The sequence below is a fragment of the Euleptes europaea genome, chromosome 3, assembly GCF_029931775.1.
Source record: "Euleptes europaea isolate rEulEur1 chromosome 3, rEulEur1.hap1, whole genome shotgun sequence".
NCBI lineage: Eukaryota > Metazoa > Chordata > Lepidosauria > Squamata > Sphaerodactylidae > Euleptes > Euleptes europaea.
Window position 1 is genome coordinate 85,693,492 of NC_079314.1, and position 144,179 is coordinate 85,837,670.

The window sequence follows — 144,179 nt, forward strand, 5'->3', positions numbered from 1 at the left end:
TTCCTCTGTACCTAGTGTCCAAGGCGAATAAAAACTAATTGTGCGCCTATCCACCCTCCCCTCAAAATTACAGCAGAGCAGTTTAATTTGCTCAGAAAATTTATTGTACCCAGAAATGATTGCTGAGCTGGATCAAGGGTTTTTTCTGATTGTCATATATTGGGCTGAAAAGGAATGTTCCTCTGAGACTTAGGACATGTGATGTGGTCCAGCATGCTGTAACCTGGGTGTTAACCTTGGATACAGAAGGTTCTGTCACAGTACAAAAGGTAGGACTAAATGACACATGTGTAAATCTCAGAAAAATCTCATTAGTTTGATTTTTGGTTGTTTACAAAAAAAAATTAAGTTAAAACTATGTAGAATTTGATGGCTTACTTTTAAGTGTGCTACTGCTGTGTTTCTTTTGCAGTTTCTCACCTTCTCAGAACGATTAAGCAATGTAAATATTGATATTATCCATCGCATTGACCAAACAGGGAGCTATGCTGAGGTAAACATAATGTACTTATTTGGAGTTTCTGTTTCTGTGCTCTTGTTAAAGATAATGTGTATATTAAGGTGTTTCTAGCCCCTGCCTTCCCCAGGGATTGGAGTAGCACACAAAAAAGTGTCAGAGGAAATCCCTGATGGAAAAGGTATTTGTTATGGTGTGTGTGTGTGTTGGAGATACTATTGCTGGTTTAGTGCAGCAGTTGCTTTCTCTTCCCCCCAACCTCCAGGCTACCTCTGCTAGTACTTGTCTCTGGCTTGTGCTTGTTTGCCATGTCAGTGTTGCCATGTCAGTGTGCTAGTTGTTTACAGTATGAGAAAAATGAAAGTCGATATCTATGGCTTTTGCACAAGGGACAGGAGTCATCCCACTCTGCTGTGGAAGCTCACTGGGTGACTTTGGATCGGTCGTACTCTTGCAACCTAACCTACCTCACAGAGTTGTTGTGAGGATAAAATGGAGGAGAAGATAACGCTGTATTGTGGAGAAAGGATATAAATGAAGTAAATAATAAATATAAGTAAAGATGGGGGCAGATAAAAAGTAGGTGGGTGTCAAGGACAGAAGGAAGCAGGGAAAGGTGAGGATAGGGGGGCTGCCAGAAAGAGGGAAAGAAGAAATATTGTGGGGAGGAGATGCAAGGGAAAGTGGGGTACCCCCACAAGTCCTTGCAGGTTCCCCACTGTTTAGCTAGACCCAACTCAGTACTGTGCAGTTTGGCTGGAGTTTTTCCTGGGAGAGGCTGCTAGGGGAAGGAGGGAAGGCTGAATACAAGGGGGCAGATAAAGGTAGATTGGCTGGTGGGTGGGTAGGAGAGAAAGAGGCAAGAAAAAGGAAATGGATATGGGGGATTCTAGGGAGCATAATGAGGAAATAGTGGGGAAGGGGAAAATGAGATGCCTCTTCAAGTCCTTTTGGGGTCCCCACTTTTATTATTTGATTAGAATGCTGGAGAAGCATTCAAACATACAATCGGTCAATTGCAGCTCGGAGTGATACAGTCCAGGAAATGCTTTACCACTTGTTTATTTGTATAAAAATGTTTTTTTTAAAAGGACTAGAATAATATTTTGAAGTGTTATTTGTACGCACCAGTCTCTGTTCAGAGGAGTACAAGGAAAAGATCAGCAACCAAGCAGTAACTTTGTTGTCGTTGCTGAAGAACCTCTCTCACCCCACTGTTGGATCATAGCCATCAGCAGTATCTGCTTGTAAGCCATATGCCAGCTTGAGCCCTTTTTGCATTTTCTGGTGGTTGTTTTTGATAAATTTTTCAGAGGCTTCTTACATAAGCTTTATTCTTGGAGGACTAAGCCTGAGATGCTTCATGTGTATATACATTGACTAATGTTCATTTTTAATCTTGCTAGGAGGTTGAAACCTTTTTTCATGAAGGACTTGAGAAATGGAGAGAGCTGAACCTCACTCGGCATTTTGGTATATATATATTTCCCCAAAGTATTTGGCATGGACGTTTCTTCTTATGAATTGTAAAAATGTTGCTGAGTGCTTAAATCTGTATTGGAAATGCATGTTGAAGCCAAGGGTTTGTACCTGTTTGAGAACAAACCAGCTAACGTATCTCATATTGATGCTAGCTGGAAAAGAGGCTTGGTGACTTGAGAAAGAGTTGTCTGTTCTACTCCTCTCTGAAAAATGATTTTCCTCCCAACAAGCACCACAGAGGAAAAGGCTCTAGATCTGGCCATTTGTGATCTTTTTCTTGGTGAATGGAGGGCAGCAGAAATCCTACTGGATGGCCACATCTTAGCAGATCTGTGGACTCCTATGGAAAAAGGCAGCCCTTCATATTTATGGTCCATGAAAGTTAAAATTGGCACCTTGAATTACATCTTGAAAGCAGGGTAAAATTAGAAAATAACAGCCCATTCCTGAGCCTTGCAGCAGCCGGGGATGGTGTGGCTCAGGCTGCACCTCCAAAATGATTTCCTGGCCGCTGCAAGGTGAAAAAACGCCTTTTAAAAAAGAAAAAAATGGGGGGAAATAGCCCCATTGAAAGCAGTGATACTGCGCCAACAAAAAGCTGGCACAGCACAGCTGTTTCTGCAGGGGGCGTTCCCGGGCTGGAAGGGGTGAGGAAGCTGACTGAAGTCAGCTACGCCCCTGGGAACCCCCCCCCCATGCCGGCGCCACAGTTCTCTTCCGGGATTTAGATCCCGGAGACGCTGCAGTGGCGGCCGAACTCTGTGCAGCTCCACGGAGCCCTGGTGCCATCAGAAATACCCCCGTGCCAGCGTAAGTGCCCCTTATTCCATAATAAGAGGGTACTTACGCCGACGCAGGGGTCTTGCCGTCTCCACGTCACTTTCAGCCCCAAGCCCAGGAATGGGCTGTATATGTTATAATAACAATAATTAATATAATAATAATTAAATGTATCATTTTGGATCAAAACACTGCTATTTAGCGTTGCCAATCTTCAGGAGATCTCCTGGAATTATAGAGATCTCCTGGAATTATAACTACTCTCCAAACAACAGAGATCAGTTCCCCTGGAGGAAATGGCAGCTGAGGAGGGTGAACTCTATGGCATTATACTTGCTGAAGTCCATCACCAAACCCTTCCCAGATTCCCCCCCCCCAATTCTCCAGAAATTTCCCAGCCTTGAGTTGGCAACCCTGCTCCTGTTGCTGGTGGCCATATTGTGATTATATGGGACTACCAGCATATTTGATTACCTAAGTAAGCTTCTTCGATTCCAACAGAAGTTGGTTTCAGGTAGCCGGCTCAAGGTTGACTCAGCCTTCCATCCTTTTGAGGTCGGTCAAATGAGTACCCAGCTTGCTGGGGGTAAAGGGAAGATGGCTGGGGAAGGCACTGGCAAACCACCCCGTAAACAAAGTCTGCCCAGAAAACGTTGGGATGTGACGTCACCCAATGGGTCAGGAATGACCCGGTTCTTGCACAGGGGACCTTTACCTTAAGTAAGCTTCACTACACTAAGCACACTGAACTCTTTAGTAAATAATGTGTTGTCTTCAAACAAAACAGCTTATTAATACTTGTTCAAATTATACACATTTACACCATACACAGATCCTTGAAAATATGTGGTTTATGTATACATTGGAAGTATCCTAGAAAAAGTCTGAGTCTGTGTTTGAATAGCCCTTTGTTTCAAATGTCTACTGTTCTAGGAGCTGTAAAAGTTTCCCCCACTCCTGTGAGATAGTGAGTGAAAATCTACATTGTGCATGTGGGTCTTGTATACATGGACCTGAACTTAGTTGCCTGCTGTCTTTGGGAGCCAAAGGATTTTAGCACAAGCAGGAGAAGAATTATGCTTACTGTGTCCTAACCCAGGCAGAAGTTTAAAACAGCATATATGAGTGAAGCCAGAGAGTTGATGGTTTTAAAAATAGCATGACTGCTTTATGAAGATTGATCTTTTACTTTTGCTTTTACTTTTGCTTTTTTTTCTTTCCACAGTGACATTCTACAGGGAAGTAGTCAACAAATGCCAGTCTTTCAACCAGCTAGTATATTATCAGAATGATATTGTGCAGAGTTTGAAAACTCACCTGCAATTGAAAAACAGTCTTGCTCTTCAGCCCCTTTTGGAGTAAGTATAAGCTTTAAAATATATTTTCTGAGTTTTTTGTGGGGGAAGAACAAGATCAATAATATTTTCCTTTCATTCCTAGAGGGAAAAAGAATATTGCAGTAGTGATATTTGGAGCCTTTATTCTAGAGTGCCGTATTGATCTCTTAAATCCATATTTTCAGTCATACATGTTATTTTAAATTATTATTGCTGTAAGATATTTTCAGTAATTGAAGATGCCCAGTCATGAAAGCCTTGACCCCACTTTTCCAAGCAGAAATAATTGTAGTTGTATGTGCCTCACAAAACTGGTGACATGGTGTTGTGTGTGATGAACCGTAGAGGCTGACTAATGGACAATATTATACAAATTTAAAATATGAGTATGTTGTGGGACTGCAAGATGTGTTTCCAGAGGTGCTTGTAAGCACTGCTGAGTATGTGTATTAAATTATAATGTGTTGTCATTGACATTTTCCTCCTGCAGTTTGGTGGTTCAGTTGGCGCGTGACCTGCAGACAGATTTCTATCCTCACTTTCGAGACTTTTGTGTGTCCATTACAAAATTACTGGATACTCAGGACACTGAATTGCTAGAATGGGCCTTCACCTCCCTTTCCTATCTTTACAAATACTTATGGAGGCTAATGGTCAAGGACATGTCCAGCATTTATGGGTAAGCTTTATCGATCTTTCCAAAATAATAATGTATAGGATGCCAAAGCAAAGGTCTTGTTAACCGTACATCATTTGCATGCTTCTTCTGGGGGTTGAAGGCATTTTTGGTCCCTTTATTATATATTTTATTCAGAAGATGGATTGACTTATTCATTTAGAAAATACGTATTTAGAATATTTTTAAAAATTTATTTAGAAAGTTTCAACTTTGATTTTCACCCAACAATGTGATAGGTTGCTGCCTTGGTTTTATGAATGCATAAGCAATTTCCTAATTATAAATAGGTCAGCGAAAGGAAATCCATTGGCTGGAGAGAGGGTGTATTCTTTTTTTTCTGGGAGGCATGGGGTACTCTATATCAGAGGTCCCCAGTGTGGTGCCCACCAACACCTTTCCTGATGCCTGCCAAGTGTTTTTAGAAAGTGGACAAGGCCAGGTGGGTCTTTTGCCCACCAAGGCTTCAAATTGGTCATTGGAGATTTGATTGGCTGTGCAGATTTTTCAGAACATTGTGGTGGCAGCTGCTGCCAAAGCAGCACAAGGATCTTTACCATCTGACCAAAAGTAAGATGAGGCAGCCGTTTTGTGGCTGGCTCCACCTCCTGTGGCAGCTATTTTGTGGCAGCCATTTTGTGGCTGTGTCAGAATTCCAACGGTTCCCTCAGGCTCAAAAAGGTTGGGTATTCCTGCTTTATATTTTGTCTTGATGTTAACTGCCAGATAATCCATGTTGTTCCTTCCAGTTCGAGTGTTACATGAATTAGTATGAAATGGAGATTCCAAGCTGGAAGCGGCTACGAGGTCACCTAGTCAGATGCCCTTTGCTGGGGCAGGGTCACCAGCACTGCAAGCAGGCAACATGGTTGGTGTGCAGACTGCTGAAATACATTGGCAGTTACTAGCCCTTGGCAGTAGGTAGTGGCAAAAGTTGCAATCTGCCATCATCAGACAGGAGCTGATTGCCACCAAAATAAGGCAGACCTCACTGGAGTTGCTATGGTCATACAGTAAGCAGAGAAGAACTCAGCTGATACAACTGGAAGAGCAAGGTTTTTTGTCCCTATAACTGACAGCCAAAGTTAGGGTCAGTTGGAAGGTTTTAAACCAAACCAAGGTACAAAAGTAGTTAATTAAAAGTAGATCATCTGCATATCATAACTTACCATGGGTTTGCCTAGATCAGAATAATTAATATTGATTTAAGATCATTGCTTTGTGTTCAATGGGGGATTCCAGGAAGTATAACTGAATTGTCTTTGTGTGACTTCTGTTCTGACAGCATGCTTAAATATGTGGACTTCCCTATTGTCTTTACAGGTTGTACAGCAGCTTATTGGCTCACCACAAGCAGCATATCAGGAACTTTGCAGCAGAAAGCTTCACTTTCTTGATGAGGAAGGTAAGTGGCATGGGAAAACGTGGGCAGGGAAGAATGAGAGTGAGAGGAAGGATCCCTAGTGCAGTCATGTACATGTCTGTTGAGAACTCTCATGATGTTCAGTGGAACTTATTCGCAGGAAATGTGCCTAGGATTGCTGTTTGTGTTGGCTTGTCAGATCAATTGTAATAATATAAATCGTCTTGCTGGGCATCCTTTATTTTTATTTTAAAACATTTAGTGAGATGAAGAAAGAGTTCTAGCCCACTGATTCTTAACTTTTTGGGGGCCATGGACTGACTCCTTTGAGAAGCTGATGAAACCTATGGACCTTCCCCCCCACAAACACACCAGAAAAATGCATATAAACACACACATGCAATGTTGCATACAAGGTATTTTCATTAATGGCCACTTCCTGCAAAAAAAAAAAAAACAAAGAAAGAAATTGTGCAAAATAAAACAAAAAGCAAACTTTTATTCTGCTGAAAAGTACATTTCGATAAGAAGGCTGCTGCTGTTTAACTTGAATAAGAGGGTGACATTGTGGAACTGTCTTTGACATGGGCAACGCTCATGCCGTCTTTGACATCCCATCAGTTTCAACATTTGTTTTGATGGCAACAAGTGTTGAGAACTTTGATTCACGGGATGATCGTACATTACTTGATTGTGTACAGAAGCATCCCATGCCACCCTACGCTTGTTTGGAGTGAAACAATACCTTAATATAATTTAATTTTTTTAACAAAACAGTTTTCAAAGAAACAAGAAGGAAATCAGAAAAAAACCTTAATTTGTGCCTGGTTCATTGGACTCCTGAAGCCCATCCATGGATCCTCTAGGGGTCCACGTACCACAGGTTAGGAACTCCTGTTACAGGCACTGCTGTCTGCATGTTCAGCATACATAGTAGCTAAGACTATCAAAAGGTCCAGTGTTGCTGGATGTCCAAAGTAATGCAGGGCCAATTTTCAATAAAGGCTTGGCATGTGCTTATACCAATCTCTGCTGGATATCAGGAGTCACTATGCAGGATTCTTTTGCATAATATTATAGCGATAAGGTTCTTAGTGAGTAAACTTTCAGTAGGCAAATATCTGATTTGCTGGACACATCATTGCTGTAAATGTTACAGCTGTTGCTATAAGCAGAAGGTGTACCGTACAGAAGAACTAGGAAAGACCACACCTGGAGAATAGCTTTTTGGCACTAGTTTACTGTTTATTCAATATTTAATTTCCCCTGGAGAACACAAATGTTCATATCGTTTCAGGTGATCTAAGGCTTTGCCTTTCTCTTTCATTCCCCCCCCCCCCGACCTAGTACACACAGTAACTGGCGCTTTCACACATCCTGAATAATGCACTTTCAATCCACTTTCAATGCACTTGGAAATTATCATTAAAATGCATTGAACGTGGATTGAAAGTGCATTATCCAGGCTGTGTGAAAGCAGCATTAGCGTTGCTGGGTAAGCTACTATGTTGAACTGATTCAAAATGTGCTTTAGCAGCACTGGAGAGCTAAACTGTAGGAGTATCTAGCTTTATGGGTGAAGGGCTGCTCACATGGTTCAAGTTGAGAGAAGCCACATGGTTTCTGCAGCATTGGTTTTGGTTGGTCCAAACCACATGGACAGCCCTTCATATGGGCATTCATTTAGCTTTGTCTTTCTTTAATGGTCACGTTCCACCTGTGATAATGTGAACCAGTTTTGTCTTTCAGTTATTTTTAATGGAAAAGTTTGGTTAAAATAAACAACAACCTACCTCTGACCTTCAGAGGAAGAGGAAAGGATAAATATGTAATTAGTGAGTTACGTTGCTTAAAATTCTGACTCTCCCTCCCTGGGTCATTTATGTACATTGTAACCACAACAAGTTAGGAATGTCATATGCAAAACTTGAAGTACCAATGGGATTTCTTACTTGACTTTCAACAGTGTGTTTTAATCTAATAAAGTTTCATACGTTTGGATTTTTTGGTAGGTTTCTGATCAAAACGCTCTTTTAAATTTAATGTTCCTTGACCTTGGAGAGCACCCAGAAAAAGTGGAAGGAGTGGGGCAATTAATTTTTGCAATGTGCAAAGGTGTCAGAAACATGTTCCATTCTTGTGCAGAAAAGGTAAGCATTTTGAGTTTATAAATGGAAAATTATAAAGGAAACTGGATTGCATGACCTAGTTGCTGGTTTACAAAAAACCTTGTGCACTAAGGCCTTATATACTAAATGATGTGAGCCTCTTCAATGGAGAGCATTTATGCTAGCACGACTCAATTCCTTTCCATCTAAGGTTTTATACGGGAGATTTACTAAGACTCCCTTCAACAATAGGGTATGTCCATGTGGAACAGGCCAGCCAGACTCCTTGCAGCACATTATCTTAGATTGTTGTTTACATGACGAACCCCGTAAAAAAATAATATTACCTTAATCAGCAAACAGATGGCCTCTTACAGAACAACCACATGGCAATTCTTGCTGAATAACATTTCAACTGATGTTACGGTGAAGGTGGCGGATTTTTTGGCAGAAGCTGTTAAGGTTAAGATTCAACTTAATTTTAATCTAGATATGTACTACCGGGTTATCTCTGACCTTGTGACCATCAATATTATGCCAATAAAGGTTATCTGATTCTGATTCTACTAAGCGATGTGACTTTCTGTCTGCTGTTTTAGACCAGGTCCTGACAAAGCACCATCCCTGGCTGAATGCAGGTGGAGCAGTGGTCTTTTCTGTTGGTCTGCGCTTCTCTCTTTCTCTAGCGAGAGGAGTGGAGCTGTTGAACAGCCTGGGATTTTAGTATTCAGATATTGTAACAAACCACTGTTGATACAAACCATGGCTTAGGATCCCATTTTAACATCCACTCGCAAACCGTAGTGTGTTGGGAAGCCTGCATTCAGACGTCACACTGATCCAGAGCATGGTTCCTACGGTTGTAGCCAATATTGAAAGGCGTATGTTACTTGTTAAAATCTGTATTGCTCGTTCCTTTTATTTTTTTTAAACACTGGGTCTCTTGTGCTTGCGAATTTTAACCTATTTTTTTCTTATACTGTCTCAAAAGCCAGTGTGATATATAGATTTTTTGAATAAATGAAAAGGCGTATGTAATTCTTCGCACAGGCTATCACATTATTTCTGAAAAAGTTGGGGCCAGTTACAGAAACAGAAGTTACGCTCCCTTGGATCTCTGTTGGAGAAGCTTTCAAATGCATGGTGAAGTCAGCTGCTGGTTTCGTTTCCAAAGAGCATTTTGACGTTTTATTCAGATGCTTGCAAGTAAGTTGTCATTGACAGGAATGCAAAGGGTTCTCTTCTCTCCCAGCCCAAAGGACATTTGTGTGCTGAGAGAGGAAGCATCCAGGGCTGTCCTTCCAGGGTTGGTGACTGTGGAATAAGCTACTCTGTGCAATAGTCTGATGTATATTCCTGGGCAAGAGTCACATTTATTTCACCTATGATACTCTTGTGGAAATAGGTAGAAAAATACTGCTACAAAGTCACGAATAAAGCTCCCCATTAGTAGTTTTGATGTGTATTGTATTAAAAATTGTAAAAGCTACTTGTAGTCATAAAGAAATATATATATTTGCAGGATGCAGCAGGTAGAGCTTATGAGTAAGGGGAAAAGGTTTTGTTTTTTTTAAGCACAGAATTGCAAGGTTCTTGGAAATAGTTTTTGTATTTTTGATCTATGGAGGAGTTGCTGCATTACTGTTTCTTTTTGTATAAAACAGGAATCAGTAGTACAACTTCAAGAGAAAATCACTAAGGACAACTGCTGTGAAGCTTCTGAGCAGATTGAAAGGATATTGCAAGTGTATTTGATCTTAGTAGAGTATGGACACGGATCCAAAATACCTCAGCCTGAAGAAGTTTGTAAGGTGGGCTGTTTCTTATGCTAGGGTGGCTCGTAAGCATTAGATGCAGGAGAAGAGGCAAATTGGGAGGGGTGTGCTGTATTTAGTTTTCTCTTGCTGATTATATCAAAGTCTAAGAGCAGAGAGCTTTGAACAAAGAATGAAGGTTATTATTTTCCACATCATGGGATGGATTCTCCAGGCCTAGATAAATCCATCTTTCTACAATAACACTATTCCTTCTAAATATTGTCGAAGGCTTTCACGGTCAGAGTTCATTGGTTCTTGTAGGTTATCCGGGCTGTGTAACCGTGGTCTTGGAATTTTCTTTCCTGACGTTTCGCCAACAACTGTGGCAGGCATCTTCAGAATAGTAACACTGAAGGACAGTGTCTCTCAGTGTCAAGGGTGTAGGAAGAGTAATATATAGTCAGAAAGGGGTTGGGTTTGAGCTGAGTATTGTCCTGCAAAAGTAATGTGCTAATCATTGTCCTGTAAGTATCAAGATAATGTGCTAATGAGGGTATGGTATGTTAATATGGAACCATTGTATCCTGAAGTGATCTGTTAATGTGTGTAATCCAAAGCTAATCTGCATGGCTATTGTTGAATGTTGTCTTTGTTAGTCTGGAGGTTTTCAGAACAGGAAGCCAAGCCTTATTCATTCTTAAACTCTCCTCTTTTCTGTTAAAGTTGTGCTGATGTTTATGAATTTCAATGGCTTCTCTGTGCAATCTGACAAAATAGTTGGTAGAATTGTCCAGTCTTTCAGTGTCTTGGAATAAGACCCTGTGTCCTGTTTGTGTCAGTCCATGTTCAGCCACTGCTGATTTCTCAGGTTGGCCAAGTCTGCAGTATTTTTCATGTTCTTTTATCCTTGTTTGTATGCTGCGTTTTGTGGTCCCGATGTAAACTTCTCCACAGCTGCAAGGTATACGATATACTCCTGCAGAGGTGAGGGGGTCTCTTTTGTCTTTTGCTGATCGTAGCATTTGTTGTATTTTCTTGGTGGGTTTAAACACTTGTTTGTAGGTTATGTTTTTTCAAATGTTTCTCCATCCTATCAGTGACTCCTTTAATAAATGGCAAGAGTACCTTTCCTATGGGAGACTGTTTTTCCTGAGTTTTCTGATTTTTGTTTGGTTTCATTCCAAGAATGAAATCAGAAGGGCCATTAAACCAAACAAAAATCAGAAAACTCAGGAAAAACAGTCTCCCATAGGAAAGGTATTCTTGCCATTTATTAAAGGAGTCACTGATAGCCATGCAGATTAGTTTTGGATTACACACATTAACAGATCACTTCAGGATACAGTGGTTCCATATTAACATACCATACCCTCATTAGCACATTATCTTGATACTTACAGGACAATGATTAGCACATTACTTTTGCAGGACAATACTCAGCTCAAACCCAACCCCTTTCTGACTATATATTACTCTTCCTACACCCTTGACACTGAGAGACACTGTCCTTCAGTGTTACTACTCTGAAGATGCCTGCCACAGTTGCTGGCGAAACGTCAGGAAAGAAAATTCCAAGACCACGGTTACACAGCCCGGATAACCGACAAGAACTGTTCCTTCTGTTAAATTGTGGTGGTGCATCGCATCATATTCGAGAAGGGGGAGTGGAACAAGGTCAAAGGTGGAAAACAGAAAGATTCAGGGATGTGCATGTTTCTGAATGTAATTAAATATTATATATAGTCACTGAGCTGGCTATCTTCTAACTAATTATCTTACTCAAAAATTCTAGCCTCATGGTTTCAGAAAGTCATAGGAACCCCCACATTTTGAAAAGTAAAATGTAAATGTGCTCCGCCCCATCTCATACCAAGTTGTACTGGAAACCAGTTGTGCATCAGAATATCGTATGGAGGGGGTGGGAACTATATTGCCAACATTTTTATATTCTCTTACAAGTGTTTCACAGTTTTAAAAATGCAGAATTTCAGACCATAGGCCCCTTTAAGGAAAAGTCAGTTTTATAGGTAGCTGCAGGCCTTCAAGCATTTAAGAATATTCTAGAGTCTAGGAGTATTTTATAGTATGAGTTTCATTGTAAGGGAAAAGGAGAACCTCAGAGTAAACCGTTCCACAGTTGTTGTTGTTTTCTGCCGGAATGTCAAAGTCGGCCTTTTAATAGTACTTTCTCCTTTAATTCTGCAGACGTTCATACAGTTGGCAGGAATCCCTGACCTCTCAGTTCCCTGCCGTGATACTCTGCTCAGAGTAATTTCTGCCTTGCTCCTGTCTGAGAATGCTACACTACCTAATCCTTTGACCAAAGAAACTGTGGAAAAGGTAACAAAGTCTAATTTTGTGTTAAGCCATTATGATCATGGTCTGGAAAACGTGTGGTTGCTTTCATCTTTCGTGGGGTGGTGCACCGATGGATTGGTGCACAGAAATCTGGAATGGTTTTCTTAATGAGGCGATTGGCACTTATCCATTCTAATGAAGTGGAGATCATGGCTTCCTGTACTGCTTGCTGGAGGAAGGAGAAACCACACTTTTTCTGATCCCAGTGCAGGCAAGATGCAACTGGGTAATAAATGCCAGCATAAACCTTCTCCCAGCTGGGAAGGTGAAATACTGGGCACAGCATAATAATAGTACGCTTTCGTCATAAGCAAACAGGACTGGCCAGAGTCTGAGGGTCAAACCAGATAAATGGATCTCAAGCACATTTGTAATTGCCCCCTGGTTGCAACATTGGCTATGGCATGATGGGAGGGGGTTAATGCTTTCCCTTCTATTGTTTTGTGCTGGCTAATGGCCATAACAACAAATGTAAATGCTTTCCCTTTGTGCTGTTTTCCTAACCTGGAGCTGCTATTTGCCCCGGTGAAGGAAGCATGTAAGCAAACTGTATTCTTTCCTAGTGGGTCAAGCTGCTACAGGAGAAGCAGTCAGAAGCATGTGAGGCTGGGAAAATGGCACAAGGGGAAAGAGCTAAACCCTCTTCCTCTGTGTTGTGGCTCCAGTCTAAATTGGAGATCTGTTCGTGAATATTCCAGCAATTTGCCTAGCTTTTCTCCTGATCTCTGGTCATGGCTTAAGAGTCAGACGTTCTGACCACCATCCCAGGTACACGTTTCAGGTTTTTCTCTTGAGTCCTGTCAAGGTATTGCAACCAGTTAAAATGTGTAAGGGGGGGCGGACGTAGTTGAGTGCTTTGCGTACTGAAATGCCAAGGTTTAATTCCTGTCTTTTGCTATCAGGGCAGGGTTTCTTCCTGAATCCTTTGAGAATTGCTTCTAGCTGGGTTAGATGGACCATGTGAGGCAGCTCACAGATAACGTCGTTTACTTGAATGGTCTCACTGAGGATCAGTGTACATGTTCAATTCGACTTGCTAGTTTTTTGTTTTGGTTTTTTTTTGTCTGATGTATGCACCTATATGGTAAAATGTACCATAGGAATCAGATCATCTCCATACAAAAGGCTTACTGGTGTCATTCTGTGTATGATGCTGTTCCCTGATTCGTATATTTCTAGTGTTAGCAGCAGTCAAAGCTTGAAGTTCTTTTGAATTATGGGCCAGAATTGGCATTTCCTGGGCTTGCATCCATACTCAACGTTTCTGCAGGTGCAAGAATTTCTTCCCACAGAGTACAGTCCCCCACCCCACAGCAGCCTGAAATGCCCTCTTGAAATCATCTTGGAACAGAATTTCAGGAGGCATTTTGGGCTGCTGCAAGAGGAGGAAGCAGGAAATCCTTCAACCTGCGAAAATGTTAGTTCAGACCCCTAATCTCCTGCTGACAAGGGGGAGAAATCCCACTGGCTCTGTGTAAGGTTTCCATTCTCTTTTTTTTATATAGGTCTTCAAAGGTGGATTTGATAGGCATTCTCTTTTGAATTTTTCAAAATGCATGTTTGTGATGGAACAGTTTGAAAAGGTAGGTGAAGTTCTCATCTCTTCTTGAGCAACCTGCAGATGGGCTCTTCAAGGATGGAAATGGGTATGGAGAGACAGTGGTGTCTATAGGGATGTTGGAAATTGCACTGCAGGAGTTATGTCTGCTTATTTGATCTAGCATTGCTTTGAATTGTCCTTTTCTATGTCAGGATGGATACAAAACCAACAGCAAAAGCAGAACACTTGATTGGATTAAAACCTTTTCAGATTTGGAGCTTCAAGAGAATAATCTATACATACAGCTATATAACAGCTGAGACCACCTCTAAATATATCCCCCCAAAAGTGCTGTGCTCATCTGGAACCAACCTACTGGTGATCCCTGGCCCAAGGCATATCCAGCTGTCCTCAACCAGAGCCAGGTTTTTTTTTGGCCCTGGCACCAGATTGGTGGACTCTGTCTAGGAAGACCCGGGCCCTGTGGGACTTGGTTCAGTTCTGTGGGGCCTGTAAGATGGAGATGTTCCTTCAGTCCTATGGTTGAGGGCAGCGACGGTTACTTATTAGCTGGCTTCCCTGCTGGGCCCTCTCAGTGAATCATCCCCTGCTGCTTTTGCACTGTGCCCCATTATTATTATTTTTTATATGTGGCTTCTGCTGCTTTGCATTCATTATATTAATAATCTGTATGCAGTGTCAGTATTATTTTCCCTCTACTGGGGAAGGGAAGTTGGAGAATTGTGAATAGTATTGTGGCATATTAGTTCAGTGCATATGTCTGATGCACAGAACGTGAGATACATCAAAATATTGAATCCTTGCTCCTCAGAGGATTCTGGCATTCTGGGCTTAAATTAGCTAAGGAGCTAGTACTAAAAGAGGGCCATAGTATTATGGTAAATTGGTCCAAACACATCCTGCTTCCCTGGTTCTGGTACATTCCAGGTCTGCTACTTGTCTCCTTGGAAGTGAAATCACCTGTTATGTTTTGTGCTCTTTATTTCTTCCCAGCAATTCCTTCCCAGCCTTCTTGAGTACACTGAACATTACATCTGTGGGGATGATCCTCTGGCCCAGGAGGAGGCATTGGCTGCTTTGGCTAAACTCATCTTAGAGAAAGCAGAACCTCCCACTGTGGGTTCAATGGCATTTGAGAAATATCCTCTCATCTTTATGGAATCATGTCAAGGGTATGTCTCTGAGATTTCTTTGGAAGCCTGTTAGTGCACTGTTGCTGAGGAAGTTGTCAAAGCACTTTAGCGGGTGTGGGTGATTTGTTGATGCCTCAGTGGTAAGCACATTTTAATTCCCTGTGCAGTGGCTGCTTATTCAGAAGGGCAGGGAGCAAAGTGAAAAGAGAAACATGATTGTTAACGGCTATGTCCATCAGTTGAACTGTCCTAAAACCAGCTCCACAGGCTTATGTTTAAGTAGAAAAAAATATCTGTCTAGAATAAAGCTCCTCTGAAGCAGAGAGCTAGCAGTGTGCTGGTAAAATTAGTTACTATGCGGGTATATTAATCTTCAGTAGCGCATCACATTATCCATTGGTACAGTTCAAATGCATAAAAATGTATTTGAGGGATGTTTAGATTATTTCTCAGCTTTTGTTAGTTGTCTGGGCCCAATTTATGGTTAAAAACACAAGAAGATGCTGCTGGATCAGACCAGCAGTCCCATCTAGCCCAGCATCCTATTTCACACAGCACCCAACCAGCTGCCTTTGATGGTAAACAGGGCATAGAGGCCAAGGCCGTCCCCTACTGCTGCCTCCCAGAACTCACATTCAGAGGTTTGCTGCCTCTGGATATGGAGGCTCCCTTCAGTCACCATGGCTAGTAGCCATTGATGGGCCTCTCCTCTATGAATCTGTCTAACTCCCTTTTAAAGCTGTCTATGCTCGTGGTCACCACTGTTTCCCCTGGCAGTGAATTCCACAGTTTTGATTACTAATTGAGTCTGTTCTGAACCTATTTCCCAGCAATTTCATTGAGTGCACCCGAGTTCTAGTATTATGGGAGAAGGAGAAAAAGCACCTCTCTCAGCTTCCTCCACTCCAGGCATAATTTTATCAACATTTATATGGTCTCCCCTTAGCTGTCTTTTTCTAGACTGAAAAGTCCAAGATTCCTCCAGCCTTTCCTTATAGGAAAGGTGCTCCAACCTCCTGATCATCTCAGTTGCCCTCTTTTGTATTATTTCCAGTTCTGCAATGTCTTCCTTGAAATACAGCAACCAGAACTGCACACAGTATTCTAAATGAGGCCACACCATGAGGCAACAAAAGAGCCATCACAATACTGGCTGTTTTATTTTCAGTCCCTTTCCTAATAATTCTTAGCATGGTGTTTACCTTTTTTTTTTTAATGCTGCTGCATGCTGGGTCAACATTTTTATGGATCCTTCCACAACAACCCCAGGATCTCTTAACATCTCAGCCAGTTCACGCCCCGTCAACATGTATTTAAAATTTAAAACCAATTTGCAAGGTCATAGGAAAAAGATGAAAGCAATTTTTGAATAGCACAAGTTCAATTTTTGTTTTAGGTCTGGTAGAAGACAGCTCAGAAGTAAGAAAACTGAAGAAAAAGAACAGAAGACAATGTTGGATTACATTCTGTCTTGTATTCAATTACCAGAAAATAGAAACATGGCTGACCTTTCACTCACTTGGGCAGCTCTTGTTGTACTTCCACATATAAGGTAAATAAACTGCTGTATTGTACAGTTGACCTGATTTAGCAAAGAGAGACTTGGGCTGTTACCGCACTAGGTATTCCCAGCGATGTATTAAGAGTTTGGAAATGTTATAAAAAATACTGTTCACACTTTGTTTGGCCCCTTTAGCTGTGAAGACGTTTTCCAACCATTTTTTAGCCGCGGCATCCAAAAACCCTTTTAAAGCGATGTTTTTTATAACATTTCCAAACTCTAGATACATCGCTGGGAATACCTAGTGCGGTAACAGCCTGAGTGTACCATCTCTGATCTGTAAATCCCAAGAGAAGTAAGTATTACTATTCCTCTTCAGAGGCAGGAGAGCTAAAACAGGTCAAGAACAGCTGTTACATGACATCTGCATATTTACTATAATTGGTCGATAGGACTTGTGAGAATACTGCTGTAGTCAATTAGGTGGAAAAATAAGAGTCATAATCTTTCTTGTGATTTGAAGGGCAGAAGTAAGTAGTGATCAGAGGCAGTAACAAAGACATTTTGATGTGCTAACAGTCCAATCCTAAACAGAGTTAGCTCTGTTTGATGTGCTAACAGTCCAATCCTAAACAGAGTTCTTAGCTCATTGATTTAAATGGATTTAGAAAGGGGTTACTCTGTTTAGGATTACAGAGTAAATTCTTGTGCAGAATAACCTGGTTGTTGTGTCCCATCATCCTCTGCAATGTTGCAAATGCTCCTGGGGCACAGTCCTCTGATTATGCACAACGTCATTGATGCCCCCTTAGTTGCATGGCTTTGATGTTGCCTTGTTGAAGCAACCTTGCACTGGTTACTCCAGATAAAATTGTGTGTGTGGGGGGTGGGGAGTCCCATTTAGTTAAGGCTTTGGTATGTTTGACTTTTTCCTGGATTTCACCTTACCTTTTTTTTTTTTTAACTGCAGCAATGATTAAGTTGTACTTCTGTATTTGACAGACCGATCGTCAAGGAGCACATCCTACCAGCAGTTACAAGTTTCACTGAGTATCTCTTTGCTGCTGTTGACAAGGGACAACTGCAGAAAGGTCAGTGCCTGTTTTCAGTCATCCAGTGCATGACGGTACTTGTGCCGCAGTTACAGAATCAATAGTAGTGGGATGACAGCAGATTCAGGTTGCTTGCTTGTAACAACCGTGAGAAAAGTAGAAATCAAAGATTTTTTTTAAAACATAATCCTTAAAAGAGTATATTTTTTGCAATAAGGAAATGTATGAATACGATTTTCCAAACTACCTCCGGTATTTAACATCTCAGTTGCCATTAATGGACTATAGCAGCAGTATTCAAACTCTAGCAAACTGAGGACCCCCATTTTGATATCGACAATTTTGCACACAAACCCTCCCCTGGTCCTTCACTGACGTGTTGGCCAACCCCTTTTAAGTGTGTTTGGAAATCAAGTTTAAGAAAAATGTTTTTATTGTCTGTATGGAGCCTAGAAAGTCAGGTCTCACAGCGTAGTTGGTGTCCTGGTCTGGCTGACACTGTAGGCTGACTGTTCCTGGGTCCCAAGTAGGTTGCAGCAGTCAAGTGGTCTCTTTCCAGGAAAGCAGAGAGGGAGCAGAAGCCTTGAATGTGACATGGAGGTTGTAGAGCTTGTGTGGGCTTAGCAAAGTGAAGCAGGTTCCTCGAGGCAAGCCAGGAGCTGGGAGCAGTCATCTCCACATAGACATGGTGATAGAGGCTGGAGCAGAAGGACTGGCTCGTTCCTGGCTAAACATGATTGGCTAAGTGGGAATTGCTGAACCAGCAAGGCGCCTATCCATATGCAAGCTTACATAGGAGGATGGGATCGCTACCCTTCCTGGTAGCCTGGTTAAGATGCCGGCTCCTGTCAACATTTACAACAACCTTTCCTCCTCCTGGGAGAGGCTGGAATGAGGTAGGCCCTGGGTTGCCCTTTGTGTTTTCTTTTGCTGGGTCCATGTCCCTGCCCTGAGCCTCATATGCCTTTGTTCCCAGTGTTCTGAGGAAGAATCTGGGGGTTCAGGGTCCTGGCTGGGTTCCTGTTGTGGCTCCAGGTCAGCCGGCGGTGCTGATGGGGTGCAGGCCTTATCAGGAGGATCCTGGTCTGTTGAATCCCTGGAGACTGGGTCTGTTTTCTGGGAAAGGGCAGTGGGGTCTGCCAGCAAAACATTCAGAGGGGCCTGCATGTCGTACCTTTGTGCAAAAGATGGCACCTGGCTATGACAAAAAACAGCATGTCAAGGCCATGATACAACGGTTCAACTGGTTCATGTCCTGGCAAAAAGAAGGGAGCTTTTTGCTCTACACTTGAAATTATTTGTCCAGTTGAATGTTTAATATACATATACAACTCTTTGTGTATCTGTTCCTTCATTTCAAATTGTGGTGTTTTGTGTTCTGCAGAGTATCACTGTGAATCGTTTTGCATTGTGTGTAGCCTGTTTAACTTGAGGCTCTCAAAGCACTTCTCAAGGAGGAATTCACCAAATGTGAAGTAATAAACAATTTGTTTCTGTTCTCTTGTCCCCCAGGAAGTTTGTTTGTGGCCTGCCAAGCTGTGAGCACACTGCTTAGTTTATCAGAATCTTTGGAAATTCTGCACTTGTTGCCAGTGGAACACGTAAAGAATTTGGTGTGGTATGTAGCAGAGAGACGGATTTTACTTCTTTATATCAGGAATGTTTAGCTGAAGATTACTTGTTTCGTATTATTTCATGGTAGGTTTTAGTAAATTGAGTACACAGAGTTACGTTTGCTGGGAGAAGGGAGCCAGCCATGCCGCAGTAAGCGGTTGTCGCTTGGAGTATTTACAACCACATCTCCTCAGCAGAATTGTACTTCATTTGCACTACATGGAAAAACTGCATGGTGTGAGCAAAGCCTTCTGCAAAAATTATTATTTCTTATTTGTGCTGTGAAATTATTGTGTGTGGTATTACAGAGTCATGTTAGCCAAAGGTAGACGCCCACCTCCTGAGCTTACAGTCTAAATTGCTTCATGGTATTGATTCTAGTGATGGCACTGAGGTGGGTTTTTTTCCACCCAGTCACTGTGATGATGGGAGTCACTGATGGGAAGCTGCCTCTGCATGCTTGAAGAATTTGGTCTACAGTCTGCGGTTCTTAAGTCTGTTGCTTGGGACAGCTGAGGCACTCTGTATGAAACCGTTTACAACTATTAAGTGTCCTAAAGGTCTGACTGCAGCAAATGAGAACTTGAAATGGGGCATATGCCAGCACATGAACTCCATGTCATGCAAGGAATTTTTTGTAGTTTTAATGTTTGTATTAAAAGTTTAGTTAGTTTTTATTGTATTTATTGCTAGTTTTTACTGTATTTGTCATATTTTTAAAAAATAGTAATCTTCCTTGATTTTCTGTGAGAAATGTCAGGTGTATGAATGAGGTAAATAAAAATAGTAATCTTCCTTGATTTTCTGTGAGAAAGGTCAGGAGTGTGAATGAGGTAAATAATCATTTTGAAGGCAGTTATGCCATTGCACATTTTTAAGGCTGGTTTTGCCAGTCATGAAGATTGATTAATTGTATGCTGGTTTTAGTGTGCCCAGCTTCATCAGATCTGGTATTTGAGGTAAAGGTCTTGCGTGTTATTGTTGATGGTGTTTCTTTTCCATCCATTTGCGCTTGTATCTGATTTCAGCTCCTTTTTTCCTGCCCAGCACCTTTCCTTCAGAACCGTCTGCCTTGCTTTTGGCTGATCTCTATTATACAAGATTAGGATTGTGTGGCTACCGGGAGCATTTGTCCCAAGAGAATCTGATGGAATTATTTTCTAAATTGCAAAGTAACATTTCAAACAGTGTTTCCAAGGTAATTGGTGAATGCACTATATTTCCTGTTCTGCAGTTATTTACTATTGAGGTAGAATTCCTTAACTAAAAAGATAGCTGGTCTCAGTGATAAGATTTATTTGTAAAAAGAAGAAATGTAATTGTGAATAAAGAACATTAATATTTCTTTCATGATACCTTGTATTTTTATAACATAGGTACGACTATTAACAATAAGGATCTTAAGTCATTTTGATGCCTTGCTTCCTACTTCAACTGAGGTAATGTTTCAAGTTGTGATTTAATGTAAAAAACTTCTGCGTGTTGGTGTTGTGCATGTACATGAATGTAAAGTATATGGTTCAGGTGGTACCTTAAAAGCTTATAGAAAAGGCTAAATGTTCTTTGGTATGGAGTTCATTTCTGTATAATTTTTGGTGTTAGTGATTCTATGTAAAATACAGGGGGAATATATAGTTTGATACTGCTATATTTTTCCACCTCCTTAATTGGTAACGAGTTTCTATTAATGGCTCCCATTTAAATTAAGGGTGGTATTTTCCCCCTAAAAGGGGCTTTTAGATTAGAAAGCAGATGGCCAACAAATGGGCACGAGCTGGGGTGGGGAGGCCATGAGGAATTGCAGGAGGTGGGAAGTGTTTTGGAAATCAAACAATTACTTAGTTTCACATATACCCCACTTGTTAAGTTTCTTGCCCTCCTTCCATTTCTCTTACACATATTTGTCATGTTAGATCCTCCGTTTCTAGCCATTTCTCTTCTTAATGTAAGTTATGAATGCATGTTGACTTGTTTAAAGACGTCTTGTGACAGCAACAGTGTTTCTCTGGTCTGAAGGATGTGGGCTCAGGAGAGCTACAGTCTGTGTTTGCCATATTGCTTCAAGCTGAACTTGTGCCAGCAAGCGTCAATGATTATCGTGAGAAACTACTCCACTTAAGGAAGCTGAGGCATAACACGATTCGGCCTTTGACCCCTGAGGGACCTTTGCAGGAGGTAAAATTTTATTATTTATTTATTAGCTTCTGTTCAACCTTGTGGAACTCAAGGCAGCTTACAATATAAATAAAACAACAATTATGAAAAATACATAAAATATCACAATTTAAAAACACAATTTAGGGCTGGCAATAAATAAAAAACTGAATTAGTCAAATGCAGTCCTAAATGAAACCATCTTCAACTGCCTTCTGAAGATCAAAAGTGAGGGCCAGGTGCAAGTCCCTGGGGAAGTTGTTCCATAATTGTGGGGCTGCCACCAAATTGGCCCTATCTTGTGTACCCGGCAGATAAGCTTCTTTAACCTTTAATTGTTGAAAGTCATATTTACCTTTTCTAAAAGAAGGTCTCACACCAGAACAGTTTCCTGTTTATGTTGAAATAGGGTTAACAGGTGTTCACTCAGATAGTTTGATTCTTGCTGCAAGTTATAATCTACTCTGGCTGAAGTGACAATTCAGGGTCTCATGCAGAACTCCTTCACATCACCTGCTGCCTGATCCTGTCAACTGAAGATGTTGTGGATTGAACCTGGCACCTTCTGCATTTAAAGCAGGCCCTCTGTCTCTGAGCCCCAGCCCCAGAGAGTGACAGGGTTTCCATTCCTCTCCATGCAAAAGAATGGGTTGTCTCTGTGCACATGCAGCTGGGTCTTGTAAATTACATTTTCAAACTAGCTTTTATTGTGTAGATTTCACGAGATTGGAATAACCTTGATATGGGTAACTTGCCTTAATCGTGATTTGCCGGTGTTTATGTGGTACCCTAAAATTTGTTCAAAAGCAAAACTTTTTTTAGCAAACCTAAAATCATAGAGTTGGAAGGGACCTCCAGGGTCATCTAATCCAACCCCCTGCACAGGAAATTCACAACTTGTACCATTTCATATTTTTGTACTCTTCAGAGACAAATGGGGTCAGTTGTTCCCCACTGGTTCATGCCCTATCTCTGGGTTTACTTAAAATAAGATGAGTATTGGGACAGGATTTCCCCCTGCACTGGAATGAATGGAAAAATTAAATCATTATATACCTCGGCTTAGGGATCGTATTGATTTCTGTGTCTATCTATACATACAACCTGTTTAATGCTATATATTTTAATACTACAATTGTAGATGTATAGCCTGACTGAAAAGTTTATCTCAGCTACCAAATGGTTGGAATTGAACTAAATTTCATTGAGTTAAATTTCAATTCTTGCAAAAGTGAATTGACCTTGCAAGGCGTGAACTGCTATTAATGACCCTGGAATGCCCTCTAGAACCCCCCCAAAAGACATTGCCTGTCCCCCACAATGACACACATGGCTGTGGCTAATTGCATTGCAGCTTCTAAGCTCCCCTTTGCTTGACAGTTTCCTGCAATCTGAACTGGGGTCATCTTGAATGGTTTATTATATGGCATAGTAATGACCCCAATGGTTTCATGTGAGATTTCTATTACTGTACAATAAATTATGAAGCTTATTTGTTAATGTGATTTGAAAATTACTCTGATATTTTTTTCTCAGTTGTGGCTTCACTGGTTACTCCTGTTGCTGCTTAATATAGTTTTTAAGGTGGGAGAGAGTGAATATAATTTTGTGTGCTATAAGGAGTTTGCATCTTATACAAGGAGAACAAAAAAAAATAGGGGTTTTTAGCTTAGAAAGCAAACGGCCAACAAATGGGCACAAGCTGGAGTGGAGGCCATGAGGAATTGCAGGAGGTGGGAAGTGTTTGGGAAATTAATCCCCCTCCCCCAGGATTTTGTAAGCTTTTGGGAGCTTGAGCAGACTGGTTCTGTCTCTTCTTTTTTCCTCTTCCATTCATTTACTGCCAGCTGCTCCTAACAGTGTGTGCTTCTGGAGCATACGCATTCTTTATCAGGATTTTGCATCCCCCCACCCTCCGATTCTGGTTGATTTACAAACTCATCATTTTCTGTACGCTCCAGAATATGTAGCGGCCCTTGCTTTTGCCTGTGGGTGATTTGGTTTTTCAGCATTCATAACGGGTAGGAGGACCAGCCCCTTTGCTGTTAGAGATAATGATGTGGACCTACACAAAATCCTGAATAGTTTGTTAAAAAAGCACAAGGGTAACTCTTCGCTAATGTTTCATTGCCGGCTGGAAGCATAAAAAACCCATGTGAATTTTTGGAAGATAGGAGCAAGCTGATGGGAGGAAGGACTACTATGAATGATCTTTATGCTGATCTTTTATGAAGATTAATTCTGTTTGGATCTTTAAAAAGAAATATTTGAATGTTACTTTAGGTACCTCTTCGGTATTTACTGGGAATGCTTTATATCAACTTCAGCCCTTTGTGGGATCCCGTGATTGAATTCATAACGTAAGTGAATTTTTCTTGGGAAATATGCACAATTGGGAATGCTAAATGTCTTTAGAAAGGTAGGGAAATTAGTTCCATATCCTCTAAATACTGAGTATGCTGTTCTGCAAGTATATGGTTTGCATCCATGTAGGCACGCAAAATGGATTCTTTATTGGCATTTGCAGTCTTCTCTTACACCTTCAGGCTGATATTGGTAATGTTTCTTTAACTCATTTAAAATTAGTCTGCTATTTTACAAATTCAGAATAAAAGATGTGAAAGGTATTTAGATTCCCCGCCCTGCTCCCTCCAGTCTGACGTGGTACAGTCAAATTTACCATGTTGGATAGGGTTACCAACTTTGGGTTGGAAAATTTCTGGTGATTTGGGTGTAGAGTTTGGGGAGGGGGGGCCTCAGCAGGGTATAATGCCACCCTCAAAAGCAGCCACTTTCTCCAGGGGGTCTCTGGAGATCAGTTGTCATTCTCTGAGGTCTCTAGGCCCCACCTAGAGTTGGCTATCCTAATGTTGGAACTCAATCATTTCTCCTTCATTCTGCTGCATGTTTACCAAGCAAGAGTGTGGGACTACCCAATGATGGAATGGCTAAGCTAAAGTTCAATTCTTGGCTTCCAACATAATGAATCCAGTATTTGGTTGCTTTCTGGAGCATTTACTGTTGCCATTGTTATGTATTAGCTGAAAGTGCCTTGTGGAGATTCAAGTCATATGTTCCTTTGTATCTGTGGATTTTTTGTAGCCAGTTTTAATTTTAGAAGCATATGTCCATCAGTGAGATCTACTCACATTAAGGATTTTACTTCAGAGTCATCATCCTTCTAATTTGAACTTGAGATGGGGCAATGTTGAGTGATGGCACATTTTCTCTTGTGGAGTAGAAATGACTTGCTAGCATAATCAGAGAGGGAACACTGTTTATATATTGCACTAACTGGGAAGATTATGGGAACTCTTACAGTGGGAGGGCCTTAGAAACAAATTACTATCCACCTGTCTAGTTGTATGACAGAAGATACTGAAGAATTTGATTCTTCCCATTATTGCAGCTTCATTTCACTCCTTTTGAATTTCTGCTTATCTTGCAACTGTTAAAATCATACACCTTTGATTAGAGTGAAAAAGGTGGAAACTGTGAGAGGATCAACCTCCTATTTGAGAAATACTGATACGAGTTTATCTATTAAACCTGTTTTGAAGGATTCTGCTGCCAGTTAAACTCCTTGCCCTTAGATTTGTACAGACAGAAAAAAAAGTCACCAAGTCCTTCTTCCGAGGGAAGTCTTCTTGTAAAGAAATTCTGAAAATCAATTAAAACTCAAATGTCTTTATTCCCTGGGTAAACTAGAAAACTGCATTCTCAAGGAAAGTTTGCTGTGTGAACAGAAGACGCAGTCACAGTGCAGTGACTTTTTCCTGTCCTATATGATTGAATGAGTTCTTCTGCAGATCTTTGGCAGGGTGATCATTAGCATCCTCATCAAGCAAATCACTGAAGTTTGCACTTCTTCAGTGCACCTAATAATGTTGAAATGCTGCTTGGCTATGCGACCTTGATAGGTCTTTAGCTGAATGGATACTAACAGCCTAGTTACATGTGCAGGATTTATTCTTCTGCTCTGATAACATTCACAAAGCATTTTTGAATCCTCTCATGACAGCAAGAAAGCACTATAAACAAATATGGAAAGCTGCAGATACTAGCTAGTGGGGTAGATCCAACCATCCTCCAAATAGCCTTCTTCCAGAAGGAGAAGAATTGGTTTTTATATGCCAACTTTCTCTACTACTTAAGGAAGAATCAAACCGGCTTACGATCACCTTCCCTCCCCCTCCCCACAACAGTCACCCTGTGAGGTAGGTGGGGCTGAGAGAGAGAGAACTGTGACTAGCCCAAGGTGACCCAGCTTCATGTGTAGGAGTGGGGAAACAAACCCGTGGAGGAGTGCGGAATCAATCCCAGTTTTCCAGATTAGAGTCCACCGCTCCAAATCACTGCTCTTAACCACTACACCATGCTGGCTCTTAGCCAGTGGAAGAGCCATTTACATGGGAGGAAGACTTCAGAGTTAAGCAGAAGTAAAGGTGGGGTATAAATATTTTGATAAGTAAATTAATAACCTTTCCCCAGTGGAGTGGTAGGATGGGGTAGGATCCACCCTAGTGGTGGGGCCAAAGTTTATGCTAATGTATCAGTTACCTAGTTTTGAAAATCAGCTTTGTTTTTCATATTTTCGTATTTTTAATTAGTTCCCATGCAAATGAAATGGAGAACAAGCAGTTCTGGAAAGTCTTCTATGAACATTTGGAAAACATTGAATCCTGTGCTGGTAAGACATGCTGTGTTAGGGTTAATGATGGTAGCCAGTATCAAAGCTGCTTATAAAAACAGATCTAGGGGTTCTGATTAGGTTTCCAGATTTTTTCTCTTCGCCCTCTAGTCCCAGAGTTAGAATGGGAAGATTAGGAATCTCTCAGAATTGTTTCCTTTACTGTTGGGGGAAAATAGTGGTGATTCTTGGTCAGAAGGTAAGATTCTTTAAATTGCTTTGGGCCAGCATCATGGTGTGTAGAGGCCGCATGTAATGAGGAGTGTGATTGTCTCTTTCCATTTCTGTGCAAATGTTCCATCTACACAGGGACATTTAAGCAGGCCCAGTGAACAGAGAGGAAATGAATGATCTCTCTTCTTCTACGTTACATGATATGAAGCTTCTCCAAACTGGCTTGCTATTCTTGTATAGATCTAGCCCCATTTTCTGTTACCCTGACACACGTGTTGCAACCCCCTTCCCCCAACACATGGAGTCCTTCAGCATGACCTGCCAAAGTAATTGCAGATGTTAACATGGCTGGGGAGGGGGAATGAATCTAAGTAAGTTTCTGGAGTGAAAATTGGAGGGAGGAACATCAATAATTTGAGAGATGCCGATGACACTACATTATTGGCAGAAAATAGTGAAGATTTGAAACGACTACTGCTGAAAGTTAAAAGAGAAAGTGCCAAATCAGGACTACAGCTGAACATCAATAATGACTACAGGAGAATTACACAACTTTAAGGTTGACAATGAGGAAATTGAAATTGTTCAAGATTTTCTATTCCTTGGCTCCACCATCAACCAAAAGGGAGACTGCAGCCAAGAAATCAGAAGGAGATTGAGACTGGGAAGGGCAGCTATGAAGGAGTTAGAAAATATTTTGAAGTGTAAGGATGTGTCACTGGCCACCAAGACTAGATTAATTCATGCCATCGTATTCCCTATTACTATGTATGGGTGTGAAAGCTGGACAGTGAAGACAGCTGATAGGAAGAAAATAGTTTCCTTTGAAATGTGGTGTTGGAGGAGAGTGTTACGGATTCCGTGGACTGCCAAGAAAACAAATCAGTGGGTTATAGATCAAATCAAGCCTGAACTGACTCTAGAAGCTAAAATGACTAAACTGAGGCTGTCGTATTTTGGTCACGTCATGAGACGACAAGAGTCACTGGAAAAGACAGTCATGCTAGGAAAAGTTGAGGGCAGCAGGAAAAGAGGAAGACCCAACAAGAGATGGATTGACTCAATAAAGGAAGCCACAGCCTTCAATTTGCAAGATCTGAGCAAGGCTGTCAAAGATAGGACATTTTGGAGGACTTTCATTCATAGGGTCGCCATGAGTCGGAAGCGACTTGATGGCATTTCACACACACACACACACACACACACACACACACACACACACACACACACACAAGTTTCTGCCTGATTTGAATAGTTTTATTTAAATGAGGAATCTGCTTTGCAAGTTTTTAATGCAGAAATCCATGCAGCTTGACTGTAGGGAAATGTTTAGGTGAGGCTCAGCTGAGGACCTTTTTCCCCCAAGCTGTTCTTTCTGTCTTTTTAGAGGCATCTTTTGTATTGTTCACTATCACCAGATCATCTTGCTGAAACATTTTTATCAGTTCTTTTTTTCTCCTTTTCAAGTGCTGTAGCCTCCTGGAGGATCTTAACAATGTCTTGCTGAAATGGGGCTCACAAGTTGGTGACTTTACAAAGGTCCTTTATTAGCTGCATGGCAGTTGAGTTAACAATGTAAATTTGTGGGATTCTTAAATTGAGTGTCTACCATTGTTCTGAGAAATGCTGCAGAACTATTATTTTATAATTGTTTGTAACAAGAACAATGTTTGCTTTTCCGTAGAAAAGGAGTTCTGCAATGAACTAGAAAAACAACAAGAGAATGTTAAATTGAGTATATACCATTGTTCTGAGAAATGATGCAGAACTATTATTTTATAATTGTTTGTAACATAAGAACAATGTTTGCTTTTCCATAGGAAAGGAGTTCTGCAATGAACTAGAAAGACAACAAGAGCATGTTATGTATACTGAAAGAGAGGCAGTCCAAGAAGGTGACATCAGAGTCCTCTATCTTGAGCAGCTGAGGTGTCAGACATGGAGCAACGAGAGAAAGGATCCTGCAAATTTTAGGTTCCTGCTTTGGAAAGCAATGTCGAAGTTTCCTGACAGAGTAGAGCCCAGATCGAGAGAACTTTCCCCGCTTCTCTTAAGGTTTATTAAGTAAGTGATAATTCCCCGAGGATGAGTCACAAAAATGTAATTTATGAGCATTGCTATTAAGTGTTGCTGAAGGTATTTTATTGCTTCTTCTGCAACTAAAGGATGGTTTTAGGCTTTTGTCATTGGGGGTGAGTCTGCAGGCACTAAACCAAGATAGCTTATAATTGATGGGAAAGGGGAAATGATTAGAGCTAAACAATATTTTGCACATGATTGATGTGAGGAAAGATGTGCTGGAGTAAGGAGAGGTTGCTTGGGAGATGTCTGAGACATAAGAAATGGCATGGCCAGTGGCACAGAGGAAGCTTTGGGAGAACTAAACAAAGGGATCTTGTTTGTGTGACTAGACTAAACAAAGTAGCTAAAATTTGAAGTACAGATAAAGAGGTAAAATATGAACGATAAGGTTGAGGTCTCCGTATAACATAACAGGGAGCTACTGTAGAGACGTGAAAGGAGGCAAGGGGCAAGATAACCATAGTAACATGAAGACCATTTTTGCTGAGGCACTTGAATTACTTTGGAGGAGAGCAAAGACAGGAAGGTCAATTAGGAAGAGGTAGCAGTAGTTTTAATCCATGATCTCTCTCTCTTTTAAAGCAATGAATATTATCCTGCAGATTCCCTAGTAGCTCCAGCACAAGACCTTAGGAAAAAAGACAGTGGTGGTGGTGGTGGTGAGGGAGAAACAGAATTGCCTTTTGAGGAAATAAATCAAAAAGTGATGGAAGTTGACGAGAAGGATGATGAAGAGAATCCAGCTCCTGGAGAGCCAGTGATTGAAGGGATGCCAAAAAAGACTAGAAGAGCTGCAACGAAGTAAGGCTTGCAGGGAAGGAAAACAAATATTTCACAAATATTGAAGGTCACTGTTGCCTGTTGTTTGGCTTCACTATCATTACCCCATGATGCCTTGGATGTAATGTCAGTCTTTTTCCACTTCTTGCCACTCAGAAGATGGAATAGGATGTTTAAGCCATGCACTGTGAATCAAGCCGGAGTTCTTCCAGCATTTGAAAGGGCGGGAAATCATGGTTGGTTCTGGTTGATCAGGAATGCAGTGCACCAAGCCTGCATTTACTCTAATAAGACACTGAGGTCTAGGCTCCAGGGGCCCATGCATGAGAACATGGCATTTTCCAGTCATGACAAACCTTCAGCCTCAAAATGTTCCTTTTGCTCACTGGGATTTTTTTCATACTGGTGAAAGATTTACTAGCAAGATGTTAATGAATTCTTTAGTGAAGGTTTTTTCTCTTGATCTGGGGGGGATGTCACAGTTTATCTGTTAGATTCATACTACTGTTTTATGTAGAGCATAAAATCCAAGTGAAAATATTTTGTAGACCCTGCTGTGACTTTCTACCAGGAGGACTGGTTATGACAGTGATGGTCAGTCCCTGTACTGGGAAGGGCTGCTCTCTGGATAAATGGTCCAGAGGCTGGACAAGCTCATGAGGAGTCAAGGTCTATAATAAAGTTGACATCATCTTAGCAATAAGGCCTTCGCAATTACAGAACACATGCAACTAAACCATTATATGCAAACCACTTTGAGCTGTCTTTAGGAAAAGTGACACATACGTTAATTAAATAAATAAATACGTAGTTTAACAAACAGTGATATTAGTCAAGGGGACAAGATTGTATTCACCAGCTTCCTTCTGCAAAGTGATGTGCTTCTCTAATAAAGGAAACCTTCTGCTGGAACAAGGTTCCATTGATTTCCATTGATATGTTTTTGTCCCCCCCCCCTTTTTTTTTTCAGGCAGTTGAAGGCCCACCTGGAAGTATTTGCAAAATTTTCAAATCCGCGTGCATTGTATTTAGAACCAAAGTTAAATGAACTATACACTCAGGTGAAATTTATGAGCACTCTTTGTATTTAGTTTAGTATGTGTGTTTTGCTTAAATCTCACTGAAAGTATAATTAAGGCCTTGTTTGCCTCTCTCCTACACTCCCCCCCCCCCCCCGGCTAGGCAGGTCAAAGAGGGATTTGGTTCAGTTGGGCCCAGTGAGAATGCTGCTTTTTTCAGAGGGAAATAAACACCTATGGGAGAAAGGTTTTGCAGCATTATTGGTGGTATTGTTGAGATGTCTCTCTTGATGCATAGCTACTTGGATGACACTGGGGCAGAAGATACTTCTGGATCTGAGAGGTTGAAATCATTTGAACAATGGTTCTGGGATAGGAGGTAGGAGGAGGCGGCGAGCCGCAGCGCAGTACTCCTCTATAGAACAGTGTGATCCTGAGGCTGATGAAGCCTCGGTTGGTGAAACACAAATGAATACCTGGGATTTGCGTCCTTTTATGCAGTCCTGAACAACATTTTGTCTGTGGGTCCCACCAGACGCTTGACATTACCCTTTTAAGGGATCCATATTGCTTCAGAACTACGAGCATAACTGAAGATATTTACCGTGCTTTTGAGGCTGACCAAGTCCAGACACGGCTTATCAACTTCTGTACCTATAAGTTCTATTAACGTGCTGTGGGACAACTTTGATTACTGTTTATTGTATATAATTGTAAATATTTTTGTTCAGTACCACTGTGTGACTGTATGTCTGTACACGAATTGCCTGTGAATAGATAGTTAGGTAGTTCCTTTATTCTTGTCACTTCTATATAAATACACTTAATGTTTGCTTGAATAATTGAGTGTGCTGTATATTTGATTGAGTGTCTCTCAGTACAGCACCAGGTGACTCTTATTTTGCTGTGTTACAATAGAGAGCATATCACAGCATCCTTGTTATGTCCAACAAGTGGCATCTCTAGTAACAAGGTCTCATGGAGCTGAGCTGCAACAGACCTTGACCAGAGACCCTGATGTGCTCTCTCCCCTCATGATTGTCACCACCTGGGATGGACATTCGGGGTCCTAATGGGGCAGTGGGCATTACAGGGCGTTTCTTGGTATGGTTTAATCTGTCAACATATATTAATGCATGTGTTGGGGGAGCAAATAATTCACAACCACCACTCGCATGAGTGGTTTCTAATTGAAAAAGGGTTCTCTTGGGAAGTCTGTTAATGTGTATATTTATTGTTTTCTGTAAGAAAAGAAACAATGTTATTTGTTGTAGCATGCTAAATGCTATTTATTGAGTTGGAAACATTTATAATTTCTTCTGATTTTCTATATTGCGTCAGCTTCTGTCCCATCAAGACCAGAATGTGCAGAAAATAGCTCTTGACTGTATTATGACCTACAAGCATCCACACCTGCTGCCATACAGGTAATAATTCTGTATTCTGGCTTGGCTTCAGTGAATCTTACAGGAGAAATATTTTATGTATAAAAAGCCAAATGTAGATGCATGAGTGTACATGCATGTTCTTGTTGTGCATTCTGTCGCTCTCCAGCAGACCCATGCATTATTTGTTTTTATTAGTGACCTTGTCTTCCATGGAAGAATTTTTCTCCTAAGGTATCGTATTCTTACAGGGAGAACTTGCAAAGGTTACTGGAAGACAAGAGCTTCAAGGAAGAAATAGTGCACTTCAGCATTTCTGAAGAAAACACCATAATCAAAACACAACACCGACCAGAACTAATTCCTGTTTTAATGAGGTGGGCCACTTCTTAAGAACTGTTTATTAATTTGAAATTAAATCTATGCATGTTGAGGCGGATCTTTTAAAATTAAGTACAAAAAAAAGTTTATTCCTGTCTCCAAAGAAGATGTTGAGATTTCTGGAACTACTTCCTGAATTTTGCTATGAGCATACTGTTTTTTCCAGATAATACTCTTTTATTTACTGCTCTTTTAAAAGTAGCAGAAGAATATTCCTTTTTTCATTACACTTCTGTTATGAAACCTGGGCATATTTGTAATCAAGTGGCCAACAACCCCCCTCCCCCGTTATGATCATCCAGATACATAAAAAGTAGATCTCTAGATGGTGAAGTATTTTGTGATAGTTTTTATTTAGAGTGGACAGATAGGATTGTAATTATGGCAATGTAGAAGTGTTAGTTAAACCTGTGTAGTTCTTCCTAAAATAAGTAATCACACTCAACAAATCAGGACTGCTGTATTCAGGTGGTAGCTTCTGAAATGCTGATGTAATAACTTTTTTGTTCTTGAAGGATTTTATATGGGCGAATGAGAAATAAAACTGGAAATAAAACACAAGGCAAATCAGCTGCAGCGACCCGCATGGCTATTGTTTTGAGATTCCTTGCTGGCTCACTGCCTGAAGAGATTAGAATGTTCCTGGATCTGCTTTTTGAGCCTGTGAAACACTTCAGCAATGGTATGCTCACACTTTTGCTATGAGAACCTCAGAAAAACAGATTTTTTAGAGAAGGAATAGGTGATTGTTGTTTTTAGAAGTGCAGTGTTAGATAACACTTGCTTAGGCTTCCTCAGTTAATTGATTTCTTTGCCCAGCTTATTTGAATTATTTCTTGAATTGTGGCAGAGTTTATAAAGTTATGTATTGTAAGGAGAAAGTAGTCTCTTGGAATACTAGAAATCAAGAGCACCCAATGTAATTGTTAGGCAAACTTCTTCACACGACACATAACTAACATAAATAACTGCAACAAGATGTAGTGGCCACTAGCTTAGCCAGCCTTAAAAAGAGATCAGTCAAATTTATAGCATGGTTATATCACTGACTGTTAACTGTGATGACTACATGGAACCTCTGTGTTCAGAAGAAGTTGGTTTTTATACCCCACCTCTCTACCTTTAAGGAGTCTCAAAGTGGCTTACAATCACTGTCCCTTCCCCTCCTCACAACAAACTCCTTGTGAGGTAGGTGGGGCTGAGAGTTCTGAGAACTGTAACTAGTCCTAGGTCACCCAGCAGGCTTCATGTGGAGGAGTGGGGAAACAAACCCAGTTCACCAGATTAGAATCTGCTGCTCGTGTGGAGGAGTGGGGAATCGAACCCGTTTCTCCAGATTAGAGTCCACTGCTCCTAACCACTAAACCACGCAGTGTAAAAAGTAGTGTACCTTTGAATACTAGTTGCTAGGGGGCACCAATAGGGGAGGCTGTGGGCTCTCAGTTTGCTTCTAGGCCTTCTGCATAGAAGCAGGTACTCTAGTACTGAGCCATGCGCCCGTATCCTGATAAGTCTGTGCCCTTTGCTCTCCAACAGAGTAACAAAAAAGAAAAATAGTTCCTTGCCTTTTTTGTGTTATCCTTGGAAATATTTCCAAATGTCACCCTGTACTTCCTCTTAATTTTGGTTTCTTTACTGAGCTAAGGGCACAGTTTCTGAAATGGTCATAAAATTTGACTTGTGAATTCTGCATTGCTTATTGTATCCTTCTGTGAATTTTTCTCCAGTTTTTTTGTAACTTCCCTAAAATGTGGTGCCTAAAACTGAATGTAGTCTTGCAGCTGAAGCCTAGTAGGTGCACCTACCCATTACTGAACAGTACCTCTAGCCTCTGAATACTAATCACTACATGTCTACACTAGTTGTTACATGTTATCTTCATTTTTTGTAGGATGCTGCCACTCTGCAGTTCTCCAAGCAATGGAAAAACTGGACCTATCGCAAGTGCTGCCTCTCGGCCGCCAGCATAGCCTTTTCAACACTCTGGATGTAGTTCTGAAAAACATGGGACATCTGATCAGCCAGTACCTGCCAGAGATTTTTCAGATTTTGCTGTGCATGGCAGCAGCAGTATCCCACATTCTTCAACAAAGGGAAAAGGTGAGAAATGCTCTTTTGCGGGTGCATTCTCCCCTTAAGTAAGAAAGTAAGAATGGTTGTTAATAAAGCTGTAATATCACAATCTGCAGTAAAGATCTATGTGCTGGCATAGGAATGGCAAGTTCCTAAAATATTGTGCAGTACATGGAAGTTAGAATCCCGTTTTGATTACTTAGCAATGTTTCTAGCCAGCAATGTTTAAAGAAAAATAGAATGGCGAGCGTAGTACATCTCTTTAAATTTAGACTGTATTTGTTTAGTCTTGGAATAATTTGAGTGTCAAATCAAATCTTTTATTTATTAAAGTGTGTGTGTGTGTATAACGCTGCGATTATGTTTAATAGGCTAGTTAAAATTGTGATGATGGTTGATTAAGCTCTTTTCCATATGGAAAATATTTTTATTTTTTTTAAAAAAAATTAATTGCAACCCCAAATCTGTAAAGAAATAGAAAATATAACAACAGTGGTGGCACACCCATACTAAAATTGAATCTGTGGGCGGAATTTCTCTTTTCTTTGCCAGAATTTTTGGAGTGGAATTAATCTTATATTTTATTGACAAATAAGCTTCCTAATACAGGCAAGAGGCTTTCACATTTTTGCCATTAATTTATACAGCACTTGATCTGTGCTAAGTGCTTTCACTATTTTTGTACTAACCCAACAGAACGCGCTCCTGCCTTGCCCTGTTAGAATTGCCTCCTGCCAGGGCCTCTCCTGCCGGTGTCTTGCTCTAGTGGCCTACAGCAATGAACTAAACTGGCAAGCAAATTTAATGGAGTATGTTAAGTGCTCATTTCCCATCAGTTCCATTAAACATGTATTCTGAAAATAGAACATAGCAGAATGCCCTTTGGCTCCATTAGCTGATTGCCTGCAATCTAGCGCTCTTCATTGCATGGATCTTAATATGCTGTAGCAGCAGCCAGCGTTGTCTAAAAAAGAGCAATTCCAGATAAGCAGCAGTACAAGAAATTATTAGCATATCGATGTAATACAGACTTTGCAGACATTCAGATCCGGGGGAGGGGGGAAGCAGTTATTTGGAAAAACTGCCTCTTTGTAAATGAAGTTATTCCGTAATGTTGATACAAGCATCAGTAATTCAATAACTTCTGTCTCCACAGATTCCTTCCAGTGTTGTCATTTGTCAGACTTAATTTAACACTTCATTAGCTAGTGGGGTGATAAGGGTCATGGAGGACTGTGAGAAACCTGTTTATTATACTGTAAACTTTTCTCAATTAATTAGTCATTTATTGCAGACTAACAGTCCTAGCAGTGTTAAATTTTTACTTTGTATAATTTTAAACGGTGTTACAGGCGGACTTTTTTCCTGCTGTTCTCACTTATGGTTGAATCCCATTTCCTGGGCGCTCATTCTCTCAACAAGCGTGCATTTTCCTTTCATTATAAGCAAATGAATCTTGACACCTTAATTTGTGTTAGCAGCAAATACTTTTACGATTTGACTGAAATTTTAAAGCCCTTTTCCATCTGCGGCAGAGGGTATTCTAGAGTGGGTTAGTCCTCCCACCCTGTTCCACAAGCAGGGCTGTGCCTTATAGTTTGTTTGTTTGTTTGCTGGTGGTGGATCCTCAGAGCATGCCCTGCCTACTTTGCAGAAGCAGCATATCTTTCAGAGCTCCATGCTCATTTCCTTTGTTGCCACTCCGTGCAGCGGGTGTAATGTGCAAAATTTCCTCCCCGTATGTGTCATTCTTTGCACATCCTTGGTAATGGCAGCACTAGCATGCAGATACTACATGCAATTGAAAGCCCATCCTTTCTGAACTAGTGTTTCAGATGATAGACCTATCAGAATGAAAAAATGCAGTGAAGCATAGCTGCTCTGCAGTGCTTTGCCATTCTTAAAACAAACACACACAAACAGGGCTCATCTTGATTTATTTTTCAGATTCAGCTGAAGTTCATTAACCCACTGAAAAATTTAAGGAAGCTTGGGGTCAAACTTGTAGCAGACTTTTTCTCTAACTTTGAAACATACAGCTTCAGTGTGGAAGAAATTGATGCAGTCTTTCATGCAGTGGTGTGGCCCCAGGTAAGGGATATTTGAGAACCCTCTTGTTTCAGTATGCGTGTCTCAGTAGTTAGGATGGGGCTGTGGGTCAGTGGTGGAGCATCTGCTTTGCATTCAGAAGGTCCCTGGCTCAGTTTTCAGCATCTTTAGTTAAAAGGCTGAGGTAGCAGGCGAATATGCAAGATCTCTACCTCAGAGCCTCTGCCAATCATAGCAAACAATACACTGAGGGACCAATGACCTAATTTCATTGTTATCTAGCGTTTTTACAGACCTTACCAGTTGCTTCCATTGGAGTGAAAGTGATATTTGTGAGGAAAGAGATGCTAGAATGAAGTGTTTGATTTTATCATGTATTTATGAGCCAGAAACATATAAACTTAATCCTGACATAACTCAAAATGTATTTTGATGGCTCTGGTATATGCCCACATAGCAAAGACTGATTTTACATTTGTATTTGAGAAATGTAAATATGATGGAATTCGTTTTTGGTAGTTGGGGTGTATATATTCTTGTCTCAACTACAGTTGCCCAATCATTTAATGGAGGCCATTTCCCCTCATTTGTCCCACCTCTTGTCACCATAATGTATCAGTGTGCATCCATGCAATGGCAAGTGGGCTGACTGACGGAGTCCTTAGAGCAGATCTGCCCCTTGTCACAGGAAGTCCTTCCTACCATGGGAATCTTAACATGATAAAGATTTTGGGCCAGCTGTACATCAATAAATTTGGGCCCAACCTCACAAAAATACACAACCTAAAAAGAAGCATGGACCATTTATTTTTTAAAAATAGTGCTGGAAAGAAGTCTCCAATATTGAAATTTCCTTCATCGTAACAGTAACGTTAAGCTGTATTTCTTCCTAATTGGCTTGGCTTCTGCTCTGGTATTTGGAGATGGTCCCTTAAAATTAGTGGGAGACTCCATTGTGGTTTGTTATAGACTAGTTACATTTGCATCTCCATCGGTCAGTAGTGGATGTTTTGTCAATATGTGGAAGCAGAAAAGAATTATGTTCCACAAGCAAGTCATTATTGTCTGGTTTGTACTAATGCCTCTTGGTTAGTACCAAGGTAGTGTTGTTATTTTGCCCTGATATGATATTCCTTTGTTTTGTTTTCTCAGGTAACTAGGCTGGCCTCTGAGAGCCAATATTCTCCGACCCTTTTACTCAAAATCATTCACATCTGGAGCAGAAATCCAAGGTACATTCTTCACTTTTCAGTGAAGTGTATGATTTTGACTGCATGATTACTCAAAAGTGTACATCTATACATGTGCACTGATCATTAAATTCACATATAGGCATAGTACCTTGTGTGTTTCAGCTTAAACATGTGCATAGTTCTTATCAGTAACTTGTAAATGGGTCAGTAATAAATACATAAATGTTAACGTTAATGCTGAACTAAAATGTGTGTTGCAAGCTGTTTTGCCCACTTCCTGACAAATGAGCCATCCCTCCGATTTTGATAATGTTTTTAACTGTGAATGGGGTGAAAATGCAAGACCGTGAATTGTAGGGGCTTAATAAAGGGGATGCCAGAATAATTCAATAATAATTCTCCCTCCAGATCCCTCTGTGGTCTTACAGTGAGGCCTGGGCAGTGATATTTCTTGATTTAAAGGTAGTCAACAAGTCAGGAATTTCTTCAGCTTTTGGAGAACAGCAGCAAGCCAGAATTTTGTGCCTTTGGTGGTTGAAGACGTTAGAAGGGTGTCCCTTGATCACTGAGGTTTAATGTTGTTTGCAAAGCAGCCTGTGAGAGTTTGAGGGAGGTGCCTTGGCCCCCTTCTTCAGGGGGCAGAGAGAAATCCTTAGCTCTTCTCCAGGTCATTCCTGATAATGTGCAGGAAAAAACAAACTAAGATGGGTCTACCTCTGTGCAAAGGTATGACGCCTGTCCGTATCCTTACGTAGTCTGTTGTGTAATTAAATTTATCTTGTAAAGATAAATGCATCTTTTTTTACTGCCACAAGATATGGTGGTGACCACTAGCTTTACATAGATCAGACATAGATAATAAATATTGTTATTAACAATGATCGTTTAATAATGCTTGCATGTTCAGAGACTGTATATAGGAAAACAGTTGTCTGACTCAACATTCGGAGAACTGCTAAAGTTTATCTCCATGAATGTCTTTCATTTTTCTTCCACTTGGTAAAGTGTGGGTTTCAGGAGAGAGGCAGGAAGACATGTGAAATCTCCCTGGCTTGTTGGCTCAAAGTATGATTAAGTACAGTTCTGCTCATAAGACATTTTCCCACACCATATCGTAAGACCGGTTAGATACGAGAGGGGGGACATATGCTGATTTTAGTTGATTCCTCTGTTTTTGAGTGACTGGAGTCTGTTGCTAGATTTCATTATTAAGATACCTGGAAATTGATGGTATTTTGTTCGACATGTGCAAATGCTCGCATGCTTCCCAACACTGAATACATTCCTTAATTGTTGAGACTTTAAAAGATGCAACTTCTGTGAACAGGTATAACTGTAAGTCATGATTGGTTTACTAAAAGATTTTCACAGATGGTTGGAAATAATATTTTCAGTAGTAAATTTTTTTTTATCCATTTGTAATTAATTGCTTATAAGTTTTTCCCTGTCTGTTGTATTTCTTTCAGGTATTTCCCTTTGCTGGCCAAGCAGAAACCTGGACATCCAGAATGTGATATATTATCCAATGTGTTTGATCTGCTTTCGGCCAAAAACCTGTGTGAGGCAACTGCTGGGGTTGTGATGGATGTCGCTGACAGCCTTCTCAACACTCCTGATTTTGAACCTAGTGATCACCTATGCAGCTTGACTGTGACTGACGGTGTCTTTGTAGAAGTGGACGAAACGTCTGGAGGTAGGAATGTTCAGGAGTCTGACTATTGCAGGCGGATATTTTAAGATTGTGCATGGGACAGTGTGGTCATGGGGACAGAACTATGGACTATTTTATGCATTAAAATGTTTTCAGCATAGCACATTTATCAGTTTGTACGTCATAAACCAGTTTTTAGAGTAAAATTACAAATGATTACTTAATTTTTGCAAACTAATCTTTCAGAAAAAAGTGGTAAGCAAATCCCTTTGATTAGATGCTGTTGTCAGCTGTATGTTTCTTGTACTGTCATCTTTCTCAACAATTAATCCGATCAGTAAAAACATCTGGGGCTTCCTAGGAAATATCCCCATTCCTATCCTGTATTTTCATAGCCTATATCCAGGGCTGTGGAGTTCTGTGAAGTCATATGGTGATCACATTTAACAAACTGCACCAGCTTAAGTATAAACAATAACTCTTATGTACTAATACAAAATACGCTGTCCAGCATCATGTAAGCCTTCCTAACAAGATAAGCTGGAAACCTCTAGCCAGCATCAAGATTTTTTGGTTTGGTTACGTAACACTTTTGTAGCTGGAAATATATACGTTTTGTGGGGCTATAGAGCACTGTTAGCTGAAACTAACTTAGACCTAATTTTCCCAGACTAGCTCATCAGATCTTGGAAGCTAAGCCTAGTCAACCCTGGTTAGTACTTGGTTGGGAGACCACCAAGGAAGTTCAGGGTTGCTATGCAGTCAGGCCATGACAAACCACCTCTGACCGTCTCTTGCCTTGAAAACTCTGAGGGGTTGCTGTAAGCTGGCTTCACCTTGACATCACTTTCCACCGCCACTCTATTGCTGCACCAGTAATTGGGCATTATTTGTCATTTTTCTGCTGAGAGGACTGAGCTGATCTTTCGCATTCCCTTCTGTTCAGAAAAACATGTTGATAACCTCTCTGTTTCAGACCTTCCGAGTGTGGGTACAAGGCTAGTTCTCCCCCATGTCCCTGCAATTCTCCAGTATCTCAGCAAAACTATGACGAATATGGACAAGATGAAGAAGAAAAAATACAGAGCCCAAGTCAGCAAAGAACTCAACATTCTTTCCAAGTAAGTGGGTTCCTTAACGTTCCTAAGAGGGCAGCTTTATGAAAGAGCCTTTAATGCTGTGTTTGAACTGTCTGCAGAGGATTGTTGGGAAGCTGAATCTGCTGATGACGCAAGTCATGCCATGCCTGTTTCTTGATGGGTGTGGATCTAACCCCCATGGGTGGAATAGCACGTGATCTGTGATTGAGCCTCCTGTTTCCCACCAAATCACACTAGGCTGCATCCAGTGCCTTTCCTGAGGGTCCTCACGAGTGGCATCAGGGGCACAAAGGGCTGAAGCGAAAAGGCGTGAGGCACCAACAGTCCATTCCAAACTCTGCTCTGCTCACTGTTGTGTGGGTACAAGCCGTTGTTTTCTTGGCTTCTGGCTTGGATCCACATAGCTCTGAGTCTTATTCCCTATCCAGCTCTGCCCCTCCTCCACCACAGATCACTTTGGACATGTGGTGGTGTTGCATTTCCTTAGATTTTTATTGTTTCAGTGCTCTCATGAATGAAATGATATGTGAGGCAGAGTTATGTATATATTCTTTATCTGGCTTTTTGTGAGCTCTTTGATTACTGAAGTTGGGGCACCACCACCCCTGCACACACATACACAGGTAAACTATAGCATTCTAACCGGTTTGTACTTTCCCTTCGTACGCCATTTCTTCAGTGAAAAGACAGTGGTTTGGATCCATATGCCATTGTCCACTGATTCCCCCCCTCAAGTCATTCCTCAGGGTTCCCTGTCCTCGAGGAACAGCACTTTGTGGAGATCGGTGGGCTGCAGTGGGAGGGGGTAAACAGGAAAGTTTAGTCTGAATCCAATCCATTTATGAACCTGGGGTCTTTTGCATGTAGGAAGTTACGTCCGGCTGCTGTGTTTCCGAACTGAGTAATGATTAACCAGTAATGACTTACTGATGATATCAGCATCCAGTGTTACTTCTGGTAGTTGTTCTCAGTGGTGGCTTCTCAAAGCTGGGATTCGTTTCATTAGGAAAGTTGCTAAGTCTTATATTTAGAACCAGTCTCTGCCTCGGAGGGTGGTGGAGTCCCCGTCTTTGGAGGTCTTTAAGCAAAGGCTAGATGGCCATCTGTCGGGAGTGCTTTGATTGTGGGATCCTGCATGGTGGGGGGAGGGTTGGGGTTACTGGGGATGTGAGGGGGAGGTAGTTGTTAATTTCCTGCATTGGGCAGGGGGTTGGACTAGATGACCCTGGTGGTCCCTTCCAACTCTATGATTCTAGTCCAGAACATAGACATCTGAACTGGCCCTTAAAGAACAAAGGTAAATCATTGTGGAGTGGGTCAGTTGTCTGATTGCTACATCTTTTGCCATTATTATTACATTCATGTGTCTTTTTTTCAAAAGAACATCAATAAAATGTGCACATTAACAAAATATTCACTTAGAACACCAACTTGTAATTTGGACAGTGAATTCACTATGGGCTGGTAGTGGGTAGATCAATACAAGAATGATATATTTGCTTTGGTTTCCTCTAGAATCAGCAAGTTTATAAAGGACAAGAGTCAGAGCTCCATCCTGATTAGCCTCCTCCTCCCTTTTCTTCACCAGAATAACATACTGCAGGTAGGTTTTGATTTATTTCTGTGAACATGGGATTGGTTTGCTGATGAGGTTTTAAAATAACTGCTGCAGTCTGCAATGAAGTGGTCACCGTTCTGGCCAGTGTTCTTAAATCTGTGTCTTTGGTCTTGCTAGTGTAGCATGAAGGTTAAGAGCACAGTCTGGAGCTGGCAAGTCACTGGGTAGATCTCAACGGACCCCTGAACTTGGTGCATGACTTTTGTAAGCCGCTGTCCCTCAGCATGAACACCTCCCCCATCATCTGTAGTAGTTACTTTACAGTAGAAAAGAGCAAGAGTCCAGTAGCACCTTAAAGACTAACAACATTTTTGGCAGGGTATGAGCTTTCGTGAGTCACAGCTCATTTCTTCAGAAGTTCTGAAGAAGTGAGCTGTGACTCACGAAAGCTCATACCCTGCCAAAAGTTTTGTCTTTAAGGTGCTACTGGACTCTTGCTCTTTTCTGCTGCTACAGACAGACTAACATGGCTACCCATCGTGATGTAACTTTACAGTGTTATTGTAAGTGTTATTGAGGCTTGATTTAAATATGACACTTTTTTTTTTGCTGTCAAGTTACAGTTGACTTATGGCAACCTTGTAGGGTTTTCATTGCAAAAGACCTTCAGAGGTGCTTTACCATTGCCTGCCTCCATGTCACGGTCCTGGTATTCTTTGGAGGTCTCCCATCCAAATACTAGCCAGGGTCGGGGCTGAGAGTGTGTGACTGGCCCGAGGTAACCCAACAGGCGTCCTTGGCGCAAGTGAACCTGAGTTTCCCAAGTCCTAGTCCGACACCTTAACCACCACACCACGCTGGCTCAAATGTGACACTGGCTGAGGCAAAAGCACAAAGCTGGCGCTACTCATTTTGCTGCCCTCAGGACCCTCTGTCAGAACCACCACCACAACTGTGTGTGACTTAATCTTGTTTGAGCTTCGTAGTGTCCTTCGCTTAAGATTCTCTAGATTTTTAGGGAAGGACAGAAAGTATCAGGGTTGAACCGTGCTGGTCTGTCTTTGCCTTGAAATAAGAATGAAATGTCATTTTCCCCTTTATCCTTTGCAATTCAATTTCCACTGTTAGTGTAAGCCAGCATAAAAAGGAACATCACAGAAAGATACAAAATCTGCTTAAAAGTGAAGTTTTTTTAAAAAAAAAAATACAAAAAGAGAAATAGATTTAAGGTGTTGAGATGGTTACATATTTGTGAAGAAAGGCTCTCCCGTCCTCTTTGCTTTCCTGCCTATAAGATCCATTGACCAGAGCTTTCACAAATGCCTAATAAAGTATATGCTGAAACCTAGAGCATTGGTCTGTCTGCAAATGGGGACACTGAGCTTATGTAAGAAGGTTGTGCAGGTGTGTGCTCCTTTTTATAATGGAGCTTTGTTTTCCAGAGCTATTTACCTTATTGATTTGTTGTTTTGTTTGTGGAACAATGTGATAAACATCTTCTGGCAGTTACCTGTCCTCATACAACTGAATGTTAATATCTAATTAACGTTATCAAGTTGTTGTTTTTTGGGTACTGATAGTGGAAATAGGAGGGCTGTTGTACTTAACTCACTAGCTCTTGCTTGATATCTCTGACATATACATTTTATATAAAAAAGATTAATTGAGGACTGCATAAAGTCTCTTCCCACAACATTAGCTTCACAAAGTAACTGCTTCTTTCAGGATACAGAGATTGACATCTTGGAAACAGTACAAAATCTGCTGAAGCACTGCTTGAATCCAGCAGGTTTCCTCAAACCTCTGGCAAAACTGTTTTCTGTTGTTCAGAACAAGTTGTCTCGTCAGACACTCTGTACAGTTTTTCAGGTATGTATATGAGCTATGTCTATAGTTTCCATTAATGATTGGTCACCCTGCCCCAGCAGCTGGGCCTACAGGTTCCCCAACCCCCACGTTCTCCTCGTGAATTTACCCCTACATTTTTCATCCCTGTTCCCTTTCCCTTCCCTGGCTGAGGTGGTGAGGTTGGGTTTTCAGAGGGTTTTCCCCCCAGAGATACCAGACACTGTGGGAAATATAGTTTTCGTAGCAGATAGTGAGGCATTCCAAAGAAATGTCACCAGAATTGATGAGTAACAAAATAGCAGGTGACATTAAGTGGAGCATAGTTGGGACAAAAGAATGGTGTGTCAACATTTCACAAAACATAGGTATTTATGCCTATGTAAAGCTGGAGGATGTACAAAAAAGGAGCAACCAAAATTAACAGGTAGATGCAGCCTTTTTTGAAGAAAATCTGAAAAAAAAACACCTTGAAGTTTAGGGGAAAGATGCTTGAGGAGGTATAGGTTAAAAATCCTCTCAAAATATTGTTTTATGTAGGAAGGAGGTATTGAGATTTGTTACTTTTAATTAACTAGTGGTCACTGAATCATGCCATTTTTACTGGATGGTTGTTTCTTCCACAAAGGGTATACTGTTGTGGTGATGATGATGATATTTCTAGCCTGCCCTCCCCAGCTGAAACCAGGCTCAGGGTGGGGAACAACAATAAAATCACAACCATACCTATAAATATAAATTAAAACCTCATAATAAAATACAGACTGCTAGATTATTATCCAACTAAATTAAAATTGATGGTGAACAACTTGCTACGGTATCATAGACAGGCAGCCAGGTCACCCCCTATATGTCAATTAAAACTGAAGGGGGGAAGGTAGGGAGGCCATCTCATCAAGTACATCTCATCATGTGCAAAGAATGCACAGGTTTCTATTTGTTCTCATATAATTGTGCTGTCTGCGTTTCTTGCTAATCATATGTGATTATCCAGGGAGACCCTTGTGTATGAAGTAACTCTTGAAGTTGTTTGTTAAATATATCTTTAACGAAGGACCTTTTCCCTCATTTTTTAAAGACTCTTGCAGATTTGGAGAGTGATTTAAAATACATTACAGATACTGTTCAGGTATGTGCTGTTTCCCCTGATTTTTATGTACCAATTTTTATTTTGCAACTGTTTGAGTTAAATCTTAGTTCATTTGTCTATCTTATTAGTTGAATGCTTTTGATCCACGACATCTGGATGACATTGATTTTGACGTCCGCCTGTCAGCCTTTCAAGCTGTTGCTTCTCATATCAAGGAGATGAGAACCATGGATGTCAGCTACCTGATTCCAGTTATGCATAACTGTTTCTACACCATACAGGTGAGCAATACCTGCATGGAAAAAACCTGCTCTGGCTTTTTTGATGGTGCTGTTTAGAATGCGTTCCCTTTTTACGGCTCTTTTGATCATTTTAGGAGCGCTTAAATATTTGCGTGCAATCCCCCCATTATTAGCATACTGGAAAAGATCCCTATCTGTAGCCTTGGAGGAACTCTGTTAGTTGTGGGCAGCTCTGGGATATATGGACTCTTTATGGCAGCTTCATATGCTTCAGCCTTCTCCCAGAGAGTCCCATTCATCTTACTATGCATCCTGTACAAAAGAATAATAAACCTGTCCTAGGCATGTATTTTGATTTGGACTTGCATTTTGTACCTAGTTAGCATTTAGCTTGTAGCTTACTAGAGATTCCCTGTCAGCAATGGCTTGAGGTTTTTCACAGCTGGGAGCCAGGGAGTAGGTCCATCCTACCTTTTAGGTTGGAGTGGATGGCAATCATCCTGTGGTTATTGGTACAAACCATAATGTATGCCACTCTGTACATGAATGGGAACGGTAACTTTGCATAGTTAGCCGCTGCGCAGTTCCATTCTTATCTGCCTGTTAGCAATGCATCCCTGAAGATTAGTCAGTACTAAAGTTTGGCTACAAGTTGCTTTTTCAGCATGTATCCTCAGGGACTTCTCTAACTTTACAGCAACAAAGAGGAATCCCCATTGTTTATTTCTTCCTTCCCCTGATGGCCAAAAGACCCCCAAGGAAACTGCACTGAGCATCCATTTTCATTTCTTGGCTGCTTTCGAATGGGATGGGGCAGGTCAGTGTTTGTTCATCATGGGCAGCTGTACTGCTTGGTGCCCCAGGCTGCCTCCTTCCTTCCCCATGTGGTGCATGACTGAAGACACCCTGATTTCAGAAGTCTTGACTCAAATTCCAGGTTGCCGTGACAACCCATTTCCTGGTTCGCGAGGCAGAAACAAATCTCAGTTAGCCCAGGCGCCTTCAGTTTAACCTTCTCTTTGCTTTGCTTCTTAGCCAAAACATCTGCTGTCCATGTCCCCTGAGCATAAATTGTACAGGAAAATGTCCTCAGAGAGAAAAAAACAATGAGGATAAGGTTTTTTGATGTAATAGTTGCCCTACTAATTACTATTTTTGAGTAAGGTGATCGAACAAGAGGTGGCTGAGCAACTTCAGTGATTTCCTGCATGCAGTAGATTGTTTGGATCTATTCCAAATAAGTTTAAGCTTAAACTTCAGTTTAAGCCTTCTGGAACCAGGCTTTTTCCCTCCTCGTGCAAAGGAAGGAAGGGGGGACCGTGCAAGCGGTGCTAGCAGGCCAGGTTTGTGCCCGTCACAGAAACACACACAGGTTTATTGGTGACGTCAGAATGTAGCCATTGTGAGTAAGGTTTGGCTTGAGCTCAGGGCTTGGAAGGGAAAAGGAAGATGGTAAAAGATGCACAGTGATGCTGTGGGGGTGAACATTGCCTGGGATATGATCCCCATTCCAATTGTTTCAAACTGTTCAGGAGCTGGTTTGGGATTACTTAGTAATTATATTCACACACACAATGAACATTTTTGAATATTGTTTTTTATCGCTCTTGCTATTCCTTGTGTCTTAATCCCTTTATTTCTTCAGTTAGGGGAGATGTCTCTGAGTGACAGCGCCATCCTCTGCTTGAACGGTATTATTAGATTATTAGCTGAAACTGACCACAAGGAAGAGGAATTCAAGGAAATAATCCAGCGCACTCTTCTGGAAGCTTTGAGGAAAGGGCTGAAGAGCAAGACAGAGGTAAAAAGCCCAGCTCTATGTGACCGTCTGTCACTGAGGGTGTGTGTGTGTGACTTTTGTGCAAGAGGATTGCTTGTGTACTACATGATGGGGCTTACTTCTGAGTAAACATGCCCCATAAGCTACTTGCAGTGCCCTCATGATGCTTATAAGTTGTATTAGTTTTATTTGTTTAAAACATTTCTATGCCGCCTTTCCACCCAAAGAGGGTCTCCAAGGCAGAAGGCATCAAATATTAAAACATTTTGTCATTGAAAACATGTAAAATAAAGTGTATATGCAATGATTCAATAAAAACATATAAACATAGTACCAAAAAAACGGGGAAGATGCCAATAACAGTTACTGTTGTTATTACTGCTGTGCTAAAAAATTCCCCAATATCTGGGCTGTGTTGACCTACACCCCCCCCCCCCAGCAAACACTGACCTAAAATCTTGTGGGCTTTTTTTTTCAGTTCTGCTGTGATTGTGCCTTATTCACATAGTACTGACCCCTGGCTGGTAGAAATGTGGAAGAAGCTTTCTTGCTTGTTGCCCTGTGTTCTTTTCTTTCTCTGCCTTCACCCCCTTCAGTCTACAGTCACTGCATGTTAGAAAGAGTCACTGCTTTCCATATTCCAGCTCCTGTGTGGATGAGAGCATCTGCCTCTTCCAAAGGCAGTGTAGAACTAACCCTTGCACACAAGATACACTGGGGCACACTGTTGCATCACTTCTGAAGGGGGTGGTGGGGAAAAGTGAGTTTTCATCTATAATAGATCTTGAATGGCTAGAACAATGGCTTGGATCCTGTTTGAACTTTGCACAGATGTAAGGAGGGGGTGATTTTTACCAGTTTGCCCCTGCCTGTGGAAGCCCAAAACACCCCCTGAAATTCTGCTGCTCGGGGATGTGGCACCCCAAGATTAGCTTGGGCAGGGGACATCAGAGGACTCCCACTGGATGAGGAAATTCTAGGTGAGATTCAAGACAGTAATCCTGTACAAGACATTGGGGTACAGGGCAAATGCTCATATAGTGAGAATGGCCTCTACACATTGGCTGTATTTATCATATATGAGCTGTAGAACATCCAGGAATGTTCTTTCTGGATTGGTTCAATGGCACCTACATGTGTACAGCTTGTGTGTGCACAGGTGTGTGATACATACTATAAATGCATGTAAGAAGAGGCGGGGCCAGCTTGCTTGCTTGCTCCTGCTTCCCTTCCACGTGCATTGGTCCTTTATACCAGTGTATCTTGAATGAAAGGGTTCTGCACTAACTAGAATAAACAGGTGGAAAGGACCTGGAGTGCATTTTGTGGGAAAATGGTGGCTGATATTTGTCCTCTATAGAATAATACAACATGGATATGAGCAGGAATGTTTAACACATTCAGGTCTCAGTCTTGTGTTGTAATTTCTCCTGGCTTTTTCTCCCTTGTTCCTTGCAGAGTATTCAGCAGGATTACACGTCATTGCTCTCCTGCTTGATTCAAGCATTCCCCAAACACCCAGAGTTTCATGACTTGGTCCAGCTGACCGACTGCCATGATCCAGAGATGGACTTCTTTGAAAATATGAAGCATATTCAGGTAACAGGCAACACCGTTCCATTCTCACTGTTCAGTTACCATCTTTAGTTATTGTGATAGTGGAAAGGTAATACTTTTGTATTGTGAACTGATATGAAGGTCCAAAATCTTCACCTTGTACAACAAACGCCATTGTACGTGACTTATGGTACTCAACACTTGCCAGAACCATGTGCACAAGCCCTATGGAAAGGAATGCAAGCTGCACGTGGTTCATTCCCACACCTTTGCACAGCTCCTGTGGGATTTTGTTGATGAGAGACACTGTCCTTCAGTGTTACTCCTCTGAAGATGCCGGCCACAGCTGCTGGCGAAACCTCAGGAAAGAAAATACCAAGACCACGGTTACACAGCCCGGATAACCTACGAGAACCAATTTGCTGATGTTCTTCCCCGTTAGTTGTCCCTAATGGTTAGCAAATGGGAATCGGTGCAAATGCTTTGTTGTTCTCCACAGCAAAACGTTCATGGTTGTTCATTTCTATCCCTATCTGGTTGTGTTGCATAAAAGGATGTATTGTCATTAAACGTAATCTGGTTCATGCTCAAGAGAGTCTTAAAATGACTTTCAAAAAGCAGTGACTCAAGATTGCTTATGTAATCTGAGTCTGACTCGTTCCCTTATTCAGAACATCAGTTTAGAACCGTGGTTCCCAACCTTTTTTTGACCAGGGACCACTAGGACTTTTTTGTTTGGTGCAGGGACCCCAAGGTTCAAAATAAAAATTCCAAGAATTTGAAAATAAACTTTAATCATAAGTGTTAGTTAAACATTAAACTTAGAATAATATTTGAATATATATTTTTATAATAGAGAACTTTTAACTGAAAATATTAATTTGTTATGGGTTTATAACTTTGTTTTGCGGACCTTAATTTAGTTCTCACGGACCCCTGGGGGTCCACGGACCCCCGGTTGGGAACCAGTGGTTTAGAAGAATAGAGTCTAAATTGAGTGAGATACATGGAATAACTTATCCTAAAGGGTCCGGTGATAGATGAAACAAGCAGAGTACCCACCAGGACTCAGAGGGGAGGGACACCCCATTTTCCCTTTCATCGCTAGTCCTTTGGGCCCTGCCTTCAGTGGCAGCTTGGGGTGGGATGTGTGCATGGTGCATTCTCCACTCCAAGCCTTCCCTGCCACTCCTGGCAACCTGATTGGGGATCTGGGCTTAGCACAGAAAGTCTGCTGCTTTCCTATCCAGGCCCCCCATCAGTTGGGGAGTGGTGATGGTGACTTGCAGCCATGCTGCCACTGGAAAACTTTCCATAAGTGACCTCAGTGTTTGGATTTTTTGATCCATACTTTGAGGCCAAGTTCAAAATCAGATGTATTCTGGTAATAAGAACGATTAATGATCGTGTTAGTTTCAGCTCTTGAATAGTTGACTAAATATTTAATGACATGCTTTTGTGTCTTTCAGATCCACAGAAGAGCGCGAGCCTTGAAGAAACTGGCTAAGCAGATAACTGAAGGCAAAATTACCCTATCTTCCAAGTCTCTTCAGAACTACATTATGCCTTATGCAACAACTACCATTTTTGATGAGAAAATGCTCAAGGTGAGTTTTTTGATGTGTTGGGGGAAAGCTAGTTTTATTTTTGTGGCCTTAGAGACCCATTTCTGGTAACAACGTAAGTGGTTTTTATGTAACAGGAGACCTTTCCTACTTGAAGGGAAAAACTGAACACTGGAATGAATTTCAAATTAATTATTATGATATTTTTGTACATTCAATATCTCTTAGAATTGGATTGTTTGCAGTTAGCACTATTCCTAAAAGGAACTTGCTTCCTGACTCCAAAGTGTTGATTGGTATTACCCTGGGCATGTAAGAAGGGGCTACGAGAGCCAAGCACTGATGCAACTCTTCCTGCCCTCCTTCTCATGATCTGCCTAAATTCACAGACTCAGCATTGCTGTCAGTTGGCTATTTAGCCTCTGCTTACAAACTTCCAAAGAAGGAGAGCCCCATCACCTCCCAAAGGAAGCCTGTTCAACTGCGGAACCACTCTAACTGTTAGGACATTTTTACTGATGTTTAGCCGAAAACACTTTTGATTTAATTTCAACCCATTGGTTCTGGTCTGACCTGGGGCAACAGAAAACAACTCTGCACCATCCTCTATATGACAGCCCTTTGAGTGCTTGAAGGTGGTTATCATATCACCTCTCAGTTGTCTCCTCTCCAGGCTAAATATACCGAGCTCCTTCCTCATAGGACTTGGTCTCCAGATCCCTCACCATCTTCATTGCCCTCCTCTGGACACATTCTACCTTGTCTATAGCCTTTTCAAATTTTGGTGCCCAAAACAACATAATACTCTAGGTGAGGTCTAACCAGAGCAGAGTAAAGCAATATCATCACTTCGTGTGATCAGGACACTATACTTCTGTGGATACAGCCCAAAATCGCATTTGCATTTTTAGCTACTGCATCAAACTGCTAACTCACATTCATTGTATGGTCCAGTAAGATCCCTAGATCCTTTTTGCACATACTACTGCCAAGTCTCCCCCATGCTAAAATTATGCATTTGATTTTTCCTACCTAAATGCAGAATTTTACATTTATCTCTGTTGAAATTCATTTTATTAGTTTTAGCCCAATTCTCCAGCCTGTCAAGATGATCCTGTATCCTGACTCTGTCTTCTACCATATTTGCTACCCTTCCCAATTTAGTATCATCTGCAAATGTAATAAGCATCCCCTCTATTCCTTCATCCAAATCATGTATAAAGATGTTGAACAACACAGGGCCCAGGACAGATCCCTGAGGCACTCCACTTGTCATTTCTCTCCAAGAGGATGGGGAACCATTAACAAGCCTTCTTTGGATGTGCTCTGTCAACCAGTTACAGATCCACCTAACAGTAATAGGATCCAAAACATATTTTACCAACTTGTCTACAAAGATATTATGTGGAACCTTATAAAAGTTTTATTGAAATCAAGGTAAACTATGTCTACAGCATTCCCCTGATGCAGAAAAGGTAGTAACTTTCTAAAAAAAAGAGCAGGTTAGTCTGACATGACTTGTTCTTAGAAACATTGTCTGAGAAGGGGTGGGGGAAAGAGAGGGTGAGGTTGAGAAGGGGTAGGAGAAAGAGGGGGGTTGGGGAAAAATTGATAGAGAAGGAGAGTGGGCAGAAAGAGAGAGGGGGCACATTGATAGAGAAAGGGAAGGAAGCAAAAGTGGGGAAGATCACCACTCCCTGCAAGTTCCTTGTCCCCACTTGTATTTTAATATTTAGCATTTATGCAACACTATAAGTATGAACACTTTAGGTGTTCAAAGTGCTTCATAATCTTATCTTGCTGTAATCCTCAAAGCAGACCAGCAGGGTTGGCCAGTTTACTTGTCTTCAGATTGTCCATTGGAGGAAGAGGCTAAGAGAGAGTGAATTTGTGGCAGAGGTGACAGCTGAACCAGATTGTTCCTGGATTAAAGTGCAGCGGTTAGCAGAATTGTGCCCTTCTCATCCCATTGATTTCAGTGGATTTAGAAGGATGTAACTGCTTAGGTTGGCACAGTTAGTCACAGCACTATACCCAATGTGCTTTGCTGGCTTAGGCAGATTCCTGTATAGTTTGACGACAAGACGACTTTGCTGTTCCGTAGCATGAAAACATGGTAACTGCATCGGTTGAAGTGGTAGGAGCTGTTTGCAGACATCTTTCTTGGTCGGCGTACCTCTATCATTTGAAACATTTCATACACGTCTTGCAGACTGGACAGATCAATCAAAAACTGGGTGTCAGGTAAGATAAAGGTCACTTTCGATTTTGTGTGGTTTTAATTCCCCTTGGACAAGATTCAGAGGACTCCTTCAGGCTTGGGTGTGTTCAACTTGGATTTATTTGAGCAGCATGATCCTGAAATGACTTAATCTCTAGAACTCCTTCAGTTCTAAAAGGTTTTGCTGTAGAGGGAGCTGTTATTTGAGAAGTGAAGTTCCAAACCCTCTTGGGGATGCAGAACTAGTTGGGCTGTTCTTTAGAGTTTTGCCATATCCTGTGATGCTTTTTGCTTTGGGCTGCATCTGCACTAGCCATAATCTCACATCCTGTATGCACTTCCTCATTCGTTGAATCAAAAGAATGGGTGGTTGTAGTAACTGCCCTGGCTTTTGCAGTGTTCAGGCTGGGTTGCTCAGTTGTGCTACTTGAAAAGGTTTTCTTTTTTTTAATTATGGTGCCATTGGGTATTTTCTGTCCTATGTCTTCATGATCCCTTTTAAAAGTTGGAAGCTTTTGGATAAAAGACCATTGTACTCCTAATTTTTTTTTTACAGTGTGCTAGTTACGGTGCTGGAAGCATTTCATTTTGACCATGAAACTCTTGAAAAGCAGCTTGAGATGCTTGAGAATCAAGGTAAACTTATCATTTATGCCTCTGATGAAATGGGCTACTAACTCACAGACAATATGCTGCAATAAATTTGATTGAGACGTCCTAGTTTAGTCTCTTGTTTTTGCTACAGCAGACTGTGTAACTATATAAGAAGAACCCTGCTGGATCAAACCATAGGTCCATTTAATCTAGCATCCTGTTTTTCAGAGTGTCCAGTGAGATGCCCCTGGAGAGCCTATGAACAGGCCAAAGCATGCCCCCCTCCCCCCTGCAACTATTATATAGACTTGACTCTGAACATTTAGCCATCATGGCCACTGGTAAATTGATCCTCCATGAGTTCTCTCTTTAAAGCCATTTTAGGTAATGGCCATCGCTGTATTTTGTGGCAGTGAATTTCATAAGCTGATGCTGTTTTGTGTGAAGACTTCTGTCTCTCCTGAATTTACTGCCAGTCAGTTTCAGGTGTGTTTGGCTGTAGCTTACTTGGATTTGTGGTTTTTGTTTGGTTTGTGGCTTGCAAAGTTTGTACTGGAAAGCTCCCCAAATGCTGAGTTACAGTGAGGGTCAGCGGGTCTCATCTACTGGAAACATCTGGTCTTGCACAACTCCCAATTGCCTAGGAATCATTTGCATGGAACTAATTTCTGCTGACGTGCTTGGGGAGGGGTGTTATCCTCCTTCCCCCCATTTATGTCTGATGAGGCTTAATGCACTAAATAAGAGCTATGAAATGGGATCATATAGCTGAAAGTCATAAATCTTCCATTAGACTTTGGCATTGTCCGTGATGGCCATTGTAATATCTCTGTGAAGAACTTCTTTCTTATTCCAAAACAATCATAGGTTTTTAAGTACATGAAACTGCCTTATACTGAGTAAAACCATTGGTCCCTCTAGCTCAGTAATATTGTCTACTCTGATTGGCAGTTGCATTTCAAGGTCTTCCAGACATCTACCACCAGAGATCTTTTGAATGCACGGGGTTCCAGGCTAAATCCTGGCATCTCCAGATGAACTGTGTACTCGATCAATGAGGTTGAACACACGTGAACACATGAAGCTGCCTTATATTGAATCAGACTGTTGGTCTATCAAAGTCAGTATGGTCTACTCAGACCAGCAGTGGCTCTCCAGGGTCTCAGGTAGAGGTTCCAGGCTATATCCTGGTATCTCCAGTTGAATTGTGTACTCGATCAATGAGCTATGTTCCCCCCCTTCCCAGCAGCTGTAGAAGTCATGGATGCTGAGCCTGAAATGGAGAATGAAGTTACGGAGATGGAGCTGAGCGATGGAGAAGGTCAAGAAACTATCAAGAACCTTTCAGAGGATGCTGATAAGCAGAAGGGGCCTACTGGTTCTCTGTCTGATCAGTCTGCTAACAGAGAAAATGAAGACTGCCAGGAAACTACAAAAGCAATCTCCATCCTACCTAGGAGTAAGGAAGAATTGGAGTGTCTGATCAAACATATTCAAGAAACAGTAACTGGGAACATCTTGCCAAAATTGCACAGATGTATCATTGCAAAGGTGAATAATTTTTAGATACTTCATTGTAATCTAAGTATATATAAGTGGCTGAAGCTCTGATCATGTAAGAGCTGAAGGTTTCCAGACCACCCACCCCTGGTTCAAACCCACCAGGAAGTATGACTTGAGGGGAAGACTATTAGCTTTTGTATAAAGCTTGCCATAACTATTGATCGGTATTTTGGAGAATAATATCCAGCTATCCATCCATGCAGCAGCAGCTGAAGCCCACAAAGTAGCCCATTGTTGCAAGCCAACAATGCATTTCTGTAGGTGGAACCTGCATATCTTCTCAGAAGGGAGGTGCAAAGAATTCCCACTTTGCACAATACCAAAGTACAAAATTATGAGTTACTCATGGCTTGTGTTGTTTCTCTGAGTATGCAAAGCGAGTGTATATTTTCACTTCCCTGTGTGAACACCATCTGAGCCTTTGGGGTAAGGGTGAGGCACATTTATTGAACTGGCTGGCACACCAGACAAAACCAGTATTCTATTTTGCTAAGGCTATTCCTTACAGTAGGGGTTGGTGAGATGCACACTGAGAATCCCACCAAGGGCAGAAATGTCTTGTGTGGTAATCTTCGGGCCAAAAAGGATGTCCGGCCTTGGCTTCCTACTCACTTCCTCTTGCTGTACAAAGTAACGTTACGTTAACCGCTCCAGTGTAAGGTGATTTCCCCCATATATGCATGCACAGTTCTGATCACTGGATCAACTCCAGTTGATTACCAAGCCGTGTCTGGCAACTAGGAGGAGTCTGGGTGATCAGGAACATGGGGTCAGTCAGCAATGGTGTGACATCACTTCTGTGAAAAACCCAGAGGTGACGTCAGCCCTCTCTAGGAATTGCTGGGAACTCTGTGGTTTTACCATAGTGTACCCAGCAATTCCTAGAGAGGACTAATGTCACTTCTGGGTTTTTCATAGAAATAACCACACAGCCAGTAATTAAAAAATTTTTTTTACCTGTTGACCATTGGAGTGCTGGCATGGATGCTGGGGGCAGGAGATCTTCTTCTCCCAATGAGCATATGGCAACCCTACGTTCAACTGTGGGGGTTATCCAGTTCCTGTGTAGTTGAAAACAGAGCAGGCACCTTCTCTTCCATCTTTTCCCTCCTCCCCCTTCCCCCAGCAGCTATATTTCTGTATCATTGAAATCACTTGTAAACATCACACAATTAATTGGGTATGTTTTGCCTGCATGTTTCTGATGTTTGCCTAGCCTTATTCAGGGAAGAATTTGTTACTAAAAATTTGTCACTTCAGCAGCTAGCCCAGCTTTTCTATCTTGCTGTAGGTCTAAGACTGCTGTACAGCAAGAGGGGGGTAATCAGATTCTCTGGTAGATGATTTTGAGGAGGGTTTGTCTTTGTATCTTGCAGGTGAAAAGAGATGAAGAGCACAAGCTTGTGAAATCCAAAGTTGTGAATGACGAAGAGGTGGTTCGAGTGCCGCTGGCTTTTGCAATGGTCAAGCTGATGCAGTCTCTTCCAAAAGATGTCATGGAAGAAAATTTGCCAAGGTACCCTCCTCTCTCAAGAATGTTAATTCTGTTGAACAGTAGAAATATAGCATACTATCAATTTGCTGGAGAGAGTCCATACTCTTGAATACAGCCCAACCCAGTTAAGCATAGGTTCAATTCTACTCCGATTGGTGATTTTTTTTGCCCTTCTTTGTTTCCAGCATTTTCCTGAAAGTCTGTTCTCTCCTGAGAAACAGAGCACAGGAGATCCGGGATATTGCGCGTAACACCCTGATGAAAATGATGGAGGCTTTGGGAGCACACTACTTCCAATATGTCTTAAAGGAGATGCAGTCAATCCTTGTCCATGGTTACCAAGTAATTTCCTGGTTTTCTTCTTCCTTGTATTTCTTGATCAGAGAGGGAGGAAATTTACTGGGCAAATCAGAACTGTTGCTTCCTTAGCTGAGTAGCACAGCAAGGTTATACCACCAATTCTCAAACTGTAGAGCAAGATACAGAATCCTGAAAGGGGGAGGGAAGTTTGTGTGAGGGGTGTGTGGGTGGAGATATGACCTTAAGACAGTTGGAGCCTTCCTCCTGTGGCCATCAAGACATGGGTCATTTGAACACCTTTCAGCAGAGGATCTTCGAGGCCACTGCTCCCTCACTTTGACTCATCATGCCTACCCAATGTGGGAAGAACTGCTGCTGTTTTCTAATGCTGTGTTTCCTGTATTAAGAAGGGGATCAGAGATATCCTGTTCTATTCCCCTTTGTAATGACAAGCTTAGTTCCGTGATCCAGTCCAAAGATCTTTGTAAGCTGTGTGCAAGGATCTCTACGCACTCTGCTGTGGGACAGATGTTTGTGCTGAGTTGCAAGGTCGAGTAAGTTTAGAAGGCAGAGGGGGACAGAAGTTTGAGAAATGCTGGATTGTACAGCAGGTTGACTTCATAGCTAGCAGTACTAAATTTGCTCAGAAGGATGTGGCTATCATCTCTGTCCCGTTCCAGTGATGCATCTGTGTTATCCTTCCACTGAACAGCCAGAAAGTAATTTGATCTCTTCCCCTTGCGTAGGTGCACGTGCTGACATTCACTGTCCACCTCTTGCTGAAAGGCCTTGCCAGTAATAGGCTTAATGTTGGAGATTTGGATTCCTGCTTAGAACTTATGGTTGAAGTAAGTTACTCGAGTCGAAACTGGTGTTTGTCCACAGTGCCAGGTGCGAAAGGAGTGTTTGTTTTGGAGATGCAACTACTGGCTCGAGCTGGTTTCTTTATGCTAGGGTTATTTTTTGTTTTGAGTTGGGTGAGATCATCCTTCGTAAAGGAGCCCAAATAAGTGACAAGTCATTTTGCAGGAAGTAAAGGGGCAGGTGGAATATTCTCCACTTTTCAAACTGAGTTTTGCAGCCTTTGATTCCACTGATCAGGGCCTTGGGTGGGACCAAAGGTGTCCTTTCGCACGTGGAAATGTGTCTTCTAGTCGTGGAAGAGCTCTTTTATACCTTGTACTGGAACACTGTCTGAGAAAAGTGAACCCCAAGACAACCTGCTTGCAAAAGAGCTTGCGCAACCTCTGGCACAGGTGGAAGTGTGAGAACTGCTACAGAGACTACTTAATTATAGCCCTGTGTGAACTTTTGCGCAAGTGATTGCAGCCCTAGCAGATTTTTTAATTCCTTGCACAGTTCTTTCAGTCCATCCCTCTGGTCTTGAGTTAATTGGGGTGGATAGAGATGTTACAGCTGTGTCTATTTATGAAATATTTTATCTTTCCATCCTTCCCAGAGGCTTAGGGTATATGGTTCTCTCCTCTTCCTCTTCATCCTGGGATGTGTAACTGCCCAAGGTCACAGCTACATGGGTTAAAGAGGATTTTAACCCATATCTCCCCAGCCCCAGTCTGACTCTGAAATCATTATGCCACACTGACTATTGGCCTTCTGTATAGTCACCAGGTATCCTGGTTCAGGAGCTGACCAGCTGGAGATTCTGTCTCTTTTCTCCTTGCCCTTTTTGCATCTTTTGTTCCTTCAGTGGAAGGAGGTCCAGATTAAAACATTAAACTTTTGGTGCTAATGGCCTGTATCCAGCCTTACAGTTCCATAGCCTCAAGGGTGCTTACATTTTTTGGAAAAGGCAGTGCGATTTCTGCTGATTCCTCCCTCCTGCTTCACACTGAATCCCTCTAGATTTTCTTCCCGAAGGTCAATGAACCCTCAGGAAGTAGATAGGGGCAAAGTGGAAATCAGAAGAACTTGCTGTCCTTCCTTCAAAAAAAAGTGCCCTTAAGATTTCAGGACGTGTGGTTGGATACAGGCCAATACATTCAACAGGGGATATGAGGAAATAATGGCTGCTCTGATATTGTTAACTCTTCGATATCTTCTGAAAAGATTTTCAATCACGAACTGTTTGGGGAAGTTGCTGAAGAGAAGGAAGTGAAAGGTATAGTTTCCAAAGCAATGGAAGCTCGCCGAAGCAAGAGTTACGATTCCTATGAAATCCTTGCCAAGTATGTCGGAAAAGACCACATGACTAAGCTTATTCTACCATTGAAAGAGGTAAGAGTACAGTTAATTTTCAGTGGGATGCCAGTGTGTGAAAATAAAGAGGGATATGGGAGGCCGTGCCTTTTCAGAACATGCAGCAGTGGGCAGACGAAGCATTTATGTATTTATTTTGTCTTACAATTCTTCCAAGGAGCTCAAGGCGGTGTACGTTCCCCTCGCCCGCCCCATTTTGCCTCATGATAACCCTATGAGGTAGGTTAGGCAGAGAGATGGTGACTGCCCCAAGGTTTTCCATTGAGGTTCATGACTGCTTGGGTGATTTGATCTCTCCAGTCCAAGAATGCTCGTCCATCCCCATTCCTTCCTTATAACCAAATCATATTTTCTAAGAAGAAACTGTATGTTTGAACCCTGAGTGTTAAGGTGATTTTTGTGATGTTGACTTGCAGATTTTAGAGAATACCACCAGTCTAAAGATGTCCCGGAAGGTGCATGAGACTCTACGCCGCATTGTGTCTGGATTAATAATGAATAAAGCAATGACTGCCGAATGTATCCTTCTGCTCAGCCACGGCCTGATTAGTGAAAATCTGCCACTAATAACAGAGAAAGCAAGGCAAGTCTAGTTAGGAGTTACAACTTTTCTTATAAAGTCAAACTCATTCTCAGGCATTCATGAAAAGTTTGACCCTGATTTATTTTCTTTGCTTTTCTTTGCTCAGAGTGGCAACGTGTTTGCTTTACCTTTCCTGATCAATGCTTGTTTTCAGAACAAAAGCCCCGGCTCCTCCAGATCCTCGTTTGCAACCCGAGAGCTGCCTCTTACTTCCACCAACCCCAGTTCGGGGAGGTCAAAAAGCACCAGTGAGCAGCCGGACTAACATGCACATTTTGGTTGAGTCGGGTCTACGGGTAAGAAGCATGCCAACCATTTAAAAAGAAGCTCTTTTTTAAATATAATGCGGGCACATCACTGCATTCTAGTTTATGGGTTGGATCTTGCAGATCTGTTCCGCTGGTGAAGGTGCTTTCCCCTGGAGGAAGGAGCGTTCTCCTGTTGTATGCTCTTCCAAGTGTCTTTGTGTCAGGGAACTAGAGGAAAGTGCCTCTGGTCATGGGATCCACCCCCATTAATGTTTACTTTCTTAACATCCTGATAGGTGGTAGGAGATTAACTGTACCCCCTTAGTGACGATAGCCATGCCCTACATCACTGCATAATTTTCTCTGTAAGGTGGCTGTGTGTTGTCATCTCTCATTCTTCATTCCCACATTTGAGGTAGTAAGCATTTTAGATTTGTGCAGGGATATTCATTGTTTTACAGGTCATATCTCCCCGGGGGGTGGGGTGGGGGGGCTGTGTGAAGCTTCTTTTAGGTAGCCAGAGAGGAAAAAGTGAGCAGCATGGGCTTGAGATTGTGCTTATGTGTGTAAGGACTGGATCCGCTTACATCCACTTGTCCTATCCCTTGGCCAGCCTGTAAATTCCCCTGTTGAGATCACTGTGGCATTTCCAAGATGTAATTGAAGAATCTCACCATATTAAATGACTTCTGTGTAGTCTTCGGCTGTTGTAACCTGAAAGTTTCCCCTTGTTTTCATTTGAGTGCCTTGATGCTTCTCCTTCTGTGCATGTAATGCCTTCACTTTCTTTGCTGTGCAGTTGCTCCACATGAGCCTGAAGAGGTCCAAAATTAATTCTTCGGATGGGCATGTATTAGAAATGCTAGATCCTTTTGTACAGCTGCTGATCAGCTGCCTTCAGTCCACAGACGTTAAGGTAGGATTCTGAAGTTCAGTGGAACCTGCTCTTCTGCAATGCAAAGGCTGAAGCTCTTCCCAGAGCTCTTTTCTTCATGCTGCCACTAAAGTAAATAAATTGGAAAAATGCCCACTTTTTGCCTACTGATTGCTTAGATGCCAGAGTAGATAACAACAAGCTTGAGTCTACTGTCTGGCTGCATTAAATATGTTTCTAACCCTTATGGCTGCTGAGAAGAGCTCAGAAGATAAAGTCACGGGTACATCACCATTGAGTACACCTTAGTACCTTCGTCTGCATCTGGAAATAAGGGCACTTCTGTTTCAAGGCTTTCATGTTTTGTGCTTAGGTGCAAAAATTCTGGTGTAAACTGCATGTTAGGCAGCAATAATGAATCAAAATGATTGCTATTGTATCAAAATGGTTGGAGTTCCCTGCAATATACATGGAAATGGTGATTAGGGAAAAACGCACGCATGGGGGGCAGGCTTCTTAAATACACATGTCTGCTCATAATGGACTCAATGCTACTAATATTTTGGCCTTGAGTATTTGTGCCAGAGTACGAAAAGTTGGGTAAATTGGCCCTCAGAGAACATGACTTTCAGGCACATTTGAACATTGGCACTTGTAAGCATCAAATCACTCAGAGATCCATGTCTGTTTGGTTCCATGTGCTTACATAGTCATTCATTCATTCATTCAGTTAGATAATTTATACCCCATCTTTCTCCCTGGTGAGGCCCCAAAGCGGTTTACATTGTTATCCTCACCACAGCCCTGTGAGGTAGGCTAGCCTGAGTGTGTGTTACAGGCCCAAGGTCACCCAGCAAGCTTCCATGCCAGAGTGGGGAATCTGAACCTGAATCTCCCAGATCCTGGTCTGACGCTGTAACCACTGTACCACGCTGGCTGTTAAAGCCAGAGCTTCAAAACATGGCTGATATTGAGGACTCTGGCAGAGCTGCGTTGAAAAAAATTAAGTCCCAGACATGCCATACAGCAACCTTGCTGAAGCTAAGCGGGTCTAGGCCTGGCCGTGCCTGGATGGCAGACTAACCAAGAACCCCAGGGACTCCACTGAGTTCTGTGGAAGTAAAGCAGGAGGTAGATAATACATTTCTCAACAGAAACACGGGTTCCTCTTTAAGACCGTCATTCCAGTCAGGGTCTTGTGACTGCAGCCTCACTTGCCTTTGGCCCACATAGGTTTTCTTTCGCCCCCCCCCCCTCCTAGGTGGTCACTGGTGCTCTTCAGTCCCTTCTGTGGATCTTAAAGTTTCCTCTGCCTGCTGTGGATGCAAACATGGAGCAGCTGGTCAAGCAGCTGTTCCTTCTGCTGAAGGACTTTGCCAAACCAGGAGCAGCAAAAGGCCAGAATTTCCATTTGGTCGTAAATTGTTTCAAAGTAAGTTTTAACCTGAGGCACGGTTCTAGTGCTTATTCTCAGAGATGCTCTATCCGAACCTGTTTGGCTGCAAGGAACGGCAGAAGTGTGGATAATCTGTGTGGTGGAAAAGTCTTCAGTTTTCTTTTGAAAACAGCAGAAAAGGCCCGTTCTCTGTTGGCCTGATCCAGAATACTTTAGAGCAGGGATCTACATCATGCCAGTGAGCGCCTGCTGGGACCATTTCTGGTGCCCATCAACTGTTTTAGAAAGTGGGTGGGGCTTTAGCCCAGCAAGGCTTCTGATTGGTCATTGGAGATTTGATTTGCAGTGCAAATTGTTCACAATGTTGCTATGGCAGCAGCTGCCACCACAGCGCAAGGATCTTCACGCTGTGACTGAAGGTAAGCTGTGGCAGCCATTTTGTGGCTGTACCCACCACACTGTCAGAATTCCAAGGTACCTGCAGGCTCAAAAAGGTTGGGGACCCCTCCTATAGGGGATCCAGTGCTGTGGTAATTTTGTAGTTCCGCAGTCACTTGCACACTCGCTTTTTTGAAACCTGGAAACAGAAGAAGGTAACCCATGAAGAGCCTTCCACCTCATTATTGTTTACATTTAAAATGATGTATTTGCAAAACTTGTGGGCCACTTAATTCTAAGGCCTGCAAATAGTTCTCAGGAAAAGTCATCATGCCCTGTTAAAACGATCTGTTGGAACCATCCATCATAAAAAACAGTTCACAGACAAAGTTAAGAAAAAACTTTTATCACAGAGACTGGTTAAAAGCCTGGCGATATGGAAAACATTTCCCTCTAAAAAGTCTATAAGTACCAGTGGTATGGATGGTGTCTTTGACATTAGGTATCATAAGGTTGGGGCCACCAATAGAAAAGCATTTTCTTTATCAATATCAGTAACTGGGAGGATCTTCTGTAAGGAGCCCCACCTTTGGCTCTGGTAGAACATCACATGTATATAATTGCATTTTTTTTAATTTGTAGTGTGTGTCTCTGCTTGTGAGGAACACAAAGAGTCACATAACAGACAAGCAACTTCAAGTATTGCTTGGATATGCGGAAGAAGATATCTATGACTCATTACGACAAACCACTGCCTTTGGGCTCTTAAAGGTATTGCACCATAACAAACTTTCTTTTAATATTTGTTCCTCGAAATTGAAACGACACTATTTTTCATTAGAGCTGATTGCTGTGCGGTAAACATGGCTTGGGTGTATATCGTTTTAATGCACGTCAAGAGGAATTTAAATTGCCTGTGGTTGATGAGATGATATTGCACAGAGGAGGAGACCTCAGAGAATGAAAGGTCATTGTCACTGTTTTAAACATGCTCTGTATGGAAGTTCTGAATGCTGCCTTTATACCGTGAAATTCTGGTGTGTCTGCTTAAAAATGGAACTTTTTCTTTCTTTCAATTTAACCATACATGATAGCTAGCATTTACATTATGGGCACAGAGGACAGAGGTCCTCATAGAAATCCATAGTTGGGAGTCTTAATTTTCTAATATACAAAAGCCACTAAAGTAGTACCTATGCATTAGATCAATTCCTGGCTGTCCAGAAACATTTAAAGATATGCAAAAAAACATGTAAAACCAGTGAAAGAACATAAGTTGTGTTGCATTTAACCAAGAGTGCAGACAAAAATTTCCATGACTCAGATTTCTTTTTCATTTTTTTCAAGGCTATATTATCGAGAAAATTGATTGTGCCTGAAATTGATGGTGTCATGCAGAAGGTTGCAGACTTTGCCATCACGGGCCAAAGTGAGCAAGTTCGAATCCAGTGCAGACAGGTTTGTAGAAATTAACTCCCTCCCCCCCCCCACCGGTTAGCTTTAACGGCACTGTATATCATTCTGGCACTTACCTCAAACTTGTCTCAGGCCTTCTTCTGTCACGACTGAGGAGAGTTTGTTGCAGATACTGGTTAAGATCTTTCACTTGGTTTAGTGTTTAGTTAGTTCCAACTATGTCATTGGGGTTAGCTTGGTTTACACCCAGTAAAGTTACTTTAACTTGGATTTGGACGCCAGCAAGGCCTTCAGGATTCTGGAGGAGGCCAGAAAAGAGCATTTGATATTGAACCCAGATTTATTCACCCTGAAAACCTCAGCTTTCACGTTTTTTTCTTTAAACAATGCAAGTGCCTGCTCTTTATGATTGTTCAGGTGGACTTGAGATTTTTCTAGAGAGAGACTCAGCAGATTTCCAGTCGTCAAGGGTTTGGCTTCCAAGCTCCACATAGTTTGTTCTCCCTCCTTATGACTGACAGAATATTGTCTCCCAAATAAAGCAAATCTATGCAAATATTCTTAACTGGAATAATGCAGATTGCAAACCTTGGCCTAAGTTACACATGATCATGGCAAGCAAAAAAAAATTACTTGTGTGATATTTTACATCCCCAATGTCTCGTTTAAACTGGACCCTCAGCTACTATGTGCGCACTATTACCGCTCAAGGCTCTTGTGCTGGCAGGCTAATGGTGCACGGATGGTCCAGTTATTTAAGTTGGACTTCTGCAACATGACCTGAGTGAGTTCTTCTGTCCCGCCAACATCGCATTTAAATTAGGCTTTTAATCACTGGGAAAGCTAAAGAAATGTGTGTGTGTGTGTGTGTATAAAAATTTTTACAAAAATAATTTTTTTTCTTGTTTTCTTCTCTCCCACCAGATTTACCTGAAATATATTCTTGATTATCCCCTTGGTAAAAAATTGAAACCCAACCTAGAATATATTTTTGCTCAGCTCAAGTGAGTACACAGAGATTGTTGCATGTATAATTCTGATAAAAATGAGAGTGTGCACAAAGTTGACCCTTTCTCACTGGCTTGGCTGGGGCTGTTATTCTGAGCATGGGCTATTTGGGACCATTCAGGTCCAAGACCTCAAAATAAAACCCCAGCAATATTGGAAGCAAACGAAGGTACCTAAAAACGGTGCCCTTTTTCTGTGTAAACAAATGGAGACATTTGGGTCGGATTCAGAGTTCCAGAAGGTATTTCCATCAGTGGAAGGAAAGTTTCCTGCCTCCCCCCCCCCTTCCACCGTTGCTGTCTGATCTCTCCGAAATCCTGTTGTTGGAGGAAAGGGGACCAAAGGACAGCATGAGGGGCAAAGTAGGCTTCTGCAACGAGAGAAGGAAATAGGTGTAAATCAACCCCCTTTCATTTCTTACTTCCACATCTGCTTGACTTTGAGCATCAGGAGCCATTCCGTTCCATCCCATCCACAGAACTTTCCATGGTGCAGAGGGGGAAAAACGAGTATGGTTTTTTTGCACCCACCTCTCCCTTTTGTAAATATCTTCACAGTGTATACCTATTGTCTGCTACAAGCTTTCTTACATCACAGTTATGAGTGAAGCTGCGCATGTTTAACGTCCCCTTCCCTTGTTAAAGGGGCAAGAAGATCCTTTCAAGGCCCGTTGTTGACACCTTCCTAAACAAGGATAGTAAAGTATTTTTTAAAAGTGCATTTAATGTCTGAGGTACTATAGTTCATGACGGGTAGCCGTGTTAGTCTGTCACTAGCAGTAGAAAAGAGCAAGAGTCCAGTAGCACTTGAAAGACTAACAACATTTCTGGCAGGGTATGAGCTTCTGTGAGCCACAGCTCACTTCTTCAGATATTCAGAAATTTTGTTAGTCTTTAAGGTGCTACTGGACTCTTGCTCTTTTCTACTGAGGTACTATAGTGAAAATCTGTTTATTTCTGACTGTTCTTGAAGATACTAACGGAACTGCGCTGTTAATTATCTCACCATAGCTATGAATATGAGACAGGAAGAGAATCTGCATTGGAAATGATTGCTTCCATCTTTGAAATGTTCCCTCAGGTAATACTGCTTTTAAACTTCAACCAGTGCATGTGGTATTTAATACTTGACTGACTTAGGAGTCATTCCTGTTGAACCTGGTAAGACTTACTGCTGAGTAAACATGTAGGATTCATGGGCTGCAGTGAGGGTAGGGGAAATTGTTTAATGGGTTGCATGTAATAAGAATATTTCTTTATTAAACCATACATGTATCCAACCCTCTCAGCTCATTATCAGTGGATGAGAGTTTATATTCTCAGGACCAGATCCTTAGCACGATACCTTTGGTTCATGAGTTGTGAGGCTCAGCCTCCTCTATTTCTGCTTCAGTCTGCAACTCCATATTACAGCCTTTATAGCTGCAGTCTTTGGCACACTTCCTTGGGTCCCATTGAACTTGATGGAATTCATTTCTAAGCCCTGGAGTCACCACCCAGGGACTGGCCACCCAAAGACCACAGATATCCGTGAGGGAGGGTGTTAATATCTTTTCTTCCTCCCTCATCTCTTTTCTTCCTCCTCTGCATCTCTGTCTGTGCCCTTATTTCCATTGTTTTTCCACCCTTCAGGGTTTATTGCATCAATATTGTGGACTGTTCTTTGTGCCGCTTTGTATGGTAATAGTCAATGATGACTCAGTCAAGTGTAAAAAGATGGTGGCCCTGGCGATCAAATCTCTGCTTTGCAAGATCAACCTTGAGAAAAGAGACCTGATGTTCTCGCTGGTTGCCTCGTGGTTCAAGAGTGAGAAGGTACTGTTTTTTTGGTCACTTCTTGTCTTCTATGTCAGCTTAGGTTCTTGAGCTAGCATAGTGTAGTGGTTAAGAGTGGTGGACTCTAATCTGGAGGACCAAGTTTGATTCCCCACTCCTCCACATGAGCGGTGGACTTTAATCTGGTGAACTAGGTTTGTTTCCTTACTCCTCCACATGAAACCTGCGGGGTGACCTTGAGCTAGTCACAGTTCTCTCCGAGCCCCACCTACCTCACAGGATGTCTGATGTAGGGAGAGGAAGGGAAGGTGATTGTAAGCCGCTCGGAGACACCTTATAGGTAGAGAAAAGCAGGATATAAAAACCAACTCTTCTTCCTCACTGGTAGTCTCCAGGCAGATTTGTTCTCACTCACCGTTTGCTCAGGCTGGCAGGTGAACAGCCATTGCCCTCTCCAGTGGTGGGGCCATGCATGCGAGGGCACAGAGGAGGAGTGGAAGGCCGGGTGCATTGTGGGGGGGGAGGTCACCACTGTAATTGCACAGAAGATAAGAGGACAAGTTGTGATGGCAGCACAGCAACAGGCACTCCCAAGGCCGCAAGGCCTTAAAAGCTGCTCAGCGATGCCAAACCCCGACATCAACCCTGCAGTGTTGCCCAGGGAAGCCCTGGCTGCTGCAGCAGGGACCTGTAACTCTTCCATGCCTGGCTTGGTCTTGGATGAATCACTACACTTTACTTACCACACACACCTATACCAATATTAAATTGTGCTAGCTGGGAGTTGTGCATGTGTGTGTTTAATGCTCCACTAATGCAATATTGTCTTTATTGGCAGAGCGTGCACAAGAGGCTAGCTGCTCACACTTGTGGTATATTTGCTGAAGCTGAGGGAGCGGAGTTTGAAAAAAGACTTGGAACTCTTCTTCCAATTATCGAGAAAGAAATACATCCTTCGAATTTTGAAGATGTAAGTCATTTATCCAGCAGTGACCTTTGTAGGAAAGAGAGGAGGAAAGCTGAAGTGAAACTGAGAAAGTGAGGCCCAGTGAGGGGGGTTTGTTACTTAGACTGACCAAAGTAAGAACTTCCCAGCTGTCCCTGAAAGGAGGTCACTGAAATAATCTGACAAAGTATTCCATTACATGTCATCTTTCAGAGAAGAAGTACTTATGTAGAACAACCAGAGTATGTGCATATTTTTGTGATGAAACTGGCTAGATTTGTGTTCCCTTGAGAGATGTCATCCATGCATATTTTTTTCCAAACTGTTGATGGAAATTAGGAGGGAACATGATGTGTGTCTTTTCCCCAATATATTTTACAGCCATTTGCATCGTTGGGATTGCAGTTTAAGTAAAATTTGCCACCTTGTGGCAACCTCTCTTCAAGCCTCTGATTCTTGACTTTCATTTCTTAGTAAAGTTTTTTTGTGTGTGTTTTAAAGGTTAGAGATGAAGCTGAAGAAACGGCTGCAGACCGATTGCTGTTCAGTTTCCTTAACTTGCTCGTTAAACTGATCAAGGAGTGTAACGTTCTTGAATTAAATAAACATACTGAGATTCTGAGTGACATTTGGGGTAAGCATCAAAAGTTCCTGCTGTAGTATTTCTGTTGAGATTATTAGCACTTGGTGTATTTCTTGAAAAAGTTACTATTTGCTTGGACAAAAAACTGTTGCACAAAAAGGACTTTGTAGTCTCGTTTAAATGCATCTTGTTTCTCCCATTTCTGCAGGACAAGTCCAGTCCCATTTATGGTTCCCTCACAGTTGGGTGTGGCTGACCGCTTCTCAGATTTTTGGGTTGTTGTTTGCTTCCCACAAGCCAGAAGAACTTGTCAGTACATGGAGCAAAAGAAATCTGGAAAAGAGCCAAGGAGCTGCCGGGGGGCCATCCGCCATCAACTTCTTAACAGGAGAGCTGGACACAAAGGTCGGCATTACTCTCCTTAAATGGCCTTTCTTGTACGCTGCAAATTTCAGTCTCCCAATAGGTGGCTGAAACAAACATTAGCTTCCGGGTCATTTACCATGTGCAGTTGGTTCCTCATTGTATGTGAACCTCTTCTGCTTTGGAGAGCAGGGTATTCACGGCAGCTAGGCTGGCACAATTCATTACGATATTTCTATATTCTACCTCTGAAGCAATACATACTTCTTCTGTTAGAGGCTCAGATGAAGCTGTCTTATGCTGAGACAGGCCATTGGCCTATCAAGGTCCGTGTTGTCTACTCTGACTGGCAGCTTTTCCCCAGCATCTCAGGTATAGGGTCTTCCACATCACCTACTACCTTATCCTTGCACCTAGATATGCTGGATATTGAACTTGAGACGTTCTGCATGCCTAGCTGATGCTTTACCACTGAGCTATGCACTACATGTCTTATATGTATGGGAAGGATAATTACTTTCTATTCTCTTGACAGATGAAAACACTTGCTTTGGCTTTCTGCCACCAGCTGAAGTCCAAATTTCTGGATCCATCTCTTGGAGAACAGGTGAGGATTTAAGCAGTTTATTGTGCATTCCAAAACAGGTTGAAATAATCCAGAACAGATGAGACAGCAGGGAATTTTGATGTTCAAGGCAAAGAAGATTCATGTGGTACCTCCAGTGGTGGTAATAACCGAATAATAGACTAAACATTTGATAATTTGCTGCCTTTTATTTGTACACCAAAAATCTGTTCCCTGTGGCCAGTTTTATCTTCCCTAACATTAAGGCTGGCCTTACTTTGTGTGTTGGAGAGAGCACTAGCGCAGGGACATACTGTTCACAAATATGTCCACATGCAGGGAGATGTTTAAGCATCTAGTGTCAGCTAGGCTGAGCCCGGTAATGAGTTCTTCAGTATAGGGGTCAGTACATACACTCACTGGGAAGCTTGTATTATACTAAGTAAAAAGATCAATGATTCCTTTTTCCCCCCACCCATGACCTCAGCTATTTCCTGCAGCATGAATCACGTTTCCCTCTCTGTCAGGGAATGGAGATTTATCCTGGTTTGAGACTGTAATGAATTTTCATGGCGTGTAACTGGATTCCCGCCACATTTCAAGTTGCTTGATCATTTGAGGGGGTTTTCAGTGGCTGAATTTAAATGTCTACTTATACTAATGAACAAGGTGCCCCAGGATCATGTTTTTCCTTCCTGTGTACATGCTGGCTGCGGTAATAGCACCAGGGGCATGCACTTGGATATACTGAGCTGAAAATAAACCAGAAATTAGCTGTTTCAGGTTGGCTCGGGGATATCCAAAATGATCCAAAACACTCCCAGATTCTGGGAGTAATGAAGATTTTATCTCCTATAATTTCAGAGGACTTTTGGGCACCAGGAGCCAAGAGGGAGAAGAAGCAGGTCTGCCAAACAGCTGTTATAGTGTGTCCAATCCCTTTAAATTTTAAAGGGCCATTATTTTCTGTGGAGGCAGAGAGTCCCAAAATTTTGGGTTAACAAAAAGCTTGCACTCCCCAAATCTGGATCTGAAATTAACTTGAAATGTTTTGATGTACACTCCCCCTAAACAGCACTGAGGGCTTCACTTTCTAGGCTCGGCCTGTTCCCTGTGGAGCCCCTGGGCCTCTTATGGCATGCCAGCCTTGCCAGGGTATCTGATAAAGCTTCTCCTTTTTTCAGCCCACCTGCAGCTGTTGAACAGAGAGGTTCTTGGGTCCCTGACCACAAGATGTGGCTGGTGTCCCATGGATGTTTAATTTGGTTTGGCCTTTTGTTGATATTCTAGAAAACAGAATATTTTCCCCCTTTCTGTTTCAGGTTATAAAGAATTTACTGTTTGTAGCCAAAGTACTGTATCTTCTGGATCCTACTTCAGACAAAGGCAAAGAAACGAACAAGGAAGTGTGCTGTGAAACAGGCAGTCAGGGTGCCTTTGTGGGTGAAGGCGAGAATGAAACTTCAGCTGTGGAGGAAAGAGGAGATGAAGAGGCAGAAGAGAAAAACAGGCCAGCCACTTTATTGTGGGTGATGAAGAGACTCTCTCTAATGGCAAAACGAGAAGCTGCGTATTCACCCAAAGACCCTTTAAAGGTTTGTATGTTTCTCATTCAGCAGTTCCACAGTAATTTGAAACTCCTGCTATACCCACAAATTCAAAGGCTCGTGCACATAAGGCACAAATGTGGTTATTATCACCTGTTTAAATGAAATGAGGTCCATCTATTTATTTAGAACATGTAGTGACCCTCCTTCTCTCCTAGGCCCATATACAATAAAGGCAGCGATGGACCTCCTCAGGGTGGCTGGGTGGGCAGCGTGAGGCACAGAAATAGGGTTGTCTAATCATTCCTCCTTCCCCAATTCCTTTTTCATTTTAAATAGTCCCCTGCCAAAGTTGCTTTTCCTTTCAAGAGGCCATTGAGGGTCTGTTGTATGTATTGAACATAAATAATGAGGACTTTATAGTATTGTTTTGCTTTCAGAACCAGTCTCTTGACAAATCATGTTTGTCTTTCCAGAGAACCTGCATCTTTAAGTTCCTTGGTGCCATTGCAGTGGATCTTGGCAAAGACAAGGTGAAACCGTACCTCCCAACAATCATAGCTCCTCTCTACAGAGAGCTCAGCAGCACCTATGCAGAACAAGGTAAGCAATGTTTTGCTGTCAAGCATTTCTGAAGACACTTTTTTACATCAGGCTGCTTTTGAGTGGTGAGGCTTTACAGAGTGTTTTAAAACAAGGGGGAGTGGGAAGCATCTGCCTTGCATGTGTGTGTGTGTGTGTGTGTGTGTGTGTAAAGTGCCGTCAAGTCGCAGCCGACTTATGGCGACCCCTTTTGGGGTTTTCATGGCAAGAGACTAACAGAGGTGGTTTGCCAGTGCCTTCGTCTGCATAGCAACCCTGGTATTCCTTGGTGGTCTCCCATCCAAATACTAACCAGGGCTGACCCTGCTTAGCTTCTGAGATCTGACGAGATCAGGCTAGCCTGGGTCATCTAGGTCTTGCATAGGGAGTCAAAAAACCTCCTCTTCGTTTTTCTATGTAGAAAGGTTAACACTGAGTTAACTTTAGTGAGTGTTCCACAACAAAATCTTGTCTGTTGTAGTGTTAGGGAACCCTCATTGAATTAAAAAACTTAAGCCAATCTTTATATAAAATGCTGGTTTCCTTTCTCACAGTTTGGCCTCTGATTTTTGCTTTTAAAAAAACCCTTCACACTTCCAAGTGTAACTGTTTGCCTTGTATTCATGAATAGGCTGTCACAAAAAGCAGTGCCAGTCACATGTTTGGTAGAAATGTGTAAAACAGGCAGTGGAGCAGTTTGCCTACCTCCTGATCCAATAAGCCCCCCCCCCCCAAAAAAAACCTTGTTCCCAGCAAGTTGATTATTTGTAATGAAAGACAGTAACATCCTCTAGTTCTTTGTGGCTGATTTGCATGCATACATGATTGCTTCTTGACTGTTTGCGCCACAGGGCTCCTATTTCACATGTAGTGATCACAGAGTGTTAAGCTGCAGTACTGCAGTCAAAAGCTCTGCTCACAACCTGAGTTTGATCCCGACAGAAGTCGGTTTCAGGTAGCCGGCTCAAGGTTGACTCAGCCTTCCAAGGTCGGTGAAATGAGTACCCAGCTTGCTGGGGGTAAAGGGAAGATGACTGAGAAAGGCACTGGCAAACCACCCCGTAAAACAAAGTCTGCCTTGGAAACGTTGAGATGTGATGTCACCCCATGGGTCAGGAATGACCTGGTGCTTGCACAGGGGACCTTTACCTTTTTACATGTGAAATGGGCCATTGCTGACAGAATTTACCTATAATCAGCTGTCATTTCTACATTCACACTTTCATCTGTTAGTTACCTACTTTATATCAAAATCATGTCAATCTTTAATAGATCCAACTCTGAAGAACCTGTCCCAGGAAATCATAGAACTACTAAAGAAACTAGTTGGGCTGGAGCCCTTTTCAGTTGCATTTGCTTCTGTGCAAAAGGAAGCCAGTCAAAAGAGAGCTGTCCGGAAGAAACAGAGAACCCTGGAGGTCAGTTATGGGTAAAATGAATGCATCCATCTGCTTAAAAATAAAGAGCTTCTCCTTGCAATGAAAATTTGTAGTTAAATGGGGTTACTTCAGAACGTTGATGAAAAATGTTAACCAACAACATTGTGTTTTGTCTTCTGGCTAGGCTGTGTCTAATCCTGACATTGCTGCCAAGAAGAAGTTGAAGAGGCACAAGAATAAAATTGAAGCAAAGAAGAGAAAAATAGAATTCCTGCGGCCTGGTTACAAAGCCAAAAGACCAAGAAGCCATGCATTAAAGGACTTGGCAATGGTGGAGTGAAATACCATTGCCAGAGAATAATGTATTATAAATCTGTGTTTCATTCATGGCAGATACACTGCAGAGGCAAAAAACTTGCAGCTGCAATGTATGTAGATGTTTCAGTTGTAAGATACTGTAAAATTACAGGTGGGTTTTGATTACAGTGAGGTCCTGTTTTTAACTTGCATAGGCGACAGATATTTTGTATATGTAAAATAATGCACTATGGATTATTAAATATTTTTGTATTTTGTATAGTATCTATTCAGCTGATATATTATGGGAAGAACTTCATTTCAGCAACACATCTACTTAAGGGTGACTTCAGATTTCACTGGATGAGTAATGTATAGCTTGTGGTAATACCTTTTGTATTTCTTAATAAATAATATGTGTTTGAAGCACCTTAAATATATTGTCTAATGTATATCTGTAACAAGTCAAATGGAGGCCAAACTATTACTGCTTTGGGCACTAAGTATTCTGCCTTCCCGCTTGCACAAGGTGGGAGGCACCTTTTTGTCCTTAAGTTCTGGAATCAGCTCTACTTACTTCAGCATCACCCAGGTCTTTTGAGGGGGGGAGACGTTGCCAGTTAAACTAGAATGATAGTTGGAGACTTCTTGAAAAGGCTACAAGGGAACTACAGCTCATCCCTTCTGTTAACCAGTCAGCCACAAGCTAACCTAAATGGACAATGAAGCCTTCTAAGGACAAAAACCAGCAGGCTTCACCATCCCTTTATTGGACTATTTTGGGGACGTCACCCACAAATATGGGACCATCCTCCTCCAGCGGGACCAGTCAGTTTTAGTCAAGAAAGCCACTTAGATGCTATAGGTCCCTAAGTGCAGACACAACATGGACAGTGCTGCTCTTAAGGATCTATGGAAAACAATTCAGTCCTTTGGAGAGAGGCAGTAACTTATAAAACAGACTGCATTCACAACCCCATTCAGTTCCTGGAATCTCCTGTTAAATGATCTCAAGGATGCAGAAGGGAAAGACCTTCCTGCGACAGCAAAGTAAGCTAGAAACTCAGTGGCCTAACTCTGTATAAGGCCGTTTCATAAAACATATTTTATTTTATTCAATTTATATACAGCTCTATTTCCCGGCCAGGATTAAGGACTTCCTCACACTTTCCTCCTCCATCTGCAATGTGTGTGAGCTAAAAATAGCTGAATTCCTGGGAGATTCTAGTTAGACTGCATGTAATTTCAACCATTGAAATGTGAATGTATGCTTCACCTCCAACCTTGCTCCAGACAATCATGCCAGATGCCAGTATTAGGTGACACTAGGGGAAAAAAGACATTTCCTCAGCCTTCTTTTTCAGAGGGAGTAAAGATTCACAAATATGCTTCCCTTTTGCTATCAAGGCTTGTAGGGATAGGAAAAGGATTTTCTACCCTCCCTTTTAATAGTCAAGTTTCATTGTATTGTGGTAGAATAAGTGGTTAGCCACCCTAAGCCCTGATAGACAGGGGGAGGGTGGGATACAAGTAGAAACAGTAAATAAATGAAAACTGGAACTTACCTTGCAGATTTTCTACTAAGAGAGGAGAGCAGTCAAAGCTGCCTTCCATCTCTGCTGTTGTCAGAATAACAGCTGGATATGCCATCATTACTTTTATTGTTCTTGCTTCCTTGTAGTTTATAGTCTCTAGTTTTTTGTTTTTTACACTTTAGGTGCTTTTAAGAGGGGACTCCTGCTAAAAGTTCTGCCTCTTGAACTAGCCATTTCAAAATCTCCTACTTGCAATAAAGGCTGGCCTGGGTTTTTGTTGTCATCTTTGGTCTTGTTGCTCTCTGTTGTTTACAGTTCGGTCACTGAGTTTGGGAACAAATCACAGACATAAGCATGTTTTCAGCCTCTCCTGATTAGTTAGCTTCTCTCACAGTTGTACTCACCCCAGCCCAGAGATTTTCAATTTCTTGCTTCAATTCTCTAGCAGTTCCAGGAAGTCATTTACATTAAACTATCTCTTTAGCATTCATAGCTTTTCCTTACACCATGATAGACTGGCAGCAAAATCCTGTTGAACGGCAAAGCACCATCAAGGAGAGCTAAGGCCTTACTTATTGCAATACTGGCCTATCTCTGTGGTTGAGCAACATTCCTGAGGACATGCCTAACAGAGAAGACAAATGTTTCAATTGGCACATGCAACTATTCATACTAACATGATGTGCATGAAATAGAAAACCTAGACAAATGATAGTTAAATATATTTATTAGTGTTAAATAGTTTCATACACTTAGAATTCCAAGTAACAAAGCTTTATTCCAATTTAATCTCATTGTCTATCTTCGGTAATATCAGCCATAAAAATTGATGTTACATAGATAACTTACACAAGATAAAAGAAATGGAGTATTTTTAATATAGTATACAGACAAACATTCAATTGGTTCAGTGTGACTTCCGATGCAAGAAAAAACCCCATTTCTTTCAAAGATAATATTCTGTCAGTCCTATTTACAGCATTACATTAATTCACAGCACTGATGAAGGAAATCTTCAGGCTCATATCACTGTCTGCTCTTCAAGGTCTCCACCAACCTACAAAGACACAGATTCGGTTTTGCAGTTCAAAATCATTCTTTACTGTGACTACATGTTCTCTCTTTTGAACATATAAAGCCCAGCAATGACTACTCCTTGTTTATTTAGGACTCAGGTATTTTATAATTAGCCAGGCAATGATCTCACACAAAAGAGCACCTCTGTGGTTACTCACAACAGGGCATTTTGTGTCATGGGAAATGGATGCCCAAACAGCAGCAACTCAGACCTTGATCACTGTCATGCCTCTGCCACACATTATTAAGGTAGCAAGCAGCAAGAAACAGCACAAAATGTCAATGCAAAAGATATATATTGTAAGTGCGCAAGGTGTGAAGTGAGTACATAAAAGACACACAATAGACAATTACAATTAACAAACTGACAAGAAGGATCGACTATTATAGGTAAGTATACAATAATTGTTACTAATGGTATTCTTTTCCTTTTTTACATAGAGTTCCAGGTAAGTATAGTTCTTTCCCAAATGTTAAAGAATACAACAGTGAACAAAACAGCCGGAATATGATGGACGTGTTGTCTTGATCGGTGTCCAATTTTCGACAAGGCTTCATCAGCTGGTCAATTTCTATATATAATAAAATGATTTTATATCAAAAAAATTATTTTATGCTTATTACCTATACTATTTATTAAAATTATTAAAATTCTTTAAAAGGGTAACAATCCACCTGGAAAATTATAGAGAATGCCACCCTTATAACTTTATATCATACAATACCTTATATTATACAATACCTAAACCAATACAATATATTAGTAACTCACCTCAATAACATTAATAAATATGTACCAACACCACAATAGGTATAATTCTCAGCTGCCTGGAGGGCTTGGTATTGAATCCGTATGAAAACACATAGAATAATCTTGTTGGTTTTCTTGTTGAAAACCAGGAGACCAAACTTATATTTTTATTTTGAACTTTGTCTCCTACAGGACTCAATTCAGAACTGGATTTTTCATGCTTTTTGTAAATAATTATTTTCACCTGATCCCTTAGTGCATCTCCGTGCTTGGATGGTATGTTTTATTGCGTCTTATTGCGTTTTCTTTAAATTCTTTAAAAGGGTAATAAATAGTATAGGTAATAAGCATAAAATAATTTTTTGATATAAAATAATTTTATTATATATAGAAATTGACCAGCTGATGAAGCCTTGGCGAAAATTGGACACCGATCAAGACAACACGTCCATCATATTCCGGCTGTTTTGTTCACTGTTGTATTCTTCTTTAACGTTTGGGAAAGAACTATACTTACCTGGAACTCTGTAAAAAAGGAAAAGAATACCATTAGTAACAATTATTGTATACTTACCTATAATAGTCGATCCTTCTTGTCAGTTTGTTAATTGTAATTGTCTATTGTGTGTCTTTTATGTACTCACTTCACACCTTGTGCACTTCTAATATATATCTTTTGCATTGACATTTTGTGCTGTTTCTTGCTGCTTGCTACCCTATACAGCACAGAGCCTTCTTTTCTCTGGTCACACATTATTAAGGAGCAAGTTCTTGCTGGTGGCATAAAGAAGGTACTGCATGTGTGTGGTTCAGGGCATATCTTCACAGATGCTTTCTTCCCTAATCCCCACAGCCAAATGAGATCTGCTATGGATGGATCAAGTCTGAAGTGTACTGGTACACATTCAACACTCTCCCCCTCCCTCCAAAAATCCCTTCCTTATAAATAAAACATGAAAAGGGCAAAGTATCCACAAACTGTAAAGATCTAAAAAGCAGCAATACTTACCACTCCATTGCTTCATCAAGCCCAGTGCCTTTGGTTGCAGATGTTTTGAATATCTGCCACTTCCGGTCTTTCAGAGCAGGAAGTCCAAGTGCATTTGCCATTTCTGTAGGAGTCATAGCCTGCTCCATGTCTTGCTTGTTTGCAAACACCACTAAAATGGCTTTCTTCAGTTCTTCTTCCTAGAAGAGGCAGCAGATTAGTAGTCTGTTCAATCTACCCTGCCTTTCAGATTCCAGGCTCAACGAGAGTCAGGAGCAGCAGCTAAAGCACAAGAGACCCTACTGAGACTGGCTGGAAAACAAATTTTAACTTACTGTTTTGCTTTTAGACAATCTTCAACATGAAAACAGAGCAATAGTGTCTGATGGGAATTCTTTATTAGCTATGCAGGGGAAGACAGTATCCACAACAAACTGGCAATTTACTGATTTCCCCCGTTTCTGCTGCAGAATCCCTCTCATGTCATTTCTCGGGGTCCCCTATGCCACTGGAGCAGCATTTCGTTCCATTCTGGAAAAATCTAGATCCAACCCCTTGTGTTGTCAGAACAACCGTAACTGTGAGCATTCTTGTTTACTTGTTGAAGTGCCAGATAATTCATTTTAGATAAACATGAAAAAGGATGAACTATCTATAGGCGATGTACTAACAACTTGGACCACTAAGATATCCATATTTGTCTCCTAGTGGGAGACCATGGGTTAGAGACACCCATTGAATGGATTTTCAGCAGCTTGAAATATGAAAGTCAGTGATAGTAACCTTTACCCCCAAACCTCTTAGATGACTTTTACCAAAAGCTGGCTCACAAATCTAGCAAAATGCCTACCTTATTCTCTCAGCAAGTTTGAACCATTTAATTCAACTCTTTTTACTAATTTCAAGACAGTACCTAGAATAAGCATTTGTGTAGACAACCTCCTTTGTTTCGTACCTCCAACATGGCTACAAGCTCAGACTTCGAAATGCCAATTCTGTCTCTGTCACAGCTGTCTACTACATAGATGACTGCATCTGTATTGGAATAGTAGCATCGCCAATATGGCCTGAAAAAAGAAGCATTTTATTGTTCAAACTGCATTTTAAAATCAGATGAAACTACCCTAACTTTACAGTGTTGGAACTTGAAATGCCATATTTTTCTTGTCTTCTTTGATCTGGGGATGAGATGATGTTGACACCCTCCCACTTCCTTTTCCTTCACCCAGGTAGCCTAATTTCTGCATTTAAAGCAGAGTGCCCAGCCTGGCCATCTGGATCCACACCACAATAACATCAAGACTAGAATACTGTAATGCAATGTATATTGGTCTCCCTTCAAAATCAAATTGGAAACTCAAACTAGTTGAGAATTGTGCAGCTTGGCTATTAACCAGAGCTACATGGAGCATGCATGTTACTCCCATTTTGCAGTCCCTCCATTGGTTGCCCATTGGTTACCAAGCTAAGTTTAAGGTATTGGCTATCACATATAAAGACCTTCATGGTCTCGGCCCTGCTTATTTATGGGACCACCTCTCTCCCCCATGCTCTGCCAAGACAAAACTGTGCATGTCAGCAGGGGTTTCTGCAGGTGCTAACCTGCCAATGGGCAAAATCAACAAGTGCCCGTATATATTCTTTCTCCGTTGTGGTTCCCAGCTTGTGGAATGGCCTGCCTGAGGAGGTCAGGAAAGCTTCCATCTCCTGGCCTTCTGCAAACTATGCAAAAGGGCTTTTCTGTGCAGGTAATAAGGCTGCACAGTACAAAATGGTTTCACAAATTTACTTGGATAAATGATTGGGACTTGCGGTCTTAGTGCTATATATAGCATATTGTAAGTCGGACTCTATTATGTAATTTTTGTACCACTTAACGTGTCATGTTAGTACTTATGCTATGTTTCTGGGTGTTTTTTTAAATGGTTCCAGACTTCTAATATCTCAGTGCATTGGTTACTGAATGCCCCATTTTGTTGACTGTACTGACTATATGTGTAATCCACCTGAGTCTATGTGAGAAAGGCAAACTACGAATAATGTAAATAAAATAAAAAATATTTCCCCCTTTCCTTACAGCTGATCTAATGTCAGACTGAACTGCTTATTAAAATCAATAGCAGTTTGGGGGTTCTAGAAAAGCAACTAATGAAAAAAGTCTGGCAGTAACTCCACTGGGTACATAAGTGGAGTGTATGCCTGTCCTTGGATTATTTTACATATACTTCCATAAAGAACCAGTGTGGTACAGAGATTAAAGAGTGGGAAACTCATATCCTATGTACAGAATGCTCACTACAAAGCTCACTGGGTGGCTTGGAGCAAGACACTACTTCTCAGGATTGCTAAGAAGCTAACATAACCACTCTGCTCCTCAGAGGAAAAGGAAGATATAAATGTGACAAATCCAAGGATGCGCCAGTAACACTTCTTACCTTCAAAAATTATTTGTTTTTCACTATCAAGGTGCGTGACTAGCCAAGACAATTGTAACAGACCTGAACTCGTGCATATAATGGCTACATTAAGATGTCACAATAAACTATGATTTGTTTGAATCACAATGTATTGCATAAATCTCTGTTAATCTACCAGACATATATAACAGCGCTCACATCATAAATCCAAGTTAACCTGTTGCTTGCCTCCTTTACTGTATCCAAACAAACAAAATGTTTCACATTCTCCCTCTCCTTTGCAGTTTTCCTGCCCTATAAATTTTCCTCTCAGGAGACACTAAAGTCTCTCAAGCATATTCCTTATTGGTGAGAGAAGTGAGGAGAAGGCAGAGGGAGGGGGTGTCCTGAACAAGCACCATCTGCAGATGGAATGATGATGTTTTTGGTTGTTCTGTACGTGCAGGAGGCTAAGCGGGACAATGTTACTAAACAAATAAGAAACCACAGCAAGTAGAATTTACACTTAATAAGCCACATACAAACCGTGGTTTATGAGCCAATGACAAGCCATACTTTGTTGTGCAGCCTGCATTTACACATCACTATGCTTTATAAATTGTGGTTTTATTTTAACATTTCAACACAGCCAGATATGTTCCTCTGCCACAGATAATTCAGTAAGCATGGTGTTAGTAAAAAACCAGAAAAAGTTACCTGCATGGGGAGCAGATTTACAAATTAGGCTTTATGTATTCCTTACACACACACTCCTCCCCCCTGGTTATCTTATAACATCTTAGTAGGATTGGCAAAATTAATAGTAAATAACAAAATATGTTCCACTCAACTATCTTGCGTTGTTTTACAAACTCTGAAGCCCGAACGTCCTTTCGTGACTACTGAATAATTCTAAAAGGACTCCATACAGTAAGTAAAGTACTTTAGTAGCTAAGCCCTATTTATTTGTTCCTGTTGACTTCACCAAATAAGGTTATACCTGATACTTGTCTGTCCTCCCAAGTCCCAGACTTGAAACTTCAGATTCTTGTAGGTTACTGTCTCAACATTGAAACCAATTGCTGGAAGAAAAAATAAATAAAGCAAAATTATATCCTTCTGCATACTTGGGGAATCCAAACCCTACAATGTAGAAACTCCTACCTATCAGATTTTATCCTGCTCTTCCTCCATGGAGCTCAAAGTGACATATGAGTCTCTCCTCTTCCATTTCTATATTTTGTGTGTGTGTGTGTGTGGGGGGGAATCTAGTTTTGCTACCTGTGCAAGTTACTACTTGATTGTTGTAACTGGCTGAGTACAGACCATGTACATTTACCTCCTATCTCATGGAGAACACTGATCTGCCCAGTAACTACTACTAACCTTTGCTTACTTTTATGGGTAGGACAAGGCACTAATATGACAAAGTAGAACAAACAGACTAAAATAGATAGGAACACTAGATAAAAGAAGCACTTTTTAGTGTTGATTCCGCCTAGCACTTGTTCACAAAAACATATCATAGGTGGAATTGTAAAAGAGGCCCTATCTGGAGTCATAAGAATTGCTTTCTAAAACTAAGCGTATTGTATATCATTTCCTTAAAAAATAAACATATTAAGTTAAATACTTCAGTGTACCTCTGAGGTTGTTTTATAAAGATTTTTAGTATAAAATCAATCTGCTTTAATTGTGACAGTAAACAATTAGTACAAACCTAGTTAGGAAGCATCTTATAATACATAGAATTAGTTATCATTGAAGTCTCAAACCTTTAAGCTGCACTATTTAAACCACCTTAGTTTAAGTTAATCCACTATTCTTTGAGGTCTACAGTACATAATATAAAATGGATAGATTACATTTAGGAGCAATGTTCATGGTGACAAAATTCACAAGTGTTGTTTGCCTTTAATTATAAAACTAAATTTAAAAAGAGTTCAACCTATAATGGAAGGAGAACTTCACCCAAAATTTCAGCTCTACCATAGATATATATTAGTGGTTAGCTATACTTGCCACACATGCACACATATACTTTAATAACAAATTAGTAATAATCAAGAGAGCGTTATACTTATTACATGCAATATCTCAAATAACAGTTCAGAAGATCACTTACTAGGAATGGTAGTCACAACTTCTCCAACTTGTAACCTGTAGAGAATAGTTGTCTTTCCTGCTCCATCTAGTCCCAAGATTAAAATTCTCATTTCCCGAGTACCAAATAAACTGGAAAAGATTGTGGAAAAAAAGCCACCTGGAAAGAACAAGAACCATTTAAAAAAATGCACAGCATCCTCACCATACTAGAATTTAGCAGCAGTTTGTTTCCAGAGTCCTACTGAGAAGTTCAATGTGCTTTCAAGATAGTATCTATTTATGTCAATGCAGAATAAACAAAATAATGAGAACAAAAACTTTACTAAGGGACACTAACATGCTGCCTTTCCATGGAACAAAGAAAGCTGTCGAGTTGGCTAACCATATCAATTAAGTATCAGAACAAAATATAGAACCAGAAGACAAATACACGACCCTTTACACTGTAAAAAGCAACAGGGTTAATAACCAGTCTTTTGAAGTATACTGTACATGTGAACCAAACTATGCTGTTTACCCTATAGTCCAACAATCTGGCCATTTATTTTTCCTGCCACGGATGAATACTACTATACTCAGGAATGATTACCACTCCTGGAAAATTTGAGGCACTTTGATACCTCTATTCTGCACAGTGGTCCTCTTTACTGGACCACAACAATGAATGTTAGATTACGCTCTTAGGCAAATAAAAAAATTAACTGAAAGCCAATGTGATTTGAATAAATAAATAAATAAACAAATAAGAGTTACAGCAACCAGTCTTGTTCAAGAAACATGTGAGCATTTTGTTTCACAATCTCAATTGTTGACTAAAATTGCTCCGATTTAAGTCATTTTACTTGCCTTAAAAGGAAATCTATGCAGTTCTCAAAATGCATGCCTGGAAATTCCCATGTGAGAAAAAATGAGCATGTATGAATTGGTTCTTATACAGGTACAATTAAACCTATATTTTAATGCATTTTATACATTCTCTCCTTCGGCCAATACATCAACCATTTACAAGTACTTTCCCCTGTTTTGTGGAAGAGCAAGGCAAGGAATCAACTACTAAATACCAGTAGTCTGGTACAGTCAACAGAAAGCTTTCCAAACAATCCTGCCATAGGTTAGCCTGTCTTTCACAATACCTGGAATGTGGGACATATTGCACATGCACCAGAATCAAGGGCTTCTATACAAGGTCAAGACCCTTTGCATTCTCACAGGCAATGGAGAAGACTGCAGGGTTGCACAGAGTAATACTAACGTGGGCAAAATACATTTCGGGTTGCCCTCCACTGAAGTACGGTTTCCTGTAGTGGAAGAACTGAGGCTGGCAGTGTTTGTGTTTGTGTGTGTGGAGGGGGTAGATAAAAACAAACGAAATACTATAAAGATAAAGGTCCCCTGTGCAAGCACCGGGTCATTCCTGATCCATGGGGTGATGTCACATCCCGACGTTTCCAAGGCAGACTTTGTTTGCGGGGTGGTTTGCCAGTGCCTTCCCCAGTCATCTTCCCTTTACCCCCAGCAAGCTGGGTACTCATTTGACCGACCTCAGAAGGATGGAAGGCTGAGTCAACCTTGAGCCGGCTACCTGAAACCGACTTCCGTCGGGATCGAACTCAGGTCGTGAGCACAGAACGAAATACTATGCGCTCCTTTAAATTAAGTTACGCAGGAAGGGACGCCCATATGCTTGCAATCAAAAATGCCTAAAGAGACAGGGAAATGCCTGAGAAACGTCACACCTGTGTTGCTGCCAAGCCCTTTCTTAAGGGACTACAGCAAAGGAACCCTGAAGTTGGCAGCTCTGATCCAACCACTTCTGAGGCTCTGGAACAAACATTCTGAAAAGATATTGTCGAAGGCTTTCACGGTCAGAGTTCATTGGTTCTTGTAGGTTATCCGGGCTGTGTGACTGTGGTCTTGGTATTTTCTTTCCTGACGTTTCGCCAGCAGCTGTGGCAGGCAGCTTCAGAGGAGTAACACTGAGAGACACTATCCTTCAGTGTTACTCCTCTGAAGCTGCCTGCCACAGCTGCTGGCGAAACGTCAGGAAAGAAAATACCAAGACCACGGTCACACAACCCGGATAACCTACAAGAACCAATTCTGAAAAGAGTCGCTTCAGAAACACAGAAAAGCCATTTCTCCCAGCCACAAGGGGGAGGATCGTTTCTGAAAGAGATCCCGGAAAACTTTCCCACGGCGTCGCCATAAGTCGCCTGCGGTTTGACGGCCCTTGACCCGCACAGGGCAAGGCCCACCCACGGCCCAAAACTCCATCACCACCCCCGCCCGCGTTCCTGCTCCCCAAGGGAGCGAGGCCTCCGCGGGCCTCGGAAGGGCGCCTCCTGCTTCAGAGAGCACGAGTGGGTCGGAACACTTCCCGCGAGGGCCGGCCCGGAACAGCAGCAGGAGGCCCGCGCGGCCCCGCTTGCCACTCCCTGGCGTCGAGGACAGGAAAGAGCTCTCCCCTTCCCCGGAAACGAGGCGATGGAGCCGCTCCCCGCCCCCGGGAGCCCCCGTTGCCAGGCGACCGCAACGACCCTTCTGCCCCCCCCCGCCCCCGCCGGGGCCTGCGGCGACGACCCCGCCTTTCCCTCACCCATCGCGGAGGTGTTTCTTCCCCGCGCCGCTTTCCCGGCCGAGAAACCCCGCAGGCCCCTTCCTTCCTTCCTCAGGCTCTGCCACCGCCGTGAACCCGGAAGCCGCCCCGAGACGGGTTCCACGTCGACCGCGTTGCCCAGTCGCGCCTGCTGCGTCCCTCAAGGCCGCCGCTGACCCGGAGAGCAAACGAGGCGCCGCTTTCCGCCTGGACTTTTCGGTAGAAGGTGGCCCGGGGGGAGGGGGGAGAGTAACGACATCTCTACCAGCTGCAGTCGGTAGGGGGGGGGGAAAGAACGCGAGGTAGTGAACCACTTGGGGGAAAAAATTAAAAATGCAAACTGCTTATGAATGTGATTTTTTAAAAAAATAAATGACGAATCTACGGCTGTAAGAGAGATACTCGAGGTTCTGTATCCTCTTCCTCGTTGGTCAAACAAGGAAAATAGGCGGGACTGAGTTCTTTGCGCTCGAGGAGGCGGATCCGAGCCGCTTCTCGTGTGTGTGTGTGTGTGTGTGTGTGTGTGTGTGTGTGTGTGTGTGTGTTAAGTGCCGTCAAGTCGCTTCCGACTCATGGCGACCCTATGAATGAAAGTCCTCCAAAATGTCCTATCTTTGACAGCCTTGTTCAGATCTTGCAAACTGAAGGCTGTGGCTTCCTTTATTGAGTCAATCCATCTCTTGTTGGGTCTTCCTCTTTTCCTGCTGCTCTCAACTTTTCCTAGCACGACTGTCTTTTCCAGTGACTCCTGTCGTCTCATGACGTGACGTGCCGCTTCGTATCAATGTACAAATCAACGGCGGTGGCGGCGAAGGTGCGCGGCGCTCCTGCCCCTTAGAAAAACAAGATTCTCGCGGGTTCTGGGCTGGCTGCCTGTTTACACGATCAGCGCTGCGGGCACTGGTCGCATTCGTTGGGTTTCATTGTAGGGTCCAGCGGGAAGTAGCATGAACTTGAAGAAGATCCAGAGAGAGCGCTGTTAGTCTGTTGTAGAAAAAATAATCGGGGACCTTGTGGCATCTTGGAAGATTAACACTATTTATTCTATCAGCCGCTTTCATAGGCTGAAGCCTGCTTCTTTAGATGGTGGGAGCAAGCAGAAGCTGCACGTTCTCCGCACAACTTTGTTTAGGAGGGCCGGGGGTTTCCACTCCCTACAGATGACTACAGTGCCGTCCCTGGAGATCCCAGAGTAGCCAGTTTAGTCTGTTACAGCCAAAACAAACACAAACAGGCTTTATCCCAGCATAGACTGGTATTTTATAGCAGCACACTCCTAATTCTCCCAGAATTACAACAGATCTCCAGAATAGAGGGATTAGTTTCCCCAAAAAGAGATGGCAGCTTCATAAGATGGAATCTAGGAGAAATGGAAGTCCTATTGTGATGTGTCCTTATTGCTAAGCTCTCTCCCCAAATTCTGTCTTCCCCAGGCACTACTACCAGATTGCCAAGAATTTCCCAAAACTTGAGTTAACAACTATACCTGTGTGTGTTTATGGGAAAGGAAGTCCCATTGAACGAAGTGGTTGCTGTAAATATGAGAGCCCCAGCAGCAATACAGAAACGATTCTATTTCAGCTAGCTGCAAGGAGATGGAACAAAAATGATGTAGGACTTGCTACTGCCAAGGGTTATTATGCACAGTTGTTTATAACCACTACTAATGTAAAGTGGACAGAGATGAACATGTTCTGGTTGGGACTCAACCTACCTTATAATTGCAATAGCATTCTTAGTCTATCCCACTGATGACCAGATTCCACTTGGTTTCCAACTATTTAGAGCAGCTTGTAAAGCCTAGACAGCAAAATGTGGACCACAGTGCCAGTCTGAGTCCCATGTATTCCTTACACTTGTGCAACTTGCTGTTTCTGTACTGCTAGAGCTGCTGCACAGTTATTAATTTGTACATAATGTGAAAGGAATGCGGTTTAATCTCAACTTCCTGTAAGTCAACAATGATTTGAGAAATCAACGGTATAAGGCATACATCATGACTCTTGAATTTATGCTAGAATCTTTGCAAAAGACATTTCCAAATGAAATGCCACTCTGTACGTTCATGTTTTCAGATCGTGGGGGTTTATGACAGCAGATAACTGGAATAACACTCCAGACAATGAAATGTCTACATTGCCTTCCAGCTTCAGGTAAGTGGATATGACAACTAAGAAGCCTTCCCTGGCTTAGGCCCAAAATACTTAGGGGATTTTCTCTAGCCCACAAATAAATCATAGCCTTTCAGAGTGACTAATACCTATGTGTCAAGATCAAGGGTTGCTGAGACGAAACTTGGCGAAGACCATCTTAGTATCTTTTAGAGGCAGTGTAAGACTTTAATGTTTATTGGTGTTTAGTGAACAGGGATGGGGTGATAGGAAGGTCAGGTTTTAATATTTTTAAAGGTTTTATGCTTTAAACATATTAGCCAATTTTGGAACACAGCTGTCCTTGAAGTGAATACATACCTAAAATTAAACACCACTGTCAGAGAAATTAAGAGTATTTAGCCGACCTTGTTTTTTAGTTCTGATAGCATCTCACAACACTTCCTACATGATGTATTAAACAAAACTCAACTATTTGCCTTTTGAAAAAAGTTGAGTTTTACCTCCCAAAGTCAACATTCAGAATACTGTGTGTGTGTGTGTTAGGTGCCGTCAAGTCGCTTCCGACTCATGGCGACCCTATGAATGAAAGTCCTCCAAAATGTCCTATCTTTGACAGCCTTGCTCAGATCTTGCAAATTGAAGGCTGTGGCTTCCTTTATTGAGTCAGTCCATCTCAGAATACTATCACTATATGTGAAATGTAGTTGGGAGTTGTAAAATTGGCAAAAATGAGCTTAACTTTTGTCTGATTTCTGTTTAGCAATGGTACAAAGCATTCCAGATTTTACCCAGCGTAAAAATTGTTGCAAGTCAACCCCTCTTCAGTAATAATTGTTTTATTCTAGTACTGAAAGACAGTAATTAAAAAAAGCTTTATTTTTCTCTTCTATAGTTGAAAATTGGAGGAAAACACAAATCTAAATGAAAAATTAATACAAAATAACCTGGATCATAATTTAGAAAATGTCACTTCTACAAAATGTCAGCGAGGCCCCAATTCTTTGCTTATGAATGTCAGAGGCACAAACATAAAGTTCTTTATGTCCTTGATATCCTTAGCAGACCACGGATGCGTCTAACAAGTGCTTGAATGAAAGTGTAGCGTGACCGAACTTTAGAATACAGGCCTTCAATGTCAAGGAGCTTCTTCTGCAATGATTCCCCAAAACTGTTGGTAGCCTCAATCTGAAGCTGAGGGAGAAAGAAAGGGGGGTGTAATTAGCCTATTTTAACAATCACCGTTCCTAGTTCCAAGTCTAAATAATGCTACCGGGGGGTATATTTGAAAGGATATACCAATTAAGAACCCCAAACACTCTATGTACATAGGCACCATCATTAAGGTACAAGTGTAAATTATGTTCTGTCACCTTATCAATGTCAAAACCTGGGTTGTACCTACCACTCCACTCAGCTAAGTGCAGAGCCTCTGGTACAAGGAGCCTTCCCCCATAGTTTTAAAATTAATTTTGAATTGTTTCCGTTTACAAAATACGATTTTTAATCAGTTATTTCAACTCCAACTGAATCATATCAATATCCAGGAAAGGAGGTGGGAAAGAAAGAATGCATTGGTTCATTCTCCTTTCTTCCGTTTAATGGATGTGAAATATCCATCATGGAATGAGCCAGTACAGTTTTAGGAACTGCAACTGTATTTATGTGCAACAACAAATAACTTTACATTGAGAGGTTCACATCACTGAACTACTGTTTCTGATTTAAAGGATCTTACCTGATCGATATCATGTTGACTCACTCTACTCAATCCACTTCTAAAATCCAAGTTAGGATCTGAACTGAAGGAATCTTGGAAATAAAAGTGATAACAGTTATTTATGTTCAAAACAAACTTTCAAAAAGACAGCGAGTAACAGTATTAACATGGGGATCAGCGATAACTGCTGTATCAATAACTTCTGTTCTTTTGGCTAGCAAAACCATCACACTCACATGAACACATGCAGCTGCCTTATACTGAATCAGACCGTTTGGTTCATCAAAGTCTACTCAGACCGGCAGTGACTCTCCAGGATCTCAGGTAGAGGTCTTTCACATCACCTATTTGCCTACTCCCTTTAACTGGAGATGCTGGGGATTGAACCTGGGACCTTCTGCATGCCAAGCAGATGCTCTACCGCTGAGCCACAGCCCCTCCCCAAACTCAGTTTTAACTCGGTTAAAAGTAGTCCAAGGAGCCCCATGGCGCAGAGTGTTAAGCTGCAGTAGTGCAGTCAAAAGCTCTGCTCACGACCTGAGTTCGATCCCAACAGAAGTTGGTTTCAGGTAGCCGGCTCAAGGTTGACTCAGCCTTCCAAGGTCGGTGAAATGAGTACCCAGCTTGCTGGGGGTAAAGGGAAGATGACTGGGAAAGGCACTGGCAAACCACCCCGCAAAGTCTGCCTTGGAAACGTCGGGATGTTACGTCACCCCATGGGTCAGGAATTACCCTGTGCTTGCACAGGGGACCTTTACCTTTTTTAAAAGTAGCCCAAACCAAAAGTAAATGGAAAGAATTTGCTTATCCCCGGCAACACCAAAATTAAGTTCCTTTTGCATCAGCACCACCCCAGACCTTAGTACCTTCATCTTGGTGGGAGCCTAACCTGTTCAGGTAGGTGAAATAGCAATCAATTTCAGCAGGTGGTATCAAGAAGGCTTCCATAATCCAAAACCAGCTGTGAGCATAAGTGCACATGTTCTGGGGCTAGATAGGACAGGATTGTGTAAACACACATGAAAGAGCAGCTCTCTCTTTTAGGCCAAGGAGGAATGGGCTGCAGGGAACCTAGATGCTGGCTGAATTTCTCAACACTGGCCCCCTTTAACCTGCTGTGGTCTCTCTCTTTTCCTTCTCCCTAGTCTCAGGTTACCTGACTAGTTCCTACAAAATCCTGCTGCTTCTGTCTATCCTGGAGGGAAGATATCAGCCCAGCAGAACTTAACAATATACTACTTGTTGACCATTATTGTAAAGTTTACATTTGACTCCATGAAGATCAGTCCAACCACATGAACACATGAAGCTGCCTTATACTGAATCAGACCCTTGGGTCCATCAAAGTCGGTATTGTCCAGGCAGAGGTCTTTCGCATCGCCTACCTGCCTAGTCCCTTTAACGAGATGCCGGGGATTGAACCTGGGACCTTCTGCATGCCAAACAGATGCTCTACCACTGAGCCACATCCCTTCCCCAACCAATGCAAGCATTTTTACTTATCCTGCAGTACTGCAACGCCACACAATCTGCAGCATCATTAACCACAAAATGTTTAAACTCAAGTAAAATTGTGTTTTGACCAAGGGAAAAAATTATTACGATACACATTAAAGCAGGCTAAAAACCATTCAGTTTTTTAGCCTAGAGCTTAATGCCACAAGAATGCCATGGAGCATAAAAAATGAATAAAATTTATTTTTTTAAAAAGAATGCCATGGAGCTTGATAAATATTACCTTGAACTTTTCTGCTCTTCAATGGAATCCTGGAAGCTAAAAGAGAATCTTGGGAATCTGCTGGGGTGCAGTACAGCAGATAGTGTTCCAGATGCCGCCAAAGAATAAAAAGGCACATTTCTATAATATCTGCAAACCTCAAGTAAAGGAGAACAAAGTTTACAGAACCTCTCTGGAGTTGTACCTTTCTCTTTGGAGAGCGGTGTGGATGTGAAAAAAATACCATGTACGCATTGAATGTTATGCATGCAGCCTCAATGGAATTACTAACAAACAACATTCCACATATGCACATCCTAGAGATCACCTTCTACTAGCCACATTTAACATTGTTCCAGATTACTCAGGCAGCAATCCTCGAGCACTTGCACAAATAGAAGCACACTTCATAGCAGGTGTTTTTTCATGAAAACCTTCAAATCATGTCTAGAAGACAAAGATGTACATCTTTTGTTTACACTGTCTTATGCTGGCAATTATGTATGTCAAAATAGTTAAGAATGTTGGTTATCATCCAGCCTGATGAAGTGTTCACTGTGTTGTGTTTTGGTAGGCCTTAATGAAGTTTATTGTGTGGTTTTGCTACAGCTGTTCACCCAGAAAGTTAGAAAAATAAAAAATACTTATGTCCAAAAGCTTAAGAATCTTTAGTAGTTTTGCATTAAACATGATGCAATAAACTTCATCTTTTAAAAAGTACACTTAAACCACACTTAAAGAAGAACTGAACTTTTCTTTTCTCTAGGAATTCCAATATGTTTCACTATGAAACCTTCACAGTAAGGTAAACAGGGGAACTATTAAATTCTGAAATTCCTTATGATTCAAACCCAGAATCTGATTTATTTGAAGGGCTGTGTAGCTCAGCAGTTGAACCATGAGAGTACAGCTCATCGTTACCTACATATCTGAATAGTTTGTCTCCAAGTGCCACAAATTGGTCAGATAAATAATTAGCAAGTTCAAGAACAATCCTGCCAAGTTCAAGAACAACTAAAGAAGCATGTAAGGGAGTGAGGGCAGGGGAACAAGGCCACATTCACGCTGGATTTAATTATCTAGTTCTCAGCTCTTATTGCCAAGACCAGAAATAATGTTTCGCTATCATGTTAAAATTAAACATTTATAAATTTTCCTCAGTGCAATAAAAAAAACCTTTATAACCATCAAAGGATACAGCAACACAGTGAAAGTAACTTGGCTCGATTGTTTATTAGCTTCACTAAACGCCGTCTTGCTACAATATACTTTTGGGCAGTTGAAATTTTGTCCACTCCGGCAAGCAAAACTGACTGGCAGAGCTACAGGAAGAATAAAATATAAGCAAATATTGGTAGCCTAATCACTGTAAAGTATAAGAGCCTTGCAGAATTCTATTAACTCCCCTGTCAAACATCCATATGCATAAATAAGTCTGACATCCCATGCTAGAACAGGCTACGACATTTAATTTACAATTCTGGATTGTTTATGTTGTTCATCAAATTGAAATGTTTTGCACTTCTATTCAGAGAAACCATTTTTTAATTAGCATGATAACTCTGCAAATGATGAGAAACATTCTAGTTTATTCATCTTATTGTCTAGAAAAGTAAAAGCATTTTCATCTGTCTAATCTCAAAATGCACATCTCACAGTGACCCTCATAAGAATCAGTAAATATCAAGATCTTTAAAAAAAATCAGGAAGTTTTTCTCAACTTCAACATAAAATTGCAGTCACCAGTTTCATTTCCCCCCTCAACTGCACTATAGCTCAACAGCACAAAAGGCAAATATATAAGGCCATTACAATAAATCTGAAGTAAGCCTGCCTCAGCACTGAAGATACACAAGAACCAAGGTAGTTACCTCTTTTATTTCGTCTGGTGGTAGTTGCTCCACATTTTGCAACTTGCTAACACTCTGACGATGGCTGTCGTAGTAACTGAAGAAGTCATTAGCACTCTGTTTTAACAGGTAGACAATTATACCCAGGCCAGGCAGTCGCCAATACTGGATTGCTGGAGTTTGTGTGTCTAAAGCAAATTACAATCCACATTAATGAAATCATCCCATGTTCCACAAAAACTAAGCTTTATTATACTAGACCTGACCATTATTTAACACAAGTGGTAATAACCGTACACTAGCAGTGTAATCCTGAACATAATTACACATTTCTAAATCCACTGAAATCAATGGGCTTAAAAGGGTGCAACTCCATTTAGGATTGTTCTGCAGGTAACTGAATATCTTGAACCACACAAACAAGCAGTCATAACTTTTAATTCCATTTTGATTCTAGGATCAGTGCCAACTTCTGACCCTCTTCCTGGCCAACTAAACATACTTAAACTTTTGGAGAAATGTCTGTGGTTTTGTCATCATGCCACACCTGGAGATTTAGGATTATATTTCAACAGAAACTCTGTTACGAAAGCATAAATGCGTATGCCTCCAAAGATAAACTGTGCTACTATGTTTGATTATAAAATAGCTTGCTTGGGCGACACATTTATTGCAAATGAAGCTGTGTATTGTGTGGAAAATGGACCTGTTCAGGATGAGGGCTTTGACATAATAGATCACCTCACTTGCCAACTACCATTTCAAACAGTTATGTGAACTGGCATTCAGCTGCCCAGATTGCTGTTAAAAGCATAACAATGAAAAAGCATACTCCTCTGTCTGCATGAATGCTTACTTTACACTTGGAAGCAACCAACATTATCAGGGAAATAACATGCCCTTTGAAGGATAGGTTCAAGAAGAGTTGCTAGATGGGTAAAATGTACTGTTTTCACATATAAAACAAATCAGCTTTACTACTTTTACTACAACTTCTGACTTCACCACTAATCCTTCAAAGGGCATGTTATCAGATCAAAGCAGCTTTTTGCAACGTGATACAAATGTAATCTCAGGTTATGAGAAAACACGTGAGGGTTTGTTAACTTTGTCCAGCTTCCAGAATATACCTCACACCAGTAAAACCACAAACCCACCTTGTCGAGGTCCATCTCGATTGGCAGATTCAGAAAGGCTGGGAGTGAACAGGCAAATGGTGTGCTCAAATGCAGGGGCATTCTGGACCATAAGTGACTGGCAGTATTGCATCACATTGGCACAAATCTACAGGGGAAGAAACAGTGTGGGTTAATAGCAATCAAAGACAACCAGTGGATGAAGTCATTTCTGTCATGACTGTTAGAGCAATGATCCAGAAAGAAGAAAACAGTATTTTGAAAATTTGGAGTAAAGGACCCTTTGTTACATTACAAAGCAAGATCTCACCTGCTGCATGGCCAGCTCCATTTCATCCCTCTTATTCACTCTGTCTCCTTCCGCATGATCATCTTGCAACTTAAACTGACGAAGTCTATCTGAGCCACTAAACCGTGTCAGAAGGCTCAAGCACTGGCGCTGGTGGCAAAGGAAGGTAAACAAACTGGTGATTGGTTTTGCCTGTCAATTATAGTTTCTCTGTTATTGTTGATAATTTATTTAAAGAAATAGCTGTAGCGGGGTACTTCTAAGAACTGTCATATTAGCCTCAAATTCTTGCCTCCCCCATTCAAATCAATGGTATATACCTCAAATAAGAACATAAGCCTTGTGTTGCCAAAAAATACTGCAGTGCATTTTATGAATGTCACAACAGTCCATACTTTGGCTGTGACTCTTGAAGTACATGCTCTCCATACATACCAAGGCTTCCCAATTCTCTTCTATGAAGACATCCCACATGTACTGGAAGAAATCCCATTCAAACAAAGCATTTCTGTTCACAGAAAAATAGAAACCTTCCTATGTGTGTTTAGCTTAATGCTCCGTGACTAGCAAATAACTCATGTATTTTACTCTCCAGTAATTCCATGACATACAAACACATGCTACATTGTGAACATCTTACAGGCTGCTGCCATCAAAATCTTAAATTACAATGTAGTTTCTCTCTCCAATACCTTAGTGTTTATTTTTAATGATTTGCCTTAGATCTTAGTTTACAGCTATATTAAAGTGTCTGATTTATTTTTTGTGCTGATGATGATTACAATCCTGGTGGATGGCAAATAAAGGTAAAGGTAGTCTCCTATGCAAGCACCTGATGACTTCACATAATGACATTTACTAGGCAGACTATGTTTACGGGGTGGTTGCCATTGCCTTCCCCAGTCATCTACACTTTACCCCCAGCAACTGGGTACTCATTTTACCGACCTCGGGAAGATGGAAAGCCGAGTCAACCTTGAGCCGGCTACTTGAAACTGACTTCCATTGGGATCGAATTTAGGTTGCGAGCAGAGCTTTGACTGCAGTACTGCAGCTTACCACTCTGCGCCACGGGGCTCTTGGATGGCAAATACATTTTATAAACAGTACAGGAAATGCCTCTCCATCAGATAACAATAAAAATATATTAGGGAAAAAAGGTGTCATGCAAACTATTGAACAGAAAGCAAATGCTGTAATTATAGCACTGTTTACCTGAAACCGCCCTATATGTCCTTGTAATTCAATCTGCATCCCTTCATTAATATCAATATCCAAGTCACCTAGCACACCTAAAGAAATAATATATATATATATATATATGTCATACATAATTATGAAAAAGGAACAAACAATCAATGCCAGCAACCAAAATGAGTGGATCCGAACCATTCACAACAACATACAAAGACATAAAGAAACCAAAAAGGCTGTTAATGGAATGTTTATGCCCAAACCAATAAGAGAAGCTGCCAAATATCTCACCAGGCAGAGCAGCTCTGCTGAGTATCCCAGTCAATACGGCCAGTTCTTGAAAGGATCCTGCACTGACTTCCTGACACCTTAAAATTGCCTGGATCGTGTCTGAATGGGATATTAAAAACTGTAAAACCTGCACCAAAAGAAAAAGCAGAACATATAGAATTAAGTTGAAAATTCAATTAAGAATTTTACAAGCAACGTCTCAGGGTAGAGGGCAGGACATAACACCAAGAAAAAAAAACGCACCCAGCAGCCCTGCCACGGGAAGCAGCGACAACAGTAAACAGCATCAGTGGAAGTTCCTGCCTACTGATTTACCTGTCCTGCAGCCTGCACATGCTGTGTCACACTAGACGTGAGGATCACCTGGCACAGCTGCAGAGCTGGCAAAAGAATCTGGCGGTAACGCTCCACAGGGGCAGGAATGAAGACCGGAGATTCTCTCATTCCAAATATTCTGAAGGAGGCAGGGAAACAAATCAAAAGGAGAAGAATTGACTGGTAGCTTTAATGAAGCGTAGAAACAACTTATATGTGGAAACACATATATAAACACAGGAAGTAGCCTTAAACTGAAGCGACTGATCCAGCCAGACTGATATTACTCCCACTAACCGGCAGCATCTCGCCTTAGTAAGCAGTCTTCCCTATCCTGCTATCTTTTCACTAGAGATGCTGGGGGCTGAACCTCAGATCCTAAGCATGCAAAACACTGCTCTGCTTTTTAAAAATCTATTCCACTGTTCCCTGGAACAGCAGAGTGGCTTATGCAGTCCTTTCAGTGATCTCAGCTCAAAGCTCTGACCAAAATGACACTTGCTTAGCTTTAATGGGGACTCAATCCACTGCATCAAAATTTTAGCTTATTAACAGTGTGTGGTGGTGGGGGGGGGAAGCAGTGAAAGTACTATGTTAAGAACATTATGCTGATTGGAAAAAAATATCAGAATCGAGTAGCACAAACACAAGACACTGACAATTGTTTTAACCAGTTATTTTAGTGTTTATTATTTCTGCCTTGAGCCTTTGGTGCAGACTAATGCCTTAAGAGTTAAATACATGAAACTGTACTGAATGATCTTCCCACGTTGTATCGAAAAGTTCCAGATTTTGTGGCAATTATGTAAAGATCACAAAACAATACCATGCTGACTAGCGTGTATTTCAATTTCTGCTAATTTAAAGTAGCAGAATTTGTATACTTTGATACCAAATATTAAATATCTCAATGATATTTGAGCAAAAAGCTACCAACTCTAGCACAGCAGCACTGTTATTTTTTGGTGTTTTTAAAGATATGATTTTCCTTGTAAATAAGAGACCAAAACAAAGCAAAAAAAGAAAATGTGTAACAACATAATGCAATTACATCAAAAGAAAACAAAAAGAAAAATATAGCAGCACTATTAACTACTCATGTTTACTGAGATGGGATTTATCCTGGCAGAATAACTAATTTAACTAATGAATAAAAATCTGTATTTGCATTTTAACCACCCTTTCCCCAAGGAGCTTGGGGAAGTATACACAGCTTCCCTGAACTCTATTTTATCCTCATAACGACCCTGTGAGATGTTAGACTAAGACAGACAGTCCCAGGGTCACCCAGTGAACTTCGTGGCAGACAGGGGACATGAACCCAATCCAGTGCTCCAACCACCTTACAACAGTGGCTCTCTTAAATAATATGAAATGCTCAACATTTAGATATTATTAAGGCACTTTTAGGCTGTCTCTCAACAAAAAGTTCCTGAGGCAGTATCAGAAGAAGAGTAGGTTTTTATACCCCACTTTTTCTTTACCTTTAAGGAGTCTCAAACCGACTTACAATTGCCTTTCGTTCCTCACCCCACAACAGATGCCTTGTGAGGAAGGTGGGGCTGAGAGAGTTCTGAGAGAACTGTGCCTGGCCCAAGGTCACCCAGCAGGCTTCGTGGGGAGAAGTGGGGAAACCAACCCAGTTCACTAGATTAGAGCCGACTGCTCATATGGAGGAGTGGGGAATGAGACCCGGTCCCCCAGATTAGAGTCCACTTCTCTTAACCACTACACCACACTGGCTCTCACAATTAAATGCACAATAAACAATTACATTAGGATGTATTTTTCATGTTTATCAACTGACAGCTTTGGAGATAGCTCTAAGGCTAAGTTCTGTGGGTGTTGGGGAACTTACCCCTGTTGATCTGTTTCGGGTCGCATGTCATACACTCGACACTGTGCAAGCCTCACAATCGCGCCAGATCTTAGCAACTCCAGTGCTCCCTGCTGTATTTTGGCCACTTTGGTCAGGAATGCCTGGAGTACATCACAAAAGGTAAAATGAGCCAAGGCAGGTCATACAGCAAGAACCAGCCTTTACAAGTGTTTTACTCCTCAACTCTTCTCTCTTTCAGTGAGCGATTACATTAAAAAAATACAACTGAGATTAAAACAGAAGACACAAATTAAATTTGTGTTATGTGCAAACTAACATACTTTAAAATGCATTCTCCGAGAATATCTGAGCTATTGCCCAAACCAGCACATGATTTTTAAAGACAAAATCCCTGAAATGCAACACCTAGTTAGAATGGGCTCAAATAGCTGCAAGGATTCATGCAAACCATTTAGCTGGCACTTGTGACAAAACCCCTGATTACCACTTAACAAGGTTCTCTTAAATAATCCTGGTTCAAAGAATAACTCAGTATTCTACAAGCAACCATGAACCACCCTTGGGCTTTACCATTTTTGACTCATAGGTGTACAGTGCTTTCAGGAGAGGGGGCTGGGGTGTGAGCAAGCTTTGTAGCTTCAGGTCGTCATCTGCTAGGCTGTCCACAAGCACTTTCAGGTAGCCACTGTTTGAGAGATACACCAGCCACTGTTGCTGCTTATCCACAGAAACAATGCGATCAAGTAAGGCCAGAGCTAGCATCTGAAAAAGAGAGAGACTGATTCAGTTCTCTAACAAGGGTGCAAAGGTGATCTATTTTCTAACTAGAAGGAATCAATTCATACATGCAAACTCTGATTTAATTCAGTACACTGCTTCCTCAACCTATTTAACTGAAGATTTCTTCCCTAGGTGACTCACCACACAAAACACCTGGTAGTGTACACTAGCTAAGGAAGTGCCAACTAGTGAAACTTTGTAGTGTGTTCTCTATTTGAAAAGTAATTAGAAATATTACCTGAGGGGGAGGGTTCAGAAAAATGGTTGCCCACTTTCTATTTTGCCAGGCTGCTACTGTGCTAATTTCCAAGAAAAATCAGAGCAGGCAAAATGAAAAGCCAGCTAAGTCTGATTATTGATTAATGACATTTTTAGTAAAATCATTTGCATCAGGAAATGCTCCTCAGTGTTGAATGCATCTGCCCGATTTAAAAAACTTTTCATTAAGGCAAAAGCTTTTTAGAGGAGAGTGGTGCTGGTGGTTGTGCTACATCCCTTGATTATTCCTTTTAAAAGAGCTCTTTCACTAAACAACCAATTAAAAAAAATCTCAGTGCAGGCCAAAAACAAAATCCACTGTGTACATTTTAAACTAAAAAAACAAACTAGGTAGAATGATCAACTTTACCTATGTCCTACCCCTCCTCTACACTCATAACTGGTTAATACAACTTATCTGTTCCTTGGGTTGCCAACTCCAGTTGGGGAAATTCCTGGAGATTTGGAGGTGGAGCTGGGGAGGGCAGAGTTTGGGGAGGGTCCTTAGAGAGTTATAATGTCATCGAGTTCACTCTCCAAAGTAGCCATCTCTCTAGTTTGGGGATAAGTTGTAATTCTGGGAGATCTCCAGGCCCCACCTGGACATTAGCAGCCTTATCTATCCCGACATCCTGATAATATGTATTTACCAACATCACAGCCTGCTTTTGTTAATGAAATTTATGACATCAGGGGGCATACTATACATTATGAAGGGGGAACCAGAAATGTGGGTGCTGTTTTTGGTGGCTGCCACATGTTTTTCATAGTGAAGCTGCCTTATCTTCAGTCAGCTCACTGGTCCTTTAAAAAAAAAACCCCTCAAAATGCCAAGAGATTCCTTCTTTCAATAAATGTTATAAATCTTTCAAATGGCAACATCAAAAAAATCCAGTTTATCAGCTGGCCTGCTAAAATGGAAAGGAAAAAGTGTCATTTACCCGCCCTATTTCATGGCCATCACAGGCATCTCGGCAAACCACCTCCATTAGGGCGGAACCATAGCTTTCAATAATTGCCATATTTTCTCGCTGCAATTTACTGAAAGCATCTTCAGGAGCTGTTAGACGCTCCCACATAGTTTTCTGGGCTATAAAGAAAAGGAAAAAAGATTGAGAGGGATAAGAGCTACCAAACAACTAGTCAGTTATACAGTTCATATGTCTTTTAAGATGCATAGACCCAAACATTGTAAACTGATGATTTAGCTAGAATCATCACATGCGTACAGGTATTTCTTGCCAAAAATCTTTACGTCAGAACAAAAAGTGATCAGAAAACTGTTAAAGAACCTGGAGGGAAAATGTGTTTCTGAAAAGACACTAAATAAAAGGGCAGAAGATATATTCAGTGGGAACATGCCATGATAAAAGAAAATGTAGGAAATTTATTCATAGTTTTGGTCCTTACAATCTGCATGAACACAGATGAAATCAAAGGCTGGATTAGGGAAGGGAAATCACAGGCCAGCAGCCACCCATGTATAAGAAGTATGGAGAAGGAGGAGTTTGGAGAAGCCTGGAGATAGAGGCAGAAAAGAGCAAAGGAGTATTATTGCTGATGCAGAATGGGCAATAGTGTAGGGCTGTGAGGCGAAATAAGGGTGAAATAAAGTGCTGAGGCTAAGCCCTTTAGCAAGACCATAAAAACACCATTAATACTTTGGGGTCACACACAACAGTTATATCTTTACTTGATGTTCTCTTTTCTCCATAATCAAGTTACATTCTACCTGCTTCTAGGGTGTCTGGTTCATCTGGTCTCTGAGCAATCTGTAAATAGTAGAGCAGTGATCCGTACAGGTGCGTTCTCACTCGCTGGAAGCCACCACCTGCTCAGATGGGACAAGAGTACTCTAGTGAGACACAAGTCACAGATTCACATCTTTCTTCTGCCACCCCCGTATCTTCCCAGGTTTATCTCCAGAACACCAGCTTTTGTAATACAAAAACAAACCTGGTTATACTTAATCTGGAGCAGGCATCACAGAACTCTGTCTATGTTATAAAAAGCTATTTAAACTGAGCAAAGGTATTCTGAATAAGGTTCAGCCAACGTTTCCTATTTTGGAAGTGCAGATCACGTACACTCAGCTTCTTTCAGGATTATACTTTGCTTACTATATACTGTCATAATGAACATTATTAAGGAAGTGTGTCCTTGTATTGGTTTCTGTAGCATCTTTGCCCCCAAAAGGGTAAAATTTATTAATTACCTGTTTTCAATATAAAATTCAGAATTTTTTTCAAGATGATATGGAGAGAAGAATCTCCAATGGAAGTGAATCCCACAGCCATGCCTTCGGAACCAAGCGGTGACGTGAAAGAGCCATCCAGCATCAGGACAAACTGAGAGTGTCCGGGTATAGGATCAGCCAGAAGTTGCTTTTGCTCCGCTCGCACAGATTGGCTTAGGTGGGCAGTCAGAGTGAACACAGCTCCTGCCACAATAGGCATTAATTCCTGAGCTGCGTCATCATCCAGGATCTTACAGGAAAAGAAGAGTCACTGTTTTAGGACATGCCAGTCACACATGCCCAGCCAATTTTTATAACTCTCTAATGCAATCTCCTATAAGTGCCCTATGCACTTTAACATCTACATGAAACCGCTGGGTCATCTGGAAATTTGGACTGGGTTGTCACCATTATGCAGATGACACTTGGTTCCATCTTGTGCTCCCTGCTGATCCTGGGAAAGCTGTGAAAACCCTGAACCGGTGCCTGGAGGCAGTTTTGGAGTGGATGTCAGCTAACAAACTGAAGCTTATTCTCAAGACAACCAAAGTGCTACTGGTGGATGGAAGGTCTGACCCAGGATTTAAGGTGTCACCCGTTCTGGAGGTGGCTGCACTCCCTTTGAACAGGATAAGCAGGTGACAGCTGTGGCCAAGAGGGCCTTTTACCAGCTTCAAATGGTTAGTCAGCTGCAGCCTTTCCTGGGCAGAAAAGATCTGGCCACTGTGGTGCATGCCCTGGTTACCGCTAGATTAGATTACTGCAATGTGCTGTACATGGGGCTGCCCTTGAAAAGTGTTCAGAAACTTCAACTGGAACAGAATGCTGTAGCCAGGATGTTGACTGGAGTGGATCACATCATTCCAGTCTTGGTCCATCTATACTGGCTGTCAATTTGTTTTTGAGCCCAATTCAAGGTGCTGGTGTTGATCTTCAGAGGCTTATAGGTTTGGGACCAACATATCTGAAGGACTGCCTACACCCTTATGAACCCACCTGACCACTACAGTCATCTTTGGAGGCCCTGCTTCAGGCCCCTCCCATTTTCTGAGGCAGGCAGCATCCCAGGATGCTTGGTTGTGACATCAAAATGCTTGAGCTCTCCCCACTAGGGAGATTTGTCTGTCCCCTCCTGTTGCCATCTTCCACCAGTGGGGAAAGACTTTTTTTGTTTCATTTGGCATTCCTTGAGTGATCCCTCCTTCCTAACCAAGGTTTTAATTGTTGTTTTTATGTCTTTTTATGTATTTTAGCTCTGTTTTTAATTGTTTCAGTGGTGGTTTTTTTGTGGAAGGTTGGTTTTAAAATATGATTTTATTATGTATGTTTTAATTTGTTAGCTGCTGTGGTAGCAAGAGCAGGAAGGTGGGATATACATTTTGTAAATAAAATAAAGTTAAGTGGAAGTTAGATACTAAATAATGTGAATAAAGTAATCAGCTTTCAAAGCATGAGATTGGTGAGGCACAGTTGCGGTGAATTCTTTTTTGATGCCTGCTATTCTACACTTTGATGGATCCTGAAAGTACAGTGATGGCAAACGTCACTGCTCAGTGGAAAAGTAAATGGATGCTGAGTTACAATGTACATAAGTGGCAAAGCAGCATCAAAACTACTAGATTTTTGTAAGCGTTTTGTCCTGTTAAATAGCAACTTAATTGCAGCCCAATAAATATTTCCTAATTTGATTGTTAAAAAAATGAAAAGTAGTTATTAAGAACAACCCCACACACAGTGTAAAACACCAGCATATTTCAAGGGGCTTACTTTGTCATGCACATCTTGTAAGAGGTCACGGATAATGAGCTGCCTTTCCTCAGGCTGAATGAGGTCCTGAGGGCAGGCAGTCAATATGATCTCCACCAGCTGCCTCCAGGATTCCAGAGCATGCCGCTTCGCATAGAGACACTGAAGAAGCTTATTACGTTCCACAACATATTGCAGAATGGTGTTGATTTCCTGGTCATACAATAAAAGGAACATTCATTAGTTCACAGCATTGGCTGTATTTTTAAACGCAGCTAACCAAACACATATCAAACACAGCTAAACAAAGCATATATCAAAAAATAGCTACTGAATCTCCCTGATAACTGTTTAGAAGGAAAGCTGCCATCCTCAGAGGCATGTGTGTTATTTTTCCATAGATGTTCCCTTTAAACTTCTTGTGCTAGCTACCAAATAATTGTTGTAGGTTTTATAAAATCAAAAGAGAGAAAATTTCTAAAAGAAAGTGTGCCTTTGCACACACCTCCAAATTGCAATTTCAAAATTTTCAAAGTCACTCTTCCCGAGAAGAGACCTTATCAAAAAGCCAGGATTGCATAGTACAAAGACTGTTTCATCCAAGGTATTCAGAAAATTAAGCCTTGAGACTCATTAGGTGGTCTTAAGCAAGCCAGTAACTCCCAGCATAACATATGTATGCGGTTTTAATTGAATTTTATATTTTAAACTGTATTTTAATTGTTTAAATGTTTTAATGTTCTTATGCAGCCGCCTTGTGGACCCTGACAGGGTGGAAAGGTGGCACTAAAATATTATAAATAAATAATAAATATTTCAAAGATAGTTCCATAGGGTAGGCGTGTTGGTCTGTGGTAGAACAGCTATTCGAGCTCAGTAGCGCCTTAGAGACCAACAAGATTTTGGGGGTATGAGCTTTCCAGAGTCAAAGCTCCCTTTGTCATATATTTCAAAGAGTTATTGAATGACAGATGAAACACTGTCAAAATCTAACTGTGTGCATGTACAAATTGAAAAGAGATACATTAATGAACAATCACAAAGAACTTATCAGGAATGTTACAAGGAAAAAATAGTCAGTTCAACCTTGCATCTGTTTTCAAGACCAAGTCTTATTATGTGGACTTACCTCCATGAGCAAAGGTCTCTGTCCAAGAGCTGCCATTCCTTGCAAGGCATTAACTTCAGCAATCAAAACTTTGTGGACATGCTAGAATTGAAGACAGGAAACTAAAAACACCTGTCATGCTTTTTGGTATCTGTAAATTTTCTTAGTCACTTGTGGGCATAACATTTTTTTCTTAACTCTCACTTTTCTGGATCCTTTGCAATTTCATGTTACCCATTCACTTTCCTAATCACTTTCATAATTTCATTTGCATCTCAGTTCACCCCAAAAGCTTCTATTAAATAAAGCTGTAGAAATCTAACACTACACAGTTTAACATTAGTTCTCCCCCCCTTTCAGATACTGACATTGAAGGAACAATGGTGTTTACCTATATATACAGAACCTAGCACAAGAGGTATAAGCCTGAAGTGGACCTTATCTCACCAACAACATAAATAATTCCAAAGCAGTTGAACTCGTGACTGAAAGTACAGATTTAAGGAGCTAGTGATGCATATATAGTGGTTAGTACTGCATCCTTAGAACTACCAAGTAAACATGAAGGAAACACCAAAATCACACATAAGCCCTTTTAAACCTTACTGACTTCAGTGTGAGAGTCCATGCTTAACTTCCATTAAAAGAAATAGATCTTAACTTCAGCCAGATCGTTATTAAAACTATATATCTACATATGGCAGGGTTTCTAACCTTGACGTTGCAGATGACTGGCCCATGTGCACTCTTGTTCTCACAGTTGGCAATGACCTGCTCAATTTGAGCCCGGTCAAAAAAATCCAGTTGCAAAGGTTCTGGGATCTCCTGACTAAAGTCAATTGAGTCCAGGATGCTCAAGATCTTCCTGCGTACTGAGAAGGAGAGACAAAGTACATTCAGAAACACCAAGAAGTCAGAGAGATCAGAATTCAGCTGAACTCTGAAACTGAACAGGCTTTATGAGTAAGAGCTTACTATTTAAAATTATTCTGAACTTTGTTCACAGTAAAGTTAATCATCTTTTGTAACACATTGTCACTCCTTAATTAGGCATTTAAGACTCTAATTTTCTTCATTTGTGATCAACACATTCAAATCTGGAAGGTTCAGTGTAGACATGGGTGTCTATTCATAGACAGGTCTTGAATTTCTATGGCCCCAGTTCAGCAAGATATTACATGCAGACAATAGCAGGGGCACATTGATATGAGCACTTTTTCTCTAGGCTATCCATAACAAACAGATAAAAATTAGTAGGATTGTATAAAAAGCAGCCTAGAAGACTAGCATGGATACACTAGAGGAAAAATAGTTCAGTAGTTTTGAAATGAGTATGCTGATTTCTGTATTGTGTCCAGTGACCATGAACAAGAGACAAATAATAGCTTTCTGGGGCACAGAGACATAAATCTAGAGTTAGCTTAGTTATGTTGATCAACTATGATGGTGGAATTTTGTCACCATTTTACAAAATTAGCCTCCAACTTCTGAAGTTTCTCATTTCATGATTGGTATAAACAGTAGAAAACGCAGTGCATGGACCTCACTCCATGTTGCAATGGCTCTTCTTAAGAACATAAGAAAGGCCCTGCTGGATCAGACCAAGGCCCATCAAGTCCAGCAGTCTGTTCACACAGTGGCCAACCAGGTGCCTCTAGGAAGCCACAAGACAAGTGCAGCAGCACCATCCTGCCTGTGTTCCACCGCACCCAAAATAATAGGCATGCTCCTCTGATACTAGAGAGAATAGGTATGCAGCATGACTAATATCCATTCTAACAAACAGCCATGAATACCCCTCTCCTCCATGAATACGTCCACTCCCCTCTTAAAGCCCTCCAAGCTGGCAGCCATCACCACATCCTGGGGCAGGGAGTTCCACAATTTAACTATGCGTTGTGTGAAAAAATACTTCCTTTTATCTTTTTCTTGTGGGAAATCTTCCCAATCATGATTAGAATCTGAGTAAATCAGCCTCTCAGCCTTACCTTTAGAAGCAGTGTCAAAGTGAAGAAACCCACTGAGAGATCGACTTTCATCTTCCGTCCCTCCTTCACCTTCAGCTGAGAAGATTGATCAAAATAAATATGTAAGAGCGCAACACACACAAAAAAGCTTTTTACAAATTTGAGCAATTTAGGACAAATGCTGCTGTCTAGACAAATGCAGCCTAAAAATACAGGAAAAATTATTCAGGTTGCAATAATTAACTCCATACTGTATAATCAGGCAGTGTTAGATGCCGTGAAGAGTCAGAATGTACTGTAAATACTCAGTGATGGGTGGTTTTTAATATAGCTTTTAATTTTAGCATTAAATAGCTGTGTTTATTTTTAGTTATTGGGACAGATGTCTCAATGTTACATCAGTCCATTGATCAACTTTCATTTAAATATCAAAACATTAAAAATGGGATTCATGTTTGCAATAGTCCTCTGAGCTTGCAATCCTGATAAGTTAACACAATACAACATGCCATATGATGATGAGACTCTTGCATGCCAAACCGGTATCACGCCCTGCCCTGCATAGTCAGAACGTAGTTAACCTCACTGATCCCTTCCCAATGACACTGTGAAGCAGCAGTCATGCTTGTTCCCTATCCAAAGGCCACATTTATCATCAGTATCTACCAGGGCATGCTCCAACTTGAAATTAGTCTGGAGTGATTTTCTATGTGCCCAGCAGACAACAGAAGATGTATCTGGAAAATTCAAATTAATAGACAAATCAGAAGTAAGCCACCTCTAGTTTTACCCTGGAGAGGTTATCAGGACAACCTTGCTCACTGACTTGCAAGAGATGAGTGAACCCTACATTCAGAATACTGATCCCAAGCTACAAACAGAAGCTCAACTCCAGTATCCACACTGGCCAGAATAGTTGGGACACAATGGGCAAACAGAGGATAAAGCATATTTCTCTCTATTCTCCAGTAGCCCACATCCCACCCCATTAATATGGCAATGTTAAGCTCAATACAGTATCAGAAAGACTATCAAATATAAGGTAAGAGTCAAAACCAATGGATATGAAAGTGACAAGAGATTCAAATAAGCAACTCAGTCTTAGATTCTCATCTCTGCCCAGTCCCAAAACACATTTACCTAAGTAATGTTTTACTGGCACGTCATCCAAGAGGAGATGCAGGAGTCTGTGTGTGTGGGAACGCTGGCGGTTCAGGGATGTTACACGCAATTCTATAGATGCAGTCTTCATTAACCATGACATCTGATTCAAGGCTGGAATCTCATGCTCTAAACAGAAAAAGCAGGGCAAGAATGGCACAGTTCAACAAAATAACAGACAAAATACTCTTTGGTCTGACTCATGTTAACACTTGTGGCACAGTTATTGCTTGGAAAAAGTAAGTATATGGGTGCTGTTCAACACAACATCTGTTTATGAAAATATCATAAAAGGAACAATTTGATGTCTCCCCGCTACATCAAGACTTTCAGAATTCTATTTAAAACTAATAAGAAGCAGTATGAGGTAGAGACAGAGAAAGTAATGGTCCTGAAGCTCTGGAACCTGAAAAACCACATGGATTTGAATCCTGAGCCAGTAATGTCCTATATGAACGTAAGCAATTATGGACACCCCACACAAGCCCTTGATATGAATGTACAATTAATTTTTTCTTGGCGCACACCCCTACTCCATACATCAAAGTCCAGTATGGCACATATTGTAGAACACCATTCCAAAACAAATTCCAAGTCATATCATTTATTGAGATCCAATAACACTACATATTTTGCAAGTTTTCAGTTTTCCAGAGCACTTTTTAAGGCTAGATGTGTAGGTGGATGAGCCTTCATACTTATCAAAAAGCATCTCCTGACATACTGTCAAGCACCAGCTTTGCTCTTCAGACAGCCTTCTCCTTATGGAATGGACCTACCATGAGGACAGTTCATGAACTGGATATTGCCATACGGACAGCCCTTAGGGCTGTCCGTACGGCAATATCCAGTTCATGAACTGTCCTCACGGTAGGTCCATTCCTATGGAATGACCTACCAGAATGGGTGTGGCGGTTGGGGCGCCTTCACTTCCTACATTTAGGAAAGTATGTAATGAAGTTTTATTCCAGAGACCACTGGTGAACTGGCAGGGGCTTGACATCAAGACACTCAGAATTCTGCCAAAAAGCATCTTCCCTTCTCCCTGTGTGAGTGTAAAGTGCCATCAAGTCGCAGAAAACATTTGGCAATGCCCTAGGGTTTTCAAGGCAAATGATTAAGCATAGGTGGTTTGCCGATGCCTTCCATGTAGTCTGCCTTGGTGGCCTCCCATCCAAAAACCGACCCTACTCAGCTTCCAAGATCAGGCTGTACTATATCATTCCACATCCCAACTCCAGCCAGCATGAGAGCCAGCGGGGAGTCATGGTTAAGACAGGTGGACTCTAATCTGGAGAACTGGATTTGATTCCCCACTCCTCCATGAAGGTGACCCTGGGCTAGTCACAGTTCTCTTAGAGCTCTCTCATCCCCACCTACCTCACGGGGTGTCTGTTGTGGGGAGGGGAAGGTGACTGTAAGCCGGTTTGATTCTTCCTTGAGTGGTAGAGAAACTCAGCATATAAAAACCAACTCTTCTTTTTCTCCCTTCCCCCTAAGCCCCCAAAGTGATGTTTATTGCTGTTCAAACAAATGAGACCCAAACTTTTGAAAAGTTGGATGTTAGAGACTGTATTTGTAGTCTTACCTTTGACAGAAAATGGTAAATGTTGTAACTGAGAGAATAAGAAATCCTGGCTGGTCCTTAAATATCTCATGGTTGGTCCTGAAGTGTCTGAGCAGGCGCACAGTTGATAAATCACCTGTTTATCCCAAGATAATTCAGATATCAGTTTACCTTTACAGGCCTACAAGGAATACTAGGTAAGAGGGAAATACTAGTCAGTGTAATATGTTATTAAGTTCTGTATTTGAGCTTTGCTCAAAACTGAGTAACTATTCAAACTCTTCTGAAAAAAATGGCTGAAGTGATCTACAAAAGTAAATGCTTTATTAATTGAAAGCTTGTTGCCTTGATATTGAGGAACTTAGAAGAGGATGTATTTTGCATACCTGGTAACACAGCTCTGCCAGATGAGGAGATTCTTGAACTGCTGTAGGACCAGACCTGGTTTTAGTACCCTTTTCCAGTATGTTTAATATTGCATGAAGACAAGTTCGAGGGCAACCTAAAACACCTTTAAATGCAAGGTTTACACTTGGATAAATAGGCAGTAAATATAAGTCTTAAAGTATTTCCTTCAGGATACTAAAGCTTAAAACAGTTTCCCAATACCACATTTATTTGTTGTTATTTTCATGACTGCTTGTCATACCATATTTATCTTCTGCATCACAGGGAGTGAGATCTGACTCAAGAAAGCTCACGCTGGAATAAACGTTGTTCGTTTTTCCTTAAGGTGCCACCAGTCTTCTGTTTTATTATACCATATTTATGTCACTCCTTTTCACCCAGCAGGACTCACAGCAGAGTGAACATCTATTTTCCCTGCTAATTACTGTTTCATTCTTTTCAAGTGGTGCCCACCCCCCCACACATCTCCACTACCCCATTTAGCCATGTACCTGCATCCTGCAAGTTTGTAGTGCTGACAGGCTTCTTGAGCTCATAACCCAGAAGGTACAGCGCAAGATTGGGCGGGCTGCACTCCAGAGAAGTGATCAGAAGGTTCAAGATGTTGATCCTGGTTTCATGGTAGATCTGGGCTCGTTTTCTTTCAGGTTCAAGTTCTTAGAATCAAAAATATACACCCATTTTAGAATATCTGAAGTGGACATTTCATAAACCATTCAAAGGTTGTTAAATGTGCTTGTAAGTGGCCATGTGCCTGGTCATCTGTAATGAGTAAAAATCATATCCTGGCAACCTGATAGAAAAACTTTTGTAAAACTGGAAGAAGCTGCATTTTTTATTTCATTAACAAGCCTTTAGCAATCAACATATGCAAATAGGAATCCTGCAGTGTTTTAAAGGCTAACAAAATTTTATTCCAGCATTAAATCACGATATCCTCACTATGCAGGAATTTTATGTAGGGAGATGAAAAAACAAACTGCATGGTCAAGGGGTTATGAAATGTATGAAGTAATGGGTAAAATTATATTTAAGTATTTCATTACAGCATTTGGTGTCCCCATGACCCCACAGATTGCTTTCTTTTTTCTAGATGCCATGTATAAAATGACTGCCTAGTGAGGAGCCATGCTTTGAACTGGGCTCTACTGCAAAAAAAGCTCTTGATTAACATAAAATGCTGTTAGCCTCTTAAAGTGCCACAAGACTCCTATTTTTGCTGCAACAGGGTAACACATCTAACCCCCCCCCCCCCCGGAATTATAACCAAGTTTATATGTGAGCGAGCCAGCTATTAAAAATTTTGTGAACTTATTTTCAAGGCTGATTTACAAATTAGCTTTACTTCTTATTTGCTCATTAAGTTCTGTTTATAATTTGGCTCAAAACAAGTGGCACTGGACGCCGATTCCAGTTTCAGGCTACTTTCCTAATCTATGCAAAATAAACGCAATAGCTTTATGTTCTGCACAGTTAAAGCCCTCATGACCCTCCCTGACTTTTTTTTAGTGGTTCAGCAGCTTTTTAAATAGAAATAAATACTGACTAGTTTCATACCTTCCACAAGATTAATGATTTCTTCTGCTGTTTCACTGTCCAAACACTCCACAAACCCAGTCATCAATTTCTGGCTAATACTCTGGATTTATAAATCAAGGAACATGATTGAAAAAACAGCAATGTATTAAAAGATCACAGATAGATTTAAAGCAAAACAGACTTGCCATCCCAAAACGGCATCCCAAAACGAACATTATAAAGCATTTGTACATAAAGGAAAGGGATCCCCCCCCCCCAGTTAAACCAGCCTGGCTTTAATGCCAGTTGCATCGTTTCAGCATCAACACATGAAACAACACAGGAGGTGCATAGCGCCAAAAGAGGCTACAGGCGCGGTTGTCTCACACCCTGTGGACACTAAGCCTTTCCCATGCTGAATGACAGACACAGTGGCAGAAGGGGAAGTCAGGTTTGAGGGAATAGCCTGGCTGGGGGGAAAAAAAAAAAAAAAGGTTAAAGCCCAAGCTTTCCTTTTGTTTGGCAAAACGAATTTCACCTAACATGTAAGGTGGCATTTTTGTACTAAAGATGGATCTAGGCCAAGCTACCACAATAAAACCTTTTCTGATAGAAAACAGTTCAGCAAGCAAAAATGGCTTGTGTGACTGCACCTGTCAAAAAGCAATGTATTAAAAAATTCTTATTGGCCTGTAATAGTGCCGTTAAAGCCTACCAGCATTAGTCAGCTTACAAAAACTAAGCATAGAAGAGAGAACAAAGGTGAGGACGTCCTGAACTTCATCTAATCTGACCTCCTCAAACTGACGCAGGGTCTGATGTACCTAAAACTTTGTGACAAAGACTCTTTAAGACCCAGCCTGCCTCTCATACCATTGGCTATGGCACTGACAAGCAGTAGGTATCACAGAATGTATTTCATAGTTCTTCACTGCTTTTAACACACTGGAGTTATTCTGTTTGCCAGTGGGGTTACAGCGTTGCTCTAGGACATGAGGAAATCAGGTCTAAATTCTCACTCCGTTATGAAGTACTGTGAGTGATTTTGGGCTAGTCTCTCTCTGCCTAATTTACACCTCAAAGGGTTGTTGCAAGGATGAAATGGAAGCGGTAAGAACAATGCCCGCTGCACTGACAGACAGAGCCTGCTCTTCAAGTTATCAAAATAATTCAGAATACTCATCCCCAATTATGTTTCACATCACTTGTCATTCTATGGAGTGCACATTCTATCAATCCTCCAAGTCTTTCAGTAGAATGCTGACCAGGACTGGAGGCAAAGTTGATCTGTGATTTTGGAAATGAAATCTCCACCCAATTTGTCAGTAATCAGTTAGTCCTTTAAACATCTTTCCAACCAATTATGCCCTAATTTTAGAGCACAACATATACATGTGCAACCATCACTGTTTTACCTTACAGGTGGCAAACTTTAAAGAGTGCCAAGCACTTGTAGGACAATATGTAACTATTTCTCTGGCCTCTCCATTTGAGGGGCTGGTGTATGTGTCAGGGAAGTGGTATGGGCAGTAATCCTAAGAATTCCTAAAAATTATATTGGCTACCATCGAGAGGATGGTGGCACTGCATTGAGTGAGGGCTTTTCCCACCAAAAAATGTATTAGTGCCCACTTGTGCCACCCCAACCCACCACAATATCCATACACTTTATAAACAAATCCAAGTATTGTCGAAGGCTTTCACGGTCAGAGTTCATTGGTTCTTGTAGGTTATCTGGGCTGTGTAACCGTGGTCTTGGTATTTTCTTTCCTGACGTTTCGCCAGCAGCTGTGGCAGGCATCTTCAGAGGAGTAACACTGAAGGAGAGACACAGCTGCTGGCGAAACGTCAGGGGAAAAAAATACCAAGACCACGGTCACACAGCCCGGATAACCTACAAGAACCAAATCCAAGCATTTTCGCCATAAAGATTCCCCATTTAGTATTAGTTAACACCATTCTTTTCTTCCCATTCATTAAAAAATTAAGAGACTGCAAAAGTTACCTGGTCTTGTGTGAAGTCTCCAATTAGTTTGACCTGAATGTTAGCATTGTAAGAAATGCAACATAGGATCTTGGAACTTTCAAAAGCCAGCTCAGGATTGGTATTGCCATGATAAAGGTACCTTCAAAAATTGGAAGAATATAAGCAACTGTTTGAATGGAAATTCCAGGGAAAAAAGGAAATTATGCCTCAAAATTAGACTTATAAGACTACATAACTATATGCAGATCAAAAATGCAAACAGGATTTGAAATCTAAGGGGTCATAAATATTTACATATCTTAGCAGCACAGTGTACCCTAAGTATGGCACTGGCCCACCCCCAAACCTACAATCCCCCGGCTCATCAATCCTTCCTTTAGTCCCAGTTAACAAATACTTCTTACGGGCTCATGCTCACTGGACTTGTTTTCCTATTAAGCATAGTTGCTTGCTTCACAAACAAACAGGCAAATGCTCAGAAGAGATCCGTGAAGACAGAACAAACCAATATGGGGCCCAGGTCCATATAGAAGTATTATTGTGTTCATACAAAGCCAGCTGAGTAACATAAGAATCTGTACAATCACCAAGTCTTGCTGTGGCACCCCTCAAAAGGGGCACAATGGGCTCAGCATTATCCTGGTCACCTCTATAGCCATACCTGTCCTTCATATGTTTTGGGCCTACCTGGCAATATTGACAACATGGTCTGCCTTTTTAGTTCGAGGGTTGATTCCTTGCAGCAGTTGCTCTAGAGATGTAACAATCAGGGACAGATGGCTTTCCCTTAAGTAGTTCATGAAGACATTCTCTTTCTGCAGAGTCAGATTGAGCAGCCCAAGGCAATACTGTACTGATTTCTCTAAATGCTTCTTTCCTATAAAAGGACAGAAAATAAACTGAACAAATCGGTCTAACATATATGTACTGCCTCAAGGGAGAAAAAAAATCATTAAATAAAGCCAGCATGACTCAGTGGCTAGAGTGACAAACTAGGATCTGGGAAAATCACGTTCACATCCCTGTTCTGCTGAGGAAGATCTCTGGGTGACCCCTTAGGCCAATGAGTCTAATCTCCCTCACAGGGCTGATGCTGTGAAGATAAAGTATGTGTGTGTGTGTGGGAGGGGAGGATCTTATCACCCGGAGGATGCTGTGATAAGTCACTTTAGGTCCCCACTGGAGAAAAAAGAAGGTTGTATAAAAATAAATACATACATTCCACTGCACATTGATTGAGCCACAGTAAGTCAAGTTTGTTTCTAAAGAAATCCTCAAAAAATGCCAACTTGTCATCATCAGCTCTCTTAGTGCAAGGCTGCATATAGTAAGACCTCAATACACAACTGATGCAGGAAGTACTGTATACATTTTAAACAACTGTCAATGTTTTGATTCTTAAAAGAAAAGCTGGCACCTACCAGGGAAAGGGGCATAGGTATCTAGTTGTTTAACCCCTTCTTCCAGCAGGCTGAGACACAATTCCAACATTGGTGACTCATTCAGTAAATGGTGCATCAGATTAAATCCAGGTGGTTTATACGCTATGACTTCTTCTCCTGGAAAAGCAAAATTTTGTAGACAATGCAGTTTGCCTGAGATTTATCATTTTGTTTCCTAAAAAAGTCATACACCATCATCATAATCTTTGCCTACCTCCTCATCCATTTTTTTAATTGATTGGTTTTAATTTGTTGATTTGTATTTGGGGAGGGGCTGTGGCTCAGTGGTAGAGCATCTCTCGGCATGCAGAAGGCCCCAGGTTCAATGCATCTCCAGTTTAAAGGGACTAGGCAAGTAGGTGATGTGAAAGACCTCTGCCTGAGACCCAGGGGAGCTGCTGCTGGTCTGAGTAGACAATACTGACTTTGATGGACCAAGGATCTGATTCAGTATAAGGCAGCTTCCTAAGGAGAGGGGCTGTGGCTCAGGGGTAGAGCATCTGCTTGGCATGAAGAAGGTCCAGGTTCAATCCCTGGCATCTCCAGTTAAAGGGACTAGGCAAGTAGGTGATGTGAAAGACCTCTACCTGAGACCCTGGAGAGCTGCTGCCGGTCTGAGTAGACAATACTGACTTTGATGGACCAAGGGTCTGATTCAGTATAAGGCAGGTTCATATGATCATTCATATGATCCATCCGAACAATCACAAAATTTAACACTTTGTCCTTATACAGCATTCCTGAAGTGTTTTCTTCCAACTCTGGCATTACTCCTGAAGGTTGTGACTTGCTCTAGTTGCTTCCTATTTATACTACTACTCTTAATGTATTCTTGCTGGCTTTCTCTTGCCAATATTTCTCTTTTTAAAGTCAAACCATCTCACCTAATTTTTTTTCCTTCTGCACCAAGGTAGCTCTCTTAAGTAAATCCCTGGGGTCCTTAGCACTAGATTCAAGCATCTAGTCCTTGGCACTAGATTCAGGCTTCTAGTCCTTGGTCTCTACCTCCCACTGAATCACCTTCACATTTCCCCTTACACCCCCACCCACCACTGAACAAAATCAACCTCTTCCTACCATGAACCCAAGGCTGAGAAGATTTCAAGACATCTCCTGCCACACTCACTTGCCCTAACTCAAGAGTCTCCCCAAACCTTCTCTGGAGGAAAACAGACTAACAGAAGTGGTTTGCCAGTGCCTTTCTCTGTATAGCAACCCTGGACTTCCTTGGTGGTCTCCCATCCACCAGGTCTGACCCTGCTTAGCTTCCGAGATCTGACGAGATCAGGCTAGCCTGGGCCATCCAGGTCAGGGCCTTGTCATATTACTGAGGTTAAATAATAGTTGTAACACAAGACTATTCAACTGGCCTCCAAGAACCTGTCTAAATAGTGAGGACCATGGCCCTGACTGAGGTCAACACTGCCTCCTGCCTTAAGCAAAATGCAATAAATAAATACATCAGCCAGCCAGCCGAAATGTGGAAACAGCCTACCTTGTAACTCCAGATATTGGTCCACAAAGTCTTCAAGCTGAGGTTCATAATCTCTCAGCAATTTGTAAAAAACTTCCAGAACAGCCTCAGCTACTTCCCACTGCCAAGGAAAACACAAACAAGATTGTGTTCATACTGCCAATGCAAATAAATAACATTACATCTAACCATATAAGTAAATTGTAAGGAGCACATTTCAGACAGAAGAATAAAATGGAAAGTTACAATGGTTGTATGTATACATTGAGTTATACTCACATTCTATGGCAACACTGCTTACAACTTCACATGTGATTTTTTTTCCTTGGCTGTGTCAATATGAGCAATGATTTTAAAAAAAAACCAAATCCCTTATAGCAAGCAATTCCCCCCCCCCACCCCATTTATTTATCTAAAAAGCTGGTAACTAGCCTTTTCCCCATGCCAATGGGGCTCAGTGCCATATACATAGGTAGGTATATATAGGGTTGGATCCAATGTTAATGTTCTGCTAGGGTAAGATCACTACTGCTGGTGAAAGGGTGGGGGGGTCTGGAGCTCAGGGAACTACTTGTTAATTTCATTTTATTGCAGTTGACTTTTGCAAAAATTAAATGAAATACAAATTACATCACTAACACCCCATCAAATTGACAAATGTTTGCAGCAGTAATATACGTGTGTGTGTGTGTGCAAATGTTACCTTTTCAGCAGCTCTACGGTAGGCTCTTGTACGAAACCGAAGAAACACAGAGTCCCTCAGAAATTGCAAATAAGGATCAAAGCCCGGAGGACGCAATCCGGCCCCCAGGTTAGAAGGAAATGAGCTCTCTACCAGTGTGCTGATGAGCCGACAGAAGGCTCGAGTTAAAGGATATTCCTCACAACGGGATTCAATCTCATTCAATTCAACCTTTCCAAGAAAACAAGAAAAATGACGTTAAAACAAAACAACCCCGCAGTTTTTGCTATACTTCAGCAACAAAAAAAGTTCCAAAGGGATATGAAGTTGTGACTCCATTTGTACCCATGTATGTGCATTTATATGCCAAGTGAGGCCAGGTTCACACATGGTGTATAACGATGTGGCAGAGCCCTGGGGTAGCAGAATGAACCTCACCAGACTATAGGTGAATTTCACTTCCAAATATTCCATCACATCAACATTCCATGCAGGTGGAAAATACTAGAACAATGGGGACAGAGATTCTACCCTCTCTTTACTTTCTGTGCTGGTTTTCTATTTGCAGGGAGGTTTTTAGCCACAGGGTGATATACCAAAGTACAATCCTTCTTGCAACCTGGAGTGGGGAACTCCATTCTACCACCTCAGTCCCACCGCTCCCCATCTTCGGTATGAATCAGGACTGAGTGTAACACTTTGAACTTTTATTTAGCACAGGAAAACACACACACACACAATGCATTTATTAGACTCCAACTGGTCACAAGACTTTGTTCTTTTAGCATAATTTGCTACCTCATAATAAAATAAAATCAACAGAAGTACAAAGCAATTTTTGCAATTTATTCTGCAATTTATTCTGACTTTTCACTCATATACATATTTCTGTTTCTTTCTGCTTTTCTATATGCCTAATTTTTACATGGTTTCACCAGGTTGATGGTTGATATATTTGTAACAGAATAAAATAATAATTCACCACCCTTAAACAAATTGCAAAAGTGCCAAAATGCAATGGAGAAATTATTTAGCAGGCATCAATACAGAAAGATGCTTCCATTTGTCTTGATTCTTGGTCCTTTCAAATGCAGTCAAGAAACAAAGTTTACCTCAATACCAATTGCTTGCCTCTGACTTGGAACTCTTACAGTTTGCAGTATCTTTCAAAACAAACACAAGAGAGAAAAGAAAACCTTTTGTACAACTGCTAAAAGAACATGGTTGTTTATTTCATATTTCAATACCTTTATTGGCATACCATCAGTCGATCAAATAAAGCCAACCCTCTAAACATCATTTAACCTCCGCCTCTTAACAATTTCATCAAAAAATTTAGCCACAAATTCAGTAGTCTCAGAATCTCGGGAGGATAACAACAATTTGATCTTACTATCATCAGCTTGATCTACATTATTTGAGAGAAAGGGATCTAAAAGGACTGCACGAATTTCACAATAAAAAGGACAACACAAGAGCATATGGTCAATACTTTCAATCTCCCCCAGGGCACATCTACACACCCTGACATGGTTGTTTATGCATATAGCAGCAAAAAAAGATTAACTATGCTGTACAACAGTTTTCAAAAACCTATCAAATGTTGGCATTGCCACTCACAAAAGACAGACTGCACACGTTTTCTACCATACAAGCTTTTAACCAAGTACCCTGAAAGACTCCCAGGATGGTGCAAAAGTAATAAACCCAAACCCAGCCACAAGCTCCCTCTTCTTGTCCCTCCCATGTGGCACGCAGACCCAGTCTACTTTCCCCCCAGTGGCTATCAGCAAAGAGGTTACAGGTAAGATTTGGTTAGGGTTAGCCAGGGTTAACTATGGTGCAGATCGTATGGTTTAGGAACCACAGCTTCAGTTAGTAGTGAAAGGATGGAGAGTGGGATCTCTGCAACAAGAGCTACAGGGAATGTTCCATCCCTCGGCCCCCTCCCCAGCCCACTCTGAGCCCAGCTTGCCAGGAATGATGGTGGGCTAGAAGTGTGAGAAATAAATAAATAAATAACCAGCATTAAACTACTGGGAACATTACACCTGCACTAGTTCTTTCACTGAAAGATTGACCACATGCTTCACTGGAAGCTAGTTCTTTGATGAGACTGAGCTGCTGACTATCTATACACATGTGTGCATACACACAACCCTTCTCTCACCACTACAACAGGCAATTTCCTCCTAGCTTTATTCGAGATCTGCAAAAAGATACCCCTGACAGAAACCAAACCAGATACCCCTGACAGAAACCAACCACATGAACAGAGCAAATCATTCCCGGAATTCATTTGGGCTTGCAAAGAAATCAGATGTTTTCTCCAGCTGCTGAGACCATAGGCCAGATTTCCAGAAGTGGAAATAACGCCTTGTACAGATTAAATTTAGGCTCAGCCCTATTTTCAAGTAAGAACAATTTAACATTTGCAGTGTAAGCAAACTTGAGGGGGGAGTATATATTTCTTAACATTTAAAAGCACACTTTGCAAACACAGTGCCATTTTGATTCCAAAGAGCAAACAACTACCGGGAAAAGAGAAAATAAAGTTACCTGTGTATACTCTAATGATTGCCAGAGGGAAGCAGCAATTTCAGGAGATTTTCCAAAACCTGTAAGGGTGTCTAATAATTTCGCCTTCAAGATGGGAGGGATGCTACACTGCAGAAGTCCCAAAATGACTACCACCGGGGTCCACTGAGGATGTTCACACAGAGCCAAGCGAGCATTCTCACTCTACAAAGGAGAAAAAGCAAACACAATTTTGTTTTTAGAATGCTGCACTTTCACACCATTGATCGGATTCAGGCAAAATGTAAATAATGTCATTTACAGTGCCCATCAGAATAAAATGCTGTTTAGCAACATAATATTTGCTCCCTTTCTATATTTCTTCCACCCACAATTTACTTAAATTGGATCCATGGTTAAATTTTCCTAGTATTCTTTCTCCCTCTCACTTTACACTTTTCATTCCAAGCACTTTTGGCTTTTATTATCAAATGTGGGGTTTTTTTTAACTCAATTTAACTGCTTTTACATTTATCCTTGGCCAAAGTACGGCTCAAATTACTGAATAAAGGACAATAGTGGACTGTAATCTGGATTGGTTACTTACCCATTTCACTATAGTACTTGTAAGCTCCAGAAAGCCAATCAATCCATCTTGTTCCTTCTGGGTGATACCTCTGAGAGGAAGGTGACGGTACTGGATGCTCTCTGCGCTTGGCAAATCTTTCCTTAAGTGTTCATGATACAGCATCAGAGAGTGGAAGAAATGCTCCCAGGAGACAGGACTGCCACCTGCTCCTTGGATGTTTTCAGCTGGAAAACAAAAATACCCACATGATTACAGGCTCAGTTCATTTAATTAACTCTAGATGGGGAAATAAAACCTGCCTCAAACTTACAACTCCTGAAGTCAGACTTTTTAAATAATACATGAACAAAACAGTTTTGCAATGTATCATTTAAAAAGTCTGACCTCAGGAGTTGTACGTTTGAGGCATTCTTGGCTATCCATACAAACAAGCTTCATAGGAGAGATTTCTGACTGAACATTTGAAAATTAAGCCCTTGGAAAAGTGTTCATCAACCAGTATTAGAAGTCACCCAGTTCCCCAAAATTATTGACAATTACAACAAAAGAATCGAATGATTGTGTTTCTACCAAAGGCTCAAAGCCAAACAGCTTACTTTAGCTTTTTCAGTTGAGCTGCATAAAGTAATTATATTAAACTGTCACATTACAGGACAAAGCTATATTCGCTCTCACACACACACATTCATTAGAAATTCATTTTATAAACAAGAGGCATCATAACACAACCAAACACAAAGATTTCGCTTCACTGTCCGGAGGCTTCCTTGCCAAGCAATACTTATCAGCACCTTTGAAAGGCTCCCCCATGTCAGCTTTATAGTGAAGAGGGGAAAAGGCCAGTGGCCTCTTGGGAGGCATATTTCTTACCATGGCTGCTACCGTTAACCTTCAGCAAGGTAAAGCAATAATGAGCACACTGGGGTCCGCTGGCCAATCCTCGGAGCATTTTCAGATAAGGAATGTAAATTGTGGATGGAAGGAGGTCACCCATTTGCCTAACAAATTTAGACAGAACAACCTGTAACAAAGCAAAACAAAAGCATTTATTTATTTATTTGTTGCATTTATATCCTGCCCTTTCCCAGCAAGCGTCACAGAATAATAAAACAACCATTAAAACATACATTGAAACATACTTTAAAATCCCGTACTTCATATTACATAAAACAAGATGACATTTAATTCTAAATCGCCGCCACTAGACAGACCTGGTTGGCAGTGGACCCCCAAACCAGGTTGAGGGGGAAGATGGGGAGCCCAGCAAATGATAACAGAGAGACTCGTGGCTGGCCTCAGGTGTAGGCCTGGCGGAACAATTCTGTTTTGAAAGGCCCTGCTGAACTCATTTAGGTCCTGCAGGGCCCGGATGTTACTTAGTAGACTGTTCCACTAGGCTGGGGCCAGGCCCAAGAATGCCCTGGCCCTTGTTGAGGACAGCTGTATACTCCGCGAGCTGGGGACCACCAGTAAATTGTTGTTCACTGAGTGTAGCGCTCTCGGGGGGGGGGTGCCAGGAGAGGCGGTCCCATAGGTACAATGGTCCCAGACTGTGTAAGGCTTTAAAGGTCAAAACCAGCACCTTGAACCTGATCCAATGCTCCAGCTGGAGCCAGTGCAGTTGTTTCAGCACTGGAGTTATATACTCTCATAGCGAGGCCCCCAAAAGGAGCCTTGTGCAGCATTCTGAGCCAGCTGGAACCTCCTGATCAGTTGCAAGGACAGCCCTGCATAGAGCGAGTTACAGTGACCGTCGCATGGATCACTGTGGCTAGATCGGGGCAGGAGAGATAAGGCACCAGCTGCCAGGCCCGGCGAAGATGGAAAAAGGCTGCCTTGACCACAGCTGTGACCTGGGCCTCCATAGATAAGGAGGTATCCAGAATCGCACCCAGACTCCTGAAGGCAGTCGAAATGTTAAACTGGGGGAAGGAGTGGAGTAGCAGGTATTTAAAGCCTGGGCAGGGCTCGGGGGGGGGGGGTGTCTATGGCTGAAGCAACTCACAGCCTCTTCAATCTGGACCAGGCTGAGACCTGTTGGCATTAGGTCTTTTTATTGTATTTTGGTATTGTTTGTGAGTTGCTTTGGGGTTCCTTCAGAGAGAACAGCAGTATACAAATGCCACAAAGAAATAAATGTAAGCATACGCTTAATTCCTCCATTAAAATCTACGGGTCCTAAAGACCTTAACAGTGGCTAGAATGTGCTCTTAAACATAGTCACTTTGTAAGGCAATAATAAAAACTGTTGAGCATTGACAGAACTCAGAATGCTCTAAAGTAATCCTTATAATTGCCCAGTAAGGCTTATCAATATTGCTATCTGTAACAGTAGATCCTTTGATCAGAAGGAGAGATGCTAAAGATCAACTCAGGATCCTTCCCTCCATCTTTCATAACTATCTGAACCAAAAGGTATACACTTTTAAGTCCAGTGCACAGTATTTCAGAAGACTCTACAGATACAGTTGCTTCCTATCTTGTTCCTACTGTGAGGGCCATGTGTCCCTGACTCCCCTTCCCCTTTCAGTTTCCTCTATCTCTGTTCCTTTGAACTCGTAAAAGCAGTTCACACCTCCCTTGCCTTCCTGAGCCCCGGCGCCTCATCTGCCTTTCCCAGGTGCCGCTCTTGCCCTCCCCTGCTGCGCTTCCTGCATGCACTCCCTCGGGCCGAATGTGGCCTTGGGGATCTGATAGTCCTAACAGTCTCTCTGGGACCCGTTTGATGTTTTGTATTGCACCAATCTATCTTGTAACTTCCCACGACAGAAGGGCCTGGTAGTAAATATATTCTGTAACCCCGATAAGCTAGCTCACTTGCAACTTCAAACCCGTGTCTGTCTTGTACTATCTGAAGCCTTCAATAAATCCTTTGTTTCTGTATCCAAGTCTGAGCAAGTGATTTTGCGAAGTCAGCACAGCTAGGTTGAGACTCTCACATTAAGTTGCAAGTCACTGCCTTTTCGTTCTGCATCTGTACCTTAAGGGACAGTAATGCCAGGCGAGGAGGATACCTCTTCCCCCCCGGGTTCACCGGATAAACCCGAGGCTCCGGAGAAACCGGACCCTAAGGAGGAGGGTGCCAAGCGGAAGGTACCCGGTGCCCCCCACCCAGGACCGGGCTTGGGTACGAAGCCCAAGAACACCTTTAACTCCTGGCTGGACTCTCCTAAGGGCTGGTCGCTTTCTCGGACCGAGGCGAAGCACCGCCGCTTGGCTTTGTCCGGCACGAGACTCGAGGACGACCCCCTGACGTCGAGGGCTGGGTGCGCCACGCCGCCGATATCGAAAATCGGAAGCAGCTCCTGACCCTGTCCAAACAGCAAACCGGCCGCGACTTTAAGCCGAGAGGGGACAGACCAAGCGGTACCAAAGATTCCCGAACCCCAGGCGGCGGCGGCCCCTCAACAGCCGAACGCGCTTCGAAACCGGGGTGTGCTTGGTGTGCGGAGGTAAGGGCCATTTCGCCTCGCAATGCCCGTCCCGCTCCGGACGTCCGGCTCCTCCTCGCCCAACCCTGGCCGAACCGGAGAAGACCCCGGCGGAGGGCCAACCTCGACGCCGAAGCAGCGCTCCTGGACGCCGGAGCGCGCCCACCGCGCTACACGCGAGCGCTCAAGATGGAGCCTCCACCTCCACTGGTCCATCGGGACCCCGGATTACAAATGCAGCTTTTGACTCGGCCGAGTCACGGATTACAACTACCACGTCTCCTTCATCCAGTGAGGAGGAAGAGTGGGAGATGCCGGCAAAAAACGCCGTCGGTCTGCTGTAAGAGGGGCTCCTCAGCAGACCGCTCCAATCGTTGTGCAAGGAGCTCCACCGATGGTAAGCGCCCAAGAGGATAATGTGTACATCCGGGTCCACCTGTCTTTACCCAAAGGGGGGCCAGTGTTAGAATTCCCCGCACTAGTTGACTCTGGGTGTGCCCGTACCTTGATTAGTGAGGAAGCAGCCAAGAAATTACGCGCCCGACGCAAACGGCTCCCGGGTCCTCTCCGTTTCTCTCAAATGGACGGTAGTGACTTTAAAAAGGAGCCCGTCACTCACCGTACCACTGCGGTGGTCATGGCTGTGGGAGAACATTGGGAACGACTGTACTTTACCATCGCCCCCATAGTTGCCCCCGTAGTTTTGGGGATGAATTGGTTACAGGGACACAACCCCTCCATTAACTGGGTCAAACGGACACTCACTTTCCCCGAGGACCCCTGCGGAATGCACGACAAGGACCGAGTACTTTGCGCCCCGGCCGCCGCGTTGGTGGGTTCCCCCGAGCCCATCCCCACTACACCCCATCTGCCCTCGGAGTACTCCCAGTTCGCGGATGTGTTTGATGTGAGGGAATGTGATGAACTGCCCCCACACCGAGAAACCGATTGAGATCGTGGGAGATGGCAAGTTGTCCAAGGGGAAGGTTTACCCCATGAGCCCTAATGAGAAAGCGGTGTTGCGGGACTATTTGGACACTAACCTAGCGAGGGGCTTCATACATCCCTCCAAAGCTCCGTACTCCGCCCCTGCCTTTTTTGTCAAAAAGAAAACGGGGGACTTGAGACGGTGTATTGACTTTCGTAGACTGAACGCTGTCACTCAGTCTAACGCTTACCCCCTCCCTCTCATTCCAGACCTTCTAGCGCAATTGAAGGAAGGCCGAATCTTCACCAAACTGGATTTGGTGGAAGCCTATCACCGTATCCGCATTAAGGAGGGGGACGAATCCAAGACGGCCTTTTCGAGTTGTTTTGGCATGTTTGAATATTTAGTGATGCCGTTCGGACTTTCAGGGGCTCCGAGTGTATTCATGCAATTAATTAATGAAGTTTTACATGATTTGTTGTTTCGGGGGGTGGTGGTATTTCTGGATGATATTCTCATTTATTCTGAAACCATGGAAGAGCATGTCCGCCTAGTACGTGAAGTCCTCCAGCGACTGCGGGACCACAAATTGTATGCTAAGGTGTCAAAATGTGAATTCCACCAACCCTCCATCACTTTCCTGGGCTATGTGATTTCCCACCAAGGGTTGGAAATGGATCCCGATAAGGTTCAGGCAGTACGGGATTGGGAACCCCCCACCACACGCCGGCAATTACAACAGTTTTTAGGGTTTGCCAACTTCTACCGCAACTTCATTCCCAATTTCGCACAGGTGGCTCTCCCCCTCACTTCCCTTTTGCGCACCAAGGGGAAGGGAGCGAACGCCGCGCTACCCTCGGCCCGATTGCAGTGGTCTCCCCCCTGCCAGCAGGCGTTCGATGAGCTAAAATTGCTCTTTTCGTCCGAACCAGTATTAGCCCACCCGGACTGCACTAAACCATTCGTGGTCCAGGTGGACGCCTCGGACGTGGCCATGGGAGGGGCTCTCCTGCAGAGGGACGAAAGTGGGAGTTTGAGGCCGTGCGCTTACTTCTCCAAAAAGTTTTCTCAGTCTGAAATTAACTGGGCTATTTGGGAGAAGGAGGCGGCGGCGGTGAAGCATGCCCTCACCATCTGGAGACATTTTTTGGAGGGGGCAGAGTTCCCGTTTGAAGTGTGTACCGACCACAAGAATTTAGAAGCTCTCAAGGGGGCTAGAAAGCTCAACGCCAAACAGATTCGATGGGCTCAATTCTTCGCCAAGTTCCGTTTCACCCTCAAGCACATCCCCGGGAAGGAAAATGCCCTGGCTGATGCCCTGTCCCGACTCCCCCAATACCGCAATGATTTTGACCGTCCCGTGGACTCCCTGTTCACCCCCGAGCAACGGGGGGGAAGTCCCAGGTTTAGCCGTCACCACCCGGTCCCAAGCCCGCCAACTGGGTAGTCCCATGCTCAAAGGGGTCCCGGAAGCCTTTCAACAAAGGCTCCGAGACGCGTCTCTGCAGGAAGCGGAGCAACAGATTCTCCCCGCCGGCATGGAACAGCGGGATTCCTACTGGGTGCAGGGTGGAAAGCTTTACGTCCCTACTCCTCTCCGAAAGGAGGTCTTGGGACTAGTCCACGGGGCCAAACTTGCGGGTCATTTTGGTTTCGTAAAAACTTTGCACCTGGTAAGGCGGCAATTTTGGTGGCCAGGCATGAGAGCTGATGTGGAACTATATGTGCGCAGCTGCCCCATCTGCGCCACTGCAAAGAAGAGGATGGGAAAAACCCCGGGACTTCTGAAACCCTTAGAAACACCCACCCGACCGTGGGAAGTGATCGCCATGGACTTTATCACCGATCTACCTCCTAGCCGGGGTAAGACGGTCCTATGGGTGATCACGGACCTGTTCTCCAAACAGGTCCACTTCGTTCCCTGTGCCGGACTCCCCTCGGCCCAGGGACTGGCCAAACTGTTTGTTACTCATGTCCTGAGGCTTCACTCGATTCCCAGAAAGGTCCTCTCCGACAGGGGGGTCCAGTTCGTTGCCAAATTCTGGCGGGCCTTCCTGAAACTGATGGGGGTGGAGGAGCAGGGACTCTCCTCGGCTTACCACCCCCAAACCGATGGTCAAACTGAGCGAGTAAATGCCGTGGTCGAGTGTTACCTCCGATGCTATGTCAATTACCACCAGGACGATTGGGTGGACTTACTGCCTTTTGCTGAGTATGCCTACAACAACGCCCCCCACTCCTCCACTGGATTTAGCCCTTTCCAGGTGGTGTACGGGACGGAATTCGGCCCTTTCGGCTCCACCCCAGTCACTCCTGAGCTCGAGGCGGTCCCGGAGGTCCAGGAGTGGGTGCAGGTGGTTCGGTCTACTTGGCCCTGGTTACAAAAGAACCTAGAACGGGCCAAGCACAAATACAAAGAACAGGCCGACAAACATCAGTCCCCGGGCTGGGAGCTCAAGGTGGGGGAGCAAGTTTATCTCTCCACCAAGAACGTGCGCTCACTCCGGCCCTGCAAAAAGCTAAACGATCGGTATGTGGGTCCTTTCCCCATTTCCCGGGTAATCAATGAAGTCACAGTGGAATTGGAGCTGCCAAAGACCCTTAGGGGCGTTCACCCCGTCTTTCATATCAGTCTTCTCAAGCCTTACGTACCCGCTCCCCAATTCCACTCCCCACCCCAACCAGAGGTTCCGACAGTAGTGGGCGGGGACACGCACCTGGAAGTGTCCAAGGTTTTAGATTCCAAGTGGAAAAAAGGGAAACTGTTTTACTTTGTCCGATGGAAACATCTGGGACCTGCACACGATGAATGGGTAGCAGCCCCCACATGGCGGCCCCCCGCCTCGTTCACGAATTCCACTGCGCCTACCCTGATAAACCTCGGCCTCCCGACCTTGCGGGAGGGGGGGCCTTAAGGGGGGCAGAATGTGAGGGCCATGTGTCCCTGACTCCCCTTCCCCTTTCAGTTTCCTCTATCTCTGTTCCTTTGAACTCGTAAAAGCAGTTCACACCTCCCTTGCCTTCCTGAGCCCCGGCGCCTCATCTGCCTTTCCCAGGTGCCGCTCTTGCCCTCCCCTGCTGCGCTTCCTGCATGCACTCCCTCGGGCCGAATGTGGCCTTGGGGATCTGATAGTCCTAACAGTCTCTCTGGGACCCGTTTGATGTTTTGTATTGCACCAATCTATCTTGTAACTTCCCACGACAGAAGGGCCTGGTAGTAAATATATTCTGTAACCCCGATAAGCTAGCTCACTTGCAACTTCAAACCCGCGTCTGTCTTGTACTATCTGAAGCCTTCAATAAATCCTTTGTTTCTGTATCCAAGTCTGAGCAAGTGATTTTGCGAAGTCAGCACAGCTAGGTTGAGACTCTCACACCTACCTTTTATGTACACACAAAATGCATTTCCATTCTGAAAACACAAAGTGCCTTTCCAAGCCAATCCCACCTCCAAAACAGTACAGAAAAAAAATTAAATCTTTTTCTAACCTGACGCTGAGGTGGTCGCTGATGAGTTATCCCAACATAGGATCCCATGATAGTGGAGCTCTGCAGAGGCTCTGAAGGACACCAGTATTCAAGAGCAAGTTCCAAATTAAAGGGATCCTTCTTGTATAACTCAGCAATCTATAGATTAAGACAGAAAAGACTTTGGCTCAACATCTCTTACCTTGTATGCCCCATCACAATTTTTTAAAACTGGCCAAGCTCTTGTCTTGATGGTATCAGTCATGCAGCAAATGCAGATGAAAGAGAGGAATCAACAGCAGCAGCCCCAAAATGACAGCTTTCCCTGCATGTTTATCAAGGCTCACACTGAACTGTTTTTCAAAAGTTACACAATACTTTCTGATCTGGACTACCCTAGCACTAACCAGCATTCAGGCTATTTTAGCTTAATATAGTTTACACTATTCTCTATAGTTGCTATCCCAGTGACCAGAATTGAGGAGGGTCTCTACTAACAGCACACTGGCCCCCTGGGGTTAAACAACACAAGACCTGAGTAATTCCCCCAGCCCAAATTGTCTCCGGCTCAGTATTGCACATGCTACCAGGTAACATCCCCAGCAGCAGAAAGCAGTGCACAGGAACTTGTCCCAGACATAAAAGGAAATGCCAAGTGCGAGTGACCACTTCTTGCATAGCTACATGAGGGACTACACAATCATCCCTCCCATCAATTCAAATTCAGGGATAAAGAGAAAGAGGAGAAGAAAGGAAGAACTGTGCTCAGCGACACTGTCCCCCACAGAACACTATGTTTGAGTCCAGGACCCTTTTTGGAACTTCATCAACAACACAACTTTCCTGAGGGAAAGACTGTGCTCCAAGACAGCATGTTATTTTGACATGCAGTATCGGATCAGCATGTTCTACCATCCAAAACAGTCATTTCAAAAGAAGGAAAGGGCTCCACTTTCCCTGTATCTACGAAGTGACCATGTGTAATTGGAGTCAAAGGAAGCTTCCACTAAGCCCAACTCCCCATCCCCAACCATATGAGCTACTGGGGGTGAAAGGTGAATTGGCCTCAAAGAAAGCAGGCTCTGAACCCATTGCACTCCTCACTCCAACTAGCAAGTCACTGTGGAGAAAAAGAAGGTGCACTTAATGCTAAAAGTTTCTTCCTCTCACCCTTTCCCATCACTATTTTCTTGAGGGGTCCCATTTGTTCCCCCCCCCATTTTAAAAGGTTGTTCCCAGAGGTTTTCATAAAGAGATTTATTTAACACACAATTAAATTTAAAATTAACAATAAAATTATAATACAGGCTTGGATCCTGTGAACTGTTTGCAAAAGACGCTGACAGATATGAATTTTTGCCACACTTCCCTCCCCATCAGTCTCTTCTAATCTCCAGAAAACTGAATCCCGGGGTCCTAAAACCTGTATAGACAACTATGTGGGACAGGGGACCTTAGCAAAGAGAGAGAAGACAACATTGCTCCTCACCTCTGTCATCAGAGCTGAACTTGTGGAGACAAGGTGATTTAGCTCCTTCTACTAATGTGTTACTGAATCCAGCCCATAATCTTGTTTTATCATTTGCTTTTTAAACAAGAACTTACTGAAAGCATCAGATGCTCCAGATCCCGTCTAAGAGGAAGAGGTGGTTCATTACCCATCTGTATACTCATGTGGATCATGCGAGCATCTTCATCAGCTCGGTTCCGCAACTGTTTCACCTACAAAAAACAAAAAGCTTTTAAAAAAAGAATGAAACAAACCGCTCTCCTGGCCACTTTTGACTCACCATCATTATCATGCAAGTGGTGCTAGTCTAAACAGGTTGGATTAGAGAAATAATCCTAGTACCTTAAAGTTTTGTTTTGCTACATTGCATGAAAATAGTGCAAAAGGTTAAATGAGGAATGCTGACTATAAGGCTCAGATACATGATTAAAAAATGTATTATTCAGCATATATTTACATTCCATTGAAATCAGAGGGACTTAAACATTTATAATTCTAGCTGGATAGTACTCTACATTACCCAAATAAATACTATCTGGTAGGAATACAGTGAGTGCTATATTCATCTCTTTTACAAATCCTGCATTCTAAAATTATTCAAATAAAGACTAAAAAAGAAACACACAGGCCAAAAAAAAAAAAAAAAAAACCCAACTGGGAACATGAAATGGCCCACACCATTTGACTCCAGAAATATTCTACATAGTAGTGCTTATTAAGTTTTAATAAATATGCCACTTACTTTCATTGGCATGAGAGCAAGAAAGCCTGTGATAAGATCATGGATTCTGCGTATGTAAAATTCGTCCTGATAAAAGCTTTCCGCTCTCACCACAGATTCAGTAAGAAACAGAAAGACATTGTCTGCAATTGCCAACTCTGCCATTGCTTCATCGGCCTCAGTGAATTCTGCAAATGCTGGAGAGAATGAAGAGTGAAAATAAAGGAGTCTCATTGAAGCTCCTAACTGAACTAGGGTTCAACAAAAGCCTGCTTGACGTTACAATCGTGAGCAAAGGAAAGCAGGTGAAGACCGATACATTCTTGCTCATGAATTTGATTTTGAATTCAATTTACCTGTCACATCCGAGAGCTGTGAAATTCCACGCAATGCAAGTGCCCAGGCTAATCTAACAGTAGCCTGAAGTCCTGGTAGCTTCCAAGGCTGGGATTCCTGAAGGCGTGTGTGGACTGCGGCTATGTATTGTCTGTCTGTCAACAGTGGCAACTGGTGCATCAGCTCTAAGAGTAGAAGAATGTAGTTTCTTTCACAGATAACAGAATAGGTAGCTTTGCAAATACAAAAACGTCTTCCATTTGCTTTATTTTGTACTATTTCAGACTTTTTAGTGAAAAAGTTCACATTACACAATGTGAAGTGCTCAGCTAACTACTTAAACCAAGGTCACAATTGTGCTGACTGAGTTTGTAGGAGTTATTCTTTCAGCAAAGTTTGAGCACAATCCAGAGAAAAGTAGGCCTAAAGCTGCTGATATCAATGGGATTCAAGTGCCCAATTAAACATTTAAGCATACTTAATTTTATCCAGACTGTATCTCCTTTTTGTTTTTCCAAAAATGAGTACTCTCCACAGAAGAATTCTGACTTGTGCATCATACACCTTCCAGTTCTTCCTCTCTCATACCTGCAAGCATGTGCATGGACACATGCATAGTCCAGATCCTATTAGCTTTTAAGAACTCTGACCACTCTGAAGCTGAAACAGTCTGAGGATGAATGGGAGAAATTGATTGGGACTGGAGGACTTCCCTCAACCACAATCAAACGCACACACCTCTTTAAGCTGTGAATGGGACAGAGCCCAAAACAATTTATAGAGGCCTGGAAAGGCAGGGTTACAGGTGAAAATAGGTTTGGGGAATACATATTCAACCCTAATTTCCCCTCCTCCTGCCCTGTACCATTCAGGTACAGCAATCAGTGCTGCAAGGCAATTGTGCTATAGATTTCTAAGGTTTAGATATAGGTGAACAGGAGCCTTAGATCTCAGCAATCCCATGTGTTTGCAAAAAGAGAATCCCAAACATTCTCCTCCCCTCAATTTCTCGCAGGCTCACAGAGCTGTAGACAGTAATGTTTTGTCAGATATTCTGCTGGAGGGAAGGCAGTATGATATAGCCCAATCTCATCAGATATTGGCAGCTAAGCACGTTGGCACTTAGAAGGGAGACTGCCAAAGAAGATTCTGCAGAAGGAGGCAATGGCAAACAACCTCAGCTTCTCACCTGCCTTGAAAGCCCCTTGCTGGGGTCACCATAAGTTAGTCGTGACTTGATGACACTTTACACACACACACACAAAGATATTCTGCCTTAGTGCAATGCTTAAGCAACATAAACAAGTCATGGTTAAACTTTTAACAGTTCTTAATCTTTCCATAAAAAATATATTTCTGCAAAACCTGAAGTGGACAGAGAAACAGTTTTACCTTCTCGATCTTCAGGTCCCTGTTCTACACAGCCGACATCAAAGCAGTAGAGAAGAGCCATAAGAAATGCCAAGTTCACACTGTCTAATGAGCCATCAGCTTCCACAGTCACTTTCTCTAAGTAAGTAATAAGGATTAAAGTATCATCCCTGCTCAGTGGTGACTGACAAGTCCAAACAAACAAGCTCTCTGCCAATGACTGTCGACACTCCTTGATGAGATCAGCAACCTAGAAGAAATACCATATAATTATTACACTTGGATACTTTCAAAACATGCAAATTTTGATCGCTTAATCAAACATTCTCCATTTAATGGACCGATTTACTGCACTGCAACAGGTTCTATAAGTGAATAAGAACGTTGAATTCTGAAAATAGCAAGATTTTAGTATAATATTATTATTGTTGTTGTTAGTATTTATATCCCACCCTCCCCTGCCAAAGCAGGGCTCAGGGCGGTTCACAAAATTAAAACAAATCTTCAGTAATAACAATGACAGAAATATAAAACATAAGCAAGAACAACAACTCTAAAATAATGGTGCCTTGCCATACAAAACCCAACCCGGTTAATATTGACACTCCCTGATTTAACACCTGTACGTTATTATAAAGCTATGTAAACATGGACACTGTTCACACAGCTTATAAGCAATGTAAAAAGAATGAAAATCCAAAAAGTTTATTAATGACAGAAAATGGCATTGCACGTAATTACTTAAACAGATGCTCCCTGTATAGAAAGGATGAATCCTAAATATTCCTTATGGTAATATAACAGTAAAGCAGAACAAATATTTGAAAACAGGTCAGTGCTAATCAGAAAGATGCAATTAATAATAAACTGAATATTTGCTGCTTCACTGTGAAATGAATGAGTATGAATCTTAGTAATGAATCAAAAGAGACTGCCTTTACTTTCCAAGCAACAAAACTTCTGATGCTTACTTAGTGGCAGAATCTCTCTTACCTCTTTGCGGTGTTTCTCACTGCCAAGCCCCCGCTCTCTTTGTAATTTTTCAAACTCAGTATTCAGATCAATTTGAGACACCAAAGTTAGAATTTTGTGAGTTAAACCCTGCTCCATCAGCTCATCTGTAAAATGTGTTGTTATGGATACCAGCTCAGGACTGCAAAGGAAAGACAGAATATTGACTCAGCTGACTTTATTTGAGAGCATAATGGGGATTCTAAAGTTTTCTAGAAAGTCAGAAATAAAATGGATAGCAATATTACTGGGGTCTGAGAATACAAAGCAAATGGAACATTCAGCACTAGTAAATGGCCCAACCTCCATGCCTAAACGAGACATTTGGAGATGTGCTGTCACTGGCTAAACTGGTGCTTGTCCCAGCTAAACTGGCACTAACACTGGCGCAGGGTCACTTACACCAGCTCTGAGGAGCAGCACGGCAGCACGAGCCATGGGCGCCAGTGTAGCCTCGCCAGCAGGGTTTCCCCAGCACGACTTGTGCTGGCACCAAAGAGGGCATTCCCGGGTGTGGGACTGACTTTAGTCAGCTCCCTGAGCCCTTTTGCCCCGGAATGCCCCCATTTGGTGCCCTTTTGCCCCGGAATGCCACCAGCAAAAAGGGTGGCGAAGGCCTGTGGAACTACATAGAGCAGTTCCACAGGGTTTTCGCTAAAATTCCATTTTCAGCTTGCTTACACCCGGTAATGTTGATGGACAAAAAATTCAAGCCAGAAAAAAGAAAGTATTTCTTCACACAGAGAGTGAAGTTGTGGAATTTACTGTCACTAATATTGCTGTTTTTAAAAAGGTATTAGACAAATTCATGAGGATAGGTCCATTAATGGCTATTAGCCATGATACCTAAATGAAACCTTCAGATTCAGAACAGCAACCCTCTAAATACCAGTGGAGGGGGGCAAAAACACGTGGAGGCTTTGGCCTCCCTGCCCTGTTCGTAGGCATTTGGGTGGTTACTGTGTGAAACAGGATGCTGGAGAAGATGAACCACTGGTCTGATCTCACACAGCCGCTCTTATGTTTGCACGGTTTTTTCAAAGTCAAATTCTATACCCACAGAAATGTAAGCAACATTGGTCAGAATAAAAAGAACCTTGAAACAGAATACAGTAAACCATGCAGGTTGGGTACCATATTTTAATGCCCCCCCCCCCATTAAAAAGCTGCTTGTAAGAAGAAAACAAGCACAACAAAACCTGGCTAGAATAATTTTACTGATGTGTCTTACTTGCAGGGAGATTATTTTTACATGGAGAGGAACAATTACAAAAATCCTCCTCCACAAACATCTGCTGAGATACAGTCCACACTAGGACCTCTGAATTCTAAGATACCATCTTGCTGCATGCACCAACCAGCTGTCAGTTTCATGCCCCACGATGGAATGAAAGTTCTGTTTCTTGAACAATTCCCATCCCACATGAAAAGCAGTTTCAAAAGAAGTGTGTGATACAGTACTGTGGGCCTGTTGTTCAAAGTGAAAAATCCAACTGGGTCCCTGCAGGCAGCAAAACACTTTTTGATTCCTAAAGGGAAAGTGTTATTATACCCAAATTCTGCCCCCCATGGCTAAAATAAAACACTAGCAAAAAAGATCCTCAGAGGCAGGAACAGTATTTACATCACGAACAGCCATTTTCATATGATGCTTAAGTGATTACAGCAGTCCAGTATTGGGAGTTATTCCCTACAAGTGTTTTGGAGGGAGCAATGTTCAGAGTTTCAAAGCCTCACAAATCAAGAAGGTAATGGGGTATTTTATGGGGGGGGGGAGAAACAAGGGTAAATTCCATAGAAATAATCATAATACAGGCACCCCCCTAAAAAAAAAAAAACATAGTGAGAGAAAAAATACATAAAGTACAATATAAGTGGGGAACTTTGCCCTGCTTTTGACAGGGCAAATGAATCAGTACTGAAACGATCTAACTTCAACAATGAAACAGTTTTTATCTACAATTTTTCAAATGCTACTGCTTAAAAGACAGACCTGAGCTCCAATGTCCATGTCTTGCCTCGCCGAGACTGGATAAGTGTTCGCAGAGAATTTGCAATACATCTTTTTCCATCCCAGTATAAGAGAACAGCTACTAAGCCCCTCGTTATCCCAGGAAAATATGGCTGCTGGTGCTCCCCTGAAAAATGAAAAACAGACTTTTGCCAGTTATCAGTTTTCTATATATACAATATTTCTTTCTCCCGGTCTGTCTCTGTGTCACAGCTACGATCTCCACCAGCTCTGCTAGCAAACACAGGACAATAATTGTCCTTATCCAAATCTGACTCCAAAGAGAAGTGTGACAACTAAATCCAAAATTGTGCGCTCATTTAGGTACAGGGAGCATTACAGCTCAGTGGCTGAGCACAAGGCTGGTTTTTTGAGGTCTCTCAGTCACTCCTGGTTAAAAGATGTCAGGGAGCATGGCTAGGACAGACAAAGCTAGAAACGTTAAAGAACGTCTGCCAGTCAGAGCAGACTGTACTGGCCTAGATGGATCAATGAAGTGATTCCCCTACTGTAGCTTCTTACATTCTTATACAATAAAATACAGCTTGAATTCTACAAACATAAATACATTCTTGGCTGATCAAGCAAGACATTCATTCCTCAGTTTGAGGTAGTTTCAAGTATGTGACAGGATAGTGTGTGTGTGGGGGGGAGTCCCATACGCTTGCATTGTATTGCATATGCAACTAGTCTTTTGCAAGACAGCAGGCTGCTTTCATGAGATATATCAAGCTTGATGTAAAAATGTTCTGTTTTCAGTACTTTTATTTTGGGATACACTGATTTCTATCATCTATCATTATGCAAGTACCCTGACAATTTTCATAATCAAGCAAGGCCACAGGTACATTTATAGATGATTCTGAATTAAATTCTTCTGCTTCATTAAATATGCAAATTTGCCTATAGTTGTTTATTTTGTATCATATATGCTGATCCTGCTAGTCACATGGAGCTAACAGGTATACAGGCAATGGAAATCCTTCCGAGTCCCATTCTACTTTTAAAATTTCAGGAAATACACTCCTTGTATACTTCCATGTGTATCTTTTCTTTGCAACCATAAAACATGAATGCTGGTATTCTCAGGATGCTGAATTCTGCACTCAATATAAAATCCTACATTTGGGCAAAATGTGGAACACACAAAGATCTGATTATGAACATAAACTGGCTTAAGGTTGCCACTATACATAATTTTATATTAATTATATTTTATATTAATTATATTAATATATTAATTATAACATAACTGTAATTAATCCTTGAAGTTCAACACTTGTTGAATGCAAGTAACAATTCTTTCCCAAAAACAGTTTCCCAAAAACCTGCTTAATTCAGGACATCGAGCACCATTTCTCTTATGCTAACAGAGTTTTAAAGAATTTAATTTGCTAAATAACTAATACACAGTCACAATATAAAAGATGTAGATAGCCTGTACTCAGTACAGGAGCCCATTACCAGCCAGGAGGAGTTCCACAGCTGCCAGTTCCCCAATATCAAAAAGATTGCTCAGAATAAAGGCCTCTCTGATGAGCTGCTCTGGTAATAGCCTAGTTCCCTGTTGGCCCTGGATAGCAACTCCTTCAGTACTTGCTTTCTGAATCTTTTCATGCTGTTGAGCATTCTTTGGCTACAAAACAATCAGATAAAAAATACAAATTTGTCAGAAAGAAATAAGTTGTAAATTTCCAATAAATGTAATACGCCACAAACATCTTTTGATGTAGAAAAGGATCTTAAACAATCTGCAGGTATTTGTTTACGATGATTTTATACAGTTATGGTATGTTCGACTTCATTAAAATTAACTCCTTTTTGAAAAACATATCTTCTGATTAAAAGCTGCAAAAATAATACATGGATTTCCAAATTTTTGGTTTTCACTAATAAACCTATCTTTAGACTGTAAATTACTTTCAGCCCATCAATTAGGTTAAGTATTTGGCAACATCAGACATCCACTAATAAGCTCTTATTCTTCAGAAATAACATAGGGGATAGAGTAACTGTTAAAAGTTATTCATTATAAGAATAAGATATTTCCTAACTCGCTCTGTGTCCTTGCACTCTGCATGAACTACATCTTCTCCCATGCTCCACCTTGACAGCTTCTTTGTTTTGTCTTCAATAATCCCTCCTTCATACCTTATGTTTTAATTTGCCATCTTCTGTTTTAGGTTTGTAGTTTTAGCACTGTGTTTTAAATTGGTCTTATGGTGTATTTTTACTATACTGCTTTATTTGTCAGCTGCCTCATGGCCCTGACTGGGTAGAAAGGCAGGATATAAATGTTGCAAATAAACAATATGTGTGTTTACAATCAGACCCTTAAAATGAATATACACAAAACTCCAGTACTACCTGGAAATACAAAGTGGGAAAACAGAGAGCCAGAAGGTTACTCAAATGCAAAAGACTATGCAGGCAGAATATGCTCACTAAAGCACTGTTAAAATATTCAGTTGGCAAAATATATATTTCATTATTATATACTCATTTTTGTGTGACCCTCACTGTTACCACATAAAACAAAATGCAGAGATATCAACAATACCAATGTGACCCCCACCCCACCTCCAAAGACAGGAAAAGTTTTTTTTTTACCGGATTTCTGAAGAGTGATATAAAATCAGGTTTGTGTTTCTTTAAAACCTGGTCAAGAAGGTGTATCGCTTCCGGCTGTCTTTTCCAAATTGCATTAACCACAGTCTGCCAAAGGTCTTTGTAGGGCCCCCATAAACTAGCAACTGAAAAAAATGCACACAATATTTTTACAACTGGAGAATATCATGACACAGTTATTTCATGCTGAATGTATTGAAGTCAACAGAATCCTGTTAGCAGTGCAAGAAAAACAGCATTAGGGATAGTTACACTGTAGCAACCATCACCAAGCTTCCAAGAAAGCAACTCTTTGTGTGAACAGTCTTGCAGAAGACAGGATTCACTGTTACTTTTGCTTTGTGCATTATCGTCATGCAACCTCGAACAGTTCATACTTCAAAAACAAACATGCAAGTGCAAATGAGAGAAGGTACATACACTGATTATTACATACACACACCAACAACACCCTCATGTATTATGATAAAGCCTGCATCTATTTCTGTCATCTGCATTGGCAGGAAGGGAAAATGGTAACATGTGCTTGTGCAAGAGCAGGCAAAGATTCCAGGTTGCTTCACGTTCTTGCACATTTTAAAACAAAAAACAATTTTGTGTCCAGTGATACATTGGATGACCCTGCACATAAGTATTTCAGCATAAGCTACATGGAAGTTTAGTTCCTGCCTAGAAGTGGCTTCACAAAATAAATATATAACATGTAAAGTTTGCCTCGCTAAAGGCTGTTACCGCACTTGTATTCCCAGCGATGTATTAAGAGTTTGAAAACGTTATAAAAAATACTGTTCGCACTTTGTTTGGCCCCTTTAGCTGTGAAGACATCTTCCAACCATTTATAAGCCGTGGTATCCAAAAACCCTTTTAAAGCGATGTTTTTTATAACATTTTCAAACTCTTAATACATCGCTGGGAATACAAAGTGCGGTAACCCCTAAAGTTAAAAGCACAAGATTACATCAAGAAAGGAAAGATACGTGTGACATTTAAACAGAGGTGAGGATTACTATCAGGGAAAGCAGTGACAAATTAGACCTGGGACACTCAGATAACCTAATGATACACAGAAAGCTTGAAAGTATTGCTGCTAGAAAGTTGTATAATAAATCAGCAAAGGTTTCATGGACTGATGGATGATGGGAGACTCAGGTAAGACACATGGTTTTAATGGTGTTGAGGAAAATACAGTAAACAGAGTAAACATCACTGGATTGCTTTACACAGAGGGTGCATGGCCCCAAAAGCAAAGCAGTTATCCTTTAAACATACTGCTGTATTCACAATTAGGATACTTAAAAGATTGCAGCAGCACAGTTTCCCTCCAGCCCATTAGGGCATGCCTATCACCATTATCATCACCACTGAATCTAACAGGGGTTTCTACAAAACTAGTACAAGTTAAAGAAGTCCAGCTAAGTCACATGCAAAAGTACTAGAGATTATTTTATTTTGGGTGTGTGAGCTCTTATACATGGATTGAAAAAACGGACACAGAATTTTCTCCAGCTGCTGTCCAAAAAACTGAGGCACTCACTTAAAGCGATGGGCAACAGATTCGGGACAAGCAAATGGAGGTACTACTTTCCTCAACAAGTAATCAAGCTATGAAATTCACAGCCAGTGTATGTAGCGATGGCCATGAACATAGATGGCTTTAAAACGGGATCAGGCAGCTTCATGGCGGCCTGGACAATCAATGGTTACTAGCTCTGGCGAGTCAACGGAACCTCCTCGCAGGCAGCAAACCTGTGAACACCATCCCTAGGACGCAATTGGAAGGCCTAGGCTCGAACGCCCTGTCTGTTGGTGCTCCAAGGTAACTGGAAGAGGGCTGTATGTAACAGGACTCTTGACTAGAGGGACTGCTGATCTCTTTTCCTATTAACGCTAAAGGAAGCAATCGGTTGGAAGCGCCTTTGACTCCGCATCGACATGGAAGGTGGTTCCAGGACCCGCAGGCGCTCCCTCTTTCGCAGCGTAAGGACAGCAGGAAGCAACATGGCACCAAAACCCCAACGCTAGAAGAAAGGCAGAGACCGCACTCGACGTCGCCCGCTAGGACTCGCGTACTGGTTGCTCGCACAGTACCTGAAATTACCGCCAACGGCGCCGCCATCTTGGAAATTCCGTTACCCTCCCAAGGCCCATCTCTTCCGAGAGGCCCAGAAATAGGCGGAGGAGACCACAGTAATGCCGGAACAAAAAAAAATAAAAATAAAACCCGGGTTTCCGCTTACTCAGCTGTGAAATGTTAGGATCAGGTCTCCATGGTTGTTTGCAAACCACATTTGCCGATCGCTCCTCAATTAACTGGATTAGATGTACGTCGGGAGTACATGCACGGGCAGCCTGACTGATCGAAAAGGCGAGGACCCGAAGCAATGGTCTCTGGGAATTGTAGTTCCAGTCTGCTTCATCCTAGAAAGGCGGGAAAGGTTGCGCCAATGAATTGTCGTCAAGCGGCTTCTGGTTGTTTTGTTCAAGCAGAGAAGTAAAGAAGAGACCGGCTCAGTCAGAGAGAGCTTTTTCCCCCAAGGTGGTGCTGACGTTTTCATATTTCTTTGCATGACTCTCTCAGCCAAAATACTTGCAGGCTCCCAAAACAATGCTCTTATCTTAGGAATATTGCCTCCTATAAGCAGTAGAAGGAGCAAACTAGGACAGCTGCAAATAAAGCGTTTCATCAAATATCTGGGGCTCCCTAAATATGCAGAACAGTAGCCTTGTGGATGCCCATACAGTGTACACTTGATTGTTCTTTATATGTATGTTGCGTATTCTCGTGGTACAGTCATCGCACGTACAGCCGAACGTGTTATACAAACCGCACATTTATCCAGGTACTGGTGTTGACATGTAAGACTGCACATGGCAAGCAGATAGAAAAGATCTAAGTGACAGCCAGGTGATTGGTGATGTCACATGACAGCTCAATGACTGATTAGAAAAACTGGCTTGCACTGGACTGAGCTAGATGGTCCTGGAGACAAGGCAGCCAACTGCTGATTGGCTGAAAGATTGTGCCAGTAATGTATATAAGTGTAACATATATGTATTTGGTTGTGGGTTGAGAGAAGTGGATGCTTTGCGAAGCACTTTGACACTGTGAAATAAAATAGCACTTTTGTATACGTGCTGACTCTGCGGTGTTCACTCGCCTCTGAGGTGTCTGATACTTCTTCCAAACACCATCAACTGGTCCCCGGTTTCATTGGTAAAGTGAATGCACGCTGACTCTAACAAACTCTTGTACAGGCAAGCAGTACATGCGTTCTCTAGAACATGTGAACAACGCAACTATGACTTTGTGAATTAATCACAAGAGGGAGGAGGCAACAGCCTCATAAGGACTGAGCCTGCTCCAGGAACAGAACAGCTGAGAGTTAGCTAAAGGGGGAAAAAAGATTGGGAGACCTTAGTCTGCATCGCTTCCCGAGAACATATAAAATCCTATAGGGGAAGGAGTGTCCATCTTTTGCTGTCCGATTCCTCTTGGACTCCCATGAGATACTCATGACAAGCAAGCTGCTGTGAGGTTCTCCAGCCAACCTCGGCAATCCCAAAAAGTCACTCGCTCAGACGGACAGGTCAAAAGCAGGTAAACGTTTACTCAGGAGCCACAGGATACAGCATGAGCATTCCACAGTTTCAAAGCTGCTAATGGCAAGCCAAACTACAAAGCATAACTTTAAGCATAGAGTCATCCCAGGTGCAAAGCTAAGCGGCTTGGGAACTACGAGATAACAGCGCCTGTCAAAAAGCAGGGAGTGAGCTAACCAAAATACAGTAGTTATCTGCTAGAGCAGGGGTCCTCAAACTAAGGCCCGAGGGCCGGATCCGGCCCCCGGAGGGCTTTTGTCCGGCCCGGGGACCAAGGAAGCCAGTCCCCCCTTGCCCCCCTCCCCAGAGCTTTTCTGGGCTTCCTGGCTGTGTACGCACAACTGGAAGCCTCCCTCCCGCCACAGTCGCCCCCTTCCCTGCTCCCTCTCCAGCCCAAAACCCCTTTCCTGGGCACACAAGGCATCTTGCTGCTTCGCGTGCCACCCGGTCGCCCCCTTCCCCCTCTCCCTCCCAGGCCCAAAACCTCCTTTCCTGGGTGCGCGAGGCGTCTTGCTGCCTCGCACGCCGCCCAGTCGCCCCCTTCCTGTCCTGGCGTTCCTGTTTTGGCCACAGTTGGCCGTGTTCTCACGGCTCGGGGCTCTCTCTCCTTCTGGGAGTATCCTTGTGGCCTGGAGGTAATTGTAGGGGCCCCTTGGGGGGGGCTGGGCATATCTCCAGGGAGAAGAAAAAGACTTGTGGCCATTTATGCACAGGAGGTTTTGCCTTGGATTTGCCGCTCTCCAGATGCACATTTTCCCCATCCGAATTCTCAGAACTCAAAAGTAAATTCCCCACCCCACCCCAGGGGAGAGTTTGGAGAATTCGGATGGGGAAAATGTGCATCTGGAGAGCGGCAAATCCAAGGCAAACCCTTCCATGAATAAATGGCCTTGGTTTTTACATGCCAACTTTCTCTACCACTAAAGGGAGACTCAAATTGCCTTACAATCCCCTTCCCATACCCTCCCACAACAGACTCCCTGTGAGGCAGGTGGGGCTGAGAGAGCGCTAACAGAGCTGTAACTTGCCCAAGGTCAGCCAGCTGGCTTCGTGAGTAGGGGTGGGGAAACCAACCAGGTTCACCAGATTAGCCTCCGCTTCTCACGTGGAGGAGTGGGGAATCAAACCCGGTTCTCTAGAGTCCCCGCTCCCAACCACCACTCTTAACCACTACAGGGGGAATGACCGGGCTTGTAAGGAGGATGCTTTTCCGGAGAGCCCCCTCGCGCCGCCGCCTCCTCCCCCGAAACAGTCCGGCCCCCAACAGTGTTTGAGGGACAGTGAACTGGCCCCCTGTTTAAAAAGTTTGAGGACCCCTGTGCTAGAGACTTCAAGGCCAGAACAGGGGGGAGGGTGTGTGTAAAGTGCCTTCAAGTCGCAGCCGACTTATGGCGACCCCTTTGGGGGTTTTCATGGCAACAGACTAAGAGAGGTGGTTTGCCAGTGCCTTCCTCTGCATAGCAACCCTGGTCTTCCTTGGTGGTCTCCCATCCAAATACTAACCAGGGCTGACCCTGCTTCGCTTCTGAGATCTGACGAGATCAGGCTAGCCTGGGCCATCCAGGGCAGGGCAGGGGGGAAATAGCCTGGACAGAGAATCAAAACCAAAGAATAACATAGAGACATGAATGGGCCTAACTCATGTCAGACGTCTGCCTGCACAGCATGGCTCCTGGCCGCTTGACGACATTAGAACTGCCGAACCCATCGGGTACACGGGAACAGAACGATCTATTAGAACAGAAACAAGCACGACTCTTACAGCTGCCCTGCTTCACGAAGCCGGGGGCTCAGAGGAGCTAAGCGGACGGTTTTGACCATCAGAGCCTTGCAAGAGTACCCCCGCGCTGCGAGATCGAGGTAGGCTAGCCACAGCAAAGAATGGACGCGTTGGGCGGGACAGGCCGCGGGAGAAGGAGGACTGCGAGCCTCCTGCACTGGGGAGGGGAGGGGAGGGGAGGGGCCGCTGGCTTCCGAGCACGTGTAAGCCCCGTCCATCCGGCGGGGGCGCGTGTCGTTTCCTCCTCCTGGCTCCTTGCGCGGCGGCGGGCTGAGCCTCGGAGGCGGCGGGTTCCTGCCGGCGGGACGCTGGAGTCTCTGGCTCGAGGAACCTCGTGCGGAGGCTAGCGGGTGAGCAATCGCTGCAGCAGCAGCCGCTGGCGGGGGACTGGGGAGCAGAGGCTGCGTGGGGATCCTGCGCTCCTTGGCTCTGCCCCGTCGCCGCCTGCCCCGTCGGGCGCCGGGGTTCCCGCAGAGGGGGAGCCAGCCCGGCCGCTTGCTCTGCCCACAGCGAAGGCCCAGCGAGGTTTCTCCCCAGGAACCGAAAGGGCTTCTTTCCCAGAGCATTTGGGTGTGTTTTTTTTTTTGTAGTAGAAAAGGGCCAGAGTCCAGTAGCACCTTAAAGACTAACTACAATATTTTCTGGTAGGGTATGAGCTTTCGTGAGCCACAGCTCACTTCCATTGTCTGTGGAAGCAGAAAAGGGCAAGAGTCCAGGAGCACCTTAAAGACTAGCAAAAATATTTTCTGGTAGGGTAGGAGCTTTCGTGAGCCACAGCGTCAGCTGTGTCTCACGAAAGCTCATACCCTACCAGAAAATACCTTTGTTAGTCTTTAAGGTGCTGCTGGACTCTTGCCCTTTTCTGCTAGCTGTATCTGAAGAAGTGAGCTGTGGCTCACGAAAGCTCACACCCTGCCAGAAAATATTGTTGTTAGTCTTTAAGGTGCTACTGGACTCTTGCCCTTTTCTGCTACTGCAGACAGACTAAACACGGCTACCCACTGTGAACTGTTTTTGTGTGTGTGTGACTGGGCGGAGGGAACGTGCTCCTTAGGCCTTTGCCACCGTTGGCGAGCTAGGATCTGAAGAAGTGAGCTGTGGCTCACGAAAGCTCATACCCAGCCGAAAATTTTGTTAGTCTTTAAGGTGCTACACTGGACTCCTACTCTTCTCTACTGCCAGTGACAGACTAACACGGCTTCCCAGTCGTGATCTTTCGACGGAAGACTGCATAGCCCTTGTGCTTAATCCTTTAGGAGATCAAAACTTGAGTCACCGTATTTTCCGATTAAGTGTTCGGTATTGACCAAGAACTTTCAGGATACTAAATGATTTCCACTCCCTATTTTCTTTCTTTGTTTACCCTGTGCAGACTTGTGGTTCTGCTTCAGTCGTGATGTTTCTGATTTTTAGAAACTGAGTGGAGGACCTAGAGAGGAATGACCCTGGCTTAAAGGAGGCACATGGGGTCAAGCGGGAGCCTGATTACACAAGCTGATGTATAGTGTCCTGGGTTGGGGGGGGGAGGGGTTTTCAGAGACTTGTTTGAAGGCAGGATGGGCTGATTTCAGTCATCAAGAACAGTGGGTTAAATGAAATTGCACATTTATAAGTTTGACTTTCTTTAATGGGCAGGCATATTAGTTGCTATAACAGTTCAAGCATTCCCACTTACACTTAGATACAAAAGATATAACTGATTTGCTTTGGGTACATGGGAATGGTCTGGGCTATAACCATCCAAAATGTTCCAGAACAGGCTTGTAATTAACATGCCAAAACACAGATAGGAAGCTCCCATCTTGTTTGCTTGGTAGTCATAAATAATTATACTGTTGAAAATTGAATAGATTACAGCAGGTATAAAAGAATGAAAAAATAGCCATGCGTAGGGGCTCTGTGGGTGATCTTGTTGTGACAGAGCCAGGCAGTTTTGGACTCTACCTTTCATAGGTACCTAGGTCCACTACAGTGCCTAGAATAAAATACAAAATGAGTAGATAGTGAGGGTGGAAGGGGAGGAGAGGGATCTCCAAAGTTGCTTTTCTCTGTTGGGGGAAGGAAAAATCTATTTTCTTGTTATTTATGTCATTTATAGTCCACCTTTCTCACTTGGACTCAAGGCAGATTACATAGAGTGAGTCAATACAACCAACCAAATGACGTATTCAATAAACAATATAATAAGACTTGGGTTGTAGAATCAGAAATGTAAAAACAGCTGAAGCAAAGCGTAAGTCTTAACATGACACATTAAATGGTCCAAAAATCACATAGTAGGATCCTAGTTTCAGTAGGCTAAACACAACCCAGTAAATGATACAGAAATGAGGACAAAATTTTTTTTGAACATGACAGAATAGATATACCTGTCAATAAGAATACTTGCGCTTCCCCCCCCCCAACTCTCTGACCAGTTAAAGTGCTCTCTGTGGTTCCTGAATCAAAAGGCTTCCTTAATCTTATCTTGTAGGACATAAATGATCCCCTGATAAAAACAGAAAGGATACATTTGCTAGCGTCTGATAGTCCTTGACAAAAGACTCAGTAATCTTAAATAATGCATTAATGTAGTGAAATGCAGTTTTCATTTCTCTGAAGCCCTTGTGGATAGCATCCCTAACATCCGAGCCTAGGAGTGACCATCCTTTGTGTGGACACAGCTTCTTAGATTCAGTTAGCAGAATATCCTTGTTCAGCTTCAGCAGTAAAATTTCAGCATCTGCATATTGTCCAAGTAGTAGGCATTTACTGTTTAAACAAAATAGACCAATGAAAGATTTGTGACAACCATAATTGCAGAAAAGAATGTTCTGAGTTTGTGTTTTTCCCCCCTCCCAGGAACATTGCTTTTGCTTGCCAGTATGTTTGTGCTAGTGGAAATGACAGATACTGTGCGAATACCTCCATGGCAATTTGAAAGGAAGCTTAATGATGCTATCACAGAAGAATTAAACAAGAAGCTAGCAAATAAGGTAAAGCTGAGAGTGCTATAGGCTAGTGCTTGACTAAAATGTTGTAGTATATAATATAGGAGTGTCATCACCACAACAAAAAGCTAACCTCTAGCCCTAACTGAGCTTCTCCACAGTTTTGTATAGTGTCATTACTGCTTTAAGAAGCTTGATTTAATTGAATATTGGAGCCAGTACAGAGAGCAACCGGATAAGAACTTAATTCATCTACAACTACTGTAGATGAATTTAATTCATCTACATATAAACAAGCAATGACAAAAACGGCATTCACATGTTTTTTATATCATACAGCAAGAGCAATTTTTTAAAATTGGGCTTCTACCAAGGTTTATTGTGAGACACCACAATAAAATCATTGCTGAAGATACTTGATATCATAATTAAATTTCTAAGTGCCATGGTGACCTGGCAATTGTTGAGCCATGTTAGAGGCCTTCCATAGAGTGACTTGCACTAATGGGAATATTTTCCAAAGACAGAAATCTTGGTATTTTGACTACAAATTCAGTAATGTTAGAGAACAATGTGATGTTTTACTGGGGCCATATGAAGCTGCCTTCTTCTGAGTCAGACATTTAGAACATCTGTCTTGGTACTGGCCCGTCTGACAACAGTTCTCTAGGCAGAGAGAGGTCTTTCCCAGCCTGTCACTTGAAATCCTTTAACTAGAGATGTCTGAAATTGAACCTAGTAGCTTCGGCATGCAAAACATGCTCTATCAGTGAGCCCCATAATATTAGTCATGGTGCAAATTGATACTTTAAGTGTAATATGCAAACAATTGTCCCCAGTCATTGCCAATTTTAACAGACTGGATAGATAATACTTGCTGTCTAAGTGTACCATAATAAAGAAAAATAAAAAGGAATTAAAAATGAACTGTTTTGGTTGCTTGGGGACACATAGGGCAGTGTCCCTTTGGAAATCTATTGTTATCAAGGTCTCCATGTATGAGCCATATCTATCAATCAAATTATGGGTCAGTTCACCAGGCTGGTTTATTTGTATAGCCTTTCTTGTGCATAAATTCTGACATGTTATTTAAGGAAAGTTTAACACATTTTTCCTTGTTACTGGGACCTATTGCTATGTAGGCTCTTTCCTCAAACAGGTTGTGTATAACGTTGGCCTCTGTATTTGTCTGTATGACATCACAAAGCTGGAAGATTCCTACATA

General features: G+C 42.1%; 4 protein-coding genes across 4 annotated transcripts in view; 2 read left to right on the forward strand and 2 right to left on the reverse strand.

Annotated features, from left to right (window-relative positions):
* Positions 1-417: 417 nt before the first annotated feature.
* On the forward strand, positions 418-71,928 carry UTP20 (UTP20 small subunit processome component). The gene is made up of 61 exons (XM_056847420.1): positions 418-493; positions 1,864-1,930; positions 3,945-4,077; positions 4,547-4,735; positions 6,056-6,137; positions 8,108-8,245; positions 9,254-9,409; positions 9,868-10,014; positions 12,166-12,300; positions 13,824-13,901; positions 14,873-15,051; positions 16,409-16,564; positions 17,516-17,604; positions 19,078-19,183; positions 20,227-20,377; positions 20,556-20,618; positions 21,196-21,354; positions 23,617-23,693; positions 25,944-26,023; positions 28,018-28,261; positions 28,862-29,080; positions 30,030-30,120; positions 31,420-31,505; positions 31,715-31,840; positions 32,360-32,526; positions 33,736-33,944; positions 35,865-36,008; positions 37,119-37,198; positions 38,626-38,852; positions 39,787-39,931; positions 41,426-41,513; positions 43,194-43,337; positions 44,392-44,442; positions 44,532-44,684; positions 46,291-46,446; positions 47,884-48,024; positions 49,452-49,589; positions 51,652-51,791; positions 52,325-52,404; positions 53,609-53,913; positions 55,302-55,441; positions 55,606-55,762; positions 56,467-56,568; positions 57,788-57,955; positions 58,354-58,520; positions 58,675-58,816; positions 59,568-59,684; positions 60,904-61,074; positions 62,059-62,187; positions 62,764-62,874; positions 63,757-63,836; positions 64,851-64,920; positions 65,472-65,654; positions 66,454-66,585; positions 67,063-67,195; positions 67,353-67,549; positions 68,043-68,114; positions 69,395-69,667; positions 70,096-70,222; positions 71,474-71,619; positions 71,765-71,928. The coding sequence occupies exons 4-61, from the start codon at positions 4,707-4,709 to the stop codon at positions 71,918-71,920; spliced, it is 7,932 nt and encodes a 2,643-aa protein (XP_056703398.1). The 5' UTR covers positions 418-493; positions 1,864-1,930; positions 3,945-4,077; positions 4,547-4,706; the 3' UTR covers positions 71,921-71,928.
* A 2,193-nt stretch (positions 71,929-74,121) lies between these two features.
* ARL1 (ADP ribosylation factor like GTPase 1) lies at positions 74,122-83,367 on the reverse strand. The gene is made up of 6 exons (XM_056847419.1): positions 83,327-83,367; positions 80,750-80,887; positions 79,625-79,706; positions 77,184-77,295; positions 76,250-76,428; positions 74,122-74,469 (listed from the first exon to the last, which is right to left on the reverse strand). Exons 1-6 carry the CDS (start codon positions 83,328-83,330, stop codon positions 74,439-74,441), a joined length of 546 nt encoding a protein of 181 aa, XP_056703397.1. The 5' UTR covers positions 83,331-83,367; the 3' UTR covers positions 74,122-74,438.
* Positions 83,368-86,473: 3,106 nt separating this feature from the next.
* NUP205 (nucleoporin 205) lies at positions 86,474-136,783 on the reverse strand. Its single transcript, XM_056847418.1, has 43 exons — positions 136,733-136,783; positions 134,627-134,769; positions 133,481-133,652; positions 131,999-132,143; positions 129,988-130,147; positions 129,016-129,244; positions 127,644-127,808; positions 127,309-127,484; positions 126,662-126,778; positions 125,078-125,215; positions 118,100-118,250; positions 117,248-117,453; positions 116,683-116,865; positions 115,236-115,286; positions 114,145-114,354; positions 113,463-113,562; positions 111,947-112,084; positions 111,213-111,402; positions 110,544-110,664; positions 108,578-108,659; positions 107,512-107,676; positions 106,999-107,123; positions 106,634-106,748; positions 105,025-105,174; positions 103,906-103,980; positions 102,632-102,789; positions 101,939-102,019; positions 100,831-101,022; positions 99,043-99,313; positions 98,560-98,658; positions 97,769-97,917; positions 96,360-96,551; positions 95,808-95,929; positions 93,950-94,088; positions 93,635-93,761; positions 93,365-93,441; positions 92,171-92,299; positions 91,882-92,008; positions 90,746-90,912; positions 90,073-90,196; positions 88,896-89,024; positions 87,176-87,249; positions 86,474-86,631 (listed from the first exon to the last, which is right to left on the reverse strand). The coding sequence occupies exons 1-43, from the start codon at positions 136,758-136,760 to the stop codon at positions 86,479-86,481; spliced, it is 6,045 nt and encodes a 2,014-aa protein (XP_056703396.1). The 5' UTR covers positions 136,761-136,783; the 3' UTR covers positions 86,474-86,478.
* Positions 136,784-142,870: 6,087 nt separating this feature from the next.
* Positions 142,871-144,179, forward strand: part of POLR3H (RNA polymerase III subunit H) — a 5,715-nt gene continuing 4,406 nt past the window's right edge. Inside the window, exons 1-2 of the mRNA XM_056847176.1 lie at positions 142,871-142,999; positions 144,114-144,179. The exon at positions 144,114-144,179 is cut by the window's right edge and continues 31 nt beyond it. Of these exons, the coding sequence (XP_056703154.1) occupies positions 142,889-142,999; positions 144,114-144,179 (177 nt within the window). The 5' untranslated portion in view covers positions 142,871-142,888. The remainder of the gene's footprint in view (positions 143,000-144,113) is intronic.

Excerpts from the sequence above, each read along its gene's own strand:
- ARL1 (XM_056847419.1), bottom strand. Across the intron at positions 79,707-80,749 it reads AGTTGTGACTACCATTCCTA|CAATTGGTTTCAATGTTGAG; the intron begins GTAAGTGATCTT and ends TTTTTCTTCCAG. Across the intron at positions 76,429-77,183 it reads AGCTTGTAGCCATGTTGGAG|GAAGAAGAACTGAAGAAAGC; the intron begins GTACGAAACAAA and ends TGCCTCTTCTAG.
- NUP205 (XM_056847418.1), bottom strand. The coding sequence starts at position 136,760 with ATGGCGGCGCCGTTGGCGGTAATTTCAG. Across the intron at positions 115,287-116,682 it reads AATCATTAGAGTATACACAG|ATACTGCAAACTGTAAGAGT; the intron begins GTAACTTTATTT and ends TTGTTTTGAAAG. Across the intron at positions 111,403-111,946 it reads TACCTATGCCCCTTTCCCTG|GAAAGAAGCATTTAGAGAAA; the intron begins GTAGGTGCCAGC and ends GTCCTTTTATAG.
- UTP20 (XM_056847420.1), top strand. The coding sequence starts at position 4,707 with ATGGTCAAGGACATGTCCAGCATTTATGG. Across the intron at positions 41,514-43,193 it reads ACCAGAATAACATACTGCAG|GATACAGAGATTGACATCTT; the intron begins GTAGGTTTTGAT and ends TGCTTCTTTCAG. Across the intron at positions 58,521-58,674 it reads CTAATAACAGAGAAAGCAAG|AACAAAAGCCCCGGCTCCTC; the intron begins GCAAGTCTAGTT and ends GCTTGTTTTCAG.